This window comes from Amblyomma mixtum, chromosome 3 (genome assembly GCF_055824585.1).
Source record: "Amblyomma mixtum isolate Tamu chromosome 3, ASM5582458v1, whole genome shotgun sequence".
NCBI lineage: Eukaryota > Metazoa > Arthropoda > Arachnida > Ixodida > Ixodidae > Amblyomma > Amblyomma mixtum.
Genome location: NC_143014.1, coordinates 41,877,958 through 42,022,136, shown reverse-complemented (window position 1 = coordinate 42,022,136; position 144,179 = coordinate 41,877,958). Strand labels below are relative to the sequence as shown.

Here is a 144,179-nt window from a genome sequence, read left to right as displayed (position 1 = left end):
CCCGTTGCATCACGAGTTCTGTAACATCATTGTTGATGCTAAAATAAATTTGAATTTGAATTTGAATATTCGCTGACATGCTACTCTGCGTAGGGGAGGGAACAGGGGAGTAAAGGTGGAAGGAGGGTGGTAGAAAAGAGTGCAGTCGTTGATGAGGGTGGCAACGCAATAGTTCACTGCATGATGGCTTCTTTGGATGAGACCGAAGTCAAGTTCACAGACACAGTTTTGCGAGAGAGCGGCTGATAAACGTGCAGTTCGGTGCACCATCTGTCTTCCAACACGTGGACAGCGTACTTACGGTTTCTGTGGCGTCCGTGAGCCAGCACACGAACGTACCAAGCAACATCCGCACTATAGACATCCGCAACATCCGCACTATCGAAATTAATGTTAACTGCCGCTGCGTAGGAAAGCTTACTTTGCAACTTTGCCACTCAGTCGTCTCCCTCTGCAACGCAAAATTTTAATCTTATAGAAGGACGATTCCAGGCCTGCAGCGCACTTTGTATCAGTTAAAAACGCACTTGCGGTCATTGAACCAGCCGCGGTGAAAACCGTCACCTGCGCGCATACATGGATATTCGGACTCGCGAAAATATTTCCAACCTCTCGCTGGTACATAACAAGGACGCAGCTGCGTTGCAGCACAACCGGTCAACGCGAAGCTGAGCTCATGCAGTCGCGGCAGAGGTGCATCGGGAAGAGCCGACTCAGAGCCATGGGGAGGCGATTTATGGGCGACACTTGGCGCCCTTCATCTTCGATATCAATGACAATCTGTTAAGATTCTTCCGTGCAGTTTGTTTGTATTTTGGTTATCAGTCCCCGCACCAGTCAGTCTGCGCTGGTGACAGCGAAGGCCATAGCAGACAGGCGCGAGTGTGGCACTAAAACGGAACGATTCCTCAAAGCACCTGTCCGGCACTCGTGAGGCCTTCACAGGGCGCGAACTGACCGCTGACTGCTAAGAGACTCGAGCTATACAGAGTGCCCGTCACACCACACGTGCTCCGCTTCAGCGCCCCTGCCGCCTCCGCCCCCAACGACTCGCGCACGCGGTTCTGCACCGTACGCGGTCGGTGCTGAGCGCGCTCTCCAAGGTCGGCGCTGGTCTGCGGTGCTGGGCTGTAAACAGCTCCGGAAAGCAGAACGATGATGCATTCCAGCGACAGGGAAACCGAAATCCCGAGATGGGCGTGGACGAAGATAACGACAAAAGCGATCCAGGAAAACCGCGATTGGGCACACACCATTGTCGTTATGGCTGGCAGCGCAGCGCGAGGCGCCGCTCACATGGCCCGGCACCGGCGCCGTGTGTTCCGCGCGAACGGCATCCGCTGGGACGTTTCGCTGCCTTCGCGGCTTTCTACGCGCTCGAGAAAACGCGGGCTGTTTTAACTTGCTTGGCGCTTTGGGTTAGCAGCAATGTCGTGGTTAATTTGGAAGCCTGCGAACGAGCCGCCGCAAGAAGCCTTAAAGGGGCTCTGAAACACCTTCTGAGGAGAGTACATAAACTCGCTCAATCACTGCATTCTCCCATCATGAAGACCTGAGCCAAATAATGCACTTTTACACGCAGCAGAGAAACCACAATCGCGCGCGAAAGTTGGCGAGTCCTTTGCGGCGACTTTTTCATGCTCGCGCCCTCCTCCGTCATACGCTCCTGCGTAATTCTGTTCAAAGATGGCTGCTGGTTAGGTTCTTTCAGGCGTCACGCAACTGCCATGGCCGAGGCCAGTCAATAGCGTCACTCTGGCGAGTCAGGAGGCTCCGTCCCACCGGGGAAGGAGCGCTTACCTTTGAGCGTACAGAAAGTGACGAGGGGGGAGGAAAAGGCGCAAAGACGCTGCAAGTCAAATTTTCACTATAACAGCTTCTACAAAACGCATTAAAAAAAATTCGAGGATATTCGTAAAGTGACGTTCTTTAGCATCCTAGGAATACCGCATCTTTATTGAAAGCCGCTTGAACGCTTTTGAAATACACAGCAATGAAAGCATAGTTCTCATCTCTCTTCTCGCCCTCTCAGCGCATGAGAAAATAGCACTGCAGGAAATTGAAATTGAACTGCAGCTGCCGGTAATCGGATCTTGCAGATAGAGCTGCAGTGCCGAGCCCGCAAACCATGCCTGCGCACTTGGACCCCAGTTGAGCAATTTATAGCGTTCGACCTACATGGTTGGTTTTAAGAGGCATTCCTGCTCTCTAGTCCCCGCGTCAGGAAATTTCTGCAGGAAAACAGCGGTGATGTTTATTTTATCTTTTCAGTGAAGTTGCGCCGCGCGTATGCAACAGCCAGTCAGTCTCCACCGCCAGATCCCCCTCTGAACGCAGTGTCTGGTACGTTTTCCGACGGCTTCTATCCCGCGGAAGACCATAAAAAAAATACCGATGAAGAAACTAAGCACGTACCACTGGCAAAATGACTGGAACGGGGCGTTGCGGAAAGCGCAATGTGGTCGGTAACGATCGTGTAACGCACAACACTTACGAACTGGAAATCTCAAGAGATCACGAACAGCTCGATCATCCTCAAGCTTGCCGTCAGCAAGCACGGTGGCCTCCTCCTCACTGGCCCGGAAAATCAACGCTTGCACTGATGCGTTGCATAGAGAGAGCAAAATGTTGTGTTGGATATTCAAGGTTGATATGACATGGTCATCATCATACCAACCTGACTACGCCTACTGCAGAACAAATGCCTCTCCCATATCTCTCCAACTAACCCTGTCCTGTGCCAGCCGGGAAGACCGTATCCCCGCAAACTTATTGATCACATCTGCCCACCTGACTTTCTGTCGCCTCCTGCTACGCTTGCCTTCTCTTGAAATCCAGTACGCTACCTGTAACGATGATCGGTTATCTCGCCTTCACATTACATGCCCTGTTGAAGCCAATTTCTTCTTGACTTAAAGAAGAACAGCGCGAAAAAGACAAGGACTAAAGGAAAATACACACAGACAGGCGCTGACTTGCAACTAAAGATTTATTGCTCGCAACGTGGAAATAAATAGAACGGGCTCCAAACAAGAAAAAGAAAACATAGGGGTGATACACACTTGTCCATGCACACAAAAACCAAAATGATACAGCAGCATTACTTCCCTGCACTGCACTGTTCTTCACTGTTCCCCGCGCTGTTCTTCTTGAACGTGGCATACCAACTCGCCCAAGCATCAGTCCTAACGAGCTTCTTGAATTCGACTAAAGGTTGGTTCACGTGCAAGCGACTGAGCGATTCAGCGGCGCGTCGCAGCGAAAATTTCCAACTCGTTGAAACCTCGCCGCTCGTCGCAGTGACGACTCGAGAACAGGTTTTTCCGTCGCGGCGGCAGGATTCGCTAGCATTTTCGCTTCCATGTGAAACAGGCTTAAGATGTCACTGACCCGCGCTTGTTACCTGACTCACTCAGCTCCCTTCCTGTCTTTTAACGTTATACTGTAAAGAGGAAGACGCTTAGCAGACGGAGCAACAGAACCGATGCGCGGCGCGAGGCGAGAAGACGACGATCGGCAGCTGAAGCAGCAGAACCGACGCGCGACAAAAGCATCAACTGTTCCGGGACCGGACCTGCCCTTGCCCGCTCTAACCGGCCTTAACAACCAGTCATCTCTTGCCAATAAAGGCCGCTACATCTTGGTGGAGGCTGCGGGATTCCGTCCTGGAGCTACGTAACCGTACCATCACTACCCCCATGCCTGCCAACGCCAACCAGCCAGCCAGCTCCTCGCCGGCACCCGTTGCTTGCCATGGTGCGCTCCGCCAGCGCGACCCTGCCGTCTTCAGCGGCACGGACGATCACGACGTGGAGGATTGGTTGTCCTCTTACGACAGGGTGAGCGCTCATAACCGTTGGGACGACACTATGAAACTCACCAACGTCATCTTCTACCTACCCGGCGTCGCCCACCTTTGGTTCGAAAACCACGAATCGGACTTCACCACCTGGACCGAATTTAAAACCAGCTTCACCGACATCTTCGGCCGTCCGGCAGTACGCAAACTTCGCGCCGAGCCGCGTCTTCGCGTTCGCGCACAGCAGAGTGGTGAATCATACACCAGCTACATAGAAGATGTCGTCAATCTCTGCAAGCGCGTCAATACGTCCATGGCGGAGGCCGAAAAAGTTAAACACGTCCTGAAAGGAATCGAAGACGACGCTTTCAATATGCTTGTGGGCAAAAACGTCACATCTGTCACCGATATATTCGACCACTGCCAAAGCTACGACGAGCTCCGCCGACAGCGCGTTTTCACTCGGCAGCCCTCTGCACAGACAGACACAGTAACTAGCCTGAGCATGACGACAGAGGACAGCTCGCTACTGCTCCAGATCAAGCAGTTTGTCCGTGAGGAGGTTGCGCGGCAGCTTTCGCTTCTTCCTACCGTTCCGAGTCCATCTAACCTAACTCCGACACTCCAGCACGTGATCCGGGAGCAAGTGTCCGAGGCCCTGCCGCCGGTTTCCTCCCAGTCTCCCGTCGCTGCGCCACTAACCTACGCCGAAGCAGTCAGGCGTCCCCGCCCAGACACATTCGTGTCGTACCAACATCCACCGCAGTCGACCCCATTTCGTCCTGCCCGGCCACCACCGCAACGTTTCCGTCCATGGCGCACACCAGACAACCTACCCATTTGTTATGCCTGCGGCATTCCTGGCCACGTGATGCGTCACTGCCGCCGCCAAGTTTCGTCCCCTGCTGCGGATACCGACCCTCGAGGTTACGCCTACGCCCCTCCCCAGCCTTTTCACCGCACTTCGCCTTCTGAGCCCACTGGTTCCTCCGATTACAGCCCCTCTATTCGCCGCCGTTCTCCATCTCCGCGTCGCCGCTCGGTTTCCCCGATGCGCCGTCGTCCCTCTTCCCCTTCGGAAAACTAGTGCCCGCAGTTCCGGAGGCAAGAACTGCGTGCTCGTCGCCAAGCTCAAGACCTCGACTTTCTCCGGCCAATCTGATCACCGTTTCTGTGGAGGGCACCGATGCTTTCGCGCTTGTTGACACCGGTGCTGCTGTATCTGTACTCAGTGCAAAATTGTGCCGCCAGTTACGAAAAGTTATGACTCCGCTATCTGGTTTTATGCTTCGCGCCGCTAATTCGCAAATTATCGCGCCTTTGGGGGCCTGTACAGCTCGAGTTACTATTCAGGACGTTCTGTACGTTGTTGAATTCATCGTCTTCGCATCGCCGTCTCACGACGTCATCTTAGGCTGGGACTTTCTCTCGCGACATGAAGCTGTCATCGACTGCACTCGTTCCGAAGTCACCCTTCTTCCATTCGGCGACGCATCGGTGAGCGCTTCAGCGCTCACCGATGCGTCGCCGATGTTGCATACGCGAGCCGCACCCTGACGAAGCCAGAGCAAAACTACTCAGTAACTGAAAAGGAGTGCTTGGCGATCGTTTGGGCGATCGGGAAATTTCGGCCTTACGTGTACGGCCGGCCTTTCGCGGTCGTCACGGACCACCATTCCCTATGTTGGCTGTCCTCCCTAAAAGACCCAAATGGCCGCCTCGCCCGATGGGCCTTACGCCTTCAAGAGTACGATATTCGTGTGATCTATCGCTCTGGCAGGAAGCATAACGACGCCGACGCTCTGTCTCGTTCACCTCTAGCCAATGAACGTGCCTCTCCTCCCGCCATCGACTGCGCCTCCTTGTCATTGGACGATATGCCCAACGAGCAGTCCAAGGACCCTTGGATCACTTCTCTTGTACGTTATCTTTCAGACCGTTCTGTCGTACCGGTACCGCGCGCAATCCGCCGTCAGGCTGCCCACTTCACTGTTTATGATGGGATTTTGTACCGCCGAAATTACCTCTCTGATGGGCGCAAATGGCTCCTAGTGATCCCTGGACATTTACGCTCAGAAATATGCGCAGCCTTTCATAGCGACCCGCAAGCTGGTCACGGCGGTGCTTTTAAGACCTACAACCGGCTTCGCCTCCGCTATTACTGGCGCGGCATGTATAACTACGTACGAAAATTCGTCCGTTCCTGCCCCGATTGCCAGCGCCGCAAGCTCGCTCATCACCATTCGACCGGCCCTATGCAGCCTTTGTCTTGCCCATCCAGGCCATTTGACCGAGTTGGCATTGACCTGTATGGACCACTTCCCTACACTGCTGCAGGAAACCGCTGGGTCATCGTCGCTGTAGACCACCTGACACGGTACGCCGAAACAGCCGCCCTCCCAGCTGCTACGGCGCGGGATGTTGCAGCCTTCCTCTTGCACCATTTCATACTTCGGCACGGAGCCCCGCGTGAACTGTTGAGCGACCGTGGGCGGGTGTTTGTCAGACGTAGTTTCATCTCTTCTGCAGCAATGCAACATTACTCGCCGCACCACTACTGCCTATCATCCCCAGACGAACGGCTTGACAGAACGTTTCAATCGAACATTAGGTGACATGTTGTCCATGTACGTCGCGGCAGACCATTCTAACTGGGACGTCGTCCTCCCCTTCGTCACATATGCCTACAACACCGCTACGCAGAGCACTACTGGTTTCTCACCATTCTTCCTTCTATACGGCCGTGAACCATCCTCGCCGCTCGACACTATTCTTCCGTACCATCCTGATTCGTCGGAATCCACAACCGTATCTGAAGCCTCCAGACACGCTGAAGAGTGCCGCCAGCTCGCCCGGTCATTCACGTCTGACGACCAAGGGCGCCAGAAATACCGTTTCGACCACTCCCATGGCACAGACACTTTTCAGCCTCAATCCCTTGTTTGGCTCCGTGTGCCTTCTGCTGCCCCAGGTCTCTCTACCAAGTTGCTGCCAAAATGCCACGGACCCTACCGTGTCCTTGAGCGCACTTCTCCCGTCACTTACATCGTTGAGCCCGTGACGCCATCACCCGATCTTCGACGACGTGGGCGCGAGACCGTTCACGTTTCGCGTTTGAAGCCGTATTACGACCCCTGCGTCCTGTTGACTCCCTAAATCGCCAGGATGGCTCTTTTTCCCCCGGGGGCCAATGTAAAGAGGAAGACGCTTAGCAGACGGAGCAACAGAACCGATGCGCGGCGCGAGGCGAGAAGAAGACGATCGGCAGCTGAAGCAACAGAACCGACGCGCGGCAAAAGCATCAACTGTTCCGGGACCGGACCTGCCCTTGCCCGCTCTAACCGGCCTTAACAACCAGTCATCTCTTGCCAATAAAGGCCGCTACAAGACCTATTTTCCTTTCCTTTGTTCACTGAGTACTGTGCGATGTCAGTGCACGTTAAAGAACCCCAGGTGGTCGAAATTTCCGGAGCCCTTCACTTTGGGACGTTAAACTCTCACAAACCAAACCAAACTAGTTCACTGCGTTGTCAGTTTAAGTTGGATCCTTTTCGTTAGCTAGCAAGAGAACAGAGGTGCAACTAAGTCAGCACAACAAAGAACACCCTTACCCTTAACACGTTCCCTGTGCTGATGAAGGCGCCTCGCATTCTTGTCGTACTTTTAAAATGTTGCGAGAGTTGTAGACGGCTCGCACAAGTTATCACGGAGGTCAAGATGGAGCACCGCTTAAAGGAGTAGACTGGGCACCAAATTTTTCGCTGCGCTCTTTGTTCTCCAGAACGGTGCCCAAGCATTCGTAAGCACGGATCACGACGTGGAATTCGCCTGCACCGGGCAAATAATTCATGATTATGGCCCTTAGTTTTCTGGTAAAACCGGGCCTTGCACCCTGAACTGATTTTTTAAAAGTCGGGTTTAACCCCAATTCTACCCGAAAATGCGCCTTCTGGAGACCGTATAGTTTTCCAGTGCACAAATCTGAAGACAACGCATGAAAATTAGCGGATATCTGGTGATTATTATACCGAGGTGTCTTCAGTTAAATGATGATTTAAAACCTTTTTTAACGCTTGTTATTCATGACGTGGTTTAATTTGAGGGTAGGTTCGTAAAATACCGTAAATTTCGGTATAGAGTTGGCGGGCTATACATGCGTTTAAAAGTTTAAATTTCTGAGACTTCGTGGACTATCTATGGGTGCGGACTATATACAACACACTTATTTTTCAATATCGCCACATTAGCATGACATGCCCAACTCGATTCTATGTATGCAGTGCAGACAATGTAATGTATTTGGAGCGGACGATCTAGTAAAAAGAAAATTTTTTAAAAGCCGTACATAGGCGAGCAGGTATTGGAAACGGAAATGCTTCGAGACAAAATGTTTGTGATAAATGAGAAAAAATGAATATTTGGTAAACAGTATTTTATTGCATTTTTCATTTCCATGTGGTTTATGAAAACCAGCAAAAACAAAACAGTATTTTATCTCGCGCACAAAAACGAGCGCTAATACTAACTTGTCTCTCGCTGCACAAAATGACCTGAAAATACCCGATTTATGGAAACTTTTGCTGATTAACTCAATTTGTATCCAATATTTAGCTAAAAATATCGCCTGATTTTACCCCCCCCCCCCACCCCCCAATTCAGGAAAAAAGGAGAACCCGAAAACAAGCACTATTTATAATTGACTTTGCAAGTTTCGGTCTCGAGAGGAAGTGTAGCTATGACATCACATTTGGGGTTGAGGTCCCCTGAGGCGTGCACAAAATGCGCAGGCGATCATGCGATGTGACGTCACAAACCTCCGTTAGCAGTACTGGTTGTGCATTTCGATTTTACATTGATCGCCTTCCCTTTGCGTCTTTAAATTGGATTTCGCCGTCGCTTCTGTGGAGGCTTCTGCAGGGTGGAGGTTGGTGGAGACACGTATGCGGGAGATGCATTTCTAGGTGGCTGCCCGTATGTGCACCCACGGGAGGGTGCTTTTGTAGGGTAGCGGTAAGTAGATCGGTGGAGGGTGTATGTGGGTGTAGGGCGGTGGGCGGAAGCTCGTAAGTGGGAGACGCATTTTGTGCCCGATTTCGTTTACTGTTGCGGTAGGTCAGCGGAGTAACGCAGGACGCCGCGGACCATGTCCCATTGATACCAACTGCTTTTTTTTAGTGCGTAAGCGCTACTTGAATACGGTTCCAATTAAATATCTTGTCTGAAGCCTCGTAGTAACTCGGGTAAGCTCGGGTTAGTTCGGAGGAGCGTCGCGCTAGCTGCAGCCAATTGGGAGGAAGCTCGGGTAAGTTCGAAGGAGAGTCACGCCAGCTGTAGCCAATGCGACGGTGACCTTGAAGGTGACTTTGGCAGCCTCAAGGTCTCTTGATTTCGCGCCTTTCATGCAAGGGGTGCTTTTGCACGCCTTGCTTTCGCGCGTCTACTCGGTTTAACTACGTTAAAACCCTACAATTTTTTTTCGAACTTTTTTAGGTAACAATTACCAAAAATCTCTAATTAACTTTAAAGTTAACAGTTTGGTGGTCAATAGCAATGGTGGTTTCGTAGCAAGACCATGACATATCAGTTTTTGAAACGAATGAAAAGTATTTCTATTAAGCTCTGTAGCGCAAGGAAATACGGTGCTTTTTTGCGCACAAAACCGAAATTTAGCGCATGAGGAGCGCAAGAAGCTGGGTGCTAAAACAAAGTCCGCTGGTGACGCACTGCGGGGACTGCGGCGGCAAATTCGAACTGCCTGCTACATTGTGCACGGAATGCACTTTCTTTTGCTTTGTCGCTGTAAAAAATAACGACCATGCACTGGCGCTGACTACACTTTTCACTTTTCCTTGTACCAAGCGACGAAGCGAAATAATGTTGGCTTGGTTGATGGGGTTTAACGTCCCAAAGCCACTCAGGCTATGGGGGACGCCGTAGCGGAGGGCTCCGGACAATTTCGTCCACCTGGGGTTCTTCAACGTGCAGTGACATCGCACAGTACACGGTCCTCTAGCATTTCGCTTCCATCGAAGTGCGACCGCCGCGGCCGGGATCGAACCCGCGTATTTCGAGTCAGTATACCTGATAACCACGGAGCTACCGCGGCGGCGTTGCAACGTTTCTTTCGAACTATAACTCCCTAATTTCGGGAATTTTTCACTGTTCACTGAAACACCCGTTTATGTTTGTGCCTCACGTAACCTCAACCTCAAATCTGCCGTAATAACTACATCTTAAATTAAGGAAGGTGTTTTGTGCGACACGACAAAGAGAGGAGCACAGCTCCTTCTCACGCTCGCTAGCACCTTCAAAAACGCCAAACTTTTTAAAGTGGATAATTTGCACACGCCAAAGGTGAGTCTCTTTCTGACTGTGCACACCCACTGTGAACATAGCATAGGTCGGCACACTCACTCATGAGTGTGCTCATATCGCCTCACTCACACTCACGTCTGTGAGTGGTCGTGAGTGTGAGTGAGAGTGAGTGGTTGCGAGTGTGAGTGGACGTGAGTGTGGGTGGACGTGAGTGGATGTCAGCTTGGGTGGCCATGAGTGTGAGTAAGTGGATGCGAATGTAAGTGGAGATGAGTGTGAGTGCGAGTGAGTGGATCTGAGCGCGAGTAGAGGTGAGTGGACATGATTGATGAGTGGATGTGAGTGGACGTGAGTGGCAATGAGTGGTTGTGAGTGGTGGGTGGACGCGGCATGTAGTAAAGTCGGTCGCGTATGTTTCGCGACGACGATACCCGCTTAGCTATTTTCATGTTGTTGACAGCTGAGGGAAACAAATATTCACTGCTGAGGGCGCTCGAGGCAGCATAAGGCATCGTGCTGGTGTCTTTGGACAACCGAAGCAGAGGATTCCGCTGGCACGGGAACGGCAATCTTTCGTTGCTTTCGTAGTTCACCGTTGGCACGGGCGCAGACCCTTCGCGGATGCAATGAGCCGCTACGAGTTTTGTGAGATCCTTCATCGAATTTCGCATTGCCAGTCCTGAAAATATAGGTAGATGTCTCTTGCCACGCTCCCCACACGGCTCGACCTCATATACGCAAGAGTTACAATGCTTAGTGCTGAAACAACGACTGTCCGCTTCTTGGCAATAACTACCGTAAGATTGGATCTCGAGTGCTGCAGTGGACTCAGGTTCTTTTTTTCTGTGCCCACATGTGCGCATTGCAGAGCTCTGCTCTGGCCGTAATTCGTTGATTGGGCCGGACACACGCGAAAACCATGACCTACTTGGTACAGCTATTGAACGTACTGCACAAGCTCGGCTCAAGCCCGAAAACGACGCGAAAACCAAGTGTGCTTTTCGGTAACGCCAGAGGATTCTTGTTTCTATGATGCACTTGAAGGAGCCCAGCGTTGCAAACCAAGCAAGTTTTTTTTCTTTTTTATGCATAGCATCAGACATGGTGATGTCTTTGACGCTCAAGGAGATATCCAAGCTAACAATGCGACAACTGGGGCTAGTTGGTATTTCATTTTTTTGAGCTGTAGTAAAAATGTGCCGAATATAAAAAGAACAACACGAGACAAGACCAAAAAGAAAAAAATATAAACTACGATTTTTTTATTTACACTCTATTTGTACAACAATTTTTGTGCACTTTGTTGTTGAAAAATCGATGGCGAACGATAAGATGTTATACCATAACTCATGCTTTGAATACATACATACATACATACATACATACATACATACATACATACATACATACATACATACATGCATACATGCATACATGCATGCATACATACATACATACATACATACATACATACATACATACATACATACATACATACATACATACATACATACATACATACATACATACATACATAATGCCACCTGGTGTTTTCAGGTGGCGCTACAGTGTCTTCGAAGACGTTGAAGTGTCTCGCGCTGGCTGGCTGCCTGCTTGCTGTATTCTGCCGTTTAGCGTCCTGTTGCCCTATTTTCCGTTACATATTTTGGTGGAGGTGCGGGGTATGAGACATATACGGGGATCTTTTTTCACCCCCGTGCACCGTGCTAGCCGGAGAAACCAAGGCCTACCTCCCGAACACGGGCTTTTGGAATCTGCCAGAGCACCCACCCATCGACCTGCCATGCCAGCTGCAGCCTACTACACCTTGCAGAATCCGCGACTGCCCAAACCATTCCACGGCAGTCAGCTCGAAGACGTAGAAGACTGGCTTCTCGAGTTTGAACGCGTGGCCTCATTCAACCAGTGGGACGACGCCGCCAAGCTTCGAAACGTCTTCTTTAGTCTCGAGGATGGTGCGCGTACCTGGTACGAAAACCGAGAAGACGCCCTAACATCATGGCACGAGTTCCGCCGACGCCTGCTGGAGACCTACACCAGCACGGATCGTCGAGAACGGGCTGAAAGGGCTTTGCAGTCTCGCATTCAGATGCCTAATGAGACTGTAAGCATGTACGTGGAGGATATGACTCGGCTCTTCCGGCGAGCTGACCCGGCCATGCCCGAAGATAAAAAGGTGCGCCAACTCATGCGCGGCGTTAAGGAGCAACTTTTCGCTGGCCTCGTGCGCAGTCCACCTGGGACTGTTGCTGAGTTTCTCACGGAAGCGGTCGCGATGGAGAAGATGCTCTTGCGGCGGTCTACCACCTACGACCGGCCGGTACTCGCCGCTTCACTTACAGAGCCGCTTCCTGCCTTCGGGGCTAACCCTGGTCTTCTCCGCGACCTGATCCGCTCCGTTGTGCGCGAAGAGCTCCAGGCGCTTTTCGGTGCTCCCCTGCCGACGGCCGGCTCTCTCGCTAGCCTCGTCCGCGAAGAGGTTCAAGCCTTGAGACCTTCGTTCCCGTCCGTTGACCCGCCGCCTTTACCCACGGAGTGCCGTCGTCCAACGTATGCTGAAGCCTTGCAACGTCCTGCGCCCTCTTCGGCGCAGTTTTCTCCGTCCAATCAAGGCTCGCTGTTTTCCGCACACCCCGACACGTACTACATCGACAATCGACGATCGCCCCAGCGGAAGACGGACCTGTGGCGTGCTCCAGATCGGCGGCGTCTCTGCTTTCATTGCGGGGAACCCGGTCATCTGTATCGCCAGTGCCCGTATCGACATGCCCCGTCCACCAAGAGGTCAACGACCCCGGGAGATCGAGGACTACGTAGCCCAGCAGCGCATGGCGACAATTCCCCAGCGGCAGTCTCGGTCTCCATCACCACGCCGACCTTCGCCACAGCCCCAAAGCTCCTCCTGGATGGCGCAGAGACGGTCGCCAAGTCCCCGCCGGGAAAACTAAAGAGAGCGACCTCAGGGGGCGAGGCCGCTGGCAATCGATGCGAACAAGACCCCCCGACAACGCGAACAGCGACCGACCGCGATTTAAAGGCAACGACTGCAGTACCTGAACTCGGAGATCGATTCTCGTTGGATATACCCGTGCTTCTCGATGGCTATAAGGTTAGTGCTTTGGTGGACACTGGCGCTGATTTCTCGATTTTAAGCGGAAAGCTAGCGGCGCTTCTTAAAAAAGTAATGACGCCATGGTCCGGCACGCAGATTCGCACGGCTGGCGGACATGTCGTGACTCCGCTTGGCCTATGCACAGCAAGAGTCCAAATTCGCAGCTCCACATTTGTTGTCAGCTGCCTAGTTCTACCTGACTGCTCCCGTGACTGTATCCTTGGCGTTGATTTTCTGCGAGAGTATGGAGCTATTATTGACCTCCGAAAGCGCACTGTCACATTTTCTACCGAGAAAGCTGATGTTTACTCCGAGGACTGTCCACGCCGCGCCGCCCTTCGAATATCCGCCGAGAGCGTTTGGATTCCGCCACGCGCCAGTGTTTTTGTGAGTGTTCACTGCGACGCACTACGTGAAGGGACTGTGGTCGCAGAGGGCAACCTGTCCCTTTTGCTCACCCACGGCACCTGCTCAGCGCGAAGTCTCATCCATCTCCGCGACGGCTGCTCTGAGCTCCTGGTGACTAACTTCTCTAACGAGCCCCGGCACCTTTTTCGTGCTACTGCCATCGCATTCGCCGACCCCTTAGCGGAGGTTTCTGAATGTTTCGCGTTCGAAGCTGTTAGACCTGTGCGCCCATCCCTTGACATCAGCCCGGACCTTTCGGTGACTCAACAGCGAGAACTACGTGCCCTCCTACTCGAATACGCTGCCTGTTTCGCTTCTTCGTCGAAAGTCCGGCAAACGGCTCTTCTCAAGCACCGCATCATTACGCCCGACGATGCCCGCCCCATCCATCAGCAGCCGTACCGTATCTCACCGAAGGAGCGTGAGGCGATCCAAACGCAGGTGAAGGAGATGCTTTCAGATGGAATCATTCAACCTTCCAGCAGCCCCTGGTCTTCACCTGTCGTGCTGGTGAAGAAAAAGGATGGGACACTCCGCTTCTGCGTGGATTATCGAAAACTGAACAACATCACTAAAAAAGACGTCTACCCGCTGCCTCGTATCGACGACTCGCTCGACAGACTTCGTCGCGCCCAGTACTTCTCCTCCATTGATTTAAAGAGTGGGTACTGGCAGATAGAGGTCGACGAGCGGGACCGCGAAAAAACGGCGTTCGTGACACCCGACGGACTGTACGAATTTAAAGTGCTACCTTTTGGGCTATGTTCAGCGCCGGCAACTTTCCAGCGGATGATGGATACCGTTCTCGCTGGACTAAAATGGCAAACTTGTTTGGTTTATCTCGATGATGTCGTCGTATTTTCCGAAACCTTTGCCGAACACCTTGAACGCCTGAGGACAGTATTAGATGCCCTCCGATCGGCCGACTTAACGCTAAAGCCAGAGAAGTGCCACTTTGGGTACAAAGAGTTGAAGTTTCTCGGTCACCTCGTGAGTGCCGATGGCGTTAAGCCCGACCCCGAGAAAACTGCTGCCGTCGCCAACTTTCCTGTTCCTGCAACAAAGAAAAGTGTGCAACGTTTTTTGGGTCTGTGCGCATATTACCGCCGCTTCATCGCCGACTTTTCAAAGATTGCCGCACCCCTGTACCACCTTACGCGCAATGATACACAGTTCGTGTGGGCTGCCGAGCAGCAGGAGGCTTTTGCCGAGCTGCGCAGACGACTGCTAACAACCCCTGTTCTTGCGCACTTTGATGAAGAGGCTGAAACCGAAGTCCACACCGACGCGAGCAACGTCGGCCTCGGCGCCGTACTCGTCCAACACCAAGGTGGCGTGGAAAGGGTCATCGCGTATGCAAGCCGCACGCTTTCTCGCGCTGAAACAAACTATTCGACCACAGAAAAAGAATGCCTTGCGGTTGTGTGGGCAACCATGAAATTTCGTCCGTACCTCTACGGCCACCCGTTCAAAGTAGTTACCGACCACCATTCGTTGTGCTGGCTTGCCAATCTTCGCGACCCATCGGGGCGCCTAGCCCGATGGAGCCTCCGCCTCCAAGAATTCGACTACACCATTGTGCACAAATCTGGCCAGACGCACGAAGACGCTGATGCACTCTCTCGCGCACCCGTCGGGTTAGCGGATGATAGCATAGAGGACGAGAGTGGTTTTATTGGAGTTGTCAGCGACCTAGACCTAATGACCCGACAGCGAGCTGACCCAGACCTGCGACCTATCATTGATTATCTGGAGGGCCGAGCTTCTGTCGTACCCCGACAATTTTCTAGAAACCTGCCGGCCTTCTGTCTCCGGAACGGCATTTTGTTTAAGAAAAACTCCAGCACTGTTGACCGAGCGCACCTCCTCGTCGTTCCGGCAGATCTCCGCGCCGATATCCTTCTTGCTTGTCACGATGAGCCGACCTCCGGCCACTTGGGCTTTGCCCGCACACTTGCACGCGTGCGCCAGGCGTATTATTGGCCCAAACTTTCTCACGCCGTCCAGCGTTACGTCAGAGGCTGCCGCGATTGCCAACGTCGTAAGGCGCCTCCTCTCAAGCCAGCGGGCTTGCTCCAACCTATTGAACCGCCTCGGACGCCGTTTGATCAAGTCGGCATCGATCTTCTGGGCCCATTCCCTGTGTCATCGGCCGGTCATAAATGGATCATAGTCGCGACCGACTATTTAACAAGGTATGCGGAAACTAAGGCGGTGCAGCGCGGTACGTCATCTGAGATCGCCCAGTTTTTTATGCAACAAATCGTGCTGCGTCATGGCGCACCGTCCCACGTAATCACTGATCGAGGTACGGCGTTTACGGCACAGCTCATGCGCGACGTGTTCGAGCTCAGTCACACGAACCATCGCAAAACCACTGCCTATCACCCACAGACGAACGGGCTCACAGAGAGACTCAACAGAACGATCGCCGACATGATCGCAATGTACATAGACTCGCAGCACAAACCCTGGGACGAGATTCTCCCGTACGTCACATACGCTTACAACACGGCCACCCAGGAGACGACCCGATTTACACCATTTCGTCTGGTCTACGGACGTGACGTTCAGACGATGCTGGATGCAATGCTTCCATGCTGCACTGATGACCACCCGCTCACGCCAGACGCCGAGCAGTTCGCGCAGCGCGCCGAGGAAGCACGTCAACTTGCCCGTATTCACATTCAGCGGCAGCAGAGCACGGATGCGCGCCGCTACAACCTCCGTCATCGGCACGTCGAATACCATCCGGGTGACCAAGTTTGGGTGTGGACCCCGGTACGCCGCCCAGGCTTGTCTGAAAAACTGATGTGCCGTTACTTTGGACCGTACCGAGTTTTGCGCCGCGTCACCGAAGTGACCTACGAAGTTCTTCCTGACGGGACTGTGCAGCCTCAGCGTCGTCCACCCCGCTCTGAGGTTGTGCACGTTGTCCGCATGAAACCCTACTTTAATGGATAGTACGCTCAGTGTTCCGCTAGTTTTCGCGTGGGACACCTTCGCCCACCTCCCTTGTACATTTTTATGTGCTTGTGCTGTTTTTTTTCTCTTTCCACTGCCCGTACTGCAACCCCGCTTTTATGTTTTTTCTTTTTTTTTGGGAGGGGGAGTAATGCCACCTGGTGTTTTCAGGTGGCGCTACAGTGTCTTCGAAGACGTTGAAGTGTCTCGCGCTGGCTGGCTGCCTGCTTGCTGTATTCTGCCGTTTAGCGTCCTGTTGCCCTATTTTCCGTTACATACATACATACATACATACATACATACATACATACATACATACATACATACATACATACATACATACATACATACATACATACATACATACATACATACATACATAACGGTTACGTGAACAATATTCATATGTAATTCATATCTATTCATGATTTATATATGAATATTGCTAACGTAGCGATTAACTTATATATTCATATATATTTACGCGGCGATTGAATTTCGATCAAGGAAAAATTCTAGCGGCCCGTGTACTGTGCGATGTCAGTGCACGTTAAAGAACCCCAGGTGGTCGAACTACGGCGTCCCTCATAGCAGGACCATGGCAGGACCACGATACCTCGACAGTCACGCACGAATTGCACTCGTATAACTACCAATCTGTTGCATAATTTATAGTGTTGTAAGACAGTATTAGCTTACAACGCGACTTATTAGCAGTAGGAAACTGGTGTGAAAAATGACAAATGTCTTTAAATATTGCTAAGTGAAGGTCATGCATTTCTATAGACGCTCCAACTTAATACCACATAGCTAGTTTATCTGCGGTTCTCGTTTACATGCTACTAAAGCATGCAAATATCATGAATTACACCTGTCTGACGATCTTAGGTGGTCAACGCACATCAACCACATCGAGCAGCATCCAGCCAATCCCTTGGCTATCTTCAACACTCAATAAAGTTTGCCCCAGCACATGTAAAATTACTAGCCTACACCACATTAATGCGCTCAAAATTAAAATATGCAGCCGCCATTTGGAACTCACATGAGGATTACCGTTCTGAGAGCATAGAAACTATCAAAATCACGCCATTAGATTTGTTCATTCCGATTATTCATCCTACACAAGTGTAACCGATCTGAAGAACCGATCCAGCTTGCCATTATTAAAGCACCGTCGAAAACTAGCCAGTTTAGCCCTTTTTCATCGTTTCTACTATTCATTTCCGTTAAGCATCTAGGCCACAAAACACTCCCTGCTTTCAGCTGGTCTCAAGAATAGTCAACAGGTGTCATACCCTTGCCCAAAAACACAAACATTTGCGGAATCTTTCTTCATCCGAACAGCAAAATGTTGGAACGGCCTTCCCAATGCCGCTGTAATAATAGAAGACACGCTTGCATTCAAAGATAAGCTTAAATCTTTAGACACATTTTAGGTTTTCGTGTACCTTTCCTCTCTAACGTTGACCTATTGCACTTTGTTTTACTATGCGATTTTTACTGTTCTCTAATCCGTTATTGAATTCTTGCTCACCGTTCAGCGCTTCTTCCTGTCTTTTATTCTTGTCTTGTTTTTTCTTTTGTGTTCGAAAGCATTTGAGCATTTTGATTTTCTGAGCTGTTTGTCTGTTTCATTTATATTTTGAACCTTGATGTTGGCATTGTACAGAACATGTTTGTTTTTTGTTGATATTTCTGTACAACCCACCCCTCATGTAATACCCCTTGTTTGGGGTCTTTGAGGTACTAAAATAAATAAATACTCCTGTAGAACGTAGAATTGTGTGAAATAAGGCAGCGGCTAACAAGGTGAACATACAAAGTAGGGGACTACTTGACGCATCACAGACGAAACAGCTTTCCAGTTCTATGTCAAAAATCACATCTCGCCCTGTGAGAGGCCTAAAACGGACGTCAAAGGCTTTGTGGGGGGGGGGGGGAGGGGGGGGGAGAGACCGCCCCCTCTGCCTCCCCCCCTTCCTTAGGACCACCGCTGGTGCAAGGTGCAGTTATGATTTGTAGCGCCTAATCTTTGGCACTGGGCGGGTGAAATCGAAATGAGATTTTGAAATGCGATTTTATTTTTCGTGTTTTCTGTACAGTAAGTGGATTAACTTCTGGTCAAATTAACTGGTGGATTAACTTCTGTTTGCACGCACCGATTTCAGTAATCCTACCCGCACTGATATCTACGATTTCCTCTGTGAACTTCTGGATAGCGCTTCTTCCGAGTAAATTCCTATCGTTTCAGAAGGGCGTGCGCTACAAAATGGCTCACAAGTTAGCTGTATGCGCATTCTTCGCGCGAACGACGTTGGAGAATAATCTGGTGCAATGTAAACACCCCTATTACCACGCGGATGCGCACGTGGTCTCCGCACGCACTGGCCTCAAAAACAACGCGCTGGTTGTAAAACCTCCTTCAGACAGGGATTATGTGCGATGCAGAAAACGTACTGCCCTGCAGATATGACCACAGATCCGTCACACATAGCAAGCTTGGGAGGTTTTGTAAATGGATTGATAATGGCAACTCCCCCTAGCATCGTTATTACGCGGGGAAATCCTCTACTTGCGGCCCATTCCAGCCGTTTCCCTTTCCGTGAGGAAATCACTGGATCGCTTGAAAAACACGCTCCATTTTCCATGCCGCGAAAAATATTCATAGTCGCCACTTGGCTCCAATGTGTTCATACAGAGTCACGGAACGTCATTGTCAAGGAAGACCAAATATTGGTATTTAGATACCATCCAAGACAGCCAAGGTAAACTGATTATTGTTACTTAGACACCGTCATGCGCGCGCAGAAGGGAGAAACGAAGAAACGACACACACACGAGCGCTGACTCACAACTGAAATTTTATTCTGGTGGAAAGACGCTTGAATAGAAAACATGATAGGGTGGGTAACAGGGCTGCTGCAGCGATAACTAGCAGTCAGTGTGGTCGCGTCACAATATGGCAAAAAAACAGGGAACAAAAGAAAGTTATAAGCGATGAAAAGACGGTGTAAAGCCGCGAAACGGTGGTCAGGTAGGTAACATTAACAAAAAACAATGAAAAAGTACCCAAAAGGGCGGGGAATGGCAAAAACTATGAAGGCCACAGGTGAGATTATAGAGGCGAAAAATAAAAATATATAAAAACGTGAAGAATGTAAAAGCTTTAAAAACGTGCCCAAAGGGGGGGGGGGGGACTAAAAGAAAGATAAAAGCAGTACCAGCGAGGATTCCGTTAATTATTCAGCTGTGTATGGCACACCAGAAACCTGAGGTGTTTTTCAAGTCACCCAGAAAATCCAGCTCTTTTTTTGACAAGGAGAGGGATGGAGTACTGACGCATTGTTGACCGGCATAATAGATTTTGAGGGCTTCGACGATTTCCCTCGTCAATCTATCTCGTCCTCACCCAATGGTGGTGCAATGACTAAAGTCAGAGGTGCAGATTCCTTCACGGATGTTTTCTCCAATCTTGCACTTCTTACAGTGCTTAGCCAGGTGCCCAGAAATGGCTATAATTTTAACATTGTTTTGATGTTCTTGGAGTCTGATATTGATATACCTTCCCGTTTAACCGACGTACCTCTTCCCACAAGACACTGGCACAGAGTAAATTATTCCCGAATCACAGGGGCCATATTGGTCATAGTGTGTCACCCTGCACCCTCAGGGTTCCCGCGGGTTGTTCACTCTGGAACAGAGGGCGGAAAGCTTGTTGGGAGCCGTGAAGACGACATCCACGCCGGCGCGCTGTCAGACTTTTTTTAGACAATGACTGATTGTGTGGAGGTAGGGCATTATCACAACACTTCTGCGCTTATTGTTTGAAGTATCAGGTTAGATGTGCTGCCGGGACTTCTTGATCATGGAGCCAGCTACGGAGACTAGCAGGTGTAAAGGGTAGCCTGTCGCTAAAAGGCGATCGGTTTGGTTATTGAAGCTGTCCACGAATAAATTCTCACATGATTTTTGCGCCGCGTTTTGGAAGCCCAGTTTTACTATGCCACGCTTAACAAGTTTTGTGTGGGCTGACGCAAACGGCAGGAGTGCCTTCTTGCCTCTAGGTTGGTAAGACCAGCAGGTGTGGTTATCAGAAAATCGGAGACTCAGGTCAAGACATCTGAGTGACTGATCGTTGGGTGTTTCATGCGTCAAAGGGAGAGGTATGCACCGTTCAAATAAGGAAAGGGTCTGCGATACTGCTGAGGTAAATGATTCGTGGCTGCAATTTAAAAGAACGAGATAGTCGTCGAAAATTTTTACCACGACCGTCTCAGGAATCATGTTATGCATGCAGGGTTCTGTCATGCTGGCTAGAAAAAGTTCGCTTAGAATGGGCGCTACACAAGATCCAATACACACACCCTGCTTTTGAATATACTTGCGGTCATTCCAGGTGACAAACGTTGATTTTAGGTAAAAGTCTCAAAAAATCATGAACGGAAAGACAGACTTCGCTCGTGTGTGTCGCTTCGCTCATCGCTCGTGTGTGTGTCGTTTCTTCGTGTGTCCGTGTTTCTTTGCGCTGTTTCTTCCTTTTGATTGAGAGTGTGAGTGAGTGGTAATGAGTGCGAGTAGTGATGAGAGTGAGTGTGAGTGAGTGGTTATGAGTGCGAGTGGACATGAGTGTGAATGAGTGAATGTGAGTGCGAGTGGCCGTGAGTGTGATTGAGCCACCTCTCATGATGCCGAGGTATGGAACATAGCGAAGTTCGACTAAAATCTTATGAACGGTATGAATAACGATACGCACTGATCTGTGGCACCACGTGCAAGCACGACACTTGCGCACACTCGAGCACATGACACGTGAGCACACCGCAGTCTCGCGAAGAGTTCAATGCAGGCGAAAGAGAAGGGCATTAGTGAGCAACACGGCAAGACCGATCCCTCGGACCGGTCACGTTCCAATGAGAAAGTCGCAAGGAAGGTTTCCCTTCACGAATTCTTTCACACACATGGGAACGGCGCAGCGATTTCGGACATGTTCCGGGTCGATTCCCGCCAGAAAAAAAAAAAACGAGAAAAAAAAACATTGTAGCTGTTACATCATTCTGATTCTGTTCGTAAAACTTACCAGGCGACCTTCAATGATGCTGTCAGTTGCAGTGCCAGCTGGTCGCTTGTCCCCATCCCTGTAACGTAACTAGTGAATGAGGCGGTTAAGCGTATACACTGAGTCTGTCGCTGACTGAGCTCGCAAAGAAGAACGGGTTGCTTTCGACTGACGCTCAAATGCCCATAGTGGTTCGCCTCTCTCTTGCGTCTGGCGGCTTCGGCTGCGCGGGTGTGCACTTCCATCTCGGCATCGCAATCTCGCGCGTCACGGTTCTCTCGCCATTGACGCGTTCGCTCTTCCCCTAGTCATTCTGCGCTCGCGTTCGTGAAGTTATCCGATATATCGCCTCGGGCGACCACAAGCCTAGAAAATCTTGACAACCGCTTCCAGTTTTCGCGGCTGCCACCATGTGCTGCATGGCGCAGAGCATCAAAATTACCGCGGGAGTTTTGAATGTTTGGTGCACCCCATAAAATGGCTATCAGTACTAGAACGGCGAATTACAAACATATCTCTTAAAATCCTTAACGCCACCAAACTGCTCCGAGCTGATATGGGTCCCATGACCATATTCGGGGAATCCGGAAACCGAGGCAGCCCACAGTTAAAGCCCGAGGTTTCGTCGACCGGACGGGGGATTAGTCTGGCTGCCTGAATTTCACGAAGGACTCCGTGGTCACATATCATCTAACCAATCATATTAATCTAGAGAGGGAAACTTTCCACCCTGCGCACAAAAGCCTGACTAAAGAACAAAAGGTTACGTGGCGTCGTCTACAGACGAGATCGATACTCACCCCATCACTCCTCGCGCATATTTATCCTAATTAATACAACCCGGATTGTAAACACTGCGGCTAACGAGCCAGCTACGATCACATCCTATAGGATTGCAAAATAGAACCACCCCCGGGTTTAACCTAGTTACTGATCCTTCTCTCGAGCAGTGGGAGACCGTGCTGGCTAGCTTGGACCCGAGAACCCAAGTTTTGGCGGTGGAGTGGGCTGACAAAGTCGTCGAGGGCTATGTACTCCCGACCACTTAACGCGATCTTAGCACCAAGCTATTTCCGACAAATAAATATTTTACTATCAGTCACTTCTTATGACCGTCAGAACTGCTGCACCTGACCGCTATGACCGCTGCCATATGTAGAGCTGTGCCGCGTTTTTCGATTCGCGAGCGCACAGGTGCCGCGCCAGCCGTGAAAGCGTTGGTTTTATACAAGGCGTAATATCACGTGGAAAAGCAAGCAAACTAAAAATATCATGGGGCACCTAAGCAATTCTTATGATGTATAACTGCGAGACCGCTGCTCGTCACCGAGTTGTTGTCGGAGGGGGGGGGGGGGGGGGGGGGGGGGGGGGGTGAGCGTTGTTTCGCTGCAGCAGCTCGCTTCGCGCGGTTCGCTGCGTTGCGATGTTCGCGTACTTCACAGGCAGTCAACTGCCGCCTCCGGCTACGCTTTGCTGTCTCGCCCGATGATGTAGACGCGAGCGATTCAACATCGACGATGAAGACTCCGAAAGCTGAAGGCCAACTGACGGCGGCGAAATCTCTAGCCGCGTTTACATGAATACGATAGTGGCGCATTTATTTCCTAGCAAATCTCGCGGAGGCGACACGCCTCAGTATGCGTGTACCAGGTCAAGCCAGGCAGGACATCTCGTCCAGTGCATGCGGTGGAGGGGGCCAGCAGTTCCCATCTTGAGTCTGGTCTGCTTTGTTATCCCAGTGAGGAGGTATTGAATAGCGACCCCAGGAGGGAGTCCCCTAAACCCCTTTCTATTCATCGCGGAAGTTGACTTGCCTTTCTCGGGGGGCGAGAGTCACATTGATGGTGACGTCACTCGCTTGCGGAGTATGCCACGCATGCCTGTCACGGCTTTCTGGCTACGGCGGGGTTTTTCGCACAACTAGCCAAGTAATGCTCTCGCATTAAAAATTATGGGGGCACCCAAGCAGTTCTTATGTGTAAATGCGAGAGAGCAAGTGTAACTGGCTGACTGGACACCTCAATTGCGCTTTGAGGTACGACGCGGTGGGGACGCTGGGGGGGGGGGGGGGGGGGGCGTCGGTTTTCGATGATGGCGGGATTTTCACACAATGAGCCAAGTAATGCTCTCGCACTCAAAGTGCGGAATGCTTTCACTAACGAGCGCCATCAGGAAATGGTGATGGTTGGCTGCTAGTTCGAATAGGGAGTTTTACAATTTCCAAATATTCTAAAGTTTTTAATACTTCGAATAATAAAAGTGCCATGCGAAGTGAAATGAATAGCAAGCAATATTTGTAAACTGTTTAAAATTTAGAACATTCGCCCACCCCTTCAAAAACCAGAAAGCCGTAAAATATGACAATGGACGACACAAAACTTTTTGGTCTTTTTTAGAGTGCCGGTTCTAAATAACTACCCACTGGAACCAAAAACCACTCTGCACATTGTGAGATCAACATTTCATCAAAACACTGCAGAAGCAGCCCATTTTTTAGGTGCAGTAGTTTCTTCAAAAAAACTTGTCAAGTGCAGGCAAGTCGAAGAGTTATATTGTTTTATGCACTATATTTTTTTCTCACTGCTCTCATACCAATAATTATTGCTATTAACAACGCGTACCGTTGAAACTCACATTTATCTTTCAAATTAAATACAATTTTTCTATCCTAAGCAGGACTACAGCAATTGCACAAAAATTGTGAAAAATGGCCAGTGGCCATGAAAGCATGTGACCCCTGCCTTGATAAGCATGAAGTTGTGGTGCTACGAAAAAGTAAAAAAAAAAGTGATGTTATTTATAACAGATGACTGTCTGCGCACCCCAAAATTCTTGAACTTGATCCATACAAATATGGAAAACGAAATGTGCATACATTTGTGCCGCACACAGCATGCCCAACTATTAAGGGTAGCAGAAAAAGGCAAAGGCTGCACTCGACCTTGTCAGGCAAGCAGGAGTTCCAACCAAAAAGCACCAGCTGCTACAGTCGAACCAGGAAGCCCACTAAAAACACACACCCCCATACATGTTCCCAAGAGCTTAACTGGTTGTAGAAGTTGTATATGCACTCCACTGCAATATACAAATCTTTATGTGGAGCCTGCATTGGACAGCAACTTCTGTGCAAAATAATGAGCTCCACTCAACACAGCCAATTTTCCCCGGAAACCAATGCAGGTACAAGACAGGACTTCTATGGAAGAACAAACTCCCACATTATGGAAAGCTATGCAAACTTTTTTTCTACCGAGTCATTTTTGCTCACTCTCTGGATAAAGAAATGCTAATATTCTCAAAGACTCCTTTGCAATTAGAGTTCCGCAGCAACTCACTCTTTGTGCGTGCTTTACAGCACACACAATATTTTACACAGCTGAGCAAAATGAATTTGAATAACCGTGGCACACTGAAGCGATTTATTAAATTTCTGAATAATTCTTAGAAATTAAGAATTAAATGCCTTTGTTGGGCAGCCAACAAGAAGCTCCAAAGGCAGTCATTCGAGCCAACAAAGCAGCTTCCAGTATTTACCCGAGTTTAATATAAATTTCCTGCATGAATAACCTGTTTTAAAATACAAAATTGCAACCCAGCTGTTATGGTAACTCCACAAAGACCATAACCGTGCGGAGCTGTATGTTACAAGACTTCCTAGAAGTTACTGCTCTTCCTTCAGTTGCTTGCTTACTTACCAAGCACGAATGAGGCTACTTGGCGTCTTGAACAAGGCCTTCACATATACACGAGTGTAGGCCTTGGTTCAGAGCAACTGGAGCCGCCATGGGTAAGATATGCACTGCTTAGGGATGTGAATAATTTACTAGTTATGATGGGAAGTGCAAACAGTTCGGGTTAATATTCTGGTACGCAGCCTAGTCAATATTTACACTACATTACCTGAAAGTGCCATTACAAAAAAATGCACGCAGTACTGACGCTGTAATCTAGGTATGAAAACAAGCTTTAATGCTTCAGTATGATGCAACTAGGGAATCCCAAGAATAGAGGCTGCGAGTGCTTTTCAGAAGTTTGGAGGAACCGGAACGCCCACATCTTTTGCCAGAGTGATCATTTCCTCTGAAAAACAAAACCACAGAATGATTATGACTTTCACTAAGGGGCATGGACAGGACAGTTTTGTGAATTTTACAAAGGAGAACATACAAAGAACCCCACAGAACAGAACACAGAACCCCATAGAATAAAGCAGTAAAATGGAAAGTTGAGCTAGCTGGTAAATCTTTGAATATGAAAACAGCGCTGCGACAGAGGACAAAGAAGGTAGGACAAGTGTTGTCCTTCCTCCTTCATTACCTGTCACACCGCTGTGTTTTATTCAAAGATGCAGAATACAGCATGCATGTGTAAACTTGTGATTCCTCTAACACTGTACAAAAGTAATGCTAGCCAGCTGCTAAAGGTAAAGAAAATGTCACCTCTCAACTGCTTCTGCTTTTCTGCATCCCTCTTGGCTTTGAGCATCTCCATTTGCTTGGTTTCATACTCGCGCACCTTTGCTTCCTTGCGGGATAGCCGCTCTGCAAAAAGGGGAAAATAAAGATGCTTCACCATGAGATAAACTATGACAGCAGTGAGCCTACATTATCGGCACTGCAGGAAAAGCTATCATAGGCTCGCAGTAGTTTCAGAGAGTAATGCGACGCAACAGAAGCTACTATAATGTGTAATGCTAGAGCTTCTCAGAAAAAAAAAAAAAAAAGTAATGGGTGATCAATTTAATTGAAGCGGAGGAAATGTGGTATGCTTCTTTCACCCGGCAGTCAATTCCGGTTCTGATCCTATTCAGATTCCGAGTTTATTCTCTTTTGCTCCCCAATACATTCCAATTCTCATTTTCTCCGAATTTCGACTACGCAACTAAGCAAAATGTGCCACATTCATAGATCGCGGCGAGTCCTCACGCCGCTACCCGCCCAATGGCACACAGGTTAAGCGATGCACCACTGCACAGGCATGTGGCTGTTTCAGCCACTGGTAGGGCTTGGGAGACAGAGGTTGCTCTTCCCAAGCAATGCTAGAAGGAGTAGCTTCGGAAAGCTTCATTTCTGCACAGACAGTTCTTCGAGAGGCTGTATATTTTGTATATAGGTCTGCTTTTGCCTAAGTCATTCTATGCACAGCGTCTCCCTCTTCTCCACTACAGGTGGACAGATATTAGTTTGGGCTTAAAAAAGAAATAAGAAAAAAGTGCCCTGCCCGCACACTACAGGTGGACAGGGGGAAGAGAAGGGCAAGAGGTCAGGGGATGGTTGACAGGTGGAGGCTTCACAGAGATGATGAACAGTTTTCACCTTTATGGCCTCCTAATGCCATCGCATTAAAGGAAGAGTGGGGTTTAATGTAAATGAAGGTCTAGCAATGACAACCAGCTTCTAATAAACATTTTTCAGTTCACTAATCTTGTATGAAAGCATAGTACAAGATTAACAGCCCCTCCAAAAGAAGGGAAAAGAGAAAAGGTTATTAGCCCCACAAAGCTGAAAACCGGAATGTGCACTGGGACACTGACGAAAAATTGGAGTTGACCTGTATCAACAGGTTACTGCATTCGAATGGCAAAGACATTGGCTTCACTGAACACAGTTTTTATTGAAAGGAGCTGTCCTCAGTGCCCCTCTAACATAAAGAAATGCTCGCTCCAGCTGTCACGGCAGAAAGCTTCAGCAAAACACAAAGATGCTTGTTCCAAGAAATTTCACCCAAGCCATGAGCATGATTTTCATACTATACACAGAAAATAACGCAAGTAGCATTGTACATGACTATGTACTATTGGCAGGAAAAGTTTACGGGATGTGCATACTTGGGAAGAAACATATTTCGATGCAGTCATGCGAGCATCCTTTTAACAACCCTTTAACAGCTAATAAAATCTTTTATAGGCCACCTGCTCACAGCAAATATTCTAGTTGGACAACAACTAACGTCACTCTTTAGGCTGTTGACAGAAATCACAGACAGTTTCTGTTCTCTGTCTGCACAGCCTGGAGTGTGTGGTGATCTCTCGATGCCCGCTGAAAGTGCTGAGATCATACTTACTACTTTAGTCCTCTCCTGAAATGCTCGTTTCTGCGTGATGGCATTGCAGCAAAATGACAATTCTTGGCAGGAGATTCGAGGCAGTAAACCCCCACATGCAACACCTGAATGTCTGAGTGTAAGAATACTGCCACGGCCTTGGGTGATTGGTAGGTTACCCAGTTTGACTTGAGCCCTTCATACTAGAAAAATGAGTATCTACATAAAAAAAAAAAAGATTTCTCTGGCATTTTACACACTTCCTGCACAGAAAACAAACAAACTCTGGAACCAAATAAAAACTACAGTGCTGGGAACACTGTTTGCCGCATCTCTTCAAAGTCTCGTGGAGGTGTGAGCACTGCTCTACAAGCAACACATACTAAAATGACAACTAAGAAAGCCAGTTAAACTGAGGTCCCTTGGTGAGGTTATATATATATTAAAAAAAAAGCTAAGAGGGAGGGGGGGATGACTAACACAGCTAGAAAAGAATACAAATTAATAAAGTAAAAAGGTTTGGTTTATGGGGTTTAACGTCCCAAAGCGACTAAAGCTATGAGAGACGCCGTAGTGGAGGGCTCCGGAAATTTCGACCACCTGGGGTTCTTTAACGTGCACTGACATCGCACAGTACACGGGCCTCTAGAATTTCTCCTCCAAAGAAATTCTAGCCGCCGCGGCCGGGATCGAACCCGCGTCTTCTGGGTCAGCAGCCGAGCACCATAACCGCTGAGCCACCGCGGCGGCATAATAAAGTAAAAAAAGTAAAGGGTGAAGGGGAATGGAAATTCTTTCCAAGCCTGCTCATATGCATGACTATAAGCAGGAAACTGTTTCCACCTACACAGACCATGGCACTTTGTGGCATGGGTTGTCCTGACAATGCAAGCATAGCATGCAAGCTTCTGCAGAGTTTATGGAAGATGCAGCACTGACTGGCAGCAGCCAATTTTGCCACCAAGCAAGAGAAAAGTGATATTTTTTTTAGTCATTCTATCTGGTGGTAATCTGAATTTTATGCACAGAATAACTTTCACTGGTATGTGTCAATTTCCACAATTCCTTTTGCACTGGTCTCGGCAGCACTTGACAAAACCTTTGAACAGCAGCAATCAGCCATGAAATGCTGTGGGGAGTGCCCTTAATGTCGTTGACATGGTTCTACTGTTCCTTACAGCAACTTTTTTTTAAAAGTAATTTCCAGGACCACTTGCACTGCATTTATTTCTCAAGACTAAAAAGGGTATGCAGGTGACCATAGAAGAAGTAAAGAATTCAGGAGAGGCCGTTATGCCACATTTTTTGAAACCGGGCTTGAAGGCTCCCCCCACCCACTACTTGGCCACCGTCTCAGTGTGCCTTGCACATGCGCAGCAGACGATACTGCTGCATCCAACGTTACAATTGGCTGCGCAACTGACCTAAGACTCCCAGTAGTCCTTGCGAAAGCGCGTGACTCAAAGCACACTTTTTGGTGTGCAGCTCGGATAGCGTGGGCCTCTCCTGAGCTTTGCTTCCTACATGCAGGTGAACCTGCAAAGTTAATCTCAAGATTTCACCAGTAAAGTGTGTGGATATCAATTATATATGGCAGTATTTTGCAGTACCTGACTGTCAGTGCTTTCAGCCTGCAGACTGCTTTTCAGCACTTGTTTCTGACATGGCAAGTAAAATCGCAGATAGCTTGGAAGCGACATCCAATCCAACAATTGTGCACTGCTCACACGTTTCAATGCACAGTCTGAAACAACTGAACCAGACAGGCATGCAACTACCCATGGTTGTGGTCAGCCAATGTGGCAGCTACAAAGATGCTAGTTCACAAAGTGTACGCATAATTATGGCATCATATGTATCATGCTTTCAAATGGTTTTCGTGACAGCTTTTAAAGTCGTACAGTAAACATGTCCTTTTGCTTCAAACAGCCACAAAACCTTGGATAAAAATGAAGTTTTCGACACTGCATATATATTTAAAAAAAAAAATGGAAATATAGACACTCAACAAGCACGTTCTGCCAGAGTTATGTCAGCAACATGATAATAATGAAATATATGCCCAAGGCTGCAGATGATGAATGGTTATAGACAGATTAGAACACTTAATAAATGCGATATTAATAGGCATGTGCACAGGAAGGGCAGGGGGTGTAGCCACCGCCCAATCATCTAAGGGGGCGCCAAGTCTGCCCCGTACCTTTACTGTATTGGAAGTGTCCTGTAATTGCTTACGGTGCAGTGTTTTGGCCAAGGAGGTTTTTTTTTTACGATACTGGCGGCCGAGGACCTATGATGATGTGTTCCAGGAACTGTTTACATACCGGGTCACTTTGAGGCTATCTTTTCAGGTTCTTTTTTGCAGTTAACAAAAGACAGACGGTGTGTCATATATTTTCTGTGGTGTAGAGAAAATGGATATTCCTTCGGAAGCACGATGTTACACTGATGCCTCAGCGGTGCAGAGACTCTTGCATATGTTATATATTAATGCTATCGCGTTAAAGGCCCTGTTCTCCACAAAATTCAGTGGAAGTAGTGAGAGAAAAATCACGGGCATGGCTATGGCAGGTGGTCCCCAGAGAGTAACCTAGGAGGCAGGCCACATAGGTTACGTGACCTTGCAGCGTCATCACAACCTGCACACCGGATAGGGAGTGAACTGCCCACCGTGGCAGATGGCAGTCAAATTAATAACAAGTTGCTTGGGAAAAGCAACCTGGGCCACACAATGCCCACCACTGGGAGCACCTGCCATCGCTGGGCAGTGGCACATCGCTTAGCCGCTGCACCACTGCGCCAGGAGGGGTATGGGGACTCTGAAGGATCAATGAATCCAAAGTAGGAAATGACCTTCTGCATATAAGGGAATTAACCCATTACACTATAAAGTCATGTGCTTAAGGCAGAGCCCAAGTGTCCCCTCCAATTTTTATGCAATTCCACCCCATTTAAGTAATATTTTTGTAACCATTCCTCATATTTGCGCTGCGTTTCCACCATAGGGGGCCTTTGCTCTTGCTCTCCCTAATGGTGGACCCTGAGCACGCCTATGATATTAACATAAAAAAGTGAAAATGATAAGTATGTGGAGAACAAACTTTTCTGTAGTAATCCGTATTTCACAGCATAGTACTGATGCGAAACCATTTTGAATAACCAAACCGCGATTTCAATACATAAAATCTGCCATCAATATTGTTACATGTATAAGCCAACCTGGGCAACATTACTGCATATGTTGTTGGGCCAATGGTTCATATTAGCTGCCATAAGAGAGCACATAACGTTCAATCTCCACGAATTTAAACAAAGGCTCAACAGTATTCATGAAAAATCTAAAAAGGAGCGCCAAACAAAGTTTACAGGGAGCGCCGAACACACCGAGTAGGAATCAGCTACAACTCACTGTAGTTAAAGGCTCCGTAAAAAATTCCAGCGGCGAGAAAGCCCCACCGGCAAGCCTGCGAGGGAAAAAAAAAGAAAGCAGTAGCAAAGGGTTGTTGTTCAGTTAGTCTGGTTCGCTGTATAAGCAAGAAGAGCAGAAGCTAGTGTTCCTTTAGATCATCGGCCTCCAGCCGTGTCCTTTTCGCGACTCCTATGCATCTCAGCAAGCTTATCGCACAAGACACATGAAAGTCGCAAACCAACGGTCAAGACGAGCAACACAGTACACATGCATAGCCGCCAGTCCACAGCAATAACGTGACAATCAGTAAGCTGGATCGGAAAACCACGACTGAATGCTGTCAACAGCAAAATAATGGGTGGAATTATGTGAGAACATAGGCTGCGACCACAAGGTGCTGAGAGGTTACGGTCATATAACTGATGCTATTGAAGTTGCAACTGCCACAAAATAATTCATGGTGCTCACAAATTCGCATCTGTTCAATGCAAGCTTTTCCAAAGGTCACATAATCGATCTCCTAATAGAGACCGGTCATTTGACCTCTGCTGTCCTGGCGGTGCATGCTACATGATATACAGAACACGCTAACAGAAGATCAGATGAAAGGCAGTTACCCTGATGAAAGGTGATACGGAAACTGGAGGGGCTAATTCGACCATATTTTCGTCTTTCAAATTAGTAGTTTAAATCACAAATACGTCTAAAGGGGCAAACGAAAGCGAAGCACCACTCCTCGCGTACTGCCGATGGAGAGAAGCCTAAAAGAGCTTAGGCATGTCACAAGGAAACTTTCATACTATGCTCATAGTGGCGCTATAAAATGTACATTTTATTAATAAAATGTTTTTATTGTTGTTACATAAAGTTGTAACGTTGTATAAATAATAAATAATTCATAACGTATATATACTTTTGTTTTATTTGTTTTTTGCGGTTGTTTTTGTTCTGGCTCATCTTGACTTATTGACTCGATTCACGATAGAAGAACGCATTGCCGCGACGCATCAACACCACCAGCACGTCCGAGGGATCATCGGGGGGATAGGCAAGAGAGGGCTGCTGATCCGTTAGGTGAATGGCGATGGACTGCAAGTCCCACGCGATCTCAACATTGCTATGGTATTTGACACATCCTTTCCAGTTGTTTGTCACCTGCGCGTCCTCCGTGTTGCTCCTGCTGTTCTTTTTATCAGTGACAAACACCAGCCTTGGGATAAGAAAGCAGTACATACGGTGTCTCCTGAAACTTTTTGAGGTAAGTTTGTGATGTGAAGTTGTTTTCGTTCATATTTGGTCACAATGTTGTAGCTCTTGGCAGTTCCGAACCTTGCTGCTGCCCAGCCCGTTGCTCAGAGCGCTGCCTTTTCCGTTCGCCGGTCGGCACACATTGACTTGGAGATGACATGTGCTGCGCCTATCGCCAGCCACCAACCTGTTTTGCTCAGCTAAAATGCATACGAGCTCTTCGATACGCTGTGCCAGGACACATTGCAGTGGTATTTCGCTAGGTTTTCGTGCGTCTTGCATTTTCGTTCTGCACTTTGCCCGCGCAAATGGAATTCCCTCTATCTGGAGAAACTACGCAGCGTGCGAAATAATTATCCGATGAGGAACTGTATTTCTGGCACCTATACAGCTGCTTATACGTTGGCGGGTGTACATCAACACTACCGTCCGACCTTAAAAATGATGTAAATGGTGGTAACCCTGGCACGCAAGCGAGCTATTTTACGTGTTTTTTCAAATGAGTTGCCGGGCACGATGGCCTACACTAAACTGATCTTGAGTTCGTAACCTCTCAAAGGAAGTGATGCAGTTCTTTGGTTGCGCCGGCATCCGGCTAAGCGAATTGCAGGAGGCAAGGTTATACATAGTGGCTTTCCTGCGCTCAGTGATATTGTCGTACGATGCCCCGTACTACAGCTTATCAGCGAGTAGACTTGTCTGCTTTGATTGCATCAGTGCTCGTCAGCTCAGTCTTACGTCTGCGTTGAACAAGTTTGTTTCGTTATATTGCTGAAATCGGATAAATCTGGAATAAGCGGATAGTACACAACGACCGGAAACGTTGACAGCTTTGGCCTCAGGTGAACAAAAACAAAAACAGATTCCCCAGTTCACTGAATACTGATCATATTTTGTGAAATCCTCTAATGTGCTTGCAACCTGACTTTTTCATATTATAAATTGCAGACCTACATAGCACCTTTGAAATTATTTGAACTTGCAAATATCAACAAAGTTCTCATTTATCAGTATGCGTATGTGACATATACCAGGGTTTTCTTCAGTGAATGTGGCAAGCACCATAGGCTGCGGTTGTCATTGTTAACTTAGCCTTTTGTACCAAATTAAGTTGTGGCTGGCTGTAGCCTGACCTGGCATGTAAAGCAACATTTATAGGAATGGGAATCATTCTGTGAATGCAGCTGGCCCTACATTTCTGGTTGTGAACTTCAGATTTTTAAACAGTTTTGACAGCGAAACATGTCTGGCTTGCATTAAGAGAGTAAAAGAAAGGACACTGAAATGAAATTTACGGTAGAAACTCTTAACTTTACATGTATAAAATTTACAATTGCATGCACAAAATTTAGCTTTGCATGTGCAAACCATTCACTCCAGTACTGTTATGCCAGTGTCAGGTCAGGAGCTTTAGTAGCAGTCTTATACATCTGTGCAGCTATATATGTGACTGTTCTTGGCATGAAGTAAAGAAAGGTAACCACATTCATTGTGTTGGTGGGGAAAAGCCTTCATCAGGAGGTAAGTTGAGCAGTAATACATGTCACGGTAACTGTTTGGCTGTATTCTTCTTGAATGTAGCTTAATGAGAAGTTACTGTTCTTGCTGCATCTCTCAGGAATGTATCATTGTGACAGTACTACAGCATCAGTATTTGGACATAAAAGAAAAACTGTATACAACCCCTTGTTCAGCAAAACTATATGGGGGCGCAGCGATGGCATAGAGGTAGAGCATCCGTCTCGCGTGCAAGAGGACCGTGGTTCGAATCCTGGTGCCATGCAATTCTCCACCAGATTAAAAAAAAAAAATCAGTGCTTCGATGGCCTCGATCGCCTCGATCGAAATTCTAGAGGCCTGTGTACTGTGCGATGTCAGTGTACGGTAAAGAACCCCAGGTGGTCAAAATTTCTGGAGACCTGGACTATGGCGTCCCTCATAGCCTGAGTCACTTTGGGACGTTAAACACCCATAAACCCCCAAACCAACCAAACCAGTTCTATTTGCTTGTTTTTTTTTTCTTTGATTTCTGACACGTTATTTTTGCTGATGTACTAACACAATGCTGGCAATAAATGCAATAAGCATCAGTTAAGTTTATCTTGGAGTTGCTCTGTCTACCCCAATTGTAGCATGTGCTTGAAAGGAAAACACAATCTTACTAGGAGGAAGGCAAGTTGTCACTAAACCCCTTTTTCAGTGGTGCAGGCAACACTCTGCGAGGTACTGATAAAGTGCCAAGATGAAAAATGTCTTTTTTTGAATTAGAAGCTCATGGGTAACTTTAGCGCTGGGATTGGCATGTATTCTGGCACGTATTCTGGCATGTATTTTGGCATGTACAGGTGCCCACAGAAGTTTTTGGAACACGAAAAGTACAGCAAAATGTAGTTGCTTAGCAGTTTCAGCGTGCATCCGCAAACTGACGAATGAACTCCATACTTTTCTCCGCGAACAGCTCGATCCACTTCTTAATGCCTGGCTGTACCTCTACCTAGTAAGAAAATTCAGGCTTTTGTGGGCACCTGTTCAGGGCACATCAAAAGTTTTTAGGCATAGAGTCTGCTTTTGAGCAGTTTATTTTGGTCCTTAAAATGCCTATAAAGCTAGCAAGGTTCTCAGAGGTGAGAACGATGCTTTTCCTACCCCCTGTGGGTATTTTTAGGTCCAGGGGCATTGTAAATGCCCCAGTACACTGCTCAAAAGCAGACCCTGCGGCCTGGGAACTTTTGACAGGGGGTGTACCTTGTAAAGCAAAGCAGTGGCCATGGTGCGTGTTGTTATCTCCCACTTTGGTCGCAAAAGCTAGGACGTAGCAAATCATGTTCAGTGTTGCCTTCTCTTCTTAGTGTTACTACAGTATTGTTTGAGTGCCATGATTAGAAGCTTGATGTAAAAAAAGTATTTGGTGACTTCTCTTTCATTTGGAAGAACTGTTTGGGCTTGGATATTTAACTTCATATACATGTGCTCCAGGAAGTTATGCCAAAAGGTTAGGGCCAAACCTGACAGGTTCTTGTGCAGATGCTGTTATTCGTCATGGTTGTTTTTGCATGAGGCAGGGCAGTATTCTTAGGACAGCATGGTTGTAATGCTATGATTGAAACTTTACTACATTGAAGAATGTGGAGATGCAACACTGGGAACTCTCTCTGTTTCCTTTCTGTGCAGTATGGCCGAATTAAGATTGAACGAGCAAACCGGCAAAGACTCATGCGAGAAGAAAGTGCAGAGGACCTTACAGCTTTGGATGCTGAACAAACGAACACTGCAGCTTCAGGTGAGAGGGTTGCAGCGTTGCCTGACTGGCACTTACGCGTCTTGTGCCATCTGCAGTGATCACGAGAGAAGATGTCATTGTTGGAGCTGAGCAGCCCATCATCAACATCCCACTCAAGGAATACCACTTGGGTGACATCACCTATTTCATCAAGAAAGGTGTTGAGGTGTGAGCTGATTTCCACCTGCAGCCAGTACATATTCTGAAACCCTGTGCACTTTGTTGTCAGGCCATTATCGATGATGTCGTGACCAAGCGGTTTGCGACTGCTGAGCTGCCTTCCTGGAATTTGCTTACAAGGACCAACAAGAACTACACATTTGTCAGGTTAGTTTTATGCTCATATTCTGTAAATGTCCTTCCATTATGTTTTCATGGCAGGAAGAAAAAAGTAAAAGAGTGGCTTCATGGAGATAGCTGTTAACAGCACTAAGCCCTCGTTGCTACCGGTGCAAATTCAGTGTCAGTAGGGCAGTGAATGAAGTTACTTAGTATTGCGTCTCCATTTTAATTGCCCTAATTACTCTAACTCTATGATTCTTGAAAAGAGGACCACTTAGCATGTATGAAAGTTTCTGAAAGTTTGAGGCACTGCAAATTTGTGAAAATATACTGCAGCTTTTTTATCTGGAATGATACCAAATCAGTAAGTTCTGCTTCACTACGAAAGTCACAATGCTGAACCTTGACGCATTAATTGATGCTCGAAAGGTTTATCAAGAAATTTTTCTGGCGTCATTTGTACACATATTAGTCATAGCCAAGAGTAGGACAGTATAATTACCTTAATGGCACTTTTGATAAAAATGTATGTAAACAGGACATAGTGCAGCACTTAAGGAGCAGCATCAGTTCTATTTAGTGTAATATATGAACCCCTCTGTAGTAAAGTAGCTGGGACCAGCAGATATCTTTACTATATCAGGGTCTTTGCTATATCAGTTGTTGGTGATGGCATGGCTCTGACTATGCCCTCTGGCTGCTTACTAAGAATGAAGTGTCGGTATATTAAAGAAACATTCAGAAATACCTTACAACCTGCTCTTATCATCCGTTTATGTGATAATTATTTATTTTCGGTTATCACATGGTATCACGTTTTCGACTTCGTTTTACTTGGAAGTATCGCATTTGCACGAATACAACGTGGTTATAAACATAAAGCGAGTTTGATTCCATGGGCAAACCAAAGCTTTGCATGATCACGGTGTCGCCTTCTGTGGCCTCAGCGTCATTTAAGAGGCAGTAGTTAAGAAACGCGTGCGGCGCAGTCGAGCGCGGCAAAACCGCCTACGCAGTGCCGCCGCGCCTCCGCTTCTTGCCGCTGCTTCCCCGTGTCTCGCGCTGCCACCAAACGCACGCCCTTTTATTCCCTTTTCTACTCCTCACTGCACTTTTGCTGGCTTTCCTTTCTCAGCGACCCGCGCCGCCTTCTTGCTACGTTCGTAGCCCGCTTTACTTTTTCCGTGCGCGCCATGCGCTTTGCCTCACGGCCTCAAGCTCTTCAAAAAGTTGGCTTCTCCTCTCGACTGTGGAGCATTGTGGTGAAGCCACCTCAAAGAGCGCCGTTTTATCATATTCAGTATCTATTTGCCTCGCGATCCTAGACTTCGCGCGTGCCGCGACGTCATCGTTCCGCGGGAAGTATATCGCCACTGCCAGACGCTCTACTATAGCCGTTTCCTGGAAAAAAATCTTTACTATAACAAAAAAAAAAATGTACAGTTGTCTATGGGAGGCGAAATGGGACTGCAGCTTTGCTTTACTATATCCGAGTTTTTACTATAACCGGGTTTACTATAGCGGGGTTCTACACTACTTCGAAATGCAGCTTTTCAGAATTTGTGCTTGCCTGGCCTGTTGTTTATTCTGGACTGTTATTTGGAGCCTTTGAATGCTTGTCAGAGCAGATACTACCTTGTTATTTAGTATCACTGACTCTCAGTTCCAATTGTAACTGAAGTGTTCTCTTTTGTTGCAGCTTTCGGCTGACAGTCATTTGGTGTATTGGTTGCGTGCTTCGTTACGTTATTCTGTTCCCGATGAGGTGAGTAGCTATCTGCTAAATGAGGAATGGCAGCATTTTTACTTTGATTCATTTCTTACATGTTTGAAAATTTGAAAGTTTGTCTGTTTTGCATAAAGCATTGTTGTGTTAAAATGGCCAGAATAAAAATATACTTTCCTGCATTATTTTGGGAAGAAAAGTATATTTTGATGAATGCTCTTGGGTATGGGCAGTTTGTGCATCTTTGAAGTTAAGTACATTGAATACTGATCCAGTGACAGCGCAGAAAGATAAGTGTGGGGCATACTAGTGCTAATTTCACAGCTAGCTCTGTATTTATTTTACCTAAATTTTACTTGACACTGACTGAGCATAATGTCAAGCTACAGAATTCCAGAGTGTGTTCACAAGAAGGGTGTGTAGCTGTTGAAGTTAGTGGGAGCCATGAAAATCGTTATTATTTGAGCCCTTGCTGATTGCAAAAAGGGTTCTGGCCCCAAGTAATTCAAATGTTGCGACAAAAATGAAAGACCTGTAATAAAGATACCTCATCAAATAGGTTGGGGTAATGTGTGGGTGAGTGGGCTGTCAATAGTTCAATACAAAAGTATAATTCCTCACTCGTATGTAGCGTTGGATGGAGCCAAGGGAGGCTTGGTATTTAATGACGACAAACCAAGTAAGCTTATACCTTATACCTCTGTCACACGGGCACTGTAAAGGCCTTTGAGAATCTGGTCCTTATGTTCAAAGGCACATGGTGCACATCTACATGGCACAAGTGTTGTGTCTTTGCCACAAAGGACCTTGGTGGTAGAGACGGCCATGTGAGACCTTTGAGTAGCTGTGATCGCAGCGCCATACAGTGAAGAAGAATAAAAGCAAAAGAAAGAAATGCTTTGGAAAAATCATATAAATATAAATAAGTTTGTGTGGATTTGATTTTGGACATACCGCATTTACTCGCTTAATTTGTGCGCCCCCAACTTTTCACCCAGATTTTTGAAAGAAAAAAACTTCTACACAAATATTTTGTTGTCCTCTGTTGCACCAGACTGCCAGCATGTACTTGGGTGCTTGCTAGGCAGACTTGGGGAGATCGGCGTGGCCACGTCGCCATGTATGATTGTGAAAGGTGTGAGTGGCAAGAGTCCGAGTTGCGCGCAATTTGAATGGCTCGCTCGTGCTGGCGGCCACTTTCCTGGATGAACAGTCGTGTGCTCGTCCGAATCCGAAACTACCAAACCATTTGCTGTTCGATGTGCTGCTAGTCAGCCAGGCTGCACGCGAGGGCCCCGTTTTGGCGCTTGTTATCTCCTTTGCCTCGTACTGCTGGCTTCGTGATTGTCTCGTTGCCTGTTTATTTCTTTGAGCTGTGCATGTGCCATCATGCCATCCCGTGAGGAACTACATAGCATGGGGTGAGGCGGTATTGGATATGTGTCTTTTATTTGGAGTCAACTTTTTTTGTTGGCAGTGAGGGGTGCGAGAGGGGGGTCTACGTATAGGCGCCAGTATACCATATATAATGGGTGTTATGACCTTTGTTGAGTTTTTAAGGACGTGTTCAGAAAATTTTGCATGATTTGCGCACCCTCTCTTTGCAGCCCTAATTTTAAAGAAAAAAAGTGTACAAATTATGCAAGTAAATATGGTATACAGTGATGTGATAGCTGCGCCAATTGCGCCGATGTGCGCCAAAAGGCAAAACCTGCTACATCCTGCTACATTTTTGTTATTGTGCGCCAAAGCTGCGCCAAACGCGTATTTTCACTTTGATGTTACGCCTGATGTTGTCAGAGCAGTGCGAGGGGCAAGCAAAAGGTACAGAGAACGTTTGGCTTCTGAAGAAGAGCATGCCAAACGGCAGCGTGCCAATGTGCCCAAGATGACACCAAGTGATGCTGACAAAACCCTTAAGCTGGAAGTAGAAACAGCAAAGAAAATGCTGGTGAATGCAGAGCTGCTCATCAACAATGGCATAAAGATGAAGAATTTTGGTGATATTGAAAGTGGGCAGGCCTTGCTTGCTGAAGGGAAAACAAGGCTTTCAGCTGCTGTTGACAAAATGTCGCCTAAGGCAGCCAACTAGGCAGTATTTTGCAGTTAAAGACTGAATGATGTTGCTCACAGAAAAAAGGCACAGAATAGGTCCACTGCTTTTTGATAGGCCAAGAAGCCGAAAAGTTGTGCTGTCGTGTACATAATTATTATTCAGTTCGAAACGTTGATAGTGTTATTTCATTGTTTTTCTGTAAGCTTGTCATCTGCATTCTAGTCATTTTTAAATAAAAGTTCCAGTGAATTCCTTGTTGTCCATTTATAACTGCTGTCCTATAGGGGCTTGGCGGCTATAACACAGGGCTGATCTATACTTGGTCGCATAAAAGATTACAGTACACTGAAGTTCTAAAATTAGTTATTTGGGCCAACATATGATGTTTCACAATTGCCTCTAATTTAATTAAATTATTGCCAAAACCACGATCTGATTATGAGGCACGCCGTAGTGGGGGACTGCAGAATTGGACCACCTGGGGTTCTTTAATATGCACCTAAATCTGAGTACACGGGTGTTTTTGCATTTTGCTCGCATCGAAATGCCCCTAACATCCTATTGAACAGCACCTTTTTGTTTCCAAAGGTTTCCTCCTTATTTTACTATTTTACTTCTCGCAAAGTCAATTTTTTCACTTGCAATGAGCCTTGAGCTGCTCCAAAAGCTTGTTTCCCTGCTCCAAAATTCCCTTTTGGCTGCTCCAAAAAGCTGCTCCAAAATGGCTTCAGCCAATCACATCACTGGGTATATTTATAATCTCAAGACAATAAAAATTAAAAATGTGGCAGCAACAAGTTCCCATGGTGGCTAGGGCGATAAACAAAACCTGCTGCTGCTTATGAGAGAAGCTATCGGTAGCTCTTCTATGGAGGAAGTACGATGAATTAAATTTTTAAGCTCAACAAATGAATACGCCACTTCAGTTTTGAAACTCACTTCCACCTCATTATGCTACACTAGGGGTGCCACTACACTACACTAGCTGTACCATGTAGCAGCAATGCTGCTCCTTTCAGGTCTTACTCCTTTGGTGAAACGAGATGCATTTGCTGGAAAAGCCTTCGAAAACTGCTGTGTGACCGGGGTATTAGTCGGATTTCAGCATTGCTATGTAGTACCTTAGCATTGTCCAGTATGTGCTGGTTTGCCGTCTGTTGCAAAAGTTGCCAGGCCGTTGCACCCGTAACTGAAGTGCGAGCTCATGCATTCATTGGAAAAGACGGATGCAGTAATTTTGTCTCTGGCATTTCTGCATGAGGCCTGGGAACTCGTGGCAGATGGCAGTTCACATTTATCTCACCGTTAAAAGGGCATTCACATTTATTTCACTGTAAAGGTAGACAAGAAGATTGATGTATGTTTCAGCACTTCTTTAGCTGCTGCAAGTTTTCAAAGGCACATGTTTGTGGGCTTATTTCTGAACTCCACAGTTTGTAAATTGAAGGATTTTTGTTGCTTTTTATTTTACCCCAGGGTGGCGTTGACATGCATTGGCATGATTTGGCTCGTCTGCTGTACTGCTATACTGGGCTATTTTCCAGAGGGCCGGTGAGTAAAGGAGTTGTTTAGTTTTCTTGCTAGCAGCTGTCAGGTTGGTCACAATATTGTAGTTTGTGCCAAGGTGTTGAAGTTTGTCTTCAATGCACTCTAGTGTTATTGGAGAGTGTGTGTTTACTAGGCATTCTTAATTTATTTTGGTCATGTGGTGGCTTATGGGCGCCAGTGTATGGGACTAACCGTCCATGCTCTTACGTTGCAAGGCCTACCGTAAAACCCGTCTGTAATACGGACCCGCATATAATACAAAGTGTAATTTGGGGATAGCAAAAACGGAAAAAAAGATTTCATCAGCGAATAATGCAAGTAAGGCAGTCAGCTCTAAAACGTTTCGGATGTCATGAAAGCTGAATGTCCTCCGATTATTTGTGTATACCGGCGCACCGGATACGACGCTGGGCGCCAGATATCTGGAAGATACAGATCGGGTGCCACACTCACGCTTACTCATGTCCTTCACCGCGAGCATGTGCAGACCGGCTCCGGCACAAATGCGGGCGCGCAGGCGTGCACGCTTCGGAAGTGTCCGTAGTCAGTGCTTTAGCGATTGTCGCCGTCGGGTGCACTATCTTCCGAAAAGCCCTTGTCAGAGGCACCTTTCCACTGAAACACGACTTCGGTACCATCGAGCGCGTTTGATAGCTCGCATTTCTTGAAATTACAACCGAGTTCCTCGGATTGATAGCCCAAGCGTCCGCCATCCAATTGCACAGCGTGGCCGGAGAGACCCGTGTCCGGCAGCAGTAACTGCAGGCTTTCCCTACCTCATCCAGCCCATGTAACAGCGCTTGATGCAGTACTGATGCTTTCGGCAGCATTACTTTCCTTTTAAAAGCAGCCAAGGACTGCTTGTGCAGTCCCAATACCATGGGAGGTGCGATCGTCCTGTGTGTCGCGAGGTCAGGCCAGCGTAGTGACCTGGCGTTGAAATCGAAACTACAGACCTACGCCACCGCTAGATAGCGCCCCTTCTCACTTGAAGCATGGTGGTAACGGCGCTTGATAATAACGAAACCGGAACTGCAAATTTTAGCCAAAAATTGTTTGGATCTGCATATAATGCGAGGCGGAAATTTGGCAAGCTAGAATCTGGAAAAAAAGCTCGTATTATATGCGGGGTTCTGCAGTATATCAGCATTCTGAGCTGCAAAGCTGGACACAGTGGGTGTTATTTTGGCCATTGTGACAATTTCTTCCCACAGTTATCTGCCCTGTATAAATTGTGAACTCTATTTTGGCGCTACTTTCAGATTTAAGCGGTTCCTTTACTGGCATATCAGCTTGATCACTTTCCGAATTTTGTCACGGGCCGTGTCAGCCATTGTTACCTACCACAACAGGTGAGGTTTCATTTATGTGGGCTGGTTTGTTGTGCAAACAGGGATGAAAAAAACTGAAGGATTTTTCACTTTAGTTCTTGTGGTAAAGAGGCCAAATCATTGCATGCCAAGGTTGTGTGAGGTGTAGAGTGTCTTTTACTACAAAATTTGTATTGGTAATACATGTGAGTTTTTGAAATCATTTAATATGGAAGCCAATTAAAATAGTGGTATGTACATTTGTTGGTATGGTTAATATGGAAAATTAGCTTCACTTCCTCTGCATCCTTCCCTTGTGGTACTAATATAGTCTAATATTCACTGTAGTGACGTCTTTCATTGAAAGTGTTGAGCATGCTTTTGGCTTAGGATGCTAAGCTGATCCCCTGTGTGTTGGTCTCACAAAGGCTTTTGATTCATTAGTGCTTGTTATACTAACAACAAAGCTGGCCTCAATAGGCACATTTATCTGTTTATCTGGCAGTAGGCATCTTTAGAAGCAGTTTACTTAGCCAGTAACAAGCTCTTTACATTTTTCAGACTGTGTCAGGCTTTGGAAACAACAACAAAGGCAGACCTGTGTGATCAGTTCTTGATCTCCTTCTGTTTTTTATGTGTATTAATTGACTTCTACTGTCTTGCATATTAGGTCAAAGCTTAGCGAAAACTCACCCTACCATCTTCTGGCTCCACCATTCAACTTAGTTGGCAGAGCAGTTGCTTAGGTGTGGCGGTGATTCTTGGGGGGGAGCCTGGATTAGGGCAGGTCTCTTTAACTATGAAGATTTAAAATAGCTGCATAGCTTTCTGCTGTAGCCATTTGGCTAGGCTCAGTTGGATGATAATAATGAATATCCTTTGATTTAACAGAATTGCTAGATGTGCAACTTCATTAGAATCCATGAGGAAACACTGCACTCAGCAAAACAGACACACGCAAAAGGATGAAGAAGCAACACAGAAGCGCAGTTAGCGACGGATGTTCGACCCTCCCATTGGCCAAGCGCCATAACATGTTTTCGCATGCTTTTTTCTTGTTTGTTTTGTTGCTTTCTCCTCCCCCGCGGTGCCAAACAATGCGAGTGGTGCATGTAAGCATGGACACGATAGAATGCGATGTGTAGTGCGATCGCACCGAAGAGCGTCTGCTACTTGAGCACCCCGTAGGTGGAGCCATGGACGAAAAGGGAGCAAGCAAGTGACTGTGCAGGAGGAGGAGAAAGGAGATGGTGCTACCCTTAGTTTTTTGAGGTTCTTTACCTTCTTAGTTCCTCTATATGTGCCCGTTTGTTGTGCACAGTGTTTCACCATGGATTCTCTTGTTTGCCTGAGAGATTGTGAACTCTTCTCACATTGTGGTGGTAGTACTATGGTTGCCACCGGTAGATCAATGGATTGTTTGAACTGGAAGCTCGGTACTGAGATTAACATATTACAGTACATTGTCACCGTAAAGCAGTTTACGGATTTTCATTCATAGCAAAACTCTACCAAATGCAATCCTACTGTCAGTTTAAATATTTCATTCGCAGTGTTAATCGTGGTGCTTTTCTTGTGCTAATTCTTGCCATATAAGCTTTGCTGTTCACGTCTCATTTCTAAAGCAGACATTGAATTGCTGATGTGATTACAGTATTGGTCATGACGCGGACTGTATTTGTATTTATGCATCCATTTTAAGGAGAGGGCTGAGTCGGGCTGGTTGGTTCATGTTGAATGGTACGGCAAAGCAGCGCTGACGGACAGGACGGAAGAAGATGAGACAAACACATGCGCTGAACTTCTTCCGTCCTGTCCGTCAGCGCTGCTTTGCCGTACCATCCATTGTAAGCCACCCATGTGCTGCGTTCCATTTTTTTATATGCAGCGCTTGCAGACGCTTACAAAACCAAACCATCTGCATGCTGACATTGGGTCCGTTCTGTGCAAGTGCACCTATGCTGCTTGAGCTGTAGCAGATACCATTAGCCAGTAACAGCTCGTTCATATTTAACTTTCAAATTGTAGTGCACCTGTCACTAAACTGTCAGTAGCCTTTCTGTTTGTTTTAGGAGTAAAAACTATATTAATATTGAACCATCTAGGTTTGGTGCATGTAATTTTCTGTTAACAGTTTTCTACATAAATCATGGTATGCATAATGCTCCCTCTGCAGCATGTACAAGCACCAAACAACCATCCTTCTTTTTTTATTTTGAAAGATCTTTATTTGCTCTGAATTATTAAATTAATTTTGTGTCAGAGTGTAATGCTGTTATAAAGTATTTATTTTGCAGGGGTGTTTTCTTACAGTGACGGCATTTTTCATAACTAGCTTTTGTGTCATGCCATTTTTGTACTTATTAATCAACAGAACAACCTTTTACTCTCAAGTGCTGTGGGACCTACTTATGTGTGCACATTTATGTAGCTACTAACTAGCATTTAAATTGTCAACATTATTCTTGTTCTGCATTTAATCTTTTTCATAAAGGACACCGTTGTGTGTTGGAAGAAGCGATCAAGCACTCTGTTACAGCAGCAGGCTTGGGTTCACTTCCAGTTTCTTTTTTTAATTTTAATGCTAACATGACAGCGTTAAGGGAGAGGTTAACGTGACAGCGTTAAGGTTGAGAAAAGCAGGTGGCCCACCTGCCACCTGGGCCACATGACCTTGTGACATCATCACAACCTGCCGACCGTGGCAGGTGGCAGTTAGATTAATGATTGGTCGGGAGAGGTTGTTCGGGAAGGGCAACCTGGGTCTCACAAGCCCTACTGGCGGCTCTGTTTGAAGCAGCCACCTGTAAGGGCCAGTGGCGCATCGTTCAACCACTGCACCAGGAGTGGTACAAGGACTCCCCGTGATCTATTAATGTAGAGTAGAGAATGACCAATTCCGCATATATGGGCATGCAGGTAGAACCTATAGGCGACAGATAAGGAATGCTTGCTTGGGAAGGATCTTTAATGCTCTCACATTGTACCCTGAAGGGCAGGTTAAGCTTTATATAATGGTGAAAGAAAGAACGGTGTCCACGTCTGTGAAGTAATGGCCGCTGAAAGGACCCATTAACGTTGTCGCGTCATACCTTTAAGCTGGAGATTAAGTGTCCCTTCAAGTTTTTTCATTATCTGAATGTTTTTGTTACAAAGCATTTTTACTATATAGGAGGCTTTCTGTACAAGTTAGGTGCACAAGAGATACGAAGAGAGAATTTTTAAAAATTTCTTTTTGAAAGGTGGAGTGTTTACAGTATGCGTTTTGGCTGCCGTGTTATGTGATGCTGAACTACAAGGTGACTTTTTCAGAGAAAACCGGGCGAAGCCTGGCGGCATATGTGTTGCAAACCACACTTCCCCAATTGACGTGGCCATGTTGGCAAGTGACAACTGTTATGCCTTGGTAAGGGAGTGAGCAAGCAACCTCTGGGCATTGAACATTAAATGAAACATTGTTTTGTTGACAGGTGGGCCAGACGCAAGGTGGATTTATTGGCGTCATCCAGACAGCCCTCAACAAGGCGGCATCGCATATCTGGTTTGAGCGAGCAGAGATCAAGGACAGGCAGGCAGTTGCCAAGCGGTGAGCTATGCATTGCAGATAAGTAGGGGTGTGCGAATATTCTAAATTTTCAAATAGCGAATTGATTATTCTTCTGTTAGATTCACTGAAGGAATCAAATAGTGTACTTCGAAATTATTTGAAATGGTTTGAATCTGTTCTTAAGTTTTTGAATAGTTTTCGAATAACTGGAAATTCGAATAGGGCATGGTGTGGTTTTTTTTTTTCAACTACATTTTCAAAAACATTCACAGGACAGTTATCACTGTGTAACGTGAGATTCATTGATATTTTGCGATATATTGAGGTAAAGAGTTTGAAATCGACATGCATATATGTGTTGTTATATAGCGCTCTGTTTAGTTTGTACGCACTCTCGTGCTTTGACTTGCGCTCCTCTACAGTCTGTCATTACAGGCGCACAGTGCCAGCACTGCTGAGCCTCTCCTGTTGTAGATGAACCGTGGTACATTCCTTCGCTTTTGGCATAGTCTCCTTTGGTAGTTACCATGTGGTGCCCATGGTAACTGCCTTCTAGTTACGCATTCCTGCGGTCTTTCCATACCCTCCTGCTTCCATGGTAACTTTCCTCCTCCTCCTAAAAGACGCGGGTTCGATCCCGGCCGCGGCGGCTAGAATTTCTTTGGAGGAGAAATTCTTGAGGCCCGTGTACTGTGCGATGTCAGTGCACGTTAAAGAACCCCAGGTGGTCGAAATTTCCGGAGCCCTTCACTACGGCGTCTCTCATAGCCTTAGTCGCTTTGGGACGTTAAACCCCACAAAACCAAACCAACCTCCTCCTCCTTATACGGTACTTGCCTCCAGGCAGTCCCTGTGGCAGACACACTCCGGTTACACAGATTACTACTACTACTACTACTACTACTACTACTACTACTACTACTACTACTACTACTAGTATGACTCAAAACCCAGGGAATGGGCGCTTAACAGCCGTCGCTGTAGAACAGGTACCACTCCAACGCCAGACAGCATGCTGCCGTGAGTGGTATGTGCAAAAAGGAGGGTTCAGCTCCGCGACGCAGTCCATTTGTGTGGCAATGCTCATAATGCTCATAAATGTGGTCTTCAAGAATGGCTTGTTTTCCAGGGTTCAGCCAGGTTTAGACCTGCCCTGCTTTAATGGCCGATATGGGAGGCTATGGTTGTAACTCGTTCCTCTCATCCATGGATATTCAGCGCTAGTTTGTTTGCTGTTATCAGTAGCGAAAGGTAGTTTTCCTATGCATATTTCATGGCACTTATATAGTTAATATACTGACTTTGTGTTGTGTATCCCTTCCTCGAGACCAGTGTTGTATCTTTCGGTGGCTACAGCTTTAACTTCTGACCTATAGCGCTTCTGATTCGCATAAGTAGTATTCTTTTTGTGGGAATATTGACACTAGTAGCGAATAATTGTTTTATTAATGCCATGTTGTTAGCCTGCCCCTCACCCGAGGGCCCTTCATATATCTGAAATAAATAAATAAATATGCAATTCGTATTTGTCTACCACGGCTCAGTGGTTATGGTGCTCGGCTGCTGACCCGAAAGACGCGTGTTCGATCCCGGCTGCGGCGGTTGCATTTTGGAGGCAAAATGCTAGAGGCCCGTGTACTGTGCGATGTCAGCGCGCGTTAAAGAGCCCCAGGTGGTCCAAATTTCCGGAGTCCTCCACTACGGCGTCCCTCATAGAATGAGTCGCTCTGGGACGTTATACCCCATAAACCATACCAATTCATATTTGATTTGGAAGTAAAGTTAGCCTATTTGTATTCGATTTGGTTTAAAAAGAGTTCTGTTCGCACACCCATATGAGTGAGTGCTTGTTTTATTAAAGATCACCACATTTCCATCTTTGCTTTACAGTCTTCGTGAGCACGTTGAAGATCCCACGAAGCTTCCAATTCTTATATTTCCTGAAGGTATTTGCATACTTATTCACTCTTTTTTTGTTTTAGTTGCTTTTTTTTCTTGACAGAAATGCTATCTTTGTGGATAACTATTTGGTCTAATTTCCCGACTTTATTGTGGGCCTTGATAGCATGTGCTAAATGGTCTTCAACACTCCCTGTTGTGTTTCTGCCTTGAGGACCAAGTACCGGCCCGTGAGTTGATTTTAAGGCATAAGCCTTATACGGCCCATTAGCAACGAAACCCGGCATCGGCGTCCAGAAAAAAAAATTTCTTCCTAAGGTGCGGAGGACTGAACCAGGGACCTTCACGCTGCATTTGATTCAGTACTGGTTCACAGCACCAATACTGCTTAAGTGCTGCTAGTGCCAGCACGGTGCAGCGTGTCAGCAGTGTTGTCTGCACATGCACAACTTTCTTGCATCTCCTTGCTAGCTGGTTCTATGGTCCTGTGCACCACAGCAGCACCACCACTGCACCCAGCTCAATCGAGGGTGGGTGTGCGGGGTGCGCTGTGAATTGAGGAATTGAGTTCAGCGCACCATGAACGAATGCAGGTGGTGCAGTGAACCACAGCTCAATCGAAGGCAGCTTCAGATTGCAAGGCGAGCGCGCAACCCATAGGCCAAAAAACCGCTTTGCTTTTTGGTGAATAAAATCGAACCTAGTGCATGCGTTGCCTTACGACTGTATGCTAATGAGTAGATGTGTCATTAGAAAGGAAGGAAAAACTATAAATTAAAACATTAATGTTTTTGCCTTCAAAGCATGTAAATATTCCTTAAGTTCCCTCCGTAATTTTTGATTAATGCCCTTCTGCACTAAGAATGGAGTGACGGAGCTTTTCATATTACTTCCTGAAATTTGTGAGCAGTTTAGTGTTTTTGGTGCATAAACTTCAGTCTGTGTGCGAGAACATTTGACGTTGCTGTTGTCCTAGCATTACATACTGTGTCTGCCACACACACTTCCCTGCTTGAGCAGTTTTTCTGCTTAGTGTTAGGTGATGTGTATGTTGCTGATAGGTATGAACAGAAAGTGCTGCAACAACTGAGAGTGGAAGTGCTCATCTGCTTACAATGTTGGATTGAATCTTCACAGAAACAATGCTAATAAGTAAATGAGTGGTTTTGCAAACATTGAAACTGGTTTAAATGTTTGTTAACCATTACAAGAGGTTTTCTTACAAAGCTGTGTGGTGTCACCAGAGCTGGCACTGTTATGTGTCAGCTCTGGGGTATTCTACCTAAAGTATGGTTTATTTTACATGCAGTACTGCTCAGTGGCGTAGCCAGAAATTTTATTTGGGGGGGGGGGGGGGGGCTCATGTTGCAGCTTGGCCTCCTCATAGAATTTGTGGAGGGATCAGACAGAAGAATAGTAACTGCATTGCCACTGACAATGCCACTGTGTATTAGATAACGCTACACACTGCCTAGACAAGTGAAATATGCATTTTTTTAAATAAAAGAATATATTCGTATGTCATAAAAATCACGGCAACATAACTGATACCAATGCTTCCATGTTTTTGCGTATTTAATAAGTAAAGAAAATATCGCACGAAGTCTAGAACTATCTCAGGCTAAAACCAGCAAAGCAGTGCATGCCGCTGATATGAAAACATATTAAAGGCCATGAAATGAGCAAGTAGAGGACAAATATATTAATTAATTTATTTATTTATTACCTCAAAGGCCCCGGTTGTGGGGCATTACATTGTGGGGCAATGAATCTTTATCGTTCAAGAACCTTAACATTTTTGTACATATGCAACGGCCAGGGAAAAATCTCAATGACGCTGTCCTTCGTTCCAGTGTACTGCGCAGCAGCAGCTGTTACTGGTCATGTATTGCGAGTAATCACACCGAAATTTCAGTCGCAACAGCGATCACTTGTATAAGCGAATCACTTGTATAAGCGAGGAGTTCTGCAAAATACCTTAGAAGTGCGAAGATACAACTTGATAAAGGACAAAAAGTGCCACTGGAAACAAAGTTACTGCATGTATATACAAAACCTCGCAACAAGATATTTAAATACATGTATGTCTCCATTTAATGTACGTATCTAAACAAAAGTCACTCTTGAATATTGCTTGCGACATTGCCCTTTTATCTCTTTCATAAATATATCCATGCCACTGATTCACCGCCAGCACATGTACAACGTCCCTCCTACCTATCACATAGAATCACATAGATTACATAATAACTGCAGCTATGCTCGCATTTATGGCAGCACTCATGCTTTCAACTTCTCGTCACTCCCGCGCGCCATCCGCCTCTGGAACGATCTTCCGGACTGCATCGCCCTGCAGCGTAATCATGACATCTTTCGCGAACATCTACTCAAACACTTCGTTGATAACGCTTAGCCCGTCATTTATATAATCATGATTCATATAGCTTTGCTTTCAGCTGCTGGAGACTTTTGCTTCATTGGACCTGTTTATGCACTGCTACCCTCATGTATACCTGAAATGCTTTCTTTTGCTTTTGTGTAACTCTGTATTTCACCCATTTTTTGTTCCATGACGCATAGTAGCCTTGTACCTTTACCAATTTTTTGTGAACTGCGATATGTTATCTGAACTCACTTGTTTTTGTCTGTTTTGCTGCACTTTTACTAGGCTTTTTGTTTCTAACCTATTTTACACAAACTTCTGTATTTGACCCCCCTTACACAATGCCTCTCCGGAGGCCTGTAAAGTATTTGTAAATAAATAAATAAATATAATACGTCAAACAAGGCAAATAAACATCTTGCGCAATCACAGATACTAAACTTTACACACGGAAGGACAGACGATCCAGGCAAGAACAAAACTATGATAGCAGAAGTCGCGATATGTACGTGGGCCATGCTGCAGTCGGTGACAGTTCTAAATAATTTCGGGGGGGGGGGGGGGGGGGGGGGGGATGAAGCCCCATAAGCCCCCCCTCCTGGCTACGCCCCTGGTACTGCTATCAGTTCCTTTCTAAAGGTGATTGCATTGAAGGAAAGGCATCAGAACCATAATATTGCAGAGTTTCACTGAAAGCAGCCACAGTAATCATTAATGCGATGTTACCAGTGACCCTGTTGGTACAAAATTGCACCCCATAGTTAAACTATATTTGTTCAAGTAAAATTTCGAGTTTAACTTTTTTGGTAAATTACATTTGTATTTGTTTCATATTACCTGCATGAGGTGTGGTTCACTCGGTAATCAAACAGCAATTTATTTTTGTCTTTGCAACTGTGAAAAAGAGTGATTTAGAGAGTTTGAGAATTATCAAGATTAGCATGCAGTAAATAATGTAATATAATGTATGGGAAACAGAAACCCTGCGAAGTGGTTACGCTAGACTGTAGATCACTATTTCAGCATTTTATTTGGGGAAAAAAATTATTCTGTTGCTGAGAAAATCTCTAATTAAGTCCCAGATTTTTCCTCCCATTTACACCACCATGAACCGTTTGGAATGTGGCATCATTTTAATGACGTGGGATGTTGTGGGTTCTTGGAGCGTCTGAGAAAACGATAAAAAATGGAAGCTGCTTTACCCGCTGACCAGGCGAGCCCTTTGTTACAATCAGTATCAACAGATTTCGCTGTACTCTGCACCACCTTTCATGCTCTTTGCTATCCTTACTAGACATGGTGGTCTCACTGTCGAGCACGAGTGTAAATGCCCCAAAGCGCTTGTGCTTGACGTGCACTTCTGAAGTTGCTGCGCACAAAGGTATCGCAGAGGCTGGCTGAGGAGGCGACATGCGGAATAAGCCATGTCTCTGCAAGACTTGTCGCACTGTTTTCATCCTATTGTGGTAGTACATGATGAACGATTCGCTGTCAGGCACAAGTTCACACAATTCGCTAGGGGCAGTGCTACATCTCTTTTGCACTTATATAATTTTCTGAGTCATCCAAGCTCTGCTCTTAGTAAAAATGATGTACTGGCTATCTCGGGATTCTAATCTTCAATCTAGCTACATTTAATGTTCCTCTTCAGTGTCTCATATTTTCCACTCACTTTACACAGACCTCTTAGTACATTGGGACAAACAAATATGAGTCGCGTTTAAAGAATGCTAATCACATATTGGTCTTCAAAAGATTTGAAATGTGAGCTTTATTATGGTTACATACATGTGGAGGTTACTCAGTTTTACACTGGATAACAGGTACAAATGTGAATTCTGTTCACTAATGATGTGGAATTTTGGCTCCTTTAGGCACGTGCATCAACAACACATCAGTGATGCAATTCAAGAAAGGCAGTTTTGAGGTTGGTGGCACCATCTACCCAGCTGCAATCAAGTACGATGCACGGTTTGGAGATGCCTTCTGGAACAGCAGCAAGCAGAACTATATTCACTACCTGGCAATGATGATGTCGTCATGGGCTATTGTCTGTGATGTGTGGTATCTGCCGCCCATGCACAAAAGGGTTAGTAGAATTCATTGTCTGACTAACGATAATCGAGTCAATCACAGATATTTTGAGCTCAGAGGGGATTATGAAACAGTCTGATACGTTGTTAATTTGATATATGAAGCATGCAAATAGATAAACCTTTCCATAGCCTAGACGTAAGGCTATGCTTTTGCATGGAAGTATTTTTGCTAGCAGTGCTTTTGCTGCTGTGAGGTGCCAGCCGCCAGCGTTATGGCAGTGCGTAGCTCGCTTCGTGTTATTAGGCCTGTCCAGTGGTGGAACCTACAGTAGACTTCTTCTAGCAGCTTTTGTAGCAGAAGAAATTGCAATTTGTCGCAGCGGTTTCAGGTTTTGTAACAGGAAAAATGGCGTTTTGTTGCAGGCGTTCTTGCTTTTCTAGCAGAAAAAATTGCATTCTGTATCAAAGTTTTGCCTGTTGCAGCGCATAAAGGAAGGACGTTCTAGCAAAATTTCTACTTTTGGTGCCAGCAAGCTCAGATTTTCACTGTGATCTAGAACAAAAGTTGGTAAACCCTTATTCCAAATTTCGTCGTCGTAGCACTCATAAAAAAAAAAAAACCTATAACGAGCAAATGGGAAAAAAAATGCTTGACATTGTGCTATTTTTATTCAGGGTGAAAAATAGTTAGATATATAAAGAAAAAAATCTTCACAAAATGCAAGAATGGTATCATTGCAATTAAAACCCCACATAGTATTTCTTATTTTTCTGTAACCCATGTATGCCTGAACTTAAAAAAAAAAAAAATAGTCGATTTGGGTAGTTAGGCCCAACGTGAATTAGGTGCACTAGCAGTTCGGTTCCCTCTTCGCTTCCGGTGTTCAGATCCAGCTTTCACAGATGGCAGTTGTTCAGATAGTGATAATGGGCTGGTGTCCAATGCGGAATTGGTCGTTCTGTCCATTCATAGATCCTTGGGAGTCTTCCTACCCCTTCGGGCGCAGTGGAGGAGCGGTCAATAAGCGATGCGCCACTGTCCTTATATGGCAGGTGCTGCCATCGGTGGGACATGGGTTGCGACTTGCTAGGTATACACACATGTACACACACTCACACTCACTCCTCTCGCTCTCTCTCTTTCTCTCTTTCTGTTCAGCCACACTCATCCCTGCAATGGACTCATCAATGTTGCCCATTTGCACGATAAACAGTGGAGTGATTTTGGCAGCAATACTTTCTTCTCAGCATATCAGCAAACCTTGACTGATCTGTTAAAAGTTCCGCATGAAAAGTTTTGTGATGGTTTAATTAGTTCTCTGGAGTGGCAGTCGCATGCAGAGGTGCTTGAAGCGTGCTTTCACAAAAAGTAGGACAGCTTCAGTTTCAGAAACCGTTGGGAAATTCCTCAAATGATACTCCGCTTGCTGACACGTGGCATCAATTTAATAGCTAGTGGTGACGCAATCCCATTGTTGCAGTGACGCGAGTGTACTTAACCGGAGGTGGGGAAACAAAATACTATACGCGCGAAAACAAAATATACAAAATATACATGGGTCAGTCGACATCTTAGTCACGCTGTAAGCTACGAAACCGATGAAGAGTGGTAGCTTCGAAAGCACAGGAAAGGCGCTTAACTGTCCTCCTGGAACAGTGGACACCTCAGTCGTGCTTTAAGCTACGTGCAGGTAGTGAGAGATGTGTGCTGCTGCGTTGGCATTGACAGCATTGTGGCAGAAACGCAGCACTGAAGCCATAGGCTGTCGACGTTCATTGTGTTCATTGGCGTTGGCGTTTTAGACTCCGATGATTTTGAGGAAAGGAAGTGTGCATAACTGGCTTCCTGGGTGAGTGGGTGCCTGAATCGCGCTTTCAGGTATGTTGGGTTGGTGAGAGAGAGATGTGGGCTGCATGCGTTAGCACTGACAACATTGTGGCAGACACATGGCACTGCAGCAATAGGCCACAGCGTTCACTGGGTGAGCAAACTCTCACGATCAACCATTAACTGCCGCCTGCCAAGGTGGCAGGGTGGGCGCGTTGCCTATCCAGTGTCCGGAACGCACTCAACATTAGACGCCAAGCCGTGTATAGTGGCCCGATACGCCATAGCTTTTGCTCTCTAACCAGGTTCAGCAGTAGTTAAACCACAGTTTTTATACTCCTGCTCCTTGTTATCCCAAATAGCCTAAAGGACCATTCTAATGACGAAAATTGCGCAGGGTGAAAGTGGCCACCACGTATACACTGCTGGAATGCTCACGTGCTGCAGCTAACGCGTGCTCAGCTACAAGTCATTTCCATGCGTGCCGCGCATCGCAGGGACCGAAAAGGGCAGGAGCACTGGTGCCTGTTCACTTTCTTCGTTAACACATTTGTTGCGTTCACAGCCAACTGTCGGCTGCGTCATGGCACGACGTAATGACACAGTGTGCAGTGCTGCGCTTCCGTTTTTCGATCCGCGAGAGTGGGGTGACTGCGGCAGCTCTCGCAATGGCCGTCAGCAAATTTCTTTCATGCAAGGCCTACCACTGTCGTGCGCACGCCTTTGTAGCATGCTGGTGATCGGCTATACGAAAAAAGAAAGATTCAATTTCTGTAATAAGCACGAGCTTGTGGATGTCAAGCTAGTGAGTGCTGTTTAGAAACGCCACAGTTTTTGACCACGAGTTGCGGGGAGCAGGAACATCCGTGATTTTCGGATATTCGTTCGGTACTTCAAACGAAAACGTGTGGCACAACTCAAATAAAACAGCAGATTCTATTCACAAACTGTTCAAAATTTCCAGTATTTCCCTACTCGTCCTTTTTGTGACGCAGTCGTGGAAGGAGTGTGATGGAAGGAGTGCACAGCCAACATTTAAAAGTGCGGGCTTCAGTTTCAGTTTTGCTCTCATCAAAGTTTTACCATGATCTTATGGTGCAGATGTGGCACAAAAGTGAGCAAAGACTCGATTTTGTAGCAGCATGTAGCATCATTTGCCATTTGGCGCAGTTTGGAGCAATTGGTGCCGCAGTTCCACCACTGCCTGTCTTGCTTCACATCGAACCTGCAGCGGGCAGGGATGTGGAGCTAGTCGTCGTCTATCGGAAGATGTCTAATCTTATTACGAATGCACTATAAACATAGTAATTGCTCATTAAAGTATAGGCATGATAGGTCATGACGCCTTCAGCTACAAGGATGGGCCAGGCAAGCCGCTGCTGATAGCTTTTGGTCAGCTAAGTCAACTTCACTGCATGACAAGCGGAATTCTGAATGCTGGTTTTTCCTCATTATAGCGATTTTGCATTGAAAATGGGCACACCAGAACAAAGACTGTGTTAAGGGATTAAGCAAACAAGGGAAGGGGAATGAGGGGCTCGTTATAAATATGACAGAAGCCAACAGCCACAGAAACCAAGGGGCACAGGGGATTTTTTTTTTTAATTTTTTTTATTTAATATTTTGTGGTGTTGATCAATTTAGAATATTACTGAAAATGTTATCGCTTAAAGTAATTGATTAGAAAAGCAGAAGAAAAAACAACCACACGCCACCGGTGGGATCCGAACCCACGACCTCCGAATTACGCGTCCGGTGCTCTACCTCTGAGCTACGGCGACGGCTGTCAAATCTTCTACTTTCGGGGGTATTTATGTTTACAAGTAACCTAACCTTGAGAGTGTTCATCAGCGCCACCCACGTTCATAAGCGGCGGACGTAGAACGTCCTGATTTACCGCATGTGTGACGTAGAACGTCATCGAACGGAGAGGGTGGAAGCTGCGTGAGAACCCTCTTATGCTTCCTATGGCGTCAAGGCTGCCAGAACCAAGGCCCTCGCTAAGCAATTAAGCAAACAAGGGAAGGGGAATGAGGGGCTCGTTATAAATATGACAGAAGCCAACAGCCACAGAAACCAAGGGGCACAGGGGATTTTTTTTTAAATTTTTTTATTTAATATTTTGCGGTGTTGATCAATTTAGAATATTACTGAAAATGTTATCGCTTAAAGTAATTGATTAGAAAAGCAGAAGAAAAAACAACCACACGCCGCCGGTGGGATCTGAACCCACGACCTCCGAATTACGCGTCCGGTGTGTTCGGAGGTCGTGGGTTCGGATCCCACCGGCGGCGTGTGGTTGTTTTTTCTTCTGCTTTTCTAATCAATTACTTTAAGCGATAACATTGTCAGTAATATTCTAAATTGATCAACACCACAAAATACTAAATAAAAAATAAAAAAAAAATCCCCTGTGCCCCTTGGTTTCTGTGGCTGTTGGCTTCTGTCATGTGTTAAGGGATTGTGCTTTTTGGCTGAAACTAAAAAAAAAATTGTGCCGAATTCAGTTTTCGAAATTCGATTTTAACCAAAGAGCTCAGTATCTTTGACATAAGTGCCACCGCTAGCTGGCTATAGGGTAGGAGTCACACTCAGATTAAAGAGAAAGTGAAGTATAGAAGCCAGGGGTGCGAAGAAACTGTGGTACCGTTGGATTAAGTACTAGTGCAGTAGCGCGTTTTGAGGCATTGCTGCGCTACATGCCACTGCTGAGCGGGCGGCTCCGCCACCTCTCTGTCTGCTAGCGACTAGCAGACAGAGTCTGCTAGTGCTGTTTGTTCACTCTCATTATCAGTGCAGAGCAGTTACTTGGTCAAATAGGTCTCTCCACTGCATGTAGGGCACTTGATGCGAAAGCATGTCAAAGCGTCACCAAGAATTGTCATGCTCTGGCTACCGTGCCGGTAGCCAGAGCATGACACGCTTAACAGAGCATGACAGAGCATAGAACTGCAGCTAACTTTATTAGCTGCGGTTTAACTACTGCTGAGCCTGGTTAGAGAGTGAAAGCTATGGCGTATTGGGCAACTATACACGGCTTGGTGTCTGTAACGTTGAGTGCGTTTGGGACACTGGATAGGCAGCACGCCCACCCTGCCACCCTGGCAGGTGGCATTTAATGGTTTATCGCGAGTTTGCTCACCCAATGAAAGCTGCGGCCTATTGCTGCAGTGCTGCATGTCTGCCACAACGTTGTCAAGGCTAAGGCATGCAGCCCACATCTCTCTCTCACTACCCCACGTACCTCAAAGCACAATTCAGGCGTCCACTGACCCAGGGAGCCAGTTATGCGCACCTCCTTTCATGAAACTCATTGGAGTCTGAAACGTTGTCAACGCCAAATATTTTTAGGGGAATCCCCCAAGGTGGAATAGATTTGTAATAAGGGAGTAATTACTCATTGACGTCCACCCGAGCGCAGCCATACGGCCACAAAGGAAAGCTATACAGCTTTCACAGAAACTTCGTAGTTAAAGAAAAATTCGTCCTGGTCCGGGGTTCGAACCCGGGACCACCGCCACACCGGAGCAGTCGCTCTACCAATTGAGCTAACCGGGACGGCAAGCTTATGGTAGGGCGAGAGCGAATTGATCTATAACTCGAAGTGGGAACAGTGTTGACCAAATATTTTTAGGGGAATCCCCCAAGCGTTGTCAACGCCAATGAACACAATGAACGCCAACGACCTAAGGCTTCAGTGCCGCGTTTCTTCCATGACGTTGTCAATGCCATTGCATGCAGCGCACATCTGTCACTACCACCATGTAGCTTAAAGCACGACTGAGCTGTCCACTGTCCCAGTGGCCAGTTATGCACCTTTCCTTTGCTTTCAAAGCTCCCACTCTTCATCGGTTTCATACCTTAAAGCGCGACTGAGGTGTTCACTGTCCCAGGGGCCAGTTATGTGCTTTTCCTTTGCTTCCGAAGCTGCCGCTCTTCATCGGTTTCGTAGCTTGAAGCGCGACTAAGATGTCCACGGTCCCAGGGGGCCAGTTGTACACCTTTCCTTTGCTTTCGAAGCTCAAGGGCATTTGAAGGTGAAACTTGGAGCCACGGCAAAACTGGCTTTACCTAGCGTAGTGAAGCTTTCGCCTCAAAATTCAAACACTGCTGCTTTACTTTTAGGGGGTTGTTATGAGTGATAGATGTAAATAATAGTGTGATATATCCATGTTTGATTTCTCTGGGATCAACTGTATTCAGGAAAAGCTTGCCTGCGCATTCCATTGATAGCCATTGTTGGCTGCTGGTGCCTGGATTGAGTCAAGTGTAATGAGGTGTGTGTGTGCTAATATGCCACTGCATATTAGCAAAACGGTGCAGTTACTGTGCGCCAAAACTTCAGCTGGAAGTTTTAAGTTAGACCAGGAAATAAAAGTGAAATAATCACGAAAAAAAAAAAGAAGAGTTCCACAGAACATAGTCACATACTATTTGGTTTGCACTTTGCCAACATGCAGTATTGCTGTGTTGAAATACCTATTTGATGCAATTTTGTAATGGTGACAGTTTGAAGGTGTCATTGCACTTACACAAGGCACAGTACCAGGGACTCCAGAACTTTTCTTTGAGGGGGGGGGGGGTGAGGGGGGGGGGTCAGGAAGTTTGTTTATTCCATGTTTTATTTACATATTAAATTCTATACTTCTTGGTTGTGTTTGTTAATCCTTTTAAAACTTGAAATGAGAAGCTGAAATGCAGCTATCAGCTGCATTGAAGAAGTTTGCGCATAGTCTGTTTTAATTCTGCTAATTGTGTTCATGAACAGGAATCAGACAGTCAGCAACTTATATTGGGACATGATTAATTTATATTACTCAGACAAAATGCTTTACGACTGACTATGAAGCCAACCAGCTCATTTCAAAACAGAATTTCAGATGCACCATAATCTACAAGCTTGTTGCCAGAGTAGAAACTATTATGAAATATTTCTTCTAATCAGCACATGTTGCACGTAACTTGCAGCTGTACATGCTCCTGCACCCACTGATGCAGGCACCTTTCATTTGTTATCTATAAATATAGAAGGTAAAGATTTAGTATGGTTGGACACTCATTGGTGTGAAGTGCCATAAGAATGATACTGTTTTTTCAGTTTTTCAGCAACTTCTGTTGTAGTGCTTTTAACAGTTTTATGTTCTGCCACACAGAATGTAGTCCACTGGCTTATAATTCATACTTTGCTCTGCTGAACTGCGTAGAAAAGAATTGTGCCACTAGATGGATTTTCAAGAATAGCTAGACAATTGTCTCCTGCCTGTTGTGCTGGAAAGAGACACTTCTTCACACAAATGCCGGAATTGTTTTTTAAGTGATGGGCATCTAAGGTAAACTTTGAACAAACTTCTTATCCAGGACCTTGTGCAGTTGTATTTTAAGGTATGAGGCCACTTTTAAAAAGCAATATTTTTGATAAAGTTCAATTTTTCAAATGTTTAATTAAAATGCTGATTTATTCCTGAATCAGCTGCAACAAAAATTGTTTCTATTTAACACCGTTACAAAGATACAGCTAAAGTTGTAACTCCTGCGCATCTTGCGAAACCGTAACTTAAAGCTTTCCATTTAAAGAAAAACCTAATTTTTCCATTAGCATTTAGTTTTTCTTGTTCATTTTTCAGTTTAGACTTATAGCCATTTATTGCCATATACGTCTATTTTTGTTTGTATTTAATAACTACAAAAAGCTCACAAAAGCAACGCAAGATTGTGTGGAACGCATTAGATGGTTTCAGGATACCAATGCTGAAGTTTGGTTTGTATGTCATTTCAACAATGGTCGCAGAGGTACGCTCGACTTTTTTTAAGCACATTGGTACCAAGCCTGATCTGTACACACAGAGAGCTTGCCTGATAGGTGACCATCAGCATATCTGGAAATCTTTTTGGTCAACTGATGCTGCAGGAAACACAATAAAAAAAAATGTCAGCTGCCACACGAGCAAAATCAAGGGAACGCAAGACTAAGGAAGAGCTGATCTACAAATGTGGTGGATTTTAACTGTCTTGGACATTAGTTGATAGCATTTGTAGTTATTCGTAGTCTTCTTTCTCGTTTTTCTCGAAACTCACTATTTGGTCATTCCTTCTGATGCAAGGAATACGAACTTATCCGTGTGCAAGATTTTTATCCCTGTCCAGACGCCTATGCGAAAACCATTGTTCTTGGTCATTCCGTTATTACACAGTGACAATTAATGGTGTAATTATTTTGGTTCATTGCACCACTCCTTTCTTTATGTGTGTAACAGCAAAATCAATTTGACTTGCAATAAACTAAATTAAAGTTGTGACTGCTGGCATCAGTTGCATATTAGTACATTTTTTAAAAATAAAAAGTTTTTTTCACAGCTTTATATTTTAATTAGGATAACACAATGTCCTTCCCAAGACAGACAACTAATTTTCTGTTTTTTATCTTCTATTAAAAAGTTCTCTGCAAAAGTGGCCTTATAGCTTAAGCTTGGAAAGACACTGGTGGCAATGTGTCAAATGTGAGAACTTTAAAAGAAGCCTTCAACATGGTAAATGAGAATCAAGAGGAGTTTTAGTGTGTACTACTAGAAATGCTGATGATAAATCAATTCCATGGCTGTTCCAAGTTATAAAATTACTCTCAAATCACTGCATCAGTGTAGCATGTAGTAGGTTCCTGTATAAAACGGGCAAAATTAGTTTTAAGTGCGACTTCAAGGTAATATAGTGTGGGAAGTTTTTTTGAATAGCATCTTCTTCTAACTGCAGAAGCATGCACTCGGCATTGTTAGTCAGCCTGCTCGTGCTTTTATTGAAGGACTCTGCGAGGGAGTTGAATATGCACTCAACCATCATGCATCAGGTCTGTGAAAGCAAGCCCAATTGTAGCGTAATTGATTTTCTTTGGTTTGAATTGAAACAGCTACCATATTTACCCGATTCTAATGCGTAGTTTTTTTTCCCCTGAAAATCGAACCTCAAAATGGCTTGTGTGCAACAATCAGATACAAAACCAAAACCACACTATGAATGGAGTGCATTAGAAATTGGGTGCACGTTAAAATCAGGTAATTACAGCAACTCCATGATGCGTATAAAAGAAAAAGATTATCACTGACTCCAGCATGCATTAACTTCCATGTTATGCATTAGTGTGTAATTCTGTGATGAAATGTTGGCATAGGAATTAAGAGCTAGACTGAAGTAGTTGCACAGGTGCAGATCGCACCTTTCAGTTCCGGGCTGCATGTGCCGAGGGACGAAACTTTTTCACACAAGCCACGCCATATCACAGTAGACATGTTGAAAATAAAGGGTACATGCTTTGAATGAAAACTATATAGTATATGCTGTGCTTTGCCATATGCTGTGCCTTTCACTGCCACATATACTATCAGCATTGAATAAAATGCACACAAGACAATTCAAACACCAACAGAAAAATGAGAGAAGCTTTGAATGGGGAAGCTAAATACAAGCACAGGTTAATTTTACTTTGAAAGCGCAAAGACTGCCCTTCAGGAGTGCTAATCAACCTGACTTGTATTTCCTTTCAAGGAACTGATATGGTTGTGCTTTTGTGTTAGCATTTCATTTGTCTTGTTCAAGTTTAGAACCACCAGCACATATCTGCTTTCTATTTATTTTTGATCGCATAAACATTTGAGATCTTGCATTGTCGCCTTGACGTAACTAAGTGATGCAGTGGTGTAAGGCTTGCATAGTGAGAGCATGTTGTTGCTGTTTCCAGGACGACGAGTCATCAGTGGAGTTTGCCAACCGGGTAAAGTCCAAGATTGCCGAGCAGGGTGGCCTCCTTGACTTGAACTGGGATGGTTTGCTCAAGCGCTCCTATGTCAAGCGGGAGTGGAAGGAACAGCAACAGAAGGACTTCAGCCAACGCCTCAAGCTCACATGAGCCCGGGGACCGAGAGAGAGAGAGAGAGACTGCTTGGACACGCATGTACATAGCACGGGTTGGTTTAGTTGCTACGCAAGGCCCTTTCAGCGACATGCCAACCAGTGAAAGGGGTCACGCAGAGGTGATAGTTTATTCATGTGGAAACAACTATGTACAATCTTGTGATCAGTTGCGTACTCAGGCCGTGTATATATAATAATGATGTTCAGTGTTTGGCGTAGCTTGCTAAGCAGATGACTACAACTGCTTGCAGGTTGGTTCAAACTGTGATAACATGTTGGCCTTTAAAAAAGACAAAAAAAAAGGATGAAGAGCTTGTCACGTTGTTGCGGATGAAATGAGATGTGCTATCTCTGAATACCTCAATAAAGTTAAGTTTTGAACGCACAAGACAAATTCTGAATTGCTCGTGGCTAATGGATGTAGTGTATGATAATTACTACAAGATGTGATGAGGCTTGGGTGCAGGCTGCTAAAGTGCCATTGTACAACGCAGGAGTTCACACTTTCATTTTTTACACTTTCATTCTTTGGAGCTGGTCAGCCAGAGAACCCAGGTTCTATCCCGGCTGTGGCGGCCGTGTTTTGATGGAGGTGAAACACAGAAGGTGCCCATGTGCTGTGCGATGTTAGTGCACGTTGAAGGTTCTCAGGTGGTCTGAATTAATTCGAAGCCCTCCACTAAGGTGTCCCTCATATCCTGAGTTGCTTCGGAACGTTTTAACCCCACATACCACCTCTTTGGAGCTGGAACAGTCTGTCACTCTCCGAGCGATTAAAATGTGCACGGTGACTTGCACACTTGTTAGCCAGGACACAGAATCGAGGCTGCCTGATTGAAACTAGAATGGTTTGTTCTTTGGAGTGCCACCCACTTCTGCGGCCTGAGAGATAGTTTTATCCAGGCAGATGCTAGGAGGTGGACTTCTTGCGAAAGTAGTTCACTATCCTTTGCCAGTGGGACATGGTTCGGAATGACACAGTGGGCTTGATCAAGCTTGGGGCAGGGCCAGAGTCCGTGGTGTGTGTGGCATCTGTTTCCTGCTGCTGAGCTGGCTCCCGGGAGTGCTTGTTCCGTTTCTTTAGCTTCTTGTATTTGTTGCGCACCAGGTGTGATTTAGTGTGGGACATCATGGCTCGCTTGAGCTGCAAAACAATTTCCACTACGGCCTTTGCCACTTCAGCTGGCGGTGCTTCCTTCTCTGATAGTACGGACCACTTCTCCTCCGCTATGCCGTGTGGGGTCTGGAATACAAAAGGAGCAAAACAAAGGTAGTTTAGAAGTGCACTGGCAAATGGCATTTTTCTCATAGACCTCACCTCTAAGATCTTCAGAGGCACGCCAAACTGGCCCCCAGCTGCTCCTCCAGTTGAGACTACAGGCACCACAAAGTGATCACTCCAGACAAACTGTTCCACTTCATGAGCTGCACAAGGACCCCCTGCATGCAAGCATTATGCCAAACTGTCTTACTCCTTTTCATTCTTGTTTTTCTGCAGGCAGCAAACTGATACTATTCTGGTAATTTCTGAACACTGAGCACTTGCATTCAGGACAGTTAAAACATTGTGGAAACAAGGAGAACTTGCCACTCGTGGCAGCATTACTATAGCAGTGGCATTGCAGTTCAATAAATTTCAGCGTTTTAGACAAAAAGTGTTGTTTGGAATCAGTGTAGAGAATATAGTATCTCACATATATAAGTGCAGTTTCTCTTCCCAGCTAAATAAAAGCAGTCTTGCCCTGTACCGATCATGCATGCCATTTATGCAGTATCTGCAAGCTTTAAATGTATCCATCTGCCATTGTTCACAAAAGAAAGCGTGACAGCTTGTGGAAAGTGTATCCAGCTCTTGTTTCTTTTACCTTCTACTACGATGCATGTGTCGAAAGCACGTGCCACTGCACTTTCACGCTCTTTCACAGAGTTTCCGAGGAACAGGTTTCTTCCATAATTTACTGCTGCAAATGAGCCATCGCTGTTCTGCTGCACTTTGCCAGTGAACATCTGCAACGAAAGACCAGCCACAATTAGGTTCCTGAATACTGGCAGCAACAGGTTTCTCACCTTGTCATCTCGCTTGGGCAGGATGTGAAAAACACGTGGGTCAGTCTGACCGTTGTTGACTCGGCATTCATGGAATGTCCTTGCCACTACATCAGGTGCACCAAAGAATCCTCCAGTGACAACAGCCAGGTTGGGCCTCTTTGCAAGCTCCTTGCCGATCTCCCTGAGAATTGTGTGCACAGGAAAGGTTACACCGGCACAAAAGGATTGGAGCAGGCTTTACATTCCTTTTTCTAATGTTTGAGCCAGCTTAACCACAACACTGCATGTTCACCTAATGGTGGAACAGTCAACCTTTAACGCAGGAAGCAGACAAGCAGCTTGCGTGTTTCAGTAAGCGCGGTTCCTGACTGACTTGATGTCATGCGTACCCATCGAGTGCTAGCCTATCCATTCAGTGTTTAATCTTGCTATGAAGGCCAGTGATGCCATTAGTTGAGAAAATTGCAGTGTTGGGTTGTAAGGTGGCTTGACAGTTAGGAAAAAATGGTGTACTGTAGGATCTTGTTTGTTCAGTAGGCTTCATGCTAATGCACTAGTTAGACGTGCATTGCTAAACTGCTGGTCCAAAGCACTGTTGCCTGCTCAGTGTACATCTGCAGTTTGCACTAGTGCACTGAAAAAGTGAGTGTTCATGTCTATGCATTCAGGTTTTCAACAAATAAAACTTGCGCCTGTGTTGCATTGGAGGCGAAATTCAAAATGTGTTGCAGTTGTGCAGGGCAGTCAAATCTAATATGGAGTGGTGCTCAAATATGCTGCGCTGATGAATGCAAGAGAAATTTTAGCTCCAACTGGCAGTCAACATTTACGTGCTTAATCCCCAACTTAATGCTGGTGGGTCCTGTTTAATTATGGACGATGAATTTAATGCTTATTGCTTGCTTCTGTGTTGAAAAAGCATTTATTTTTGCCAATAATGTGTCCACTTCTAGCCGTGAAAATCCGCAAAATCTTTTTAACGACTGTTTGCACGTAGGTAGTATCACTCAATGCTGCGTTTGCATGTTGTATTCAAACTGAATGCATTTAAAGAAGAGCTTTTGTGCCCAAGCATGCTGAGTGTGTCTGATGAAGCTAGATGGTGACTGTGCTGTTTTTGCTGGAGGTGTGATAGCTTATGTAGGGCTACTATTTCCTGTTTTATGCCCATTGTCTATTAATTGCCTCTATGTGTGCCTTCGTACTGAGGAATGAGATCACAAAGCAAAAAGTAACGCATGTGCACAAACTTCCTCCTTTTCATTTAACAACGGCACTACGGTGGACTCTTTGAACTTCCTGTTTATTTGAGCAGACACTTTGGTTCCATCAACGGCAAATTTATTAAAAGCACTCCCCTTAATTCGAATTTTCAGTCCCCTTTAATTTCGAATTTTCGAGAGTAGACTGTATAAGCAGCATTAGCAAAAAACATTCAGTGGACTGAACACTGAATGTGAGTAAGGGCTACCAGACATCAAAGCACACTGCACCCTTTTTTGCTTGTTTTGCTGTTCCTTATTGCTTTACATTTCAAAATGATATAGAGAGCTGCATGTTTAAACTGTCTTTGACTTTACATCTCTGACTTTCTGTACGCCTGCCATAAACCGTTCTTGTGTGGGTCCTTCACGGACCAATGAGTTCTGCATACAGAATACTTTGTCCTACTATGGTCAGAGTTCCTTGAGGCCAAAACAGATGGAAGCCAACATAAATGCTACCATATTTCAGGCGCTTCTAATTGAATATCATGACAGTTGCAGCAGCAACATCGTCTCTCTAATTCCTTACTGTTACACATTGTCAGGCCACTGTAAGTCCCAGCTTACTTCATTTCAAGTGCACAAAATAAGTGCAAATTTTAGCTGTTTACCTGTATTTTTGTTGCACTAGGCATTCTCCATTGTGTGGCACAAATTTCACGCGATGCCTTCAGTACATAACAAGTGATCAACCTGCCTGATCAACTCGCCCATAGCTGAGAATATCAGCATCCTCATTTCCTGCATGTATGTTTCCTAATGATTAAATGTAAAGTGTAAGGACAAAGAACTGGAAGGTGGAGGACGCAGGCTTTGCATTGGAATAGCAGTTGTGCAGGTTTACATGGCCTTTGTAATATCTCTGCAATGGTAAAAAGCAGCCTCTAGGAGTGTTTGGTTAACCGGCTTAAGGGGCATTGCACTGTTGATGAGATATTTGTGGAGATTATCTCATTGGATTTTGTACATCTGAAACCTGGGACTTGGCTTTCACCTCACTTGGTGGCATACCAAAAGTCGTACCACTGCATGTGTGTGCCGTTGCTGTCATTTTCTTCTACTCGATTGGCTGGAAGGTGCTGCTGAATGAGACAGCGTCCAGTGTTACAGTCACATTCAGAATATAGAGTGACTTGATCAGAGCATTCATTTTTCTACATCCAAGTTGGAAATTTTTGAAAGCTACACAAACAATTCGCAAAGATTTTTTTTTTTTTTTTTGGGGGGGGGGGGGTTAAGAGTGAAATACAGGTAAAATTCTAGCAATGCTAGTTCAGCGATGCCCACAGCATTAGTGACAATTAAAAGAGCACTTGATCTCACAGGTAGTGACAAACTGGAGACCTTGAAGGAGCAATGAGGCAGACATTGAAAGCAAATAATGTAAAGAAAGTTAATAGCAGAAGGCAGAACATGAACAATGCTTGCTTTTATACTTTTTACAGTGACTGGTGAGTGGCCTATATTCTTGGGCACTCTGCGTAGGACGTCTGAACACAAAACTGCAGCACTTCCGAGTGGAACAAGCAGGGACAGAGGCCTGTCGACTGGCACAAAGTTGGTCACTTTCATTAGCGTGTGCAGATAAAAAGAGGGAGTGGAATGAACAAGAAAAGAAAAAGAATTGCTACCTGATCAGACGAGATGCCATCAAGATATAGATTGCAAAAAGGAAATATTAGGTGCGCATTGAAGCAAGAACAATGACTATGTCGTAGCCACGGTAACTAACCCTCCCCTTATATTGGTGCACAAGCTGTTGTTTACATGGAGTGCAAAAATCCTGTTCCTGTTTCCTTCTGAACGCCAAGGCACAGTATCACTGAAGTTCACTTTACCAACTATGCAATTTGTAAGTTTACCATGCTAGTAAAGGTGCTTTGAACATAGAGGGATTACCAAAGCAGGCCCAAAGAAGCCACAGCTGTCACTGGCGAGCATCTTTCATGTCAATTAAGGGATCCCCAGTTCTTCAGAGCGATTAGAGTTACACACATCTGGTGCAGTGCTACATTCAACAGGTGCACTTGGCAAGTTCCACCTTGTTTGCAGTGGGCCCAGCTATGACACTCGTAGATCTGTCGACTTCACTCAGTTGGACCGTAGGTGCATGCATTGAATGAAGGGAAAGCACGCAGAGGAGGCTGTTGGGGTGAGTGTTGGGGAGAGCTTTGACACACTCAAACCGTTTGCCAATCGTCAGTGTGAAGAGTTGGCTGCACGTACATTGTGGGTCAAGATCAGAATTGATGTCAGAGCGCCATGGTCAGCAGATAACTTGCACTTTGTGATCTCTGCTGCACCAGCAACCTCATGCAGTAAGTTGTAATTTGATGAAGATGCGCTGATCAAACAACTTTGCCATCCTGAATGCTATTCTGACATGACGCATCGCCTTTGTCAATGGCATCTCGCTTATGATAGGACAGATGATGATGGGTATGGCGACTCATGCATGCACAGTCATGTACCTTCTAGCAGACAGCCAATTGAGGTGCAAACTGAGCCACAGTTTTCTGAAATTCTAAATCGACTCGGGAAATATACTGGAAGGGCATTGTATACCTGTACCTTTTTTTTTTTTGCGTACAGGTAAGCTGTTGCAGTTGAGTATATATGCGAATGTCTTGAGTACAGCTCGCCTGCATACTTGGGTAGAGTGACAGTGCACTAGAGTGCTGTGTGGGTAACTTAAGTTTTAAGTCAGCAGAGTGCATCTAGAAAAGAGCCAGGCCAACTCTAGAACAACATATATTTGATGTGGGCATTTTTGTCAGCTTTTTGTCTATGTTCTTACCATGTGTGAACAGGCCATTGGAAGTGTCACTGCCATTACTCGCACTGAATTCAGATGAGGCATTATTTATGTGTGCAGCCTTGTCGCTTGACAATTCTTGAAAACTTACTGAAACAAATAACCTTGTGCAGTTTGTTGTTTGCATTAGAGGTACCAGCCTTCTCATTCTAAGTGTGCATATATGCTTGCTGTGAGTGGTCCTCACTTACTTTGGTGAGCAGTGTTATAGCTGTCATTAGAGCTGTGACCTGTTTGTCGTAGTGGGCATGAATGACGCTATGCACTGTTGCAGTCGTTTCGACTGAACTTGTTTTCTACTCATAGCACTTTTATGGGGGATCTGTAAAACATGGGCTTTGTATTATATGTGACTTTCTAAGTTTGGAAAGACCGTTTGCATTTGCTGACTGTGCAGCTGAATCAAGAGCGTTTCAAGTTGTTCAAGCGCGGAGAGTTTTTAGTTTCCATGACATCTGTGCTCTCTCTGTGTTGGGTGTGCATGACTGGAAATAAAAATTGTAATGCACCTGCATATTTCTACAGATCTTGTCGACTGCAGCTTGCTGCTCCCGGCGATGTACACACACGTTTCCAATGATGGAATCTCTCTCTTGATAAAAGTGACCTGTAAATAGTGGGTGCAAGAAGAGACAGTAAACATTTGGCCAGCAGACGTACGAGTGAAATGTGAGAGGTTATATTATTTACCAGACACTGCATCGTGGCTTCTGCTGCAGCATCCTTTGGAGTCTCTGATGTGTCTGGGCTTGTTGCACGTCGTATCCGGATCCTCAGTATGCTCTCAAACTCTGGGTTGTCCCTCTAGAATGGAGTTTTTTTCACTTTATTTACAGTGTTAGAAGATATATTTATTTTACATGAGCCTGTGCTCTCATACTATTGTAATTATTTACTAATATTGATCACTTCCACAACTGTGGCAATACCATCAAAGAGATTCCACAATTGAGAAAGGACCTGGCATGTTAAAAAAAAAGAAGAAAGGAAGACCATAATCACAGTGCAAAGTGTATAAGTGCTAAAATGTTGGGACAGCCATGTATTTGTTGTGAGATAAGCACTGTCACATTGCAGCAAAATTTAAAAATGAGTAATGTGCGTAGCTTTTTCACGCTTATACATGCCGATCAAGTTGTCATTGTGCTGTCTTCAAGCTCTACTCCTGGTTGCAATGACTGCACTTTGATGAGAGTGAAACACAAGGGTACCAAAATATACCAAGTGAATGCCAAAACATATCGGCACACATTAAGCTCAGCTAGACCGCGTTATTCACATGCGGGCGCCTGTCATTCCCTGGTCAAGCCCGCCTATGAGGGGCAAGATGTTCACCTACAAATGCACAATTAAGAAACACTAACAACAACTGAAAATTTCATACCATCATGTACCCTGCCCTCATCCACATCTCAATGTTGCTGAAGCACTTATACTTGATAGAATTCAAAAAATCTTGTTACACCTTCCCGACTATTCCATTTCTGTCTTCGTTCTGACCCCTCCTGTGCCAACAGTCCTGCTCTATATGCCAGTCTAGAGCACTGCCTCTTCTTCGAACCTGTCACCCTGTGTAGTCTCCACGTGCCCTTTCATTCACTTCCCTCCTGGAGTGCCTGGCGGTCGTTGGTACAGCTGGAAGACCAGCTTGCCTACATCAACCAGGTGCAGGATATGCTGAACACTTAATTTGCGTTCTGTACTAAAATGTCTCTCTCCCTAGTTGTTCATTTTGGTGTCTCTGTATAATATACTCCTTCTAGAATGGTATTTGGTAAAGCATGAGCAAGAACAAATGGGAGTAGCGACGTGTGACGCACTGCATTATTACCTCTAATGCTATAGGAGCCGAGCATTAGTTCTTTGTATTTACACGCAATACAGGGACTGTGCAGAAGCAGGTTTTTCAAAGAAGAATGTGCTTCCAGCAAGTACATACTAACTGAACCTCAAGCAAATGACAAAGTCCACCAAAAATGTGCGCAATAACCCTCATCTGCAAGTTAAATCTAACATACATCTCATTGAAATAGACATTTGGTTCATATTTCACAGTGGATCGCAAAAAAGAAACTGTACTCTTGGAGCTGTTCCAGAAACATGCAATCTGTAGCAAAGTCGAAATGTGAACATCACACAAAGTGTCCTTGATGAATTAAATCCGAAGCTGAGACTAACTTTAGTTGAGAAATACAAATGTGGCCCAACCAAAAACAACTAATTACATGTGACACTGTAACTGCCTCTTCACTATATCTGTACAGTACTACTGAGAGCCACAAAAGACTACTTTGTTGAAAAAAAAATTGCTTATGGTTCATTTGCTTATGGTTCAATAAGAGCATTTCAAATTAAGGCTGTGTATTTTTGCTTGATGCAGGCAGTGTTGAATATTACACTGCACTTTTTGCAAAAAAGTCGAACACAAAAAACTACAAAACTGTAAACTGATTTCCACTAATTCGTCCTAGTTGAGATAGGAAATAAGCATATCAATTTTCCAATTTAATGCATTCAAAATTAGGAGAAAATAAACCATATTTACTTAAAATATTGCAACATGGCAATGTGTAGTGGACTTCACTTGCACAAGCAGTCTTACACTACTAGTATGCACTGTAAGGCTTGATCAGTATTGTCTCCATAAGCAGGGATGATGCAGTGCGTGACTGACGCAATATGCACATCCACTGCTTGCAGCTATCAATAAAAGCATGAGCTACTTACAGCGATGAGGTCATTGCCCATCAGTGATGTAAACCAACATGGAATGGGGCAGTCGTCACACTTGACCAAAACCACATGCTTCCTGTGCTCAATGTAGAATACCTGAAATAGTTAATTCTGAGTTAATGTTTCTGGACACACAGTGCTGAGCTCTGTAACTTGCCTGCTGTTCAGAGGTTCTTGATGCTGTGAATTCCTTTGTGATCAAAACAATCACAACTTTTGCCTGCACAGCCTTTTGTTGAAACCGTGTCAATTTTTCTAGTTTCTCTCCCGCCAGCATAGATACAACACTCGCGTCACTGGCCTGTGATGTGAGGCGGCACACAGAACGGCCTTCAGTTGCAGAATACGTGGCATACCCTGAAATGAACAGAGAAATTAAATATACGCTCACTTGATGAGTGTTAAATGTGATAAGGGTGTTCACCATGTGCCAAACTCACCAGGTCCTTCATGTTCTCGAAGTGAGCTCAGCCTCTTGTGTTCCAGGATGCGGTTGTTGGCCTCCCTGTAAGTGTCACTGAAGACTCTCTCACCCTCGGGAATGGGTGCAAGCTCTCGAGGTGTGTTAGGGTTGGTGGGAATACTTTCCGTATCTGAGCAGCTCTCTCTTGCTTCATTCAGCTCAGTTGTACTCCAGACCTTGAACCCATCCTGCTCTAGCATCCGTGCAATGTCCTGCGCCTGTGAAAAGTGCATTCTTTTAGCACAAACTCATACCTATACAAGTGTAAGGCATGCCTACCATATCCTTCTGCTTTGGATGGGCGGTTATCACAATGAGCTCTTTGGTCTCCACTGACTCGAGTGGCTCTCCTGCAGAAAGGCTAGGGGCGACCTCTGGCATGCAGGGCAATCGAGGCATCTCCTCAACAGTGGAAAGGGTGCCCTGGTGGGGAATTCGCTTGATCTACGGTGAAAGTACAGTGCATCAGTCACACGCCAGAACAACAAACGCTGCCATGTGCAGTACCTTTAGGCTTGATGCCTTGCTGCGCCGCTCAGCAATCTGTTCTCGTTTTACTGTCTGTCTATAGCGTTCAGCAATCTCTTTGGCAACTCGCTTCAAGTTGGTTTCGTCCCAGACTCTGTAGTCATACTTGTACCCCTCCCCCGTGGGAGTGGAGCCAGCAGGTGCACTAAGTTCTGGCTTCCCTTGACCTGTCTCATGCTCTGTCTGCTTCCAGGCCGCTATGTACTGAGTGGAGGCAAACTGAATAGCGAGGCACTCTGGGGGCCAGGTCTCCAGGAAGTTGACAGGAATTATCACTTTGTGAAGCACATCTGCGAGCTTGACCTGTGCAGAAAATTGTGGCAGCAATCAGAATACATACTTACAGTACATGCCTCTGCCTATTTGTCAAACCACTTGCCTCTCGGTTTGTCCATTGAGTCTTGCCATACATGGGGCTAATGAGAGGCACAAATAAATGGCATTCGCTCACTGCATAGTTGAGCGCATCCTGCCAGTCACTTCCAATCTTGATTTCATCAATATCCTAGAAGGTTGTACAGATTAGGCGTAAATTCACAGTGCTGCAGTCATGTTGTGCTAATATCTAATGCAATGCAGTACTTACTAGGTACACACTGAAGTTCATCTTGTGTAATTCTTGCTTGAGGTTCAGAGCATGTTGCGCAGTCTCTGCTCGAACATAACTTATAAGTATGGGCTTTGGCTCATTTCTGAAATGAAGAGCAAGGGAATTAACGAGACATAATCATACAATAAATTAGTTCTTGTCAGCTGTATTAGGGTTACAGAATTTCATTAGTATGTGAAAAACGTAACCAACTTAACTGCAGCAATTTTTTATAACTCTGGGTAAGGTGCTGCTTCAGTGAACATGTGACTGTATCAAATTTTTTACGGATAGTACACCATGTGACAATGAAGCTTGCAGTTTAGTACAGAATGTGTGCACCAAAAGCAACAACTTTCTTGATTAGCTTGATTTTTTGGTTGTTCAGTTCAGAATTATGAGTATGCTTCAAGTAGGGCAAGGATGTGAAAGAAAAAGGGAAAAGAACTATATGACTTGAAGCAGTAAAAGGACACAGTTAATCACAGGTATCCTCAGGGCATCTGATAAAAGCAGTTTTGCAATTATCTGAACAAACATCTAGACATCTTTTGTAATTCGAAAGTATACCTTTGAAGGAACATACACTTCCACCAGATATAAAAGGATGTTCTCCATTGCCTGTTCAAATGTGTAGGTTGAAATGTGAATATTTTGTGCATCCTTGACAGCTTCTTGGTGGGTTTTGCTTGAAATATGCACGTCACATGCCATTAACACAAGTGGAGTAAAACTGTATGGTGCAATATTTTTACGTTGTTTTGAAATTGGCAAGAAAAGCATCCACACCAAGGGTTTTTGGCATCATTAATTTCAAATGCTTACGCTTTATTATTTCTTTGTTGCTCTGAGACCACCCCAAAGAAACAAAAACATAAGCTCATACTTGAACATTGGACTTTGACAGACAAGTTTTCTACTGTCATTTCATCTTGTGACAAAAGATGCTATAATGTATGTTTATTGCCGCAGAGCAACAGTATATGGCTAATAACAATATTAAAAGGATTAAAACAGCTTGCAAATAAGTTTGTTCAGCAGTGCGATTAGTTGAATGACATGCATCATAAACTCTTTTAAAGCCGAAATTAGCAAACAAAAATAATCCTAGCTATGAGTGCAGTGCAGGAACTGGTCTGGATACCTGCCAATGTATATCCAACATGGGCTTCTACTTCATCAAGTGTTGGAAATATACAGGGTGTTTCACCTAAGACTTTCTGCAATTTTTAAAAATAAGCTACTTGAATTAGATGCGCACTTTTTCTGGCATAGCATTGTCAGTGGTGTAGTACATCATAATTCAACTAAGTCGTGCTAACTAGCAGGTTTGTTAACCAATATTTAATAGTTAACTTTTAAACTATTACCGTTGGGCTCCTTAATTATTGAGAGGCATGTAGCCCACCGTAAGTAATGTCCATATCCGTTTTTAGAATTTCGAGAACGCGATTATCCTCGGCGCTGTGGCCCAACAAATTTTGGCTATTTCGACGAGTTAGGTTCACTGGAGAGGTTGCTTTGCCTGCAAGCTTCTCAAACCGCATGTATTTTGGCGCGATGTAGGCGAAATTTGTTGGGCCACAGTGCCGAGGATAATCGCGTTCTCGAAATTCTAAAAACGGATATGGACATTACTTACGGTGGGCTGCATGCCTCTCAATAATTAAGGAGCCCAACGGTAATAGTTTAAAAGTTAACTATTAAATATTGGTTAACAAGCCTGCTAGTTAGCACGTCTTAGTTTAATTATGATGTACTACACCAGTGACAATGCTATGCCAGAAAAAGCGCGCATCTAATTCAAATAGCTTATCTTTAAAAATTGCAGAAAGTCTTAGGTGAAACACCCTGTATATACAGGGTGTCCCAGCTAACTTGTACCAAGATTTATAAAAGAACTAAGCGTTCTTCAGAACTGAAATCGCGTGGATGCTGTTAGGGTTTAATGTTACAGTACAATTTTTTTTTCGCTCCTCCTATTAGAATAATTACTCGAAATAAATAAATGAACTTTTTAAATATAGCTTGAAACGTTCAGGCGTCAATAGGAAAGTTGTGGAGCTCCACAAATATTGTCCAACCCAGGCACTTCCAACGAGATAGACTTCGCGTGGCCGTTTTTATTCGGGAAAAACGAAAGACCGCGGAGTTTAAAAAATACCACGTGACAGCGCGCTCCGTGCGCCCGGATGCGCCTGAAGCAATGAGAAGTAAAAACATCAAGGGGCTTTAGATGCGCCGCGATTACAGCGCTCTCATCCGTGCTTTGTAAAAAAAAAAAAAAATCACTCGCCTCGCGCCTTTCGTGCTGCCCAAGACAGGGCTTTGCGTTGTTGTACTTGGTTCCAAGATAAGCGCCAGTGGGTTCGGGCAGCAGTTGAAAGAAATCGCGGCTCCCGTTTTTCACCTTAATTCACACGACGTTATCAAGCTTGTTATATGCGTCTTTGCTTGTTGGGATCTTGCTCCCAAATTCAAACTCACGAGATTGTCGTCGTTCCTCCGCATGCATTCTGCTAACGTGAGAGCGCAATTATCGCCGCAGAAACGGGAGCCGTGCTTTCTTTGAACTGCCGTCCGTACCCACTGGCGCTTATCTTGGAACCAAGCAGAACGCGAAGCTCTGTCTTGGGCAGCACGAAAGGCGCGAAGCGAGTGATGGTCTTTACAAAGCACGGATGAGAGCGCTGTAATCGCGGCCAGCGCCTCCTCTAAAAATAGAGGAGGCGCTGTCGCGGCGCATTCGGGCGCACGGAGCGCGCTGTCACGTGGTATTTTTTAAACTCCGCGGGCTTTCGTTTTTCTCGAATAAAAACAGCCACGCTAAGTCTATCTCGTTGGAAGTGCCTGGGTTGGACAATATTTGTGGAGCTCCACAACTTTCCTATTGACGCCTGAGCGTTTGAAGCTATATTTAAAAAGTTAATTTATTTATCTCGACTAATTATTCAAATAGGAGGAGCGAAAAAATGGTACTGTAACTTTAGAGAAACCCTAACAACATCCACGCGATTTAAGTTCTTAAGAACGCTTATTTTTTTTTTTAAACCTTGGTCCAAGTTAGCTGGGACGCCCTGTATATGCAAGGAAGCACAATTGTCACTGCCACATTAAGCCCGAATGTCCAAAATACACCGTCCCGGGATGTCACCTGTACTGCCAGTGGACATTAATGGGGAATTTACTTTGCAATGCCTGACAGATGCTCAGCATATGTTCTACGGGAAATTTCTGGTGTCTGGTACAGAAACATGAAATAGGAGCAGTTAGATGCAGCAGACGTCCAGTCGGCATTGTCTGACAGGGGAGCAGTGCCATTAGTGCCCCGCGCGCGACATATCTTCGCTTGCGATTTTTCGCACATTTCATGCGGTCTAAGTGTTCTGCTTGGTGATATTATGTAGGAAAGCGCAAGATGCAATTCTTCGGAAGCGTTATCTATAAGCTGGCGCCCTGATGGCGAAACATGCATATATATTTCATGATGCAGACCGGAGCAGATGGCGATCTGGTTCATCAACATGGCGGCTGCTGTGACGTCGGTGCTAGCCACGAGACTAAGTGACTGGTGCATGCCGCATCAACAATGCTGAGAAGCACTGTGCTGCGCGAATTCACACGCGAGCAAAAGCTTGGCAGGCCCTCTAAAATCAACCGTGCAGCTGCGCTGCAGAGGAATCGGAAGACGGGGCGGATTAGTGCGCTACTTGGCAGAAGCCGCTGCCGTTGCATGGGCCCAAACAAGATCTCAAATTTAACGGGCTGTAACCGAGATGACAAGCAGCGCAGGCAACGCTATCATTTTTGGACGATGCGGGGATGTGCAAGATGCGGGGAGGAATGTTCACGCGCGCATCAAGCAGCTGCACAAATGGACGTCAGAATGCACCCTAGGATGTTGCATCGAGGTACCCTACAGTACTAGCACGCCAAAAGCTCACAGGATACGCTTTGGGCTCCTCAGAGCGTGGGGGAGGGGGGGGGGGGGGTACAACTGTATAACTTCATGGAGAGAGAGAGAGAGAGAAATAAATGCGTGCAAGAGTCGTGTGCCCACAGTAAACACATGCGAGCATGAATTAAAAGGCGTGCCCGAGTGGGATTAAACAGATCACGCAGTGTTTCCGCTATGCTGCGTTGCGGAAATCATGAAACTCGACGAAAGCTCATTGGTACGTGGATGGATGTATTTTAAGCGCACTGCTTGGAAACGGAGTGGTGGCAGGCGCCACATTTTTTTTTGTATTTGTCAAATCAGCCTGTAAAATTTTACTCTCTACAAATTCTTCTTTTTTTAAATACAACTCCTACAGACGTTTAAGCCACCCAGTTTTGAATTCTGAACTTGTATCTTTATGTCACTGCCATGGAACGATTCTTTGCAGATCTACGTTTTTCCAATCTCGATACAGTTCCAGAGAATGCTTTTTTTTTTTCATGCAATTCCAGTTCTCAGCCTCTGCCTTTGACCCGGTGTTTAAAGCGTTTTATTCCCCCATTCTGATTTCCTGCACACTCACGTCATTTTTCGTCACTGTGAGTCAACGCTCTTTCCGTACAAAGTATAATTTTTGTTCAGTCCACTCAGGAGTTATCTTCGTACAGTAATTTGCTCTGTGGTTTATATTTTACGTTGATGATGATGATCATGTCATGATGGATGGATGGAAGATAGGAGCGCCCCCTTTGAAACGGAGTGGTGACAATACAACGTTATCTATACCCCGAGAATGTCTGAAGAAGCCCCCCCTGACTACGGCAACTCTTTCTCTCTTTTTTCTTTCACTCCAACCTTCTTCTCTTCCCTTACGACGCGGTTCCGATGACTACCGAAAATGTGAGACAATTATTGCACCATTTCCTTTCCTCAAAAACCAGGAACCAGGATGCCCTTCCTCAACTAACGAGCTGCTTTGCGCCATACTGTTCAAACCATTGAGGTCACAACTGCATATTATCCGCTCGCGTACTCATTGGTGCATGTATTAAAGCCTCTATAACGTGTGTCAGAATCACTCGAAATTTTCGTGACACTAACGTGCACCGCAGTGCAGCGCCATCTACCCCAAATGCTGCTCACTTTCCCTATCCGAGACTCCACCCGCTGCGCGCCGCCGTCGTCACGTGATCGGCGAAGCGCCCATTATTACGTAATCCACGAGCCGACTACGGCGCGCGCACAACAGCGCCATCCATCGGGCGTGCCGTTAGTCCGTGTGTCGCTGTAATGATCATAATGATAAAAAAAAATTCGGCACAGACACTTAAGACTGCTTACGTGCAGGAATGCGAAAGCATTAGTCCCGGGTGCACAGACACCCACATCACCACCCGCACATCACCCACACACGCGCACGACACCACCCGGAACTCTGTACAACGAACGGTTGCATCACAGTTTTGATACGAAAATCTGGGAAGGCATACAATTGAAGGTGCATATGTCGGCGGTTCGAATCCCTGTGGCAAGCTGCATGGCCTCCAACTTGACTAGCACAGGCTATAAGCAACGAGAAATGGTATGACACCATTTGGAACGTACGCTGTACGACAAACGGTTGCGTCACAATTTTGGTACGAATGTCGGGAAAACTGGCGCCCCATCGAGATCGAACAGTGGGAGTACAGACGAACGACGTGTCAAGGATTGACTGAAGTGGCAGTGCTCGGCTTGCTGTGTGCGTCATATGACCGTTGGGATTTTATATACCGTCTGCGAGTATTAAAAGTTTTCCTATCCTATCCTACACACGAACGCATACACGTCCGCACTAGCAATGCTTTCGCACTAAGAAAATGTCAGATAAGCGCTGATCGCACTTTTCGTGCCCGAAACGGCGTAAAGGTGTAGACAAATGCCTTTTATATTTCCTTATAGTATATGTGTGCATGGCAGGTGCAGGAATGTTCTTGCTCTAGGCCTGCACAAGGTATCTAATTTTTACGCCCAAAGAAGCACTGCGCACGGCGAGTGGAGGTCTGTGAATGTGCCACGCAATCGCTTAATTAATTTTTCGTTTTTTTTTGTTTGTTTTTTTTTTGCGAGGGCTAGCGCCGCACGCAGGCGTCGCAGTGAGGGAATGCGATGGAGACATGCAACGAGGAACGTAGGTATACCACACGGAAAAGCTAGGACCAAGGGCGAAAGACAAATGCCCATGCATGCACAATTAACACACTGCATGCAGGAAAATGTAACAGATCAAGCACGTACAGTCCTCCGCAGTGTGCACGAGCAGGCGAGCCATCGTGCAGGCCGCTCAGTCTCGCTGCGCACTCGAAATGCGCGCTGTCTTCAGTGAACTCAAGCAGCGCGACAGCATCTCAGTCTACTCGCTATCAGTCAGAAAATACGAAGGCAGAAATAATTAAGCAGTCTGTAGGACCTGTACGTCACTTCAATGCCGCGTCGCAATGGCTGCTATAGTTGTGTGCGCATCAACTTTATCAACTGCGTATTTTTGCTGGCTCTCATGTGGTGTGGTAATTAAACGACACTCATTATTGTGACGGCAAAAAAATTAAATAAAAATGGGTCAAGCTCTCATAGTGTTTCCTACCAGAGCCGTATATACGCGGTTTGCGGCTACCCATCTGTTTTTACCTTGTACTGCACCAGCGTCATTAGGGAAATAACGGTCATTTCAAACATTGGATTCCGATTTAAAAACGGTATAAACAAATAAAAGCACACAAGGAAACCTCCAGTGGAGAGAGAGCCGCAGTCATGCACCTGAACCAACGAGGACAATCGCTACTGATAGCGCGTTCACAAACCACGCATGTTAAAACGATCACTTCGAATCTCGGATGTGAGGACGTTTGTGAACACGTACAATTCAGTCCTCACTACTCTCGAATGTAGAAGGAAGCCGTTTATTCATAAGCTTGCCGTGCGAGTAGTAGTGGTTGTGGAGGACTGTAACAGGTTCACACCATTCCAAGGATATGAAACGACCGTGCACGCATGCGCGCCACACAGTAAGGTCGCCTTACCTCACCGAGAACCGACCAAACCAGCCGGACGAAAACCTGATCGAAAGACACGCGGCACACGGAAAGAGAGGAGGTGTCAATGGTTGAGAAAGTTTCCCTTCAACAAACAAACAAAAAAATAAAACGCTCAAACGCGCATAAGTTTGCAAGTAATTCTACAAACTGATGGCACAATGTGCTATCTATAAACTTCACACACAGCGCACACTACCGAAGTGGCATGAACAGCAAAGCGAGACCTCCTAACTATGGTCCCCTTTTTGGTCATGGTTTTGTGCTAACTCTGAGTCCCTGTTTGTGGTAGATCAAACATCGGAGTAAAGAAAGTGATGATCTGACTACGCCGCTGCTACAGTGCGCGAGCTATAATACCCCCTTCCCTGAATCAAGTGCTTGAACAATTAGTGAAACTCTTTTCAGGTCTGCACTACTGTGCCCGAGCACTTCCCGAAGACACTACACGCGCTGAGCATTTTTCAAGCTGATCAGAGCGCAAACCACCTGCAGTCAGCTGCACAGAAGCGTTCTTTCACTGACCTGCTGAATCGCACCGACTTCTTCCGCTTGTGGTCCCACTCTTCGGTGGGCAGTGGGGCCATGGGCGTCGGGGACCGCGTCTGCACCAAGGAGTTGCCCAGCGGCGCCGCCATGATGCTGTTGGGCACGTCACCCGTCGGCTGGGCGCCCATCTGGATGAACAGGCTCCGGTTGCTGAGCACGTCCAGCACCGTCAGCGACGTCTCCTGCCGTGTGGTCACCGGCCAGCCGTTGTCCTCCACGAATCGGAACTCTGGCCGTCCGGACTTCTTGGGCTCGTGCAACTGCGCCCCAGAGACAAGCGCTGTCTTCGCGGAACAGCTCACGCAGGACGTTGCAGCGAGTCGCTGCGCTGCCAGTATATGGACACGACTCCCAGCCGAGCTCTCACTACTGCCTGACTGCCCAGTCGCGGGTTTCTTTCCCTCAACTGCTCTTCCTTCTACAAGATGCCACTTTCAGCACTTACTATGAAAACTTTTTTGCTGCCTCATCTTCGCTTCTATTTGCGCTCTTTCGACATGCGCTTATTCTAATGCTTATGCTAACCTCTCCCGCTCATTTTCTGCGGCAGCGGATCGTGGTTCACGAAGTTGGTTTTCTACCATCCATAGGACACCAGGAATTAAATCCGCACCGCGCGAATAGCTAGGGCGTTGCGACAGTGGCCTCGAGCTCGACGATGATTCCCCGAATTCGACACGGGCCAAGCAAGCGCTATTTACTTGCGACCTTCAGTAATTCGGATTCACTATAGTGCGCTGCCACGTTCCAAAAAACTGCGCTCGAAAATGTTGATCGTTCAGACTTCATGCCAGGTGGGTGTGAAAGTAGGGTGTGTTCTAATACCGTAGTCGGAACTGAAATGACGGGACGAAAAACATGCTTGCTACTGCATGCGGGATACAGCCCGGAAAGCTAAAGAAAAATAAAATGCAAGACGACCACCTTTGTCGGGCTTTTGTTTTTTAGTTGACCAGACGAGCGGAAACTCCCGATCAAGGATCGAATACACGTCAGTTAGAAAGCATTAGGCAGATGAGTTGTGTCGCGGGCTATAGCTTCGTCTACACACGATTCGTGGGAGCTGGGGAACAGGTTGCGTCACGCCATGCAAGCAACCGTTAGCAACAACAAAGCAAGCACCGGCCCGAAGGCCAAAATGAACCCACTCAATCACTCACCGCTCGCCTTTTTTTTTCCCCTCCTCGTGCAGAACCTAAGCAGCTGCGCACAATACGCGACAAAGAGTTACGCTCTATGGCGCGACCACCCCCGAGCGCACGGAAGTCGGGCGTGCCTCCGATATCCCTGCGTCTGGGCTAAAATTCTGCCACTGAGGCTCCGAAAACTTGCACTTCCTTAGACCACCCAGCAGTCGCTGAATGGGCTATATATTTCACGGTCACTAACCAGGAAAACTGATAGCCTATCTCGCCGTCGAGAGCAGATGTAATCATTGCAAAACAGGCGTGGCGCATTTCAGAAAGTGGCGGGACTCCTTCGCCGCATTTGGTGCGCCTCAGCCGGACTCTTCCGCTCCGTATACCGCGCCATCTCTTCTGCGACACGCTGGTCGCGTTGGGCCGCTTCTCTTTTTCGCACTCGGCAGCGCGTTCAACGTGTCTGGTTTGGTTTATTAGGGTTTAACGTCCCAAAGCGACTGAGGCTATGAGAGACGCCGTAGTGAAGGGCTCCGGAAATTTCGACCACCTGGGGTTCTTTAACGTGCACTGACATCGCACAGTACACGGGCCTCTAGAATTTCGCCTTCATCAAAATTCAGCCGCCGCAGTCGGGATCGAACCCGCGTTTTTCGGGTCAGCAGCCGAGCGCCGTAACCACTGAGCCACCGCGGCGGGGCTCAACGTGTCTCGCTGCATTCCTAAAGTCCAGGGGTGTGCGAATATTCGAAAATTTCGAATAGCATATCGAATATCCTCCTGTTCCGATTATTCGAACGAATCAAACAGTGTATGTTCAAAGTTATTCGAAAGCAGACGAATATGTTCGGAACTTTTCGAATACTTTTCGAATAAAAGGCACGAATAAGGCTCTCCGTATTTCGACGATCTTTCCAACAACAGGGCACACAAGGACGCGGCGTGCCACCCTACCGCGATCAGTATGCACGGCATGGAGGGTTCAGCGCTGCGACGCAATCCATTCCTCAGGCGGCGTTCATAATGCTCATGCATGGCCTCTTATGACTAGACGACGCGACTAGGACTCAGCAAAGTTCAGCAAACCGTGCCTTGATGCCCGATCTCAGAGGTCATGGCTCATACGTAGCTGCCGTTACAAACTTACAACCCCATACAAACTTTTTTTACACAGTCTATAGACTGCCCACAGACTTGTGTCTATAAAGTCTATAGACTCTCAACAGACAAATCCTAGAGAGCAGTCTGTAGGCAATACAAATGCTATCAACAGTCTGTAGACAACCTATAGATTTATGGCCTTACACTTTTAGTAGACTTTTGTCTATAGACAGTATGTAGACTATGGATAGACAAAAAGAAATATCTATAGGAAGGCAATAGAGTCTATAAGAAGTCTATAGACTGTCTATAGACCATTTTTATAAGGGACACGTGCGCACACTCATGCCGGCAGCCGTACCTGCTCGATGATGGCCTCCCGGAACTGCCTTAGGACAGCGTTGTAGTCGCTGAAGACAAATCCGAGGGAGCTGCCGCTCGTGGACATGACTCCTATCCTCGGTTTTTCTGGACAGAGGGTAGAAAAGAAAAGTGTAAAACAAACAAGTCGGCTACAAAAGGCGGCGGTGCTTGCGGCGACCTCGAGCATACTTCACAGGCACAGCCTAAACCCCAACATAGCACCGATCCTTCACAAATTCTCAAGTTCAGTTTTTTTTCGGTCATCGTATTGTGTCCCGTTACACCGCCTGCCAACGCTTCTGAGCGGCACGGTGGCCGCTGTAAGCCATGGATGAACGAGAGAATGAATTTATTAGGATGTAATTGGAAACGATTGCAATGACTGTCGTCTGAATTTAGTTCTGACGGATGAAAAATTAGATGAAGGAAATCCTGTATAGCAGAGAGAGAGAAATGACTGCACAGCAGTCAAGCACTAATGCTGGCATGCTTGAAACAATCAGCTAGAAAACAGTTCCACGCCCCGATCGCGTCTGATCAAGTATTCAGGAAAGTGATAGGAATAAACAGTTCAGCAGTAAAAGTGTGCTCCTGTCAACTTTGCGGCTGGTAGGGTTTGCGGTTGGCTAGGACAAGAGATGAAATTGATAAAGATAAATACAAAAAAAAAACAGAAAAAACTGGTCGTGGTATCACATGTGCACGGCAAGGGTACAAAATGAGCACATTAGGCCATTGACGCTTTAGCACAGGTGAAGAAATCCGAGCCGTGTACCAATCCTGCAACCTTTGTTGGTGCTGTTTGCAGTCGCCTTGCTTCCAGAAGTCGCAACAGAGACCGCTGCCAAGGATGACACAGTTCATTTGGCACGCGGCGCCGGAGGCGCGGTTTCGGGGTTCTCCGGATGGGCTGCACTTTCCTTGTATTTTACGAACGTGCGCGGATTTTTTTTTCTTTCCTTTCTTTTCCATTGCGCCAAGCGCTCATAGCGCTGCACATAAGTGGGCCGATAGTATAAGCTTATCACGAGGAATTAACCAAGCAGACAAGCGTGGCCTAGTATCACGTCAAGTAACTCGTGCTCACAGGACAACCACCCTCTCTTACACACACACACACACACACACACACGCGCGCGCGCGCGCGCGCGCGCGCGCGCACGCACGCACGCACGCACACACACACACACACACACACGCACACACACACACACACCACGCCTCTGCCGTTGTCTTCCTATATTTATATACTTTTTAATTTTTATTTTTAATTTCTCAATTATATATATATATATATATATATATATATATATATATATATATATATATATATATATATATATATATATTCTCCTTCCTCCCCTGGCCTTCTCCCCCTCTTCAAACTAAACGGACTGGAGCACTCGAGTCTTACCAGTCTTACACTGGCTTTGGCTCTCCTTGCTCTAACGGGAGAGAGAGTGATTTCACCTCTCCCTTAGCGTACGGTGCCTCGAAAATGCGAAATTGTGTTCATTCGTCTGTATACACCCTGATGAAGGACGGTTCTCCGTCCGAAACTGTTGGTAATAAGCAAAGATAATCGGACTGTTGTGAACGCTTTATATATATATATATATATATATATATATATATATATATATATATATATATATATATATATATATATATATATATATATATACATACATACGTATATAGCACACAAGGGATGGGTGATGAGAGGCTCGTTATACATATGAGAGAAGCCAACAGCCGCAGAAACCAAGGAACACAGGGGATTTTTTATATATTTATTTATATTTATATATTTAAAAACAACCACAGTTGCGGTTATTTTTTCTTCTGCTTTTGTAATCAATTATCTTTAAACGATGACATATTAAGTAATATTCTACACTTATCAACACCACAAAATAAACAAATATATAAAAAAATCTCCTGTGTTCCTTTGTTTCTGTGGCTGTTGGCTTCTCTAATATATAGATGACACATAATGGAACCAAATCAGGTTCAATGAAATCAAGTGTACAGAGATAAGCACGCTGGTGTGGTAGATATTGCGGAACGCTTTCAGTGGGTCCCTTCGCGACTGTATTGTTCATGAAGCATCGAGCTGAGAAGTTATTAGGTGTGCAAATAGTATTTATTTCAAAGTCAAATCAGATACTTATAGGACGAGCTTTGCTGACGAACTGAATACGAATAGTGTTGCTAAAGACCGAATCGAATAGGAATTGAATATTTATACGAATATACTACGCGAAACAGCGATCGAAGCACTGGCGCCGCCGCTGCAGATATGGCGCTATAACTTACGGAGTTATATAGCTACAGCTGTCAAAAGACGTAACACTGAGCTTGACTAGAGGGTACGCTATACGAATGCAGTACTGCAAACGACTTATTTTTCGCGAGCTCACTATTTCGCGAACGCGGCTAAAGTCAGTGGACTCACGCGGCATGACTCAGTGAAGTACGCGGTAAAAACCCGAAGTTTACGGTGTGGTATTGCTGTGTGGTATTGCCACAGCATTCCGCAACACCTCCGCAGAATGCCAGGTATCGTAACAAGGATGTCTTGAGTAAGCATGAGTTCCAGCTGGTAGAGTTCATTCGTATTAAATACAAATTGAAGACGGGTGCAACATGCTCTCCTTAGGGACTTTTGTTGAATTAAATGTCGACGTTTTGCTCAATTATACGCAGGAACATTTTTTTTTTTTAGGACCTGCAAGCGATCTGCGAAAAACGCGAAAATTAAGTCGTCTACGCTTTCATAGTATGACTGTCATGGTAAGTATAAGAAAATTACCTTTTGCTACGGACGCCGACAGCGAATAATGTAGCTCCACATATCAGGAGATGAAGGGCGCGAGAACTATACCTACGAGCCATGGGCTCCGAGGTCGGACTACAACAGCAGGGTTTGCTGAACCTGCCTGAGTCTTGCCGCGTCTCTAAAACTTGCAGGCTATGTACTCCTTCGATCTGCGCAGGCCGATCGTGTCAGCATATGCTGTACGGTGTCGAAGCGCGGGCCTGTTTTTGGAACAGATGTAAAAAAAAAACAAAAAAAAAACTACGGTGTGCCTTCTTCGAACTTCGTGCCAACTATTCGAAAAGTATTACAAACCTTGAGAACACATCCAGTTTGTTTCGACTCATTTTGGACGTGCATTTGATTCGTTAAACGAATCGAACAGGAGAATATTCTACTCGCTAGCGCTATTTGCACACACCTACAGAAATTGCACCAGCCCGAGGGCTTTGTGCTGCGGGTAAACGTTGGAATTTTGAAGCTGAAGCGCAACAAAACGACGGCAGAACGACGGGGCGTGCCCATCGTTCCTTCTGCTGTGTGTCGTCGTTTTGTCGCGCTTCATCTTCTATAAGATATGCGCAAACTTTTCCAGCAACGTGTTTTACTGAAAACGTTGGAAGGTTACGTTGCTGCCGTGAAACAACACGCTTACAAGTTGCGGTCATATATACGCGCATCGGCCTCGTCGCACACAGTCGCCTGTGCCTCTGTTTCATGTCTTTCAGCCGCATTAAAGCGCATGGTGAATCACGCTCGCGAAAGTTTCAGCAGCCACAAAAACGGCAGTAAAAAAAAAAAAATCACAGAATGGTTACGAGTGCCAAACGCGAATGTTTGAGCGTTAGCTTTGGTGTGACAGCAAATAATTTTTCACAGACCTGTTCTTTATTTCTCTGTCTCTCTTTCGCAGGGTAGGACAGCCAGAGGTGAATCCGGACTTTCCTAGGACTGCAGTGATGCTCTGCAGTGGGATTTGGTGGGTTTCAAACCAACCACCTCCCCGCAGCCGAGGCGGACGCTCTACCAACACCCTCTAGGGTGTTCGCTCCCACTAGGCCACCCGTCTTCTTCCACCCTCTCCCTTAATTGTGGAGAGGGGAATTTCCCTCTCTCCACTTTTCGACCTGCCAACGGAGGCAGGCGGCAAGTGGCATTCCGGGCGCCGACGCGAAAGTGAGGAACGAGCTAATAGAAACTAACGCTCTAAAAATTCCGCATGGGACGCCACCATCGTTGCTTTCTGCTTTCCGTTGAGGTAAACAGAAGCAAACGCGCACTTCTGCAGCAGAACGCGATGTTCTTGCACAGCACTCTTTCGTTCGCCTCGTCACCCACTCCATTCAACTGTTAGCGTATAACCTGCGCGTAACCATAAGCCCATTTCTTTGCCGTCGTTTCCTCTGCACAGTCATTTAGGAACCGTAAAAGTGGCAAACCTGTAGCGCACGCGCCGTGTTTCAATGACGTTTTAGGCGCACGTTCTCATATTTCGGTAAACGCATAGGTTTCCTCGTTAAAACGACACGATATTCAAGTGCGGTGAAGGGCAGCTGAGAAATGTTTCGCCACTTTCAGCGGCCGAACACAAAGCTGCTAAACGGGCTGCCGGCCGTTAGTCGCGAGAAATGCACCCAGCAGTAACCGAAGGCCGCCACGGACTGCCCCAAGGTAAGCAATACGCAGGTGGGACGGTCCTTCTGTATCGGTATACCGCTAGAGACGCAACAAGATGCGCTCGAGAACCGGAGGCAGCGATATAGTGTGTCACAACAACCGGTGGGCCCGCATCAATTACGCATGCGCCGCGGAGCAATGACGCAGTGATATAAGTGCGGACCGAGGCATCAGCGGCGGCGTCACAGCCGTGCCCCACAAAGCCCGATCGAGGATGCCGCGGGCAGGAAGCTAGCGATTGTTTCCCCTTGCAAAACAAGCGCTCCCGCTATTCGTATGCATGCAGCGCTAATACAATAAGGGGCAGAGCGCGACAAAAATAGTCAATGACGTCATTAGCCCATTGTAGAACGGCGGCAGCGTCCCAACGCTCAAGTTTTCCTCTCTTTATTCGATGTTTCTGCTCGTTTTCGCGTCCCCTGGCGCGTCGCGACACATTTCTTCTTGCCTCGTGGCGAGGCCGCGGGGCGGCCAAAACAATTGCAGGAGGCCCGCGGGCTCCGCTTCCGTCCTCCCCGTCATCCCGCCTGTCGTCTCTGTCTGCATAACAAATGACGCCGGGAACACAGCCCGACAAGCGCATGCGCAACGGCACGCGAGCAAATAGAGACTCTGCAACTTGTGTCTCTTGCGCCAAGCGCGCGCCGCGGCAGCGGAGATTGAGGAAGGGTCGCACCTGGAGGACACGCGGATGCCTTCGTTCGGACTGGCATTCTCAGTATCGCCACCGTTTATCCCTTCTCGGAGATGGCGTTAGCAACCAATGTAGCTGCCGACCAGACATGGCAGTAATGGAATTACTGTAAAGAAACTGCAGTATAATTTAATTAATTCCGTCAGAAACTTGTGATGTGATAAATTGGCCTAGAAATTTAGTAATGTAGCGATTTACCTTGAAGCAGTAATTTAGCCGCAAAATTAATTAATCACTTTCGGAATCATTTTTGGTAAAAGTGCGCCACTACCTTCTGTGTCGGCATAGCTTTGCTCTCTCGTAAGTCCATAAAGCTCTTCGAAAGCACGACCGACGCGCGGCAAGCCTCGGCCAGAGTACCGATCAGCAGGCATAGACAGAATTTTTTTTTTTTTTTGGTTTTATGGGGGTTGAACGTCCCAAAGCAACGCAGGCTATGAGAACCGCCGTAGTGAAGGGCTCCGGAAATTTCGACCACCTGGAGTTCTTTAACGTGCACTGACATCGCACAGCTACACGGGCCTCTAGAATTTTTCCTCCATCGAAACTCGACCGCCGCGGCCGAGATCGAACCCGCGTCTTTCGGGTCAGCAGCCGAGCACCATAACCACTGAGCCACTGCGGCCAGAATTAAGTAGGACCGTGCGTCCGTAAACGGCCTTATGCGTCCCAGACCGCCGGTGTCCTCCGCTGTACGATCGCTGAGGAGTGGTCGCGCCGCATCTCCCAAGCGGAAAGACGTAGGGCAGATGACGCCTTTCGGAGTTCAAGACGGGTCGGCGAGGGGCTCCCGGGGTTATATCGGTCAAGGGCACAGCGGTGTCCGGTTGCGCTCGCTACGAGACGCGGGGGGGGGGGGGGGGGGGGGGGGGGTCAACATTTTTCAGCGGAAGCTGACTAGGTGGATAATACCGCCGAAGCAATAGACAACGTGCTTCGAGGCTTCAAACAGGGCAGGGGCAACAAGGAGCTTGGTTTGCCGCACATTCGAACATTCACCAGCCGAAGCAGCAGACAACGTGCTTCGAAGCTTCAAACGGGGCAGACAGCTTGGGGCTACAAGGAGCTGGGTTTGCCGCACATTCGAACATTCACCAGCGGAAGCTGACCAGCCGAAGCAGCAGACAACGTGCTTCGAAGCTTCAAACGGGGCAGACAGCTTGGGGCTACAAGGAGCTGGGTTTGCCGCACATTCGAACATTCACCAGCGGAAGCTGACCAGCCGAAGCAGCAGACAACGTGCTTCGAAGCTTCAAACGGGGCAGACAGCTTGGGGCTACAAGGAGCTGGGTTTGCCGCTAGTTTCTGTCCTTGAGCGCAATTAAAGTGGCCGTGCTTCTGTTCTCTTTGTTTTTCCCGCAATATTGCCTTTCTAATGGCGTGATTCATGGGGAAAAAAGAGGAAGCAGGAATGTTGGCTGGGGCGGGTTCGGCAGGAAGTCCAAAGAATGCCCGCGCCGCATTTTGAGTGAGAATGCCGTGTTTCTGTTGCTCTATCTACGCATCATCGGAGAGAGTTACTGGGGCTGCGTGAGTTGCACGACGTGGCGACAACTCAGCGGTTCAAAAATGTTTAGATTTTGCTCTTACTAGTGATGAATAGTTAGTGGCAGGCCACAGCACCGGGTCGTGTCCACTCTAGAGCCGCCACTGTGAACATGAAAGAAATGGCTGCAGCGCCCACAAGTGACACTAACGACGAATTCTTCAAAATCAACAGGGTGCGCCAACATGATGCATCGATCGATTCCAACACCTCATGAACAGCGACGACAGTGATTTTACGATATTTTGAGTGGTAGCCCAGGCTGTAAAATGATTTTTTGACAGCGGGCTGCCGTAATCTGCAAGAGCAAAGCGGCCATTCAGCATGGCCAATGAGACGAATGCACTTCATTGTTTGGTTTTGGTTTGGTTTTATGGGGTTTAACGTCCCAAAGCGACTCAGGCTATGAGAGACGCCGTAGTGGAGGGCTCCGGAAATTCCGACCACCTGGGGTTCTTTAACGTGCACTGACATCGCACAGTACACGGGCCTCTAGAATTTCGCCTCCAAGGAAATTCAACCGCCGCGGCCGGGATCGAACCCGCGTCTTTCGGGTCAGCAGCCGAGCACCATAACCACTGAGCCACCGCGGCGGCTGTGCTTCATTGTATGCATGAAAAGTATTACGTAATTTAAAAGTAACCCCATTACTATTCGAAAGTAAATATAGCGTAGTGTCATTACAATTTGTGAGCAGTAATTAGTAATGGAACTGAATTATTTTTGCGCGATTTCTGGAAAGTAATTAGCAAAGTAATTTAGTTTCTTTTCAAAAGTAATTTTGCCATGTATGCTGTCGACCAGACTCCGACGGGCGAACTAACGGAGCTAGATTTAAATTTATGCAAAAACAAAAATGAAACTGACGAATGTAGAAAGGGGGGTTTTCGAGCGTCTGCCGTTCTTGCCCGCTGGAAAAGAGGGGGCGAAGAAAAATAAAAAGAAACGGTAGGCACGAAACGTAGGCTCGGATATCTGCGTCGCCGAATACAATACGCGCGCGGAGGATCCTGAACGAAACCTGCCAGGCGGCCGCGTTGCGCCATCGCTTTCCCACGCGGACCGCGATAGCGGCCTCGGCACGGGGAACGCGACCGGACCCCTTATCGCAGCTCGTAATCGGGGAGGCCGCATAACTTGTCGTTCCTCTTCGCGCACCTTCGCCTTTCACAATCGACTCGGTGATTTTCGTGCACGTATTCGATGCCATTTCCCCCGCCCCTCTTTTTTCTTTATTTTGTTGTCTGGGAACGCCTTTGGCACGCAAAACACGCTGCTCGAATCCGCCTTGTCCGTGTATGTAGAGATGAAATGCCGCAAAAATACCGGCGTCTTTTTCGAGCTCGTTCATTCGGATAGGCTGTACACTGTCAACGACGATCGATGGTAGTGGGAAGGGTGAAAGAGGTCTTACACGGAGAGTGGAACTTAAGCGACAGTTCGTCGAATTCACAGGCTGTTCGTGATACCACAGCGCTTGACACCGGTCTTTTCTACGACTCACCAGCAATGAGGGCGCTTACGTTTTTGAATTTGCCAGAAAAAAAGAAAAGAGGAAAGAACAGAAAGGTTGGCTGGCTTCTGTTCAGCAGAGATGAACTTCTGTTTCCTCTGCGTAGGTCACCCAGGGTCGACGCACAGTCCCAACATAAGCACGAAAGCGAAAGCCGAGAGCCGCTCGCGAGCTGCGCGCAGCGGCCAGTCCAGAAGAGAAGCAGCGGCGCGCGCGGGGGGATGCAGCTCGAGCAGCGAGCGTCAGCAGCCCGCGGAGGGAAGACAGCTCGCGCGATCTCGCGCCACCCCTCGACACACGATGCTGCCCTCCGCTCGTTGCATTCCAAACAAGTTGTTGCGTGCGCGCCGCGGCCGCTCCAACGTGCGGGCGGTGACGAAAGCGCGCGGCGGCGTCGATGAATGAGCTCGCGAGTACGTAGGAACACGGACTGCCGCGCGGCCACTCGCCACGCCGCCGTCCCACGCACTCCGTCCGCCGACGCCTCGACTTCGCTTCCGGGCGCGGAGCTTGTTCAGCGACCCGCGCGTAAACCTGCCGCGGAGGTGGCGGACCGTTTACTGTCTTGGTCGAGGGAGACGGCGCGCGCACGGCGGCAGCCGGTCGCGCTCCACCGGGATCAGGGAATGAACAGACCACTGGGGGCGCTAAGCGCAATTCTTTCAACGCATGTTTAGCACCACGCCGTCGGCTATCACCCGCAGTAGTCCTCCACTCAAGCACAAACAGAAATAAACCAACAAGACCCGTTATTCTCTCTGGCGGTGGTTTGGGTTAGTTAGTGGTGACACATGGTAAGGGTCAGCCAGCGCGGAAGGACCAAGACACAAGAAAGGGGCATGGGACGAGCGCTTGCTGTCCATCTCTTGGCAGTCAGTGAGTTGACAGTCGGCGCTCGAGCCCCGTGTCCCTTAAAGGCCCTCAATTTATTGAGGGGCTTTTTTGCGTTCTTGTCTTTCCGCGCTGAGTAACCCTTACGAAGTACTAACTTCGCTCGCAGGGAATGGGGTGGAACGGGTAGATCAATCGCACGTCCAAACAACGTACTCTTGTTTGTTCGCGGCCACCTTGTGAATGCTGCGCCCGTTGAGCGAGCTTTGGTTAACGTCCCAAAGCAACATGGGCTATGGGGGACGCCGTAGTGGAGGGCTCTGAATTTATATCACCCGGTGTTCTTTAACGTGCACACAGGTCGCACGTACACGGGCGCCTTGCGTTTCGCCTTCAGCGGCGGCCGCGATCGAACCCGCGTCCTCGGGTTCAGCAGTCGAGCGCCCTAACCACTGAGAAACCGCGGCGGGGCTGTTGGGCAAGCTTTATTCCATCGACGAGAAGGAATGAAAGCCAAGCGCAGAAATGGTGCGACTGTGAGACGAAACCCTACTTATCGCGACTGCGCTATGTCCACAGGATATGGCCACGGGATATGTCCTGCCGTTAAGACAAAATGCAGGCAAAATGCTCCCCGTGTGCAGAATCGCAGCGGGTATTTCTTACCTACGGCACCTGGTAAGGCGTAACTGTTCAATTCTTTCTTGCAGCATTCCAAGAGGGGAACGGTACGTGTTCAGACGGCGCGTCATCGTAAGCAATACAACTCGCACAGATGTGCATGCAGTCGAGTTCAAGACATGCATAGTAGGCTCAATGCTAAGAGTTGCATTGCTTTGCATCAATAAGTGGCGCTTAAGCCGCCTCACATCTTTCATTCCCTCTTGATATTTCAATTTCTTGGGCTGTCTGTCCATCATATTGGCCAGGCACTTAGCAAGGATTTTTGCTTTTCTTCGGGAGGGGCCTCGGTAACTATTGTAAGCCGACCAAGAGCAAAGGTAAGATAATTTAGAACTGGGGAGAAGATGAACGGACCATCTCCATCTTGGATACGATGCTGACTGCGAATCGCTCTAGGAGGGACGAAGAAAGGAACACCATTTAATGTTACCTAAAGCCGTTTGTTTGACAATACTCTTGGCGAGTTACTGCAAATGACAAGGACGGAAGCTGAACTCCACACAGCACACGGACACGCTCTTATTGGTGTCCATGCCTTCGGTACAAGTTCGTCACTGCAAGCAGTGATACAGGGTGGAAAAAAGTAAACGAAAGTCAGATCAACCAACAGGGAAAACTAAACGGTCGTGTTGGGAACAAGGACACGTGGGTGAGAGGCACAGCGGGGCTTCGGAGCAAAACCGATCGGCAACACAGGAGAGGTAGTTGCGCCGCGCAAACTCACCGTAATGCCTAGAAATGTTGACTATCCTGTCCTCTGTCATGAGGTGGGAAACCCGGATGAGGTGCTCCTGCGTCTTCTGGACGGGCCACCTGGAAAAAGCAAGGAACGAAATTGTCACGCGCCGGCGCAGCGGTACAGGTCGCGGTGTCAAACAATGCTGCGGATAGCCCGCAGTAACGTCAACAAGAAAGGAGCAAACCTACTTCGCAATCAAGGAAAATATTTTCGTTAATCTTCAAACTGTACTCAAACTCGTCAGCGGTGGCGAACGGAGTCACGGCCTCCGCGTGACGCATCTGGTGGCCTTTATTCGGCGCCCACTATTGTTTAATTCTGTGGGTATCCATACGAAAGTGCATATTCCTAAGCGCTGAGAACGTTCCCCCGGCGTTTCTGACCACGGTGGCCACGCAGAACGCCCTCTGAGGCAGCCGGCACCTCGTGGTCAAAGTTAGGGGCTGGCCTATAAACAGCGATTTACAGAGACACCCTTGCTCATCCTTCTGGAACCGCGTGCGGATTCACAAAACCAACAAAGGGGCTGACATCGTGGTTTCCGTCTGTTCAGCGGCAAACACGCGAGAGCAGGCAGCTGCCAGCAGGCTCCGACGCTCCGTCAGCGTCGGAGCGGGCGCCGGAGCGTCCGCAGTTGGCGCGAGCGGCGGCCGTTCTCACGCCCACGCCGCGAGCGGCCGGAGCCGCGCGGACTGTGCAGTCCGGCAGCGCGCGTGGGTGGGCGCCGCGATGAGAAAATAGCCGCAGGAGGCGTAAACAAAGAAGCCCGGGCGACCGCGAGGACTCGCCCCCCTGGGAGCACTGCCTTGGCCGCGCTCCAGGGCGCCGGCCGCGGTCCGCGCGCGCATTCTGACCCGCCGACTCAGCGGCGACTGCCGGGCACCGTGGCCCAGACTGCGCCTCGGCCCAAAGGGCCCCGCTCGCAGGCTCACCCTTTGCCACCGCGAGGGCAAAAACGCATCAATAGAACCAGAGCGCGAGCGCGCCCTTGTGAACCATGCATGAGGGGCCAGCAGGCCACAGACGGAAGTCTAGAAGAAAGGCAGTTCCGAGACTTAAACTTTGGAGGTATAAGATAGGAGGCTGGTGGAACTTTAGAGCGGTGTGCTCCGAGAGCCAACCACCCAGCTATGCCGCGGTGGCGTTCCAGGGAGAATAAGGAAGGGGTCAGGTCGCTTATGCGCGCCTATATTTGCTAGTGTTCGGCGAACGAACTTCAGGGGGCCTAAAAAAAAAAAATTCGAGGAAGTGAAATTTCGCTGACTTGAAGAGAGCATGCACGCACCTACTCATTTTTTTTTTTTAATCGAAGCAAATTTCCAAGCATGCAAATGGTTCCTGAAGGCTTCTATTTCACAACACTGAAAACTCCAGGCGTGTACTTAGTATTTTTGACAAACTGCGGTAATTTTTGATGACATCTTGCATTGGCCGTTGCCAACTTCGTAAACTGATGGGTGAGTTCGTCTACGCCTTAATGCATTGTTTCTGGTACAAATGTCCACTGGCCCTAGACGGAAAAGCCTTCAATTTCTGCATACGCAGTGATGCGTGCACTTCCAAAGTGCGCGTGCAGTTTCTTGAAGTTACTGTGCCAGCCTTCGATAACATGTTCTTCCTTGACTTGTTCTTGGGATGAAGAGGGAGGCAAGCGCTACCCAATGGTTCGGCCACTGCTCAAGCTACTGCATAGCCACGCCTACAGCAGATGTGGAATCCCAAAGGTTTGAAAGCGAAAGTAGGGCGCTTCGAAGCAAGCTACCCGGCTTCAGAACTGCAGCTCCCAAAGTTTCGCTTCAGCGCATCATGTCTGTCGGAATGATGGACCCCCAAAATGCTTCCCGGAAATATTCGCTGAACTGAAAGCTGTATAGCGTGCTGAGGTTCGTGGCTCGTTCAAGTGAAACAGATTTGAACTGAACACAATGGGGTTTCGGCGGGGATTTCGCAGAAGTTCGTTTCAAGCGGTATTTCACTTCAGACCGACTGACCCAGCTAGTTTTCATTCTATCTTTGACCATTCGCTCCATCCCGCCAAAACAGGTGCAAATGAGAAATCCGGCCACCATATTAGAACTGGGGCAAGACGGAGAGGCGACACCTATCTTCCGTACGTATACACGCTTCGACACACACTCGGGCCGCGGCATTCTCTAGTGACGAACCTGCCTTCGCCAGAAGGCCGCTGCATCTCTCTCCGTTAATTTCTCTACTACTGCCGGCGTTGCTATCGCGTACCGCTGGCCGCCGCCATTCAAACAGGTCGGGGCGCCGAACAAAGCCAGTGCCTCGGCTGCGGAGTGTCACACTTTCCAGAGACACACGCCACTGTTCCTTCTTCTGGGGCGGCGAGATAGACGACCAAACCCCTGCGTCGGCTTCCGATGCCTGAGCGCGTAATCACGCCACACACGAGCTGCCTTTCCGGCGGCGGCTTCCTCGCGTCTTTCCCAGCGCGGCTGCGCGCGTGACGGGCGCGGCACCGGGCTGCTCTGCATATCTGCTGTTCCTTCACCCACCCACCCGACTCTGCCCTACAGAGGTTACACCAACCTTCCACCCATTAAACAATGCCCACGCTGCAGCGGAACGAAAAAGCGACGGCGAAATCGAATTGACGCAGAGCGAGAGCAAGCTGCCCCACAGAAGCGCCACCCAACAGCCACCTACCTCCCAACCCCATCCTCCTAGCTAGGAGGCTGCCCACCCACTCACAGCCACCCTCGACCCACCTCCGTCCACCTTCAACCACCAGAAAAATTCTGTCGCGTGTGTCAAGCCTAGGCTATGAGTGAAAGCATCAAAATAATCATCGAGCAGTGAATCCAACTGCTTTCGCAGATGTGTCGCATCAGATCTCTGATCACCCGTAATTTTTCTGTTATTGTTTTTATTTAATGAGCGAACTACCCTTGGAAGCAACGTTTCGAAGGGTATACAGGTAAAGCTACTACTTCTGCAACCTTTTCGCGTAAAAAGCAGGGACGTAAAGGAAAAGAAAGCCTCGTTGTATGAAAAGAAAAAAAAAATCACCTCATCATACCGTAGAACAATAAAAAAAGACAGAAAAAGCTTGATGCTTAATTTGTTCAACGACTGCAACATTTGAAGGCATTAAGTCCTGTAGCGGACGACCAGTGGCGGTGCTTTGTGTATATTGCATGGGTATATACGCGCATCAGATGCCGTTGCAACAATGTTTGCATTACAGCCCGTAGCAAGAAAATATTCTGAAAGGAATGGCCATGTGCTTTGCGTGAGCCCCAGTGCCTATTAACTGGGATGTAGTCTTTGTGAATACTGCTGTGAACATGTGACTCTTGTCAATATATACTACGTCTCTGACCATGCAGTTAGTAATTGAAGGCCTTAAGAGCAACATAACTCCATACTTTGTCCATTTACATCTTTCGTACATAAGTAAACTGATTTGCGCTAGTGAACAGCGTCGTCGTCTTTACAGTATTAAGAGAGAGAGAGTGCGCGCGTGTGTGAGAGAAAGCGAAAGATGTATTAAAAGAGATATTATATGCTGACATATCAAAATATACGCCAAAAACACACTAGACAGCTACCTCAGCCTTTCAAAGCTTTTAACCTTAAGAAAAAAATACTCTCACGTTCCTCACCTCTCATGTTCCTCGCATTAGCATAAGCTGTCACCACTTTTCAATACCGTACCGAAACCCCAGTAAAGAATGACTTCAGTATAAGGTAGATGCAAATTGAAATGTGCCGATTGATAGGCATTCGCATCAACGCTTGAGCACCACAAGTCTGCTGTAGCTGAAGTGTGAACGGAAACAAACGCCATCGGGTTCGCGAATCGTCATAGCGAATTTCGCCATCTGACAAACGGATGAGACCCTAAGCACTTTCCAATACACGCAGCGCCCACGCGCTTAGGCTACTCTATACCTCTTAACAAAAGCTTCCATAACGGTCTACAGTCTATAGAGCATAAGTAAATAAGTTTTTTTTTTGTTTTTTTGAGGGCATACACAGCGACCAGTTGCACAAGCTCGACTTGAAGGTTGCAGCTCGCAAGCTGCGAAATTATTTCGCAAGGCCCGAATAATCTGCGCCACAGATCTGTGTCGAGAAGCCAGTGTATCTGGCGAAAGAAATGAAAACATCTTGCGTTTTACTGACAGAATCGGGCACGGTATATTACTGATTAAGCGGATAAATCTGACGCTAATTCGGAACTGAAAATCACGTAGAACGAGACGACGCGACATACTGCAGCGATTTAAATATACCCAACACTTATTTCAAGAAGAACCAAGATGCGTTTAATAATAGTTAGAGAATGTGTGCCGATATGTGGCCTTCGAGTTGGAGTTGGATGGAGGAACAGCGGCAACCCTTATATCATGGCGGCGCGCATCAACACTTTTGCACGCATTCACAGATAAAAGGGTACAAGCGTACATGTATACACTGTCAACACCAGAACTGCGCTGTTTAACGCAAAGCTGCTTGCTTGCTGGTTTGTATTATGGGGTTTAACATCCCAAGCGACCCAGGCTTATGAGGGACGCCGTAGTGACGGGCTCCGGAAATTTCGACCACCTGGGGTTCTTGAACGTGCACTGACATCACACAGTACACGGGCCTCTAGAATTTCGCCTCCATCGAAATGGGACCGGCGCGGCCGGGATCGAACCGGCGTCCTTCAGGTCCGCAGCCGAGCACCACAACTGAGCTGGCTCCGCATTCCTTCTCGGTTCCTCAATTTTGCCGGGTTTTCGGCTTCGGGATACGCAAAGACAGATGCGTCCCAGGGGCGGATTTATGGGTGACTCCTGGAGGGAGCGGTCCCATTTGAACCAATATGTACTGCTTGACATTTTTTGTCGAAATATTAAGTCTGGCACTGTTTTCTAGCTATGTAAAACTTCCCGCATTGGTGGGGGGAGAGCCTCCCCTGATGCGTCCACAGATAGAAAAATATGATTCACAATGTTCCACGGGGCTTCTAACACGGCCTTTGCTGAGTCGGGTACTTCGGACACCAGGCTTTCCGTTGGCGCCAAATAAATTACGCTCCTTAAAAATCAGCCCTCTCTCTCTTTAACGAACCAATCAAAAGCCGTTACAGATTAGTCGTGTACGCAACCTGGCGAAGCAAGCTGAGCCACCTACATCAAAGGCGCAGCTTACAGCAGAACCGAGAGTGACACTACTCTAGAACTGAGAAATCATTCAGCGCGACGTCGCCCATGTCTGGCGCTTTTGCAGCGAGTATACACGCGCGACGCGGGAGGCGAGCGTCGCCAGAAACGCCGCCGCTGCGACGTCAGGTGACGGCGGACGCACGGGTGGAGGAGGAGGGGAGGGAAGCGGCAGCGTGTTTGTGTCCCACACACCTGGTTCATCGGCCGCCGCTTCGGAAGGGGAAAAAAAAAAGAAGCAAGGGAGGTGCCGCCGTCCGGCAGATGCGGCCCGCGACGTCGGCGCGTCGCCATCGGCACGATAGCGCGCGCGCAGGTGACCGGCTTCCCACGGGCCCCCGCCGGTTGACTGCTCGCCGTCCGGAATGCGCACGTTGCCGCCGCGCGCAGAAAGGCGACGAAAAGTGAGCGCTGCCCGCCTTGCGTCGGCACGTCCTTGTCGCCGCTGCCCCGTGAGCCTCCCTGGCACTCTCCTCTTCCACGCAACTGCGTAGCTCTCTCGAAGACTACAACTGTACGCGCTCGCTTCTGTGAACACAGCGAAGTGGCTAATCTAAGCATGGACAAGCCCTATTTCGCCTTTGTTCTGCGTGCGGATAAAAGCGGGAACGAATTCGGGTGCTGGCGTCTCACTCGCTCGGAGACGTCGGCAAGATGAGAAAGGCGAAAATGTCAGCGATGAATGTCAGGGAAGATGACAGGCTGCTCTTCGATTGAAAAGAGGAACCTCTCAGCGTTATCGGAAGGCCAATGCACCTGAAACACGTTTGCATACGTGCGCTCGTAAAAACTACGTGCATGCGAGCAATATGCACGGTTATACCTGTAGTTTTGTACGATAATATGGCCCCTATGCTTCGTACCTTTTATCGGCAGCGGTCTGCTTGCAGGCACGCACGCACGCGCAGAAAATACGCGAGCGAAATGTTCCGAGGCACATATTTTGCCCCTGCATGCTTTCTCCATCCCGTTGCGACCTCGCACCCGCAAGTCCAGCTCCTTATCTCTTCGAGTTAGGACAGGCACACCAGCTAGAGAAAAAAACCGACTGCGAGTCAGATAACTGCACACAACACAAGCTTTTGTCGCGTGCACTTCTCTGTGTCGTGTTGCGTTTCTGTTTTTTTTTTTTTTATACCTCGCGTACCTGCTTGAACACGTTCCACTAACTGGCCCTCCATTCATCTTTGCCCCGCCTAAACGCGTCCGCCAGTCTTTCACTAACTTTTAACTGCCGTTGTGCGTACCCCCGAGAATCAGGACCCAGACACGACCAGTGACGCCGCCGAGGGGAGGCGAAAGGTGGCGGTCGCCACCCTAAAAATCTGCCTTGCGCTTCGTTCAGGCCCTGACGAGATGGACGTTTGAGATAGCGCAACCCGCATTGGGCCCCCTCGCTGGTATGCGAAGCTCCCGCCACTGAATTTAATTTTTATGGAGAGCAGTGCTGCAGAGGCATCGTGCCGTCCCCCTCCTCTCCTACTCCTCCGTGCCACCCCGCCACGAATGTCCTGGCGCCGTCCATGGGTCACACGAAGTCGCGAGCGGCGACCGAGGACCGCACAGGCGCCTCAAGAGAGTCGTGTCGTGAGTGCTCTGGAAAGCGTCTCCGACTCGGCGCGCTATCTGCGACGTCGTACGCGCCCAGCAGCCGGGACGTCTTCACACCTCAGTGATAAGCACACGTCCTCGAAACTGCCCTTAGGAATAGCTCATAGGGAAGCTTCACGGGGCCGATCATCACTCGAGCGTTCCGAAGCGAGTGAGTCGCGCGAAGTGCACGCCAATGCGTCGGGTGCGGCCGTACCCGACTCTTGCGTGCCCGAGCCTGTCGTCAGCAGGCCAGAGCACGCTTGCTGCGGAATGCCAAAAGGGGGGGGGGGGGGGGGGGGGGTGATGCTCGCACCGCCGACAGGAGCCATCGGCACGCGCCGCGCAGACGACAACGGGGAAGAAGGACGGGAGGGGCACGTCAGCGAAAAACGGTCGTAAAGAAGGCGAGCTATCTACGCCCGGAAAACAAGCACAAAGGAGCCGCTGGAATTTGCATTGTCGGCGACGGCGAGCTTCAGACGCGGTCCCGTGGAGGCGTCGCCGGATGGAGTACCGCTCGCGCCGCGCGAACCGGGGGAGTTCTTCCTTTGCCCCCCCCCCCCCCTTGCTATCGACGCGGGGGCGACGGGGTGGGCAAGAGCAAAGTCGCGCAGTCAACGCGTGGGCGCGTTGCCTTTCCGTCACCGCTGGGGCAGCGGCGGAAAGGTGGTGGCGCAGCCGGTTCCTGATATGCGACAGAAAAAGTCTAGACGACCAGGGATTTTCCACGGGGAGAAGAGACGCCCGAGAAACAGCGGCCATGTCATGCGCTGGCGGGCGCGGACGTTGTCGCGAAGGTTGCGAGGAAAATAAAAGACCGAAAGAGCTTCAGTGAAGTGTGTGACCATGGAATGAAGTTCCTGGCGTAAGCAGTGCATGACACCGCCTGTAACGGAACTCAAATGGGGACTGCCCTCCCTGCGAAGTGCTCTGCGAGGAGGACTCGTTTGGCGCGACCAGCAGGAACTTCGCTGAGAATCCTGATGGGGAATCGCGCACGTAGGACTGCGACCATATCCGGCAGAGTTCTGGAGATCTACGTTCACGCGCTAGGCGAGCTACTTTCATCTTTCTTTTTGTTTGTTTTTACCTCGTTGAAGCACGCACGAACATTCATATCCTATTAAGTATCCGCAGTCGCATGTGCTCCTTTCTCTGAGTGTGAGCGCATATTCTAGCCATGCCTCGGGACAGTTGAGGACACGTCTGCTCTCCCCCCCCCCCCCCCCCCCACACACACACACATCCGTTTTTTTTTGTTTTGTTTTGCTTTCGTTCTCAAGACTCTGATCTATGATTGGGTCAACTCGTGCTTTTCTCCCGTCTTCGGCGACCTGTGCCGTTGACGCGGCTAAAGTTTCCGCCATTAAGCACTGACCAAACTCAAGACGGCCGCGTCTTTTCCTATCGGGAACTGAAAAAAAAAAACATCTCAACGACATTGCTGACCGCCTCAAAAAAGAAGACTCCAATCAACGCTGATACACACAGGGGACCGTAATACAGCAGGAGCAACACGCAAAAAGCCCCGTGAATGTACCACAATTTTGTTACGGACGGAGCTCGTGCGATAAACCTGCTGTCGCCATGAGCCCGAAAACACCTATCCGTCGCACTCTGTTCAACATGGCGTGACGTATTTCATGTTTTTCGGCTTCAACGTAAAAAGGAAAACTTTTTTTTTTTTTTGAACGTTCTGTAAGCATAATAAGACTTGTCCACGAAAACGATTTACCGGTACCCCCAAAGCAAAACACGCCTCAAGAATACGTTAGGTTCTTTGTTGTCAGATATCAGCTGTGTTAGCTGGAGCCTAACGAAGTAAATATTCAGGACTTGCTGCAGCCAAATTGCTAAGGGGCCGCCTCAAGATCCAAGCGTTTACTGCCTCATTAACTTCCACTCATGAAACTCCACTCAAGGGTACTTCCTCATTAAACTAATTAAACGCTGTCAACAAAATATCTCGAGTAATTTAGTTTCTTGATTAAAAGCGTTATCAGAGGCTATTCAAGGTGACGACTTGCGTTCTTGTGAGCAGTGCATTTCGTAGCGAGAATAGAAAAAGGTGACCGCTCAGAATTCATTCATATATATACGGACTGACTGCAAAAATTGACAGCAGAAGAAAGTGCTTGTCAGGACAAGTTGACAAAATAGCTTCATATTAGACGACGCTTCAAAGTCTGCAGCATGCACGCAAGCCGTAGACATGCACAGAAATAACAATGTTCATCACTGAAGCTTCGCGAACTACTCATGGTCACTGCGGACAACTGCACCCAATTATTTTTTATTCGTAAAAATCGATTCTGTAGTTCTTTCTGGCTACGTTTATGTTTTCCGGCAACTAAAGACGCAATTATTCCTGAGGAAATGGGTCTTTAAATTTTTTCCGCCAGCCGATCCAAAATCGTGACGTCAAGACCGGAAGTGACTCCGCGACCACCGTTTGGAAGTGAATGGTGGAGCAGCCCAGCCTCAGAGATTCGAGTAGAAATGTGTTTGCGCGCGATTACGGACCGACACACAGATGCACTTCGTCTGTCTATTTGACTTCCTTCGTGCCGTGTCAATGAAATCTGCTAGAGTTGAGAAAGCTACGACAAGCGTGAGCAGATCAGGGTCCGAATTCTCAAACGCGTTCGCACGCTATAGGACGGTCCAGGATTGGACGGCGCGTTGGATGTCGCATGTTAGCCTATCAGAACTGCCGAGCTCACGGGTGTAAACTGGTCGCGAATCGTGCTTCAGTGAACTCGAGTCCTGATTAGTGACGTGACGCAAGCTGTGGCTTCCACGGAAATCAGGCTTATATGTGTGTCGCCGCGACTGCCCCCGAACGTATGCACCAACGTATACCCACAACAAATGGAGTACGAAAAGAAACAAGCCAACTACGCTTTTGTCCCACGCCGTTCACTTCAGTGGCCTCAGGCGCACACTGTCCGAAGCAGCGGGTGATCAGGGCCAATGGCTGACACACATTCTTTAGTTCGTCCGTCGTTTAGCCCACTTCGGGCGCGCCTTTCCCGTGCCACTCGCCTGACGGCGGATGGATGTAATCCGCCCACCTCAGAGCACGACGGCCACAAAGTCAGGCCTCTTAACCCCGGCTCGTCAAGGAAGGTCGCCTATGCGAAGCTACGGGCACAAAAACCCCCGATCACGCGCTGCTCTCCCAGAGACGCCGAGATCAAAGGCTTTCCAGCATGGTCCAACGCAGCGGCCGTCACCGAGCACTGCCGGCACACGCGCCTCGACGGACGGCCTCGAAAGGGGGAGTCGTGACGCCGGGCTCCGCTGCGGCAAGTCACTCTGCAAGGAGGGCGCGCTGTGTTAGTCTGAAAATTTGGTGCAGCCTGAAAGCCATAGCTGACGGCCGCTCTGCCTGGCACCGATGGCCGATCACGAAGTTCCATGGACTCTGACGACCGCGAATGAAAGCGCTTTAAACGGGGTTTGGTCGACGGAATGACGCTATACTGATGGCATGTCAGAATGAAACTGCAGATAAATGTCGGTGGGTCCTTTGCTGCATCAGCCGCCGCGGTAGCTCAGTGGTTACGGCGCTCGGCTGCTGACCCGAAAGATGTGGGGATGGAGGCGAAATTGCACTATGCGATGTCAGTGCACGTTAAGGAACCCCAGGTGGTCGAAATTTCCGCAGCCCTCCACTACGGCGTCCCTCATGGCCTGAGTCGCTTTCGGACGTTAAAACCCCATAAACCAAACCTTTAGTGCATCATGTGACGCTGTAACAAACTGATGGTTCGCACGTAACCATCACTTACTATATATAAAAAGTAAACCGCCATTACTCCTTTATATACTTCTACTGCACAATGACATTAGGCTCATCTCAAAACTTGCATGCTCCAAAATCGTGCGCACTGGTAAGCCCAAAGCAAGCGGCTGGCCCCGCAACAGCAAGTTCGAAATTGAACCAGTGCACGCCTGTGCCCAAGTGTTCTCGAAAGGAGAGGGAAAGCACCCGTCTGCAACCTTCATAAAGAGCGGATGCAACATTTCAAGATTTTCTGATTGATTTTCATTTTCTTTACAAAATGGCAATACGCTTGTTGGTTGTAAGCGTCCACTGAAAGCGCGCACCAACCCGATAACGCCCACGGTACGTGACGGTGTGATCATTATTCTGAGCTCCGTAGTGCGGGCGGCGACGATCAACCGACTATCGCATGCAGCCTTTGAAAGCGAGTGCAATGGGTTTCAGTCGACCGCCAAGCGCGCAGGCAATAAATACACCGCGTTTTTTCAACTAAGGTTCCTGAAATTGGCATCTCGCTGATTCTTTCGCGAGGCCTCGCTTGCCTTTTCAAGGCATCAGGTGACGCCTCAAAGAAACTTTGCTCTGGTAGCCTTCGAGCCAATAACAGGACTTGGAAAGAAAATATACACGGGAAAAAACGCCCCGGCTAGACGCTCGTGCGGCAGCAGACAGTTTTCCGTACAAGAAGGGACAAGCCTGAGAGCGCAAAAGAGCGCACACTGCAAGTGAAAAGACGGTGGCAGAAGTTGAAAGGCACGCTGGAAGATTGTCTTCAGGCATACAGGGCAGTACAGGCGAGCGACGCGTGCACGCTGCCACGCAGCAAGTTTTCTCAGTATCGCAATGGTGTCTCGGTTGTCGCGTGCGACCTTGACGAGTGACGAAATAAAGAGGGCAAGCTCCTAACGCGCCCTTTACCCCGCCCCTTCCAAGACCGGCGCGCGAAATTGTTTCCACCCGTCAGCGGCGGTCGTGAGCCCTCAAAACAACGAGCAAACTGCAGTACTGAGAAGAGGTTTGTTTCTTCAGGCGCGCGACGGAGTCGATGCAACAGAGTCATCGCGAGGGGCACACGCCGCCGGAAACGACTGGGCGCACGTCGCGTGCGTGCAGTATGCCGCCAAGGAGCCGCAGAGGAGGGCGAAGATTCCGGTTGCCCGTGGCCCACAAGGAGGCGCGGGGGACCGCCGGATGTGGGTCGGGAAAGCCCCCGGCCGCCGTGCGCGCCGCGCCGCTGACGCAGCGGCGTCGGCAGGCCAGTACACCGCCGCGACGCGAGCCTCCTTCCGCGAAGCCATTTCGCGACGACCACACATCCGGATTAGCGCCAATCAGGGCGCATTATTTCGCCCGCCGTCCGTCACTTCCGCGTGACCTACGACGGCGACCGGTGACCCCGCGGCACTCCGCGCAGATGACGCCGGACAACGCGCCGCTGGACGAAAGACAAAGCGCGTCAGGACGCGCCGCTGCGTCTCGTTGGTACGGAAAAATAAAAAAGAAAGGAAGGCCGGACGACGAGCTCCCGGAATGACGGCCGGCCAAGTGACCCAACTGGTGGAAGCAGGTTGCAGGAAGCGAAGCACGGCATTCATTAAAGCGTGCACGCGATTCGGAGCAATTTAGAACGCGCTGAGCAGTTATGGGGGCAATTTTCGCCGCACTAAATCTTTAGGTTCCCGTTTTTCTTTCGCTTCATGATGGGCAATTTCTCGAACACGCTTCCCGAACAGTATACGGATGGCGACTTGTTCGGGTCCATCAATTTCTAGGACTCGTTATGATGAAAAACTGCTTTACAGACAATGGCCGGCACGTAGGGGAACGAGCTGGAGATATTCTGCTGCCCTGATTATGAATGCACGACTTGTGCCCGCGAAGAAGGACCGCTTAAAAAGAGAGCTTCGAAGCAGAGCGAGTTTTGCTGCTCCTGTCAAAGTAGACACACCTCCCTCCTCCTTTTGAAGCTATGAAGTCACCAGTTCGGGCACTGGGGGGGGGGGGCATCAGCTACATGGAGCTCTTAGAGATAATGCTGAGCAACGGTTAAAGCAGCTGTCGCCTATTCATAAATAAATAAGAATTAAGGTCCTTATAAATGCTTGCGCATATAGCGGGCCGCCGAAGGAACACTTTATGAACCGTTTGAAATTTTACGTTGTCGATAATGATGACGATGACTATGATCGTCAAAAAACAGAGGCGGAAAACAGCCGGGCCCCCTTTGTTTAACGGATGCCTCGGGGCACAAAAGGAAAAACGAGGACAGAAATAACCCGCAAGTGCACTATGGCGCCTCATGTTCACTTGTTGGAAACCGTGCTTCATTTTTCAGCTTCTGCGAACACAAATCTTATCAAGCGTCATATATTCCTCCCAGGCTAAAAACAACATATCCAGCGAATGGTGCAAAATTTTAATCCGTTGAAGAAGAAACGAAGAAAGCAAAATGAGGTCGTAGGGCGTTGCTTCAAAAACGGTTTTGTGTACACACTGGCGGCCACAGGCACAAAATTCGTCTTTACTTAGTCGATTCCTCACAGCCTTCACCGTCTGACGCAAGACGGCATGCTCGTTCTTCGCGGGGTTTTCTCCGGCAGAGCCGACCGCTGCGTAACTTTCGTGCCAACGATTTTTGCGAGCGATAAATTTGGGCGCACTGGTGAAAAATGCTTGCTTGTTCACCAGCCGCTGACAGCCGGGAGAAACGAAGCCTCTTGGAATGCTCAGTTTTCGCAGGGAGACGTGTTGTTCCTCATAAGTTAAAAAGTGTCAGAAAAGCAGCACTGAAGACGGCGCTCTGTGTTTGAAGGCGGCGTTTTTTGTGGCTGCTTTCGCGGAATGGTTGGAGTGGTCGCTACGAGGTTTCGGGGGCATTTCGACTTGGAAGACGTCCAGCTAAATATTTTCGAGCCTACGACAGCGAACCCATTAAAAACTGCCCTTCACTCCCCCCCCCCCCCCCCCCCCCCCTTTAACACACACACCCACTACGTCTGTGGTCCTTATATACCGGGTGTCCCAGCTAAATGTAACCAAACTTTTAAAAAAGGCGAAGTGTCCTAGTCCAGTGAAACCAACTCAGGGTTGTTCATAGTCGCGTGGCCTAGTCTGCAGTATTTTTTCGCTCTTCAAAGTTAATTCATTAGTTAAGTTTAATTAGCTAACTTTTTAATTATTGACTTCAGGAAGAAAGCGTCAATGCAAAAGTTCTAGATCACCTCGAAAAACCGCTAGTAGTGCTGTTTCCGTGAAGTTACGATTTACGTAGCTTCATTTATTGGCCTTAAAAGAAAGTTTTCACGTGACCAGCTGCTCGCTCACTTCTCTGCCCCAATGTGCACCAAAAGTCTCATCATATATATATATATTACTCGCACTCTGGGGCCCGTGCTGATGCGGATACCACCCGCGAGTAAAGAAAGTAAGGCAAAAGTGGGAGAGCTAAGCTGCTTTGTATACAACGTTCCTCGTTCAGATCTTCCGAGCGCTTCTGGCTTACTTCCGAGCTCATCCTTCGACCAAAAAATTGTCCTCTTTAGCGCTGTCCAATTCAACATGCACCAACTCACCCCAATCGTCGGTATTTTGTTAGTTCCCCATTCACTCGAAGGCCCTGATGGTGCGACAAGCTTTTTCTCCGTTTCGCTGTGTGAAGAAGCTTTGTGAGAAGGCAAAACAGACAAGCGAGACGGCTACACCGCTTTCAACGCAAAAACGACGCTGAAAAGCGGCGCGCTCATCCTCCTGCGGTACGTCTGCACAGTACGGGCGCGCCCTAGGCAGTAAGCATGCAGAGCCTGGGTCGCTGGCCCCGTTGGCGCTATGCACGTTGTGGCGTATGCGCTGCATCGTCTTGATGCAATGAAAGCGAGGAACTGCAGGAGGGCGATTCGATACGATCGCGCAGCTCACAGGTTTATATTTTGTTTTGTATCAGCCAAGTCGACTATAGTTCAAAAAAAAAATTAAAATTTGGGTTTCAAATTTCCACTTCGTATATCGAGGCTCTGACACTCTTTCGCTAGTGGTGTGTCACTTTCATACGAATCACAAGGTCGCCATTTTTTTTAATAACTCGTTTTCACCTCCGCCCGCACTATTTAGTTGAAGACCTTGATATTTCGGGATGTAGAGACCTGATCTTCTTAATTTATGTAAACTCTCTCTAGCTCTGGTTTGGTTTGGTGTATGGGGTTTAACGTCCCAAAGCGACTCAGGCTATGAGAGACGCCGTAGTTAAGGGCTCCGGAATAATTTCGACCACCTGGGGTTCTTTGACGTGCACTGACATCGCACATTACACAGGCCTCTAGAATTTCGCCTCCATCGAAATTTGACCGCCGCGGCCGGGATCGAACCTGCGTCTTTCGGGTCAGCAGCCGAGCGCCATAGCCACTGAGCCACCGCGGCGGCTGTCTTGAGAAGCTCGACCCATTACACGCTCAACTGTATCAGCACAATACGCCAAAACGTATGCACAATATATAGGCAAAAAAAGTATATGGGCCACGCATGAGAGTCACAGGTTATTTTCGGGACCGTTTGGTCAGTGCGCGGTCTGTCACGTTCAGCACGTACCGACAAAGTGTACTTTTAATGCGATGCCGGTCCATTCACTTGCGGTGCAGACACAGTTTACAGGGAAACTGGAGACACCGATGACTCCGGAATCGCGTCTCACGCTGCATTCAACAGTGTTTATGATTTCGCCTGAGGGTGAACTGGACTATGCTGTGAGAACTGATTTCAACCTTTACATCCAGCGGATGCGGCGACTGCACACGAGCGATTTCTCATCGTCCGGTGCACGACGACGACGTGTCATCGCGTTGCCTCCAAGACATCGCACGTGCTGCACGCATTTACGCGGTGCGACCGCAACAGCAGAAGCACGTGCGGATGTTCCAACTGCCGGTGAAAGCGGCCATTCCACATAATTCGAAAGCAGAGCTTCGTCAACTTCTGACGCTGAACTACTTGCGACCTCGCATCGCACGGAAGATAGAATTCTGACTAAATTGCATTTTGACAGCAAGCGACGCAACCCGGTGTGCAATGCCTGCCACTTTCATCTCCGGCTCTCTCGTTGGCCTGGAAGATGCTGTGCGTTGTCTTTCGCAAAAATTGTGCGGGAAATATGGCCGGGTAATTCCACGGTCCGCAGTCACCCGATGTCGTCACCGTTCAATGCAGACATGGGCCTTTTCGACTCGCAGCTCCGCTTTCCATTGGGCGAGGTGTTCATATTTGCGCAATGACGGCACTCAGATCTGTGTATTCATTCATCCTTCAACTATTAATTACGGCTTAAGGGCCTTTGCAACCGCCCCGCAATTACTCCCTTCCATTCAGTGTACTCCCCAGAGTCCTGGCAACACTTCCCCGTGCATGCGCTCAAATGATTTTCTCTAAACAGGTTCTCAGAGCTTCGCCTACAGCAGCGATCTTGCATATACGATCTCCATCCCAGCTGTATCAACACGAACAGCGAATCCGGAGCACCCGGGGTCAAGGACAAATGTGCCCGAACCACCAGCGGCCATCCGTTCGGACAAAGACGAGAACGCTCCTTCGCCTACACTCCGTCGACGACTGCACAGCTCGCGACGCCGAAGCAAGAACAAATGGACGTTCTACTCGGATGCACTTTAGCTTGGACGGTTTCTCCCCTCCCCCGCCTCCTTTGTTTCAATGCGCGCCCGGCTGAATGCAATTCGCGGCCATCCTTGCGAGTCTGATGAGCCGCCTGGCGAGCGGCCAAGTCAGCTCACCCCCCCCCCCCCCTTCGCACCATCCATCGCCCTCGCCAGTCGCGTCGCCGTCGAGCCGAGCTGCCATATACCGACGTCGAAAAGGGGCGGCGATAAGACGTCGAGCGGCGCTCAGCGAAATTGGCGGTCCGCGCAGGGGAGCACCTGACAATGGCACGTGCTCGTACGGGTAAATACATTCGCGTCCGCGCCACGGCGAAGCTCCCAGCGCGCGCACGGCGAGCTGCGCTGTCCGCGCCGCCGCCTCTGCCACTGGAGCGGCGCCAATCAAAGCGCGGTCGATCGAACGGGGTGCGCCATAAAGACGCGTGTTATGCAAACGGTAAGGGAAGTGCTCCCTCGCACCTTGGCACGCGCATGCCGCCGCGGGGCTGTCGACCGGGGACCCCTGTTGACTGTCGCGCGGCGTGTTTACGCAAAACAAACCGACCGAGAGCCGGCTGCACCGCGACAGATTTCCTTGTTTTGCATCTCGAGCAGCCTGTTTGCTATTCGCCGATAGAGGCCTCGGCAGATAACCGCGCACCTTTGCGCAATCTTTATAAGCACGCATCGCCAGGCGTCTTGACGGCCGTAAACGAGAAGCGCGCGCGCCTTGGTTGTCGAATTAATGCACAGTTCGCTGCATGCTGATGTGGAAAGTCGCACAACAACCAGTTCTGAGCGTTTTACAGGTACATTAGAAGTTAATAGGTGGGGTTTTCTAACCCCACCTGCCAACCACTGACGAGACACGGCGTAGTTATGGACTGCGGGTTAAATTCGACCCCGAGTTTCTTGAAACGTGCACTGGCATCGGAACACCAGGCGGGCGTCTTCTTGAATGACAGTGCGCACACTCGGCTTTCCGCAATCCTGCCGCAGTAAAATTTTAAGCGGGGACAAACATTCTTGCAAAACGTCCTTGAATGTCTGGCACGCATTGTATCGCTTTCACATTCTGTGGACTCGGCCGGGACGCATTCAGAAACCTGACCCCTTACATGAGAACGATACCCTAGTGGCAGAGCCGGCGATACGCCTCGATATAGCCCAATGGCGACGGTCAGCGCTCCCATGCAGTGACTACAGCTGCACTGACGTATGCGTAGTTGTTATATTGTCGCGAAGCCCGCCTTCGAATCTTTACGAACAACCCGGACGACATCTGGAAGCTGGGAGAAAGCGGTGTGCACTGCCTCAGCTATACACATGCCACCGCAACTCAAGACCTTGTAAGCCTTCGGCAGCACTCTCTTGGTGATTTTCGCGGCCAAGAGGGGACGCCTCAATTGATCCAGCACGGCGCCGCTACGGAGGACTGCTTCTGTGGTCAGTCGGGTAGAAACGCGCTTTGTTTTAAAATTTCACGATAAACTCGCGCTTGTTCGTCGATACTGACAGCCTGGCGCGCGCCAACCAGTTTCGTTTCACGACTGTTTAGAGGAATAAACGAAGAGAAAAGGAAGGAATCGCTTTCTGGCATTTGAAGCCATCCGATGTGGAAGCGGGGCACCAGAAACGATGCGCATTGGATAAAATTTCGAGCCTACGACATCGGAAATCAATACTCTTGTAGAGACGGGGGAGATACAAAACTAGACATGCAATTTTTCGCACTGAGCTTGACAGACAAGCAAGACCCAGCGATTTCCACGCTGCTTGCGCCGAAAACAAGCTAGGAAAGTTGGTCACTGTATCCGTCTCTTGAGTATTGAATGATGTAGCTGCACCCTTTTGCCTTGTTTTGCTCGTCACTTTAATTGCCCACGAGCTGATTTAAATATGAACATACATTTCTAATCATGTGTAAATGTGGAAAGACCACTGAGGTCGCCTTTTACTGCGTGCTCTTTCCACTGCGCCTTGTGCTCAGTTTTAGCGGACAGACACCATTGTATCATCCCTCGCTCACCATGGACAACGAAGCACCATATCATCATATCAGCCAATAAGGCTAGATATTACAGACACGAATAATGTTTTAAATCGGTCTCTCGCTAGTCATCAAAGCATTCTTGTTCTGTTTTTTTTTTTTTTCAATACCGCGGAGTTACACCCTAAACGAACGTCCACTTCGTTCCGATACAGAGGAGTCCCAATTATTCCGAGTCCACACACGGGGGCGCACACGGCGGGGGAGAGAGCGCATCCTGCAATTGCAATGTGTACAAAAAAGGAGGAAGTCGCGGTGCCGGACAGCGGAACGCATAGATAGCGCTAATATTAGGCGGGCACAAAGGGGAAACTGGCCTGCAGGCACCGAATAAGCCTGCGCGTTTCTTCACTCGCCAATGAAAGACGCGAGCAAAAAAAAAAAAAAAAAATAACAGAAAGGTTCCAGCAGGTGCGCGCAGATGCGCTTTTATCGGTTGCGCGTCCGACTGATTGTATGCGCGCTTTGCGGAGAGCGCTCGTTGGTTGGCGGCATTCGAGCACGGCCGGTACTGCCGCCCAATCGCATCATCCCTCTCCCCGCACCACTGGGGAAAGCAGAGGGGATTGGCTGCCCGCCTGTCGGACAACGGTCCGGGCCTCAGTGAAGGCGGGTTCAAGCCTCGATCGAACCGCGGCCCGCTCTCCACTCACCTCATTCTGCGCATGCGTACCTTTTGCTGCACGCGATGTGCACCGGGTGTGTGCGTCGAGTTAACTCGCTGCACTGTAGCACGCATCGGAGGAGACCGCGGGCTCGCGATTTACGCGTTAAAGGAGTATACCCAATTTTAATGCACGCTTTCTTCTTTAATATGATGCGTTAGATGATGCTGATTTAAGATGATGCGTCTATTGTTTGCTACATACGCGTTTTTTTTCTTTTTTTTTTCTCGCATAATTTATTTACCCTTTTTTTCCCTCAGTGCTGTGACTTTTTTCTTATTTCCCCCCGAAGACCTTGGTGTGGAACTTTTTGTGTAAAGCTATGTTAAATGACTGTTTGTGCCAAACTGTATGCGGGGCAAGAGCCACCGTCAGGCGTTCCGCCTTTTGCTCTTGCTCCTCTTTCTGTATCAGAAAGGAAACAAATAAATCAAATCAAATCAAATCAAATGATGCGTGACCTGAAGTTCAACTACATGTTACAGCTATCTTTCGGTTGATGAAACCGAAGCAGCGTCAAAAAGAAATTGAATCATAAATTATTTAGCGGTCGCGAATACCACGGGGTGCTCCATGCATACCAGTGTAAAACGCATCGTTTGAAAGAAGAAAGCGCAAGAGCAAGAATCTGGCGAACATAGTCCTTTAACAGCTTCACGACGACTATGTCAAACAGCGCAAGACATCTGCATAAGAAAAAAGAAAAAAAAAGAAGCAACCTCGGTCTGGTAGCAAATTTCATATCGCGCCAGGAAAAGTTCAAAGGCCTGTGCTTATTCAAAGGCGCGTACCTAGACAAAGTGCGAGTTCTCGTTCGTGTAATTTATTCCCACTTCCCACGCTACGGAGTCATTTCGAGCCAATAACGCCGTCAAGAGACGTGTGGTTCGCTCTGCTCAAGCAACACTTTCCACTGCAGTTATACTGCAGTCCAGAAAACCTCTAAATTCATACCTTTGTCCGGTGTAGTTAGTAAATGTCAGATATTAGAAGAAATAGCGCAAAAACTGGTAACTACAGAAGCGAGCCATAAGAATCGCAGAGACAGGCGATGACTGCCAACGGATTATTTTTTTTTTATCAAGCGCTTCATGAACGCAAGACTTCCCTCTCACAGGCCAAGATATCGTGCTCGATCAAATGAAAGACGTTAAAACGGATGCTTGGGCGAGTTGGTATGACAAATAAAAAGCAAAGCTAAATTCATGGTCAGCGCCCGTTCTTGTGCCTCGTTCCTGTCTCCCCGCCTACTTTTGCGCTGTTTGAATACCCAAGGACGCGTCAAAGGAGCCGCCGCAATCCCACAATGACGCGTCACCGTTTGACGGATGACGCAAAGCGTCAATGACAGCCCGTCGTATCACGCTCCGCACATCCGTTAGCGACGATATCCTCCGACTGTCGCCGGTGCACCAGCGCGAGCACGAAGCTGCTGCAGCACAGCGACGGCAGTGCCAAGCGGAAGGAGCGCCCGGAAAAGGACCAGTAAAGGACGGGAGCACAGTGCTGCTCAGTGACGTCACATCTTCCTTTCCTTTTTCACTTTTTTTTTTTTTTTACCGGAGCAAAACCTCGTTGCACGTACCAGCTATGGGACTCCCAGGGCACGCAGAGAATCGCGATCAGTGCGCATTCATCCCCGCAAACGAGGCAAGCATGAGCGAGGAAAGAATAAAGACGAAAAAAAGGAAGCGCCCGCTAGAAAACCGGCGCGGAACGGCGGAGCTAGGAGCGCGCGTAAAACTGGCCTCCTCACTCCCTCCCTCCCTCTCCCATGATCGATGCAGCCCCGGGGCCGCGGTGCGCTTGTACGCGCCATCTCGGACGCGCATATCTCATCGCATCGGCGGGTGCCAAGTTCGCCCATGTGGGACATGGTCCCGAAAGTAGGTTGGGAAACACCCGGAAGAGACGGAGTTTGTAATTGTAGAGTCCGCGATCCCGGAAAAGAACCAAGTTCACGGCGGGACACACGCGGGCGCACAAGCGGGGGAAGCACCTCGCCGCCGCCTCTTTATCGCCCGCGGCACATGGGTTTCGCATCTAAGTACTTACAGAGCGGCCCGCAAATTTTCCCTCAAATGCAAGCCATGCGGCGCGCTCATGCTGCGTCGCCGATGGTGGAGCGCAGCACCGGTATTGCGTAGCGGGTGCCTCGCTCACGAACGGAACCCCGTTGTCCGCTAGAGCTGATCAGCATGTGTGGCAGGCAGATGCGACGCTTGTCCACATGCATAGTAGTTGTGTACTCAATCACTCAATGCGCAGTACACGGGGGGGGAGGGGGGGGGGGGGGGGGGGCTTATACTATGCACCTCAGGCAACCCGTGTGTACCCCTCGAGCAAGAAACGCTCACCCGGCACGCCGCAGGCATGTTTCTTTGTTATGCAGCAGCCAAAGATGCATCTGCTATCAAGTAACCCTTCCTCGGAAGAGAGAGAGTTCATCGGCACGGGGCGCAAGAGGAGCGGGCATTGGGCATCTCTTTATCGTTTCGGTAAACAGGTCGGTGTTTGTGAACAACCAGAACGAAAGCGAACCGGTCCGACAAACCCAGCGGCTGCGTCCCTCCGAACGATGTGGGCGTCCTTCTGTCGTATAGAGCGCGCCTGTGACGTATACAGAGGAGCTGCAAAAAGACACAGACTGCTGGAGGCGCCGTGCGCGAGTTAAAGAAAAACGACGGCGCGCGAGCCTCCGAGCAAGGCGCGCTGCGGAACGGAAGATGTGCCTCGGGAACTGTTCGAGAAGCCCAGAGGGGAAAGACAATTTCAATACTGGACTACACTCAAACGAAATACAAGCACCCGAATCACTACAGGCGCGATCACGAGGAATACGACACAGCAGATTGCAGGTGTTCTTTGCAACGGCACAACGCCGGCGGGATAGGTACGCGATAAAGCGCCATAAGGTGCTGACCGGTGTGCTGCTACCTGCATTGCCGCCCAAGTCCGCAAGAAGCGAAATGTGAGGGCCTCGATTGGTTAGCCGCAGCGAGGCGCAAATATTTGGGATTGCGCATAGGGCAGGCAGCAACGATATTACACCACGTTTTGTCGTGACAGACAGTTTTGCGCATGTCTCGTAACCCTCGAGTTGGCACGGCGAGCTACGCGCCCTTGTACGCGGAGAGAATTGAGAGGGAGGCAGCCGCGCCAATATACCACACACAGCGGCGGAAAAGGCCCGGCCCCTTTTTCCGGCACTCCCTCGAGACGTTACGTTTATGTCGGGCAATCGGTGACGTGCGCGCGTAACGTAGTGCGTACTACGTGCTACGCGCGGCACCTGCCAGTCAGTGCAGCGCGCGCGCTCCGTGGCCAGCGTCCGGAAGGAAGGCCACCGCGGCCCACTTCCCCGCCGGTCCCCTTCCCGGCCTTGGGGGCGCTTCCTCCCGCCGAGGGCTCCGCTAATTGGGCCCCTTATTAGTGCTCGCCGAGAGGGGACCTTATCCCCGACAGCAGAGACGCCGGGCGACGCACGAAGAGAAGTCGCGCCCTTGGAAACCGCGCGGCTTCATTCATTTTCGTGCGAGTAGAGAGCGTACGTTGCGCCCGTGCTTCTCGCTATTGCGAAATTCGTTACAGCGAGCGCACGCGCTCCGCGGCCGCGTGTTCCCAGAAGAGGCCGTGCTCGGGACCGCTCGACGATCAGCCGCGAACGGCGTCGGCGCCTCTCCTCCGCGGCGGGGGTGGGCGCTCGAGCGGCCGCTTCTGGAGTAGCGCCGAGATCCAATTGACCGTCGACGGGAGGCGAGTGAGAGCTGGCTGGATAAATTTGTCGCCTAATCTGTAGCAATCTTTCAGATGTACTGAATTCTGCCTTTTTCTTACTTTCCGCACCTAAAGCTAACAGTTCTGCGATACGTTTCTGTAACCAGTGAAAACGGGTCGCCGACGATGCTGGGCGGCGCTCAGGGCCTCACCGATAGCCCCTTTTACGGCCATCTTTCGTCTAAACTCCTCGCCCGCAGAGGCAGGCGCGCACTAGTGTAGCGCGATAGCACTGACTTCCCACCGCCCCGTCCGGTAAGTGAATGACGAGGACAGCCCAAGACCGGAAAAGGAATGCATGACTCCATGCAGGCTGAATTTTGTAGTTTCTTGACGGCGCCTTTTCATCTCTGGTTGACGTCTCCGCTGTCAGCGCAGTGCGCGCGCGCATTCGTCGCTCAGATCTATAGAAGCAGCTCTGACTTGAGACACGTGCCGAACAAGCTGCAACGCAACGCAGCGAAACACACACAAATAAAAAGGGGGGACAAGAAGAAAGCGACCGCGTCAACACGAGCGCAGGGTCAACGGATTGCGTGTCCAAGCAACAAACACACTCTCGCAACGCGTCGAGCGCATTGCGACACTTTTCCCTCCTCCTCATATATAACCCGGCATGCTGGGTTAGCGGTCTGCGCAGCGCGTCGCGGGCGTCTTCTCACGAGTGTCGCATTCCCAGGCTCCGTCCGCCAGCCTTCGCGGGCGCCCGCGGCTACTCGGCGGCAAACAAGCAGCGGTGCCCATGGACGTCGCCGCCGCCACGAGGCCGCCAAGGGCGTGCACGTGAGCGGCTGTTACGCGACTTCTTACAGGAGCCGGCGCTCGCTGCAGTACGGCACGCATCGAAGCGAACGCGGGGCTATAATTACCCGCTGTCGCAATCCGCGAGGTTTCCTTCTCAAGGCGAAGGTATCCGCCTTTAAATCCGCCGATCGGCACAGTCGTGGGTTGCTGTATTTTTCCGTTTGTTTTCTTCTCTGCGCGACCGCCGCCGATACCAGACGTCACGTGAAAAGGAACGGCGATAGAAACTGCACCGTCGACCGTTTCCGAGTACGTGGCATGCACGATCTATGGAATTTCTTTGCTAAGCGAGGTGGAATATAAGCTCAACTTGGCTCGACCGTTTTGCCTGCACAGAACAAATTTTGCGTATGAACTGCATGCAATTAGTCTCTTTCTAACAATGACGGTTCACTGAAAAAAGAAAAGGAAAGAAAGAAGCCAATCGCAAGAGTTGCAGTCCTTTATACGTTCTGACCACTGGTACAGGCTGGTGCCCAATGCAAGTATACCAAAAACATTATCAAAGCTGCAGCAATGCTACCTCCACGTGGAGCATTCGAAGGGCAAATGGGAAAGTGCCTGTAACCAGAGAGAAACGATGTTCCTATGCACAGGCTTCGCCTTCGATCACGGAACACATTACGATGGACACTGCTGCTATACGCACAAAGTGACGCCGAGCACTATCCCGGCTGAGCGATTAATGGTGCTTAACCTTTCTGACATGAGAAGGGGTGCGCAATGCGGAAAGGAAAGTGACAAGAGAACGAACAGGGAAGCCTCTTATTATGCTCCACCGAGAAGCCCTAACCGCTACCCTGTAGTACTTTTCTAAACTGCTGGCCCCTCGGCGAGGCAAAAGGGTTAAGTGCATGCAACCCGGTGATGCCTGCATTGTCACATGTGGTCGGGAAAAACTTTCGCTGCTCTGCAAGTTGATTTATCTCGTTTTTATTTTCACCTAACGATATGCATGGTCCCGACCCTCATAATTATTTTTATTACCACCCGACAGCGCCTGTGAAGTTCACTTTTCTGTGCGCGAATCAAAGTGAAGAGACGGCTTCCACAAGTGTGCCGTTCTCACTCCTCAAGTCAACCAGTCAGGTGTGGAACCCATCGCACGCTTTTAGAGCCACAGAATTTGTCCCAAGGTACATACTTAGCATCCCACCCACACCCAAAAGCTTTTTGCAGAGTGTGATTGAAGTGCGTATCCTGCGAGAGAGAGAGAAGGAGGGAAAAAAGCACCTTAGTTCCGCAGGGCAACTTTGCGATAGGTCAGTATCTAGAAGCTATTTAAGCAAGCCTCTTCATCTCACAGATTCCTTCAACTCACAGAACAAAAACTTGGGAGAAAGACCGCAAGTGGGCATATATGGCGAGCACTAGAGATGATGCTTCAGTAGACACGAGGAGTGACTTTTATAAGTTTTACTTTCGCGTACACCTATAGAAGTACGCCCGGCGCAAAAAGTGTACGGGCCAGTGGTCACGAAGGACATCAACCGGCTAGGTGCACGGCCTGTGTTAGATAACCGGCACACTTTGATCATCCCGCACAAAAGCCCAGGCTGCACGCCATGGCCGGGAAGAGCTGAGCCCGTTTGTCGTTGCTCGCGTGGTCCGTAAACTTTTGACACCGGTTGTACGCAGCAGCAAGAGAGGAGGAAAATTTGGGTGCAGTTGCTGCAGAAATGTATCCCTATCGATTGCCCCATAGAGGCCTCAGCAATCTGTCTAGGCTATCCTTCTCCTGCTTCATCCTTTTCTTCGTATTGCAAGCTTACCTAGATAGCAGCGGGTAAACTATCTACTTGCGTATACGCGGCGGTGCACGCAACACGTATACGGTGCACACATATATGGAGACATGACAGCTCTTCACTGTTATCCGATCGAACTTGCGCCTTTATCCAACTGAGTGCGGACGGGGAAAAAAGTGACCAAGCGGGGGAATTTTTTCCGTCCAAGCTCTAGAATGCACTTTTTCATTGAAAAAACAAACAAATAAAAACAAAAACAAGGGGGGCGTCGTAAATGAGCGACCCTTTGGCGGCGTACGACTGCGGCTACTGCTCACGCATGCCGGGCCGCTTGGCCGCGACTTGCGGCCCCTGCCTGACACCTCGACCACCGCGGCGCGTCGCGCCGGAAAGAGACGCAGCGCCCGCGGCGCAGCGCGCCGTTACGTGGGCGACCTCGCGCGCGCGCCCTTTGGCGGCACGCGGGCTGTTTACATCGCGCGCGGTTTTTCCGCGCCGCGCAGGTGAGCCGCATGACTCGCGCGTATGTATGTACTTTCACCGGGAAACCGCGGCCACCGCGCGCGCAAACCCGACGCGGCATAAACGTGCCACCCTCGCTCATTACATGCGCATACACGGCGTTTATTTCCAGCCGAATGGGACGGAACGACGGAAACGGCGGGTCAGCGCCGTCCTCGCGCGCACGTGCTAACGCCTGCCGCTGCACACCAATCGGAAAAATAACACACCGCAGGCCGTTTCTGGATTCGCTGACGCCCAAGTCGAGACGATATATGGTGCCCGCTCATCAGCTGTCGAACCCAGGTTCAAAGCTGCTTGCGAGCTGATAATGCGCATGACAGGCTTTTCCTGCCCCGCGCGGGGTTATCTTAGGCATCTTTATACGTATCGATGCGAGGCTTCGCAAACCTAGGAATTCCGACAATTTAAAAAAAATCGATAAAGACCAATTTCACAGCTTACGCAATCCAGGCAGGGTATTGTAATTGTAAATTGGTAAATTGGTTTTTTGAGGAAAGGAAATGGCGCAGTATCTGTCTCACATATATCGGCGGACACCTGAACCGCGCCGTAAGGGAAGGGAGGAAGGTAGGAGTGAAAGAAGAAAGAGAGAAAGAGGTGCCGTAGTGGAGGTCTCCGGAATAATTTCGACCACCTGGGGATCTTTAACGTGCACTGACATCGCACAGCACACGGGCGCCTCTAGCGTTTCGCCTCCATCGAAACGCGGCCGCCGCGGTCGGGTTCGGACCCGGGTACTCCGGCTCGGTAGTCGAGCGCCTTACCACTGAGCCACCGCGGCGGGTAACAGGCAGGGTATTGCAAGGAGGCAGCTTCGGCAGTGAAGCTTTTTGACATGCAACAGAGAAAATATGAGAAACAAACAAACAAAAAAACCACGAAGAAAGAAAAGGGTGGTTTCGTGGGCCGCCAACCTTTAGTAGGGCTCACGGTTCGGGTTAATGAAGCTGGCCAATTGCGCGTGCGAGTGTGTGCGCCAGCGAATCGGGGCGCAGCTCACTGACGTGTGCACTGCGTCAGCGGCGCCTTTTGGACTCGAGCAAGCAGCAGCATGCGCGCTCAGACGTGCGGACGCAAGCGTGCACGCATACTTCGTGCTTTTCTATCTTGTTTTCCGCACGCGACACACGGCGGAATGCTATGTGCATGTCCTATAACGAGTACCTCAATTGCCTTCTCTCCTGTTCAAGCAAGCTAGACCGTTCTCCTTGCTCTGACGTTCGCAACGTATACCAGATAACGCGCGGCAAACAGCAATTTCCTCAAAACGTTTTCTTCTCTTACTCGGTGTTCATCAAGCACATCTTCAAGACAGGCGCCTGCCTAGACAGCGAAGGATACATGAAGTGCCGTTCTCAAGCGACATCTATATAGCGTGCGGCTTACAGTTAAAAGTTAATTGCATTATAGTAAACGCGCATGCAGAACGTATATTCCGCTAGCACTGCACGCGAGAAGGCAGCTACTAAAAAAAAAAAAAAAAAACTAATAATGGCGATCACACCCGTTAGCCCTATAGGTGGTCCACACTGAGCTTTTTCAATTGATACACTCGTTGTGAATGCTGCTGCCATGCATGGGCGCGTGATGGTTGTGTTTCTGTTTTGGCAGGGCTACAACGGTGGCGTGAGAAATTTGTTGGGGCGGACTCGCGCATCATGTCGTGCAGCGCTTTAGCGGGAAGTATTCCCAGAATCCGCCTTGGCTGCATCCATGGCCGTCCCGCAACTCGGCCGATGTTTCACGTCGCCGCTGGCGGCTTTAGCCTTATAACTGCGGCGGATGCTACTGCGCAGGCGCCGTCATTTTACGATGTTTTGGTGAGAGGAGCTGTTCGAGGCGTCTGGCGCCCCACGTGATGACGGCGAAGTTAGCACGAGGCACGGGATATGCGCACCGGGTGGTCACGTGACCGTGGACGCTCAACGGTGACGGCGGGGGGACCTTCGCTGTAACAGCTAGCGCTGTAGAAGTAATGCGAAAAGCGGGGCGTCAGCATCCGAAACTAGACAAGCGTGAAGCTATTGGCACTAAGGTGTTGAACAATCTCAGAGGTAGGGCTAAACATCTGCCATCAACAGCCTGCACCATTTGCGGCCTCAATTTGCATTTCTGACGGCTCGTTCACATTTAGTATTTTCGTCGACCTGTAACGAATACGCAACACTTGCCGAGTCCGACCCCTTAGGTGTGAAGCCCCGCGCCGAATGGATGAATGCAGGTTCGACAGCCGGGAAATGCTTCTCGCACAGAACTTGCGCTCCGCATTCTTTCGCACTGCGAGTGATTCGGCGTGCACTGCGTCATGCACAAAGAGCGCCGAGTGATAAGAGGAGGCCTGTTCGTCGTCGAAACAGGTGAATGGCGCGGAGGAACGTCGGTTTCAATGCAGTTCCGCGTGAAAGCCGCGCGTGGCTTCCGGCATTCGGCGGCAATGCATGATTGTGCGCGAACATTTGTCAGATGATGCTCTAACCGCCGTGCCGCAGCCATCGCCGCCCTGTCCCTACTATTATTTTTTCCTCCCCTCGGTTTCCAGTCCATCGCGTAGCTTTCGCAGCGCGTATCCATTACCCTGCAGTGTGTCTCGCCTACCACGTGCACTCTGTCCAGGCGTACAGCCTTTTATTATGCGGGCACGGCGAGCATGGAATGTGGCTGGTTTTTCCAGCGCTGACGGGCTGATAGCGCAACGACTCGACGCATTCTGGGTCGCCGACGCCACAATGAACCGCCCCGCGGACAAGTGGCGGACACTTCCAAAACAACAACAGTCTTCGTGAACGGAGGAAAAACCCAGACGGCAATGGAAAAGTAGCTAACCTACCCCCCCCCCCCCCCCCCCCCCCCCCCCCCCCCCCCTTTGCCAGCTGTCAGTCAGCTCGGGTACTACACGAAAGGCTTTTTACTTCCTCAGAAGGTAACCAAGACCGCGCAGGTCCAAGAGAGAGAAGTTGCAGAAACGGGAAATGCGCGGAGTGAACCGGCTACAAGCGCGAATTTCTGCGTCGTGTATTTTGGTGCAGCGCGCGACAATGTACGGGGCAAACGACCCTCGCTACGCGTCCTTGCGCTATTTCTCCACTTCGAAACCGCACATCGATCCAATTCAGCCGCAGTGCGCAGCAGCCTTCACTCTTTCGTCTTGTTATTTTCCCTTCTCCCTCCTGCCGTTCCCGAGCCTGCTGTCTAAGGATCGCAATGTCGACCATTTCCGGTGTCTTCACTGAATAAAAAGAGAGACATGCGCGTAGAAAGGAATGTCGGAGGGCTCCGCAACTTAACCTTACGGAGGGAAATACCCGCCGTTGCACCGTTACACGGGAACGCGCGAGCCGGGTATAAGGAAAAAGAGAACGGTATAGCCTCTCCTCTCCATTCACAACAAATTGTCTCGGCACGCCGGGAGCGCTATCAGTGCGACGCCCCGCCGAGACACAGACGGAGAACAAAGACGTGACGGGAATAGCGTATGCAGAGCTCGACTATCAATGGAGACCGCGAGAATGGCCGGCCATGGTGCGTATATATGCGCGCGAAAGTGGAAGAAACACCAGGCTGTCGCAGCAGGACTACTGCGCGCATGAGAACGGCAGCACGATGATCGGGTTTATATTACGCGTCCACTGCGTATCTACGCGCGCGGCGTTAGTCGTGAGCGACAAGCATTGGTCGCTCTCACGGTCGTCTGGCCCGGAGAGGCTCTGCTGGAATAGGAGAGTGCGGGAAGGGACGCAGCAAGGAAAGGGCACTCGGATTTCACGCTGCGCTGGCGGCTCTTTCTTTACACGCGTTCCCGTCAAAACTATATCACAAGCGCTGCCGCTCGACAACACCGCAAGTGGCGGTAGAAGAGATGCTCGAAGGACGCTCGTAATGAATTCCACCTTGGAAACGCGATGCGCTCCTATCTCTACCACCGCAGCGGTAGATAAGACGTGTCTGGCGCTATGCGCTGCTGTTTATTGTTGCGGCTGGAACTGTAACATCTTGCGCCAGCAGACAGACAAAAGCACTTCCTTTCCGCCGCAAGCGACGGTGGGTACAAGCAACGCTATACAATCGTCCCTTTGCCAGGCCACTGTCGGCGGCGCTCATTAGCGAACGAAAGCAGAGCGGTTTCGTTGCTTCGCCTCATACGTACGTAACTAGCAAAACGTGACGACCACCGCGCGAGGTGTATTGCTTCATGCACACCTTGCGAATGCAGACTGTCAGCACAGAGCTGAGCAATTCGCAGTCTACCCAAACGCGCAATGCAGCGAGAGCTCGGCATTCGGCACAGTGGCAGGCTGGAGTTGTGTATGACTGCCCGATCTACAATGTCGTGAATCGACGTGCATGAAACTGTGACCGCCCACAAATGTTTTCCCAAAATGCGTCCCCGCTGCACCCTTTTCCTTCTTCGATCTCGCTTTCGCCGCAAAGTAAAAAGTACGGATAGTCCTGCGGACGTGAAACGGTTTAGATGGACCGAGAGGCAGGCTTCGTGGAAGTAGTTTCCTACTCCTCTGAGGAGGTCAAAGGACGGAGTCAGACAGTCAGGAGGTGTAACAAGGGCTATCGAAAGGAGAGGCGCCGATTCTCTGATTCGTCGCTTATCGATAATAGGCAAAACAATGGATTGCGCTGCATTAACCGGTAGTTATATATATCGATGAAGCGTGCGCCATATCAAATGCTGCCCGAATATACGAGCGTGTATTGCATGCACGCGGACGGACGGAATGTCGCCGCCGGTAATGACGCAACGTGCAAGAAACTTGCGTGAATGACAGGCACGACGAAGTGTGTGCGTGTCGGTACTAACTGTGGCACAGCTCGGGCGACTAGGCGAGCGTTCTAGACTTCGCCGCCCTTTTGGAGGATGAACTTCCACGCTAACGCCATGGCCTGCGAGGGACGCCGACTTTGCAGCAAAGTCAGCAGTTTGGTTGCGATCATTCCTTTTCGTCCTCGTCTTCCCCCGCAGCGATTACCACTGAAGTGATAAAAAAATGTGTCCTTTGGAGCTGCACGTCATGCGGTTAACATTTAACGCCCAAATAATCGCCAACCTCAGGCAACCACAGGAACAACCCGGCGTGTGGCTACCGCGGAAAGTGGAGGGCGAGGAGGAAAGCGAGATGAGAAGAGAAGCGAAGAGAGCCGAGCGGCGCGCGCGCGCCGGATGCCCCCCTTCCGTTGAAATGGTTGTGTATGAACCACCTCCGGAACCGAATGTAGGAACCGAATGTAGAACTGCAGATGGATTCTGGAGGTCAGGCACAGAACAGAAGCCCAAGTGCGCAAGGCAGTCAAGTGTGAAGAAGTACAAAGAAGACTAAGTGTGCAATAAAGGTGGATGTAAAGACACGTGTGTGATGCGTGGTGCCACGCTAAGGGGAATGGAAGTCTAATGCTACGCATTTCCATCGGATCGGCCAACCGACCGCCTGTCATCTTTAACGCGACAGCGTTGAGGAGCCCGTGTCGCAGAAAAGCCGGCATTTTCGTTGGCGTCTGTTTTCGGCGTCGGGGGCCACATAGGTCACATGATGTTGCGGCGCCATCACAACCTGCCCACTGGATTGTGAGCAATTTGACCACCGTTGCAGATGGCAGTTAAACCAATGCTTGGTCGCAAGAGGCTGCTCGGGAAGAGCAACCCGAGCCTCACAAGCCCCACCGGCGGCAGCGCCTGCCATCGCAGAGGCTACGGTACAGTGCCATTCACTTCGAAACGATGGCGTGAACATTCCCAGAAGGAGCCAGAAAATCAATTTTAACTGGCAAAAGTAATTGGACGGAGTTGCCCTCAGTGTCCCGTTAACCAAATTTGTCTAAACCTAAATTAAGAAAAAAAAAAAGTTTCCTTACATAAAATGTTTATTATTATTACACTTGAGAATTCAGAATCGCACTTTACAGACGGAAATATTTTTCCAAACGCTCACTTTTGAGCCGTGCCACATATATAGGACATTACGCCAATGCACTACGTGATGCGTGTGGTAAAAGTTGAAACATATGACATCGACTCTAATGTCGCATTTCGCCCCACGCCTGGTGGTTCGCTCTTGACAATGCGCAAATCTGGCTTGCTTTTTCTGCGGAATCGCAATTCGATGCGGTCGAATCTGCTCGCAGCTTCCAGAGATGACTGGCGCGGCTCTTTCTGAACGTACGCAACGAAACGCTTGCACAGGTGACAGTTTAGAGCCCGTAGAACTTATATGCTAGCGGGCGCCAGCTTTCATACAATAAAATTCTAGAGTTAATGCAGGACACTAGGCATCCATGGGTTAATGCCAGGAGCGCTATGCAAACGGGACTTATCTCTACCAAGCGCATCCAGGTTACCACACAGCCTTCTTCCCTGGTGTTAGGGGAGGAAGGATGTGACGTGGGTAACCAGGTCCCACGAAATTCTCGCTGGTAGCATGGAGAAAAATTAAGGGAAAAGGGCGAAACTTAGGTGGAAGGCGACCGCTTTTCCTCTGCCGAGAAATTTTGAAAGGGAAAAACCGCATCGGCCCCCTTTACTGGTCCGAAAGTTATAAATAAAATGCATCGTGGAAGGATCCCTCCGAACTGCCCCTTCGAAAAAATGCCCGAAATCGGCCCTTGACTGGCAACCAACCGGTTAACGCATGCATTCTTGGGCCCTGCTTCGCAAGCCATTCGGCTTGGGTTTCTGGGCGAGACTATCCGAATCGCGATCCCTGCAGGCTAACAACTGATTGCGCGCTCTTCTCCCGGCCGGGTCATCTTCGGTCGACCGCTCTCGCCTTTATCGGAAGAGGCTACATAGCAAGTGGCACTTTTCACTCGTGAAACGGCCGAGCTGCTGCACGCACGCACAATGAGCAAGACGCGTGCTCTCGGCGTCCAGCGAATCGCCGCGACGGGCGATTCACACGGTGCCACGGTGACAACTCCTGCGTCACTCAACGTCCGCAGTGCGTGTCACAAACACGCACATGGAATGCGGAGAGAAAACAAAACACGTATCGTGAGCGAGATATACAGCCAGGAGGCGTTTGTGCGCGGTTGAGCAGTAGCGCTGTTGCTACGGCAGCTGGCAAGTTGCTGCTGCAGCCGAAAAGAGGGGCGACTTCGATAAGGCGGAGCTATCTTATTCCCCCTTCTGTATCGGCACGACTGAACAGAACGACCACGCAGACAAGCAAAACAGCGCCAGTAAGAGAACGCCGCCCACCGAACACTGGTGGATCATCCGCTGAGTGGCATCAGCTAGCTCATAATGAGACTGTTCTGTCGCGATGCGCACACTGAGACACACACTATCAGACATATGGGGATATGTCTGAGAGCGCATGCCCATTCTGGAACAGGTCACAAAGCAGGCACTCAAAGCGTCACGAGCACACACATAGAGACAAACATAGAACATGGAGAAAAAAAAGGCCATCGGAAGAAAAGAAAGCCTGCAGCTATTCACGTATCTGTAAGCCGACAGCAGGTACTTTCGGATGGTTGGAGAAACGGGCAGTGGCTGAGGAAGGAGGGAGATTCAGTATATCTGTAAATCAGATGAATCAAGCTTTTGTGGAAGAACAATAAAAAACCTTCCTTTACAAAAGTTCTGCGAAAGGAACCGGCCTAGTGCGCTTTCTAACCCTTCAATGTCCTTCGAAACCTTGGACAGGGGTTTTTGTAACACTAACCACCATCTTCTTCATGAGTGTTGTCATTTCCCGGTGACCGCGTTTTTTCCGCTGAACTTTCGTGAACTCTCTGAAAGGGCTATTTTCAGGTTCATATTCGAGCTTTATTTACGTCCGATCTCCTGGCTGCTTTCTCGTGGTCACATTTAATGGTGCAAGCCAAAGTACGAATGTCACGAAAAGTTCCAAGCCTGTCCGACAGGGGCAGAACCGAGAGAGATAAAAATAAACTTTAATTCAGAGCACGCGAGAAGTCTTCGCGCTAGGTGGGCAGCTCTCCAGTCCAGGAAGCTGTGGACCCGAGCCTTCCACCGAGTCCGGTGGACCAGGCTACGCTATAGTCATTCAGGCTGGGAGCTGACAGCTGAGAGAATTTTCCTTTCCTTTTGTTGTCCAGGGAACAACGCACTAACCATGCATGCGGCAATCGTCCGTATGCTGATTGGATATCGGTACAAGAACAAACAGAGGCGGCAAGCACCGTTTTTTATCTCTCGTATCTGCGCCGAGTTCGCGGTTACTGACGCTCGCAGGAGGGCCGCCCTCCCACGCGCGCTCCAAGGCAGCATTTAGGCCTGATTCTAGGGCGCCCTTTTATCCGCGTGCCCCGAATTGTCAACCACTGTGTTTGCTCGCTCGAGGCCAGTGGGCGCCGCGCTGGCGAACGAAGCCCACCGCCACGCAGTGAAAGGAGTCAGGCGAGCGATGGCCATGATGTCTGCCCCCGGCGCATCAACGGCCATTCGTCGCAGGCAGGTCAGAATGTCTTGGTGCGATTCTTGCTTCTTCCGCCTCTCCTAATGATGATCGTCCTATCGTGTCTGTCTCCCTTGCTCCGTCCTTAGCTTAACGGCAGAATCTAAGGCAGACCACGCACCGTGAGTGATGATCTGAAATGTGACTGTGCTACTCCGCTTTGTTGTACCGCGGCCGACCTTCATAGTGCGTCTCGCGACCAAATCGTGTCGGAGATTCTTCAAGGCCCTGTAGTACCAAGCTAACGGGTGACGAGCAGAAACGAAAAAAAAAAAGGAATATATTTCACTGAATAAAACAGAGGTCAGCCTTGAGGCTACAGGGTCAGCTACATCACAAGTGCGCGCGACAGGAGGGAAAGTCAGCGGGAGAATTAACACCACTGAAACCTACTTGATTCGTGACTTCGCTTGCACTACAAGGAGCGACTTGAGAGCATAATAACAGACAGTGTTGTATGAAAAGACCGCAAATTCTATTACTAATGACGCCCACTAGGGAAAAGTGATGGCCACGAGTTTTCGCTGCGCGGACAATCTGTCCACTCGGTTTAACAAGGTAACTCCGTTGATACCCTTTATTTCAATCGCGTTTTCCCCGTTCTTTGTTCCCGCTGAGAGATTCACGCAACGCGCGTTGCATTTCTCCAAGTCTCTCTGAAACATGGTGGGTCGTGTACTCACGGACATGTCCAGGATCGCCAAGAACGCCCTCGACAATGCCCTCGCGAATTTCCTATGCTAAGCGGCAGACGCTCAAGGGGCCGGAGTAATGTCGTCGGCGGTAAAAAGCAGAGCCCTCACTGACAGCTAGTACCATTTTTGCGTCGGTTTACACACTGTTCGCGTGTTCAAGGCGGCATTATATGTTGCCAAATGTCGCGCAGAAAATCGCACTGCCCGCCAAATTCCCCTTCATGCGTCCACGCCCTCACATGCTGGCCGCCGCGAAGGCATTCAACAGCTCCGGAGATAGGATTTACACTTGGTTTTTCGAGCAGCGAAGTTTCTCAATCTCGTCCTTGGGCCGATGTCCCCCCTGCACCTCCGAGGTGCAGACACCAATAAACTAAAAAGGCAGACCGGATCAGATAAGAGGCTTGGAAACAAATACACGGACAGAAAGCCGCGCGGCCTTTTGCAGCCGGCGGACTCTCTACAGACGTCGATAAATGCCTTGGGCGCCTTCCAACAGCCAGCTCCAGCCAAACTCGGCAGTGCACTCGGGAACGCGATGCGCCAGCAGTTTTCCTGACGAATTGCTGAACGTAACAAGGGGGGCAGCGGCGTGTGGGTCGGCGCTCCACTAGAGTGAGCGAGGAGGCGCGGCCGAAAAGCAAAATCCGCGACAACGTAGTACGCGCCTCTCGTTCGCTGAGAGACCTGCGAGACAAGCAAGAATGTGCCGCCGGCGAGCAGCGCCCGTTTCGGGTTCGGTGAATGAACCCGTCGGAGAGCCAGGCCGGTAGCCGGGCGTCGTCGCGCACCCGTCGTTCGCGCTGGCGTTGGCCTTTTTCGCGGCGCTGTTCCGCTGGTCAAGGTCGGCTCGGTTGGCACAGAAGAGCAGCCGCCGCGTCCGGATCCCGAGCCGGCGACGGGGGACCGTGCGCGCGGCTCCCGTATACCTGTACGCACATCCTTCCGCCGCGGCCGGCCTCCTTTGTATACTCTCGCTCTGTCACGACCTCGCTCGTTTCGTACCGAAATCGTGTTGGCCGTAAACAGATTAGCGCGCTCGCCGACGCCGCTCCAGCTCCGGCGTAGGCAGAAATGAATAAATGTTTGCCGTTCGCCGCGGAGGCAGAGGGGCGTCAGGCAACGGCATCCGCGTACGGCGGCGCAGCTCTACACGCCGTCCGTACACAGCGCGCGGACCGAAACTGTACTCAACGACCCCGGAGCTCTTTAGCGCGAAATCGCGGAAAGGCACCCCCGCCGACGGGCGGCCGCGTTGGGATCACGCCGGTCCAAACACGTCCACCTGTGGCACGCCGGGAAGCGCGCGCATGCCGCTAACACGCCGGGCGAGTACTCACCTCTCCTTGGTGATGAAAGTGAAATGCGTCGGCAGCGAGGGCAGCTGGTCGCACATGACGCGCCGCAGTTCGTCCGCACTGATGGCACTGCTCTCGAGCACCACGGCTCCCAGCACCGTGGGCTGGCACTTGGTCGAGGCCGGCAGGACATCGCTGAAGTACTGAATCCCGACCACGACTCGAATGTCGGGGAACTTCTCGCCGCTCATGCTCGCTGAACCCGACCGGCCGCTGTCACATGCCAGCCGCGCGCTCTGGTAAACGTGCGAGAGAGGAAGCGTGTCAGGGCGATGCATTCAACCCCGCGCTCGTTTCGATTCAATCATTCGGTCTCCCTCCAGGTCGCGAGCAGCCGACGCCGACAAACACTCCCGGATGAAGACAGACGTCAGTGAGAGCGCCGCCGCTGCCACGGGCGGCCGCTGATCGGGCCGCCCCCGGCGGCCGGCGAGGGAAGCTCCGGCCTTCTCCCCTCCTCCTCCGGCGGCGCTCCCTGCTCGCGGATGCATCGGCTGCCGCGCGCGGACGAGAGATCGAAAACTGGCTTCCTCGTCACGATTCTGCGCGTTCTTTCCACGGTGTAAGAATATGCTTATACACTTATAGTATGTTCTTACGCCGTGGTTCTGTCTGATCCCTGTGCGCGCCGTCTGTCACGGCCGCGAGGGCTTCGTGACAGCGCTCACCGACCGCAATGTCAACTACAGCCGTCTAACACACACGAAACAAAAAGGAATTAGAATCGCCACAGCCTAACTATATTACCCTGATTCGCCTAAATTTGGGGCCATGCTCGTTTTTTGTTCGTTTAATGAGCAAACAGCGCGCTCTTATAATTTTGCTCAGCTGCCAGCCTGTGCGGTTGGCTCTTTCTAAGGGCCGTCTCCATCATCCGCTTTTAGGCCCCGAGTTCCGGGTCCGCACCCTGGGTAAAAAAAAAATATATTTCATTCACAAGCACATTATACCGCACCGAATTAAATGAAGACTTCCGACGTAAATGGAAGTATGTCAGGGGTGCGATTTTCACCTCGGACTTTCAGTGACAGCGTCCATGATTTCTCAAGATTTAATTGCTTAACAAAGATTTTATCAGTTTCCCTTTTCCAGACTAAATCATAATAGGGACTTTTAGGATAGAGTCCCCTTTTTCTAAGAGTCTCCAATAATATAAAGATAATACAGTGCCGTAGTAACTATGCCGGCTACACAGAATACTGATACCTTGTGGTAATGAAATAATAAGATGAGCTATCTCTAGTTTACCGCTGTGATTGCTGACTGCTCGCTCGGAGGTATCGTACTACAAGCGCGAGTGACGATGGTGCGTGTTTGCGCATTCCCTGTCAAATTCCAGCTGTTTGCAATCGTAGGCAGGGTTTCAAGGTTACTTCGCATGTGCGTCGCTCAACTGAAAACATAACATCTGTGCCCCATAGCCAGCGGTGTCCACATAAATTTGAGAACGCTAAACGACTTTTTTAAAATGTGGCAACCTCGGTGTGCACTACTTGAAATAGGACGCCCGCTATTTTCACAGACCACTGTTTTCGCTCATCTAACATATTTTGAAGCGCCGTTTGTTTTTATGCATAATAATATCATATTTTTTAAAAGTTTTTCGTCTTCCGTCACCAGGCTAAAAGGGCCAGTGGAACAAACGACTCCGATCAGATTTTATTAGAACTTAAAGCGACGCGTAGTTAGGCTGCTTGACTCCCCGTGAAGTTCTGCGTCTGTTCGACAAAATACCGCAACCTCAGCCACAATTTGCTAAATCCCGTGAGCAAAAGTGAAGAAGCGGTCATCTATTTGGCTTTTCTGCGTTGAGTAAATTTCAGACGATCACTCGAAGCGTGCTGCGAATAACAAGGCCGCTTTTTGGAGAGGTGTATAACTGCACTCTTAAAAAAAAAACTTAGTAAAAGGTAGTAAGTACAGCAGTTACTGACTTCGTTTTACTACTTTTTATCAGCTATTTACTACCCTCTTCAAGGTATAGTTAGTAAAAGTAGCCCTTGCTACCTTTTTACTAACTATGGTCGCTAGTTGCTACCTAGTGAGTAACCGTTCCTTTAACCCTAAAATAAAGTAAAAGAATACAAACTGACACAGATTACATGGGTAGACGTGCAGGTTAGTTGGTTAACCATGATTCTTTAAAACAGCGCAAACGACAAGGACACAGATAGAAAAGACACACACAGCGCTGTGTGTCTGACACAGATTGTCGTGCATTGGTTTTGTAACTAAACGCTTCTGCAGCGGCATATGGTTCTGTAGACTATGCTGTTTCTACAATCTCAACTTCGTAATTAACGCTGGTATCTTAGCTCACCCGGTAAGAGCCACTATAGCCCGTAAATGAGAGTCTGATTTACGGAGTATATAGGACTGAGAAAGATTTCCCTACATGTGCACGCGCAGTGCGCGAGTGTGACTATTTCTGATTTCCTGATTTCTGAACTTTTGTGTGCGCACGGTGAGGTTGTTGACGCCAACATCTCGCATAATTTCTACATGTAATACGCGATAATCTTAAACCTAAGAGGGTGATTTACGGCCGGCACGATCTGATAGCTCTGTCTGCATTCCGGAATGAGTCAAATTGACTGTGAAGCTTTTTATTTTTAGAGCACGCATAAATTTGACAAGCCACGCCAGCACACCGTACGATGAACCTAGCAACATAAGCGAGTTTCTGATCATTTTCTTAGTAAATACTGCTAGCTTCCCGTTACTAACTGCAGGTAGCAGCCGTTGTTAACTCAATGGGTTAGTAACTGTTACTAACCTTCCCGTTACTACCTGCAGTTACTAACAGGGTAGTAACATATGTGACAACCAGTTACTAGCCAAAAAGTTAGTAAGTACTACTACCTTTTTTCTAAGAGTGTGCTTGTGCTTTTTCTCTTCAAAATCTCGTCCTCACCGCAGCAGTAAGCGCGGCAATGGTCTTTCATTACCTTTCTACTGGCCATGACAAAAGGAGGCAGGCTTCTACTTGAAGGCAGACCGGCGTCGTTAAATACACTCATAGCTTCAAATATCATCTACTTCTTGTTCTGTAGAATACGTACTTGCTTCTAAAATACGCCTTTTATATTTGGAAAATATATAAGTTGAATTACCTAGCTGTATGCCACTCCGTCCTCCGAGGGCAAGTGCTTTTTCAAACTAACTGAGGCAATATTGCTTTCGTTATTTTACAACCATTTATTACGTAAGGACTTTCAGACAGTACATGGTGAAACGTTTTTTCCGTACGAAAACGCTACTTTCGCTGACCTCTGAATACCCGAATTCGCGCTCATTCCAACTTCTTCCTCTTTTTCATTCTTCTTTTTTTTTTTTTTTTGTCTGCAGAACTAAACTCGGCTTTCACGACCCGGAATGCGTGCGTTGGTTAGGATCATTCGAGTTGCTTTCCCCCGCTATTTCGCAACGAGAACGCGGAAGCTGTAAGGAAAAAAAAAAAATCAGGATGCACTTTGACTGTCTAAAGTGCGTAGAGGCGAAAGCGTTTTCCGCACCACTTTGACTGCCTCTGGGGCACTGGTGACATCACCACTGGATGAAGTCACACTTAATTAACGGCTAATTAATAATTAATGTCAAATTACCAATTAATGGCTAATTACTGGTTGATGACTGAAAGAAAGAGGGGCCGTAATGAAGAAAATGTGTATTTGAGGAAAGGAAATTACGGAGTAACTGTCTCACATACCTCGGTGGACACCTGTCATCCGTTTGTAGAGGAAGGGAAGAAGTGGGAGTGAAAACAGAAAGAGAAAGAGGGGCCGTAATGAAGAAAATGAAAATTGTACTTGAGGAAAGGAAATTACGCAGTAACTGATCCACATATCTCGCTGGACACCCGTCAAAAGCGTGACACCTCTGCTGACAAGCTTCTGCTGACAGCCTTCTGTCGACAACGATGAGGCATTGAAGGCTTTAGCCTTAAAAATCAATCAAGCTAAGTGAACAACGAGAATGAACCCTCCTTCTCTCGGCATCGTGGCTAATACGGCTTTCAATAAAGTGTCTCCGTAACACATAATCTGAACGAAAAAACGTAGCGTTGAAACAGGACACAGAAAGATGAGGACAGGACGGGGACTACATCCCCGTCCTGTCCTCATCTTTCTGTGTCCTGTTTCAACGCTACGTTTTTTCGTTCAGATTATGTATGACCAACTGGCCCCACAGTGTACTCTGTCCGTAACACACCTGCTGGTCCGTAGCAAGATAATTACGAGAGATGCGAACGGACATCCTTCTCTCTGCACTCAGAGCCTGGAAAACGCATACCGAGCTTTCCTTGAAACGGGCAGGAGAAGGAGGGACGGGTGGCTGAGCGGCTAGGGCCCCATTTTATGTCCGCTCATATTCGTCTGCTGCTCGTGGTATAGTCGGAAATCTCTTTCAAAAACATTCAACGGATTTACCTCTGTAGCTGCAGCCGTTTTATGCCGTACCGAACCCTGTGGGAATAGGTTTACTGTACATCTTCTCATTTTTTAGTGCCTGAAGCTGTACCACGCATGCAGTTATGGAGGATCCTTTGCAATGAAAAATTTCGCGCGCGACAATACATCGTGTGAATAATACATAAAAGAAGTACACGATACACTGTATGGGAAAAAACGCCCAGGAATCGATCACTCTCAACCGCCCTGCATTAACATAGCCTTCACGACTGCATATACGTGGAGGGTGTTACCGAGAAGGCCGCCCACTAATTGTTAAAGATAGGCTTTTTTAGGCATGCACAAGGATGGCTTCTGCGGCACAGTAATGAATGTTGGCGGAAGTCAGGAAGCAGTGGATCATGTTTACTAGTAAGCTGATTAACTTATTTCTAATAGTTCACTTTTTAACTATTACAGTTAGGCACCTGGTTGCAATTAACGATTTTGTAGTAGGCCTTTTAATAACTGCCATATCAGTTTGGAGAATGCGATTTTCCAAATTTTGGCCATCTCGCCTAAAAAAGACGTGCAGTTTCGAAAAGAGCGTTACTTTCGCGCGGGTCGTACCTTCTAGTACATGTCACTTGATGTTCACGTGTCACGCGACCATCTTTAACAGGAAGGGGGGGGGGGGGGGGGAACAGAGATGGTCACTTGACGCATGCGCCGTGGAGTGACGTGTATTTGTGCGGGTTGCTTTCAGCACGCCAGAGACGCCCGCTTTTCGGTAGCGCGAGTCTTTTGATGCGAGTTGGTCGAAATTTGTTGAGCCACGGTGCTGAGGTAATCGTTCTTTCCGAATTCCAAAAACATACATGGCTGCATTACTAACGGCCAGCTAACTGTCACGGGTAAAACGCTAACTATCAGAAATTAGTTAACCAGCTTTGTCGCCGCGGTGGCTCAGTAGTTATGGTGCTCGGCTGCTGACCAGAAAGACGCGGGTTCGATCCCGGCCGCGGCGGCTGGAATTTCTTTGGAGGAGAAATTCTAGAGGCCCGTGTACTGTGCGATGTCAGTGCACGTTAAAGAACCCCAGGTGGTCGAAATTTCCGGAGCCCTCCACTACGGCGTCTCTCATAGCCTTAGTCGCTTTGGGACGTTAAACCCCATAAACCAAACCAAACCAAACCAGTTAACCAGCTTTGTAGTTAACATGATTCGCCTTTTTTTTATGTCCGCCAGCACTGCATGCATGTTTTAATATTTCGCAGAACCCATCTTAACACCCAAGAAATCTTATTTTTAAAAATCAGTGGCAGGCCTTCCTGTAACGCCCGGTAGATAGGTAGTAGTCCCAGGATATGTAATATGACATGTCTTCGAAAAGAAAAGAAATTTCTGGTGTCATCCTTATTTTGACAAAACTAGCTTAAATGGCTTGCTGTCTCTACGCTGATGACATGAACGTAGGTTTAGACATGTAAAATCTCTGCACTGCTGAAAGCGCTGCGCTCGCTTGAACAAGCAGTGAGCCCCCGCTGTATTATCAAGACATTATAACCATATATATCTCCAAATATCTGACTACGTTGCGAAGACAAACGCCGTCACAAATAGGCCTGCCAATAGCAAGCTAAAACAAGCAATCACTTATTATCTCAATACCGAGTGAAAGCTCGCCTTCACTCCGCTCTCGAGATATTTTAAGGCGACTGGTCTGAGGGCTGTTATTATTTTCCGAGTTTCTGCTCACGTCCAACAAAAGCACTGACCGGAAGTGTCTTTCCAAGCACCCGCAGGGACATCGTCCGCCAACGGCGAATTCCGTGTGGACTCTCGGATGCACGCTCACTGTTGCCTTGTTCCCCTTTTTGATCCGACGATCAACCACAATTGGACTTCTGCTACTAGACTTCTTGGCCGCCAGATGCGTTGCTTTTCCTCAGGACTAAAGGGCTGGTGGGGCTTCTCCGCATCGCTCGTGAAATCGTGCTAGAGAGCGTAGGCGAACACGCTTTATAGGCTGAGCTCTTAAGAACGCTAGAATTGCACCGTCCATGCCAAACGATATCGCGAGAGGCTCCTGACTTAAGAACCGTTACAGTCGGGTGTACCCCTGTTCCCTTACCACAGTCGCTCACAACACACCTGATGGGAGCGGCGTCTAAGTATAGCTGCCGCCACCACTCCCACTCGCACCGTTTAACCTAAAACGGCGACGGCGGCTCACGTCCACTTCCGTTAATAGAGCGCCACTCGGGAGTTGAGTGAGAGGCACTTTCGCAATCGGCGGCATTAGGGCGGCGTGCGCGCATCGGCGAAGGGGAACCCATCAACTGGAAAGGGGCGGGGAGCCTTCACTGGGCGGCTGTTATCAATGAGACGCAGCGCCTTAATCGAAGGACTTGTGTCGTCATCGGACAAGACGTCACTAAGACGTCACGCTACGAAGGCGGATAAGAAGAACGGATGCCAACCTCCTCTCCCCGGCGCCCTTTCTTGGGAGATATGCGCTCGCGGAACGCGAATCTTCTTCCGGCGATTGTTAACACCCCTACGGCAAGGAGTTTGGAGCTGTTGCAACCTGCTCGCGATTACCGTGAAGTGAGATATGTGACGACCTGCAGATATACCTGAATGCCCGTTGTGCCATAGGCGGTGCGGGCAGGGCAATTTTTATTTTTTTTTCTTGGCTGCCCATTATCTAACGAAAGATATACGAAATGCTTACCTGCAGTTTCTTTTTTTCATTTCGGGGAACGTTCTTCTGAACTTTATGATTGCGAGTTGCTTTCCTGCAACCTTTGGAGGGCCTCTCGTGCAAGTCAGTGCTTCCTATTTTACGGTTCTCATCGCTTTTCACCTATATCTGCCGTTGCACTGCCTTAGGGCCGTGCAATGCTAGATAAACTCCAGGCCACTTGGTGCGCGCCTCTCAAGCCAACTCCGCAGTCATTTTTCTTTGTTTATTTTCTACACTCGTGAAGCTCTGTCGTCACACCGAAGAACACGGGCTGGTGACTCTAACTGCTGCAATTCCTGCTGCAGTCAATATATCCCCAAACATATTTTGACAGACAGCGTGGCAGAGGCAGCGCTGCCTGGCCAAATATATATACACGGTCCCAATGCGACAGATTAGGCAGCACTACCGAAACGTTCGCAACACGTGGCCACGCACTTATAGGCAAGGGCGTCCGCAGAATTTTTTTGCAGGGGGGGGCCCCATTGGTTGTTGGCGCCGGAGGGGGGGGGGGGGGGGGGGTATGTTCGTAGCAAAAAGGCACTATTTGCGGAGTAAATTTATTTATTTATATACAAATAAAATAAATAAGTAAAATACACACATGAAAGAAAAATCACAAACAGCAAATTAAAGCGAGGCTGAGATACATTGGAGTTTATCAACGAAGAAACAATTAAAATTAATAAAAATGCAAAAAGATACTATCACTTCGTGGAGAAGAGTGCTCAGTCTTGCTGCATACGGGTTCTCGACACACCCGGATTGATGACCAGCACACAGCACAATATGTTCACAAACACGCAACGACAGTCACTCAGTCAGTCTTCCTTGAACAGAAACTGTAGACGCCTCGGATTTTTCTGGGCGAATTGCGTGATGACACTGGTGATAAATTCATTTCTGTGCTTCATTACACGCTCTCGGTGCACACTCATCATACAAAGGCCGTCCAGTCTGTCGTTTGTCATCGTTGAGCGTAGCTACGTTTTCACTCTCCTCATTGTACTGAAGGAGCGTTCGACCGTACAGGTAGTAACTGGCAAAGCCAGAGCCACCTCAATGGCTTTTGCAACACCAGGGAAGAATGTCTTGGCCTGATGTAGAAGCTCGCAGTAAGTTATTTCTGATGGGTCCCCAGTTTTGTTGCACCACATCTCGTACCAAGAGATGGCCTCTTCCTTGAAGTTGTCGATGCCGTAAAAGCACTGGAGTTCTTCGGCGAGAACAGCGAACTCAACACGGCTCAAGTGCTTCATTTTTGATGGATGCAGCTGGAGAAGTTTGAAGCTCCTCTCATTGCTTTCAGAAAAGCGCCGAGCTAAAGAAGCAGTGAGGGAGTCCAAGTACGGCACATATATTGCCACACGGTAGTATTCCTCTGGCGACTGAATCCCGTAGTTGTCTCGGTGGGCCTGACGAGAGACTTGTCTTGGTACAGATATCACCACATTTAAGTGATTGGCTGCCTCCCTTGCTGCATTCATGATGTTAGAGAACTCCTCTACAGCGTTTGTCCGGTGGCCGCGAAAAATACGTTGTAGCTCAGTGATGTGGCCATGCACAGAATGGAAGTCCATGGATACACCTTGCAGAATGTTCGTAGCTGGTTCGAGCCGAGCGCTGTACTTCGCTACAATATGCAAGCAGACGATGAAAGATGAGCTTGTTGTTGCGCAGTAGAGGATGTTAGCTCGTTGTCTAGTTGCAGCGTTCGAGCATGATTCCGTGGACGCGAGCTGCTCGAGTGCTTCGACTATGGCCACGTAATGCTGAGAGAAGATCCTAATAGACTTGTACTTTGCAGACCATCTTGTCTCACACAGCATCGGAATGTTGGGCACCAATTTTCTCCGGAGCACGCTCTCGCGGAAGAAGTTTATGGTTTGTTTGATTATCCCAATTGTGTTTCGAATTTCAGAGACGTCGTTCAAATCGTTGATGACGAGATTTAGTTTGTGACTTGCACAGCGGAAAAATAGTGCCTTCGGGAACTGTTTTTGTATAATTTTGTTCACTCCAGCTTCTTTTCCAGCCATTGTAGAGCCTCCATCGTACCCCGGTCCAACGAGGTTCGAAAGAATCAGTCCGACATTCGTCAAAAGCTTCAAGATTGCCGCGGCGATGCAAGCGGAGTTTAATTGCTCCAGCTCTACAAATCCCAAAAACTGCTCTCGAACGCACACTTCGACTTCCGCCTTGTCAATAAAGCGAACGCCTATAGACATCTGCTCTTTTCCTGAAATATCTGCAGTTTCGTCAGCAAGAACGGAAAAAGCAAACGCTTTGTTAGTTTCGGTAACTATCTGCTCTCTCAGGATGTCGCCACAGATTGTGATGATCTCGTTCTGGACGCGGACAGAAGTGTACTTGGCATTGCCAGCAGAAGAAGCGAAGTGCTCCTGAAGTAGAGTATCTCCAGCTTCTACACGAAAGTCAAGCAGATCATTGAAGACTCCACTATCGGACTGCTTGCCGCGAATCGGCAAGTCATGCGTCGCGCAAAAGACAATGGTGGAAACTATTGGAAATAGTTTCTCACGGTTCCTTTCAACTTGCGCGTGCAGTGCTCTGTTCAGCTGCTGTACAACGGGTAGCTGCTTGCCTTTCATCACATCCATAAAGTTCTGTGAGGCCGTCATTGCCTCCTGGTGCCATTGGGATTTTACGTGATCCCTGCACGCCTCGTGCATTTTTCTGTAGTTACTGAAAGCGCGCACGATAAAACTACCTTGAGTACCCCGGTGAACACGCGGAGGAAAAATGACGCAAAAACGACAAAAGGCGCCTTTCGCTGTCGCTGAGTACGCAAGCCAGGGGGCGTAATCTCCCAGCCACTGATGTCTAAAAGGCCTCTTTCCAGGTGTTACATCCTTCTTAAAATCATATGTGACATTTGGCGACCATGGCTTAGTAAGAAGACGTAACTTCAAAAAGTCCGGTATGCCAGTGAGTTTAGCTTTGCCTAGAAACTCTCCTAAGTCATATTCTTGAGGCAAGTTATTTGTTTTCTTGATGTTGTCTCCGGACTTCGATCCCAAGCAAGGAGAAAGGGAATCGTTTCGGCTTACTGCGTGACCGGAGCTCGCTGGTGGAGTTCCTTCCATGGAGACGACGACGCCGGCTACTGTCCGGTGATGAAAGGTTGCATCGCTCTGGTCAAATCCGGACTTGAATCCCAAGAAAGGAGAAATGGAATCATCTCGGCCTGCTGCATCACCTGAACTCACTGTTGACAGAGTCCCTTCCATGGAGTCGACGACATCAGCTACTGTCCGGTGATAAAAGCTTGCATCACTCTGTTCAAATGCTACACCGTTGTCACATGTCACACCAGAATCTGCAGGGGCGCATTTGGATAATGCTTCGTCAGACAACCGCTGACGCTTGAAGAAGCGTCGAATATCCATCATTCGGGACCGCGCGAGACAAAGCTGGCTATGGAGTTCCTCGGGGTTGGTAGTGTTAAAAATATATACACATTGATTGGAAAACGGTTGAATGCGTACGTTGAAAACAAAAAATGACTATGTATGCAGCGAAAACTTATTTACAAGATAAATGCACGCTCGCAGCTTCATACACCTCGCTCCATCTTGCTCGCGCAACCGCACAGTCGAGTATTTGCACACACACTACTCGCCGCTCGTCGTTTTCTCGTCCGCTGTCTTGGTTGTTCTCAGCTTCGTTGACAACCGGCCACTAAAAACACCGAAGCACAAACAAAGAGGCGCGCACACGCAAGGAACGCCGCGCGACTTCCGAGGGGAAGCGACACTCGCCACTCCGGTCGGAAAATTTGTTTTGTGTGTTTTTATGAGGTTCAGAGCCCCAAAACGACTCAGGCTATGAGGGACGGACGGTCTCTTTACCATGCACTGACATCGCACAGTACATGGGCGCTGTTGGGATTTGAGGCCCAGCCAGAGGTGACAGGCGAGCCAGGCAGGCGCCATCGGGCTGCCTTGACCAAAGGCGCTGGTTTCCGGAGAAGACGCAAGGAACGCTGGTGTGGGGGCGCCTCTGGAGACTGCGTCGCCGTGAACAAAAGCAGCTAATCCCCTTTGCCGAAAATTCTGAAAGCGGCGCTTGTACCGAACTGTGCTCTCCCGTGGATCGGAGGAGACAGCGAGCGGCGGCGGCGCCAACTCATCGCCCGCTTGCCCCTGAGCAGTCCGACAAAGCGGGGATGGACACGGCTGATTTGTCCCTCCCTCCTGAAGAATTCATCGGTGGCCGGGGTGTGCACTGTCTGCCTCCGTGTCGCTATCTCTCTAGAGATCAAAGAAACAGGCACACATCTCAAGACGGCTCGAAACACATGCTCGCCGGTGCCGCTGTATGTCTGCAACGACGCGTCCCCGGACGCGGCACTTTCCAGATGTGACCCAAAGCGTGGAAGCAGGGCCGCTTTTACTCTCTTGGCTGAGCGCACCGCCGCCCCTGACGTGCGGCCATCACTCACGGTTCGAGTGAGTGATTTTCCAGGGGGGTGCAGCCGCCCCCCCTTGCCCCCCCCCCCTCCGGACGCCCATGCTTATAGGTGTCACGCATCGTGCCCATCGCTAGGACTGCGATGTACGGATGTATACGGAGGAAAATAGACAGTCTGGGAAGAACAGTCGAATGCAGGTTCTGATGCAACTCCTCACCTAGTAGGCCAGCTTTCATACACACCCAGCAACTCGGTGATCAAGGGCGCGTTTGTGCACATTGCTCACTTCTATGAGCTCGGTTTTTACGCATCATAAACCCGTGTGACGTTTCACAGCGAGAATGTTCAGGTGTACTGTAATCACGAAAGGTAAGGAGAATGTCTGGGAGGTGAGATGGACGCTGTAACAAGAGACAGGAAAGGAGAGAGAGAGAACTATAATGCACCAACACAAAAAAAGTCAGTAGATCGCTGTGCAGTAATGCAGGGTAATAAACAACTAACGATATAAACTTTCGTGTATTTCGCACTGCTGTTGTGCAGCAACAAATCTGCAATTAAGATGCGCTCACGTGGCCATTATAATCTGAGAATTTCACCTATCGACGACCTGTGTACTGACCACGATGGTGAGGGACGCGTGCGAGCCTCATGGTAATCGATAACGCGTGTGCTTTTTGTAGCGCGGGTATCCATTACTCGATGGGGCTCTGGGTTCCAGAGGACTATGCTGATCCTCCTGATCGAGAACCCATGCAGTGTTCGGCTAAGCTCGCACAAAGGTAACATTGGACTGAAGTACGGCTAGGCGTCGATTAAAATTTTACCCAGTAGTCACCGGGTTTTGAGTGAATAATATGTAAATTACTAAGTTGTGCTCATCACATCAATGGCATTTCAAAAGAATGAAATTCTCAATTTTGATGACGAGGAGATCACCGCTTCGATGAAGGAAACAAACAGATTGCGATGTATCGGGCCATTACTCTGTGTTGGTGGCAGTTATTTCCTCTTGTGCATGGCATTCACGTCACCAGGCGCCGAAAGGGCGGCGTATCTGACTCCGCGCTTATATAGACTCATTCTTGCCGTCCTACGCGGCCGATGTAGGCTTGCGGTTCTTATTGCTGCAGTTTTTTTGGTACGATGGCAACGAACAAGTAAAAGAGGCGGGTTACGTCAACACAGGCACTCTTGCGTGGTCTGCTTAGTCAACAATATGGAGATTTTTTGGGGGGAGGTTTAGGAATAGTTGGTCATGTTTATAGGCATGAATGAAAAAATAAACTCTACGGCAATATGATATAGGTTGTTTGGATATAGGAATGCAGCGATGGCATAGAGCTAGAACCTCTGCTTCGCTTGCAGAAGGCCTGTGGTTCGAATCCCTGTGCCGCCTCAATTCTCCACCGGGTTAAAAAAAAATCCGAGCGTTGATGGAAATGAATAACCAGGCCTGGGGTGCAGCATGATCTCTACGAACAAAGCCGACAAAACACACTCTCACCGGAACAGGACTTGGTCACCCTTGTGTATGGCTTGGCTCCCCAGTGGCTGCGAAGCAACTGACCAACGCGGTGGTCAGAGCTGTGATGCAGTTCTGATGACAGGGACAAGGGTAAGCGAAGACAACACACTAGCGCCTCTGTTTTCTTCGCCTACCCTTGTCCCTGTTTTTTAGCGCTACTACTATGTCCTCTCAATCCAAACATCAACTATCCCAGCTTTCTGCCTTATAGGGGCTAAGAATCCCTGGCTCCAGACAGGCCGCCATTGGAAACGGAACCCGTCAGCGTTTAACGCTAGAGCATAATGCAGTGAGGCTATATAGTGTAGCAGTGCTGTTCGAGGAACCAGCGGGTACTAAACGGGATGTCGTAGAGCTTAGCAAGGTTAGGAGGACAGATGAAGCATGTGCAAAATTAAAGGCTGGACAAAAAATATTATATCGTGGTCTACCGAGCAGGCGAGAATTAGGTGTAGGATTTGTGATCATTAAGGATATAAGTGGCAGCATCAACGAATTCTTGAGCATTAAAAAGATGGTGGTGGTCATCGTAATAAAGACACACAATGAAGTTAATGGTTGTACAGGCCTACGCATCTACACCTAAAAATCGTGAGATGGTTGACAGGTTATATACAGACCTGGAATCGGAACTGGACAAGACGGCACCGCTTGCAAGCTGACATTAAATAACATTCTCCTCTACGCACTGCAGATTGATAAAAACCTTCGCTTTCTAAGGTTAACACGAGTTTCCGATGACTAGTGGTGTTGCCTTGTCCAAAAGCCTTCATACACAGTGGCACTGATTGCATTTATGCCGTATTGTACGAGGGCAGACTACATCATGACGGGAAAATTCCTAATGTAGTGCCTATTTTAAAATTGGATCTAAATCTAACCTCTAAAACTGCAGGCTAGCTCCGCTCACTCCTGTCTGTTCTAAAATACTAGAGCACACATTATTTTCGGAGCGAATGAAACACACTAGTTCCGGGTTCTTAAATAGCCATCAACATGTATTTAAAAAAGGTTCTCTTGTACAACGAAACTCATAGCGTACCACCGTGATATCGCTTCCAAACTTGATCGAAACGGTCAAATTGATTGTATATTCTTGGATTTCAGGAAAGCTTCCGACATTCTCGCCCTTTTTATATTGTTACAAAAAAACTAAAAGAGCTGAACATAGACACCGAAGTCGCAACATGGATTGCGGACCACTTACAATCACGAAAATGACAAATAATAATTAATGGAATAAACTCAGATCTGGTCTCTTACGTCGGGAGTGCCCCAAGCTCCTGTCTTGGAGCCACTTTGGTTTATAATTTATATTAATGCATTTATTCAGGTATACAGCCTAAGATTCGGTTATCTGCCGATGATTGTGTTCTGCACACTAAAGTGTCTGATGAAACGAATCGCACACAGATAGTTAATGATCTGAAGGGTGTAAAACTATATGATGCTTTGAAAACGAGATGACCTAGAGCTTGAAAAGATGCGCACGTGTATCCTTAGCGCGAAAACGGCACAAACTAACCTGTCAATATTCACTGCACG

At 48.3% G+C, this 144,179-nt stretch overlaps 3 protein-coding genes across 9 annotated transcripts; 1 reads left to right on the top strand and 2 right to left on the bottom strand.

The window, feature by feature from the left end:
• Window positions 1-25,624: 25,624 nt before the first annotated feature.
• Window positions 25,625-31,903, bottom strand: ATPsynE (ATP synthase, subunit E). The gene is made up of 4 exons (XM_089578873.1): window positions 31,747-31,903; window positions 31,130-31,184; window positions 26,118-26,219; window positions 25,625-25,758 (listed from the first exon to the last, which is right to left on the bottom strand). The coding sequence occupies exons 1-4, from the start codon at window positions 31,789-31,791 to the stop codon at window positions 25,703-25,705; spliced, it is 258 nt and encodes an 85-aa protein (XP_089434999.1). The 5' UTR covers window positions 31,792-31,903; the 3' UTR covers window positions 25,625-25,702.
• A 221-nt stretch (window positions 31,904-32,124) lies between these two features.
• On the top strand, window positions 32,125-68,817 carry Gpat4 (Glycerol-3-phosphate acyltransferase 4). The gene is made up of 12 exons (XM_089578872.1): window positions 32,125-32,387; window positions 35,549-35,657; window positions 35,714-35,823; window positions 35,887-35,984; window positions 37,639-37,704; window positions 41,198-41,272; window positions 42,532-42,621; window positions 45,892-45,985; window positions 46,050-46,165; window positions 48,017-48,072; window positions 52,283-52,497; window positions 62,002-68,817. Exons 1-12 carry the CDS (start codon window positions 32,208-32,210, stop codon window positions 62,167-62,169), a joined length of 1,377 nt encoding a protein of 458 aa, XP_089434998.1. The 5' UTR covers window positions 32,125-32,207; the 3' UTR covers window positions 62,170-68,817.
• Window positions 61,878-129,913, bottom strand: LOC149349882 (uncharacterized). Of its 7 annotated transcripts, XM_089578870.1 has the most exons (18): window positions 129,514-129,912; window positions 93,270-93,358; window positions 82,778-82,884; window positions 80,153-80,436; window positions 79,616-79,651; window positions 72,614-72,719; window positions 72,407-72,532; window positions 72,007-72,330; window positions 71,779-71,943; window positions 71,477-71,717; window positions 71,194-71,393; window positions 71,031-71,132; window positions 68,994-69,107; window positions 68,813-68,910; window positions 64,242-64,404; window positions 64,040-64,181; window positions 63,493-63,614; window positions 61,878-63,417 (listed from the first exon to the last, which is right to left on the bottom strand). In XM_089578870.1, exons 1-18 carry the CDS (start codon window positions 129,807-129,809, stop codon window positions 63,085-63,087), a joined length of 3,048 nt encoding a protein of 1,015 aa, XP_089434996.1. In that variant the 5' UTR covers window positions 129,810-129,912; the 3' UTR covers window positions 61,878-63,084. The 7 variants fall into 7 exon arrangements, with proteins under 7 accessions (XP_089434996.1, XP_089434994.1, XP_089434993.1 ...); XM_089578868.1 differs by having other exon boundaries at window positions 64,040-64,404; window positions 129,514-129,913; XM_089578867.1 differs by having other exon boundaries at window positions 61,878-63,614; window positions 129,514-129,913.
• Between the last annotated feature and the right edge of the window lie 14,266 nt (window positions 129,914-144,179).

What these genes read in the sequence shown, in the direction of transcription:
- ATPsynE (XM_089578873.1), bottom strand. Translation starts at nt 31,791, where the DNA reads ATGGTCGAATTAGCCCCTCCAGTTTCCGTATCACCTTTCATCAGG. An exon ending in CCGTATCACCTTTCATCAGG is followed by an intron (nt 31,185 to 31,746) that starts GTAACTGCCTTT and finishes TTTCCCTCGCAG; the next exon opens with GCTTGCCGGTGGGGCTTTCT. An exon ending in TTACGGAGCCTTTAACTACA is followed by an intron (nt 26,220 to 31,129) that starts GTGAGTTGTAGC and finishes CCCTTTTTGCAG; the next exon opens with AGCGGCTATCCCGCAAGGAA.
- LOC149349882 (XM_089578865.1), bottom strand. Translation starts at nt 129,809, where the DNA reads ATGCATCGCCCTGACACGCTTCCTCTCTCGCACGTTTACCAGAGCGCG. An exon ending in CTCAATGGACAAACCGAGAG is followed by an intron (nt 72,331 to 72,406) that starts GCAAGTGGTTTG and finishes TTTTCTGCACAG; the next exon opens with GTCAAGCTCGCAGATGTGCT. An exon ending in CACATGCATCGTAGTAGAAG is followed by an intron (nt 63,615 to 64,039) that starts GTAAAAGAAACA and finishes GCTTGCATGCAG; the next exon opens with GGGGTCCTTGTGCAGCTCAT.
- Gpat4 (XM_089578872.1), top strand. Translation starts at nt 32,208, where the DNA reads ATGGCGATGGACTGCAAGTCCCACGCGATCTCAACATTGCTATGGTAT. An exon ending in GTTATTCTGTTCCCGATGAG is followed by an intron (nt 37,705 to 41,197) that starts GTGAGTAGCTAT and finishes ATTTTACCCCAG; the next exon opens with GGTGGCGTTGACATGCATTG. An exon ending in GGCTATTTTCCAGAGGGCCG is followed by an intron (nt 41,273 to 42,531) that starts GTGAGTAAAGGA and finishes CGCTACTTTCAG; the next exon opens with ATTTAAGCGGTTCCTTTACT.